This window comes from Polyodon spathula, chromosome 24 (genome assembly GCF_017654505.1).
Source record: "Polyodon spathula isolate WHYD16114869_AA chromosome 24, ASM1765450v1, whole genome shotgun sequence".
Lineage (NCBI taxonomy): Eukaryota > Metazoa > Chordata > Actinopteri > Acipenseriformes > Polyodontidae > Polyodon > Polyodon spathula.
Genome location: NC_054557.1, coordinates 6,323,091 through 6,467,269, shown reverse-complemented (window position 1 = coordinate 6,467,269; position 144,179 = coordinate 6,323,091). Strand labels below are relative to the sequence as shown.

Sequence of the window (144,179 nt, the reverse complement as noted above, 5' to 3'; positions counted from 1 at the left end):
CCCTCCCGCATTTGATCTTATCAGATAAAAAAAAAAAAAAAAAACTGCGCTTCTAGTACTGTAAGTTGTGAGAAAAAACAACAAGAAAAGCAGATACATAGTTTATAACATTACTTACCAGTGATACACATTTATTTTAAATAAATGTGTCACTTACTTATGCTTTTGTAATACATATATTACATTTTTTGAGAGCATTTAATTCAAGGTTCATTTCCTTTCACAGATAACATAAGCAAAGCCTGGAATATCACTTATTTCTAAATATAAAAATAGTTTATTTTAGCACGTGTCTGAAACTTTACAATTTCAAAGGCAATTACTGTACCCATCCTTCCCTTGCAATTTCTAACCATCCCTATAATTATCCACTCTCTCTCCAGCCTGTGAGACAGTCCAGCACCAGGACTAGGACTTGTCTCAGCAGCACCACACCCTGCTAACCACAACGACTGGCCTGCATTGTTCAACCACATCACATACTGTACTCCAGAATTAACCAACACTCTTCTCCGATATCAGGAATCGGTCCACATGAAGCCCACATCCAACTCACCCTCCATCACTAAAACAAGTTGTGTTCCCTGACTTGAGATAACTGATACAAAGCTAGTTTGCAAGTCGACAGTAGATTTGCCTTGCTGGTTTACAAAAAAAAGACAACGAATATGGAGCACAATTCTCCACTCGTTTTTTTAATAATGTTAACCTGCACTGTCAGGGACTGTGAGCAACACAGACATTAATGATGCATACTGCTGTTATTGATCTCTCTTTGGAATGCTTGATACCACAGTTCACATGTACATCAGGTTTGCTCGCCATCACTGTCCTTAAGTGCCTGTAATCAGCGTCTAAAACCCGCCCCTTATGCTTTTTTTTTTTTATTTCCATCTTTGAATGTACAACGAAGTCCATTCTGTTCCTCTCATTCTACAAGTGTAGTCGTGACTTGTCTCCAAGACAGAATATATGGCTACAGAAAGACTCGAAGCAACAAAAGGCTAATGCATTGGTAGTACAAAGTGCTGACTATCTTGCCCTCCACAGACACAGACACACTGGCAGGCATGTTCCTGCAAGTTATTCACAAACAGCATTACCACAACCTTCATGCCACTGATGAAAGCAGACACCATTTAAGTGTCTTATCCTTAGAATATTTAACATTAAAACCATGACAGCCTTACTGCATGCAAAAAAAGGTTAATCACATCTTGATGTCAGGTTTTAATGTTACGTCCCATTACACTTTCCCAGTCAATGTACACAGTATCAGCTTTTCCCTTCATTCTGTTTAACTAACTATCAGGCAGGCAGGCCAGTAGCTTACTCACATTAATTCATTATGTCACATCAGTGTGGAGTGTGGAGTGCTTTCGGTCAGTTAAAATCAGCAGGTTTTAATATTAAAATAAAATTATTGGTAGGGTGTTTTGGTTAACATGGCAAATCATGATAATGTGTGCTCGCAAATGATTAGAGATCTATTAAAAAGGCATTGTTCTGTGTTTTGGGGGGATTGCTTTGTTACGACAATCTGAATCTGTGTGACTTTTGTTTCCCCACCGTTATCTGCACAGATTTTCAAACAAATCCAAAAAGCCACTGAGTTTAAAAAAATAATAATATCCCTATCCAACCTAAAGTAAAAGCAATCCATTCAAAAATATAACAACCCAACCTTTATCTTTTAATTATTTCAGTTGTCAACTCTACTGAGAATACATTTAGTCACTCCTTGTGAGTTGTTGGAACTTGCCTTGTCTGAAATGTCACCTGTTAATGCCACTCTGGTTGCCAAGGAGAGATGTCTGTAACAGATGGGGTGTGAGACTGAATGGTATTATTCCCTCTGTGTGAAAAGAGCAGGATTCTTTGCCAGCATTGAATCCTCATAGTAAAATGAAGGCTTGAATACCTTTGTTAGATGGAGATAAACAACACTATAAAGTTTCTTGTATCAAGTTTCTGTGCCATTCCCTTCCAAGCAGTACTTTTATACCTACTGTACAGTAGTAGGAGCAACATCCTGTTAATACCAGCCAGCACCTCTCACTTTAAAAAAAACTGGACATATGAGCTACTTGCACAGTCTTCCAAACACCTCAATGCCTGTATTAGGTTTGTTAGATTCCGTTTGATTCCATAAACATATAAACCTTAAGAATAAAACATGTTTAAACATTGCAATGCTTAAACTACTGAGAGTGATATTACTTTATGACACACAGCAACATTAAACAATCTCACACAGCACACACTGTATAGCTGACATCTATATTTGACATGCAACTATGACCTATTAAAATCCCTGGTCTGTAGAGCCTACAGCAATACTTTAACATTGGTAATACTGCAGCATACAAGAGGACAAGGCTTTTAATAACATGCTGTTGCAGTCACCACTTTGAAAGCAGGTACAAGGCTAGCTTGTTACAGTTGTCTCGTCCCTTCCAGATCTCAAGGTTAGAGCTGGACTGGAAAGCTAAACAGAAAGGCAGACATGCAGATCTAGGTTCTGTTTTAAAGGCTTCATTAAAACAGCAAAAGCAGGCAAATAACTTTCATCTGTTGGGATCATGGGCAGAGACAGCAGAGGCTTGTTATTAAAATAAAAACCAAACCCGAAATAGCCAGAAGCTAGCATACACTGCAACACAAAAACGGCAAAGGGCAACTCTGATATAACATTCCCTGCCAAGGACTGCAGGTAAAAAGAAATCAAAAGCAAGCCTGTTTGATTGCAATGTACATTTCGCTGTTTCACGACCCCCGACCCCCCCCCCCCCCCCCCCCGAAACATTTCTGCGTCCAAGTGGTGATCCCCACCCACATTTTGAGAACCAGTGGAAGCTCAAATTAATTTTCAAACAAGCACAGAGGGTAGCACTAATGGCCCCAAAGGAGTCAAAGGAAGTTCAAAGCAGATGGTAGGAAGCACTTTCTTAGCAGAAAGTAATAAATGGATGAGTTTGTCAATTACGTAACACTTAAAGAATTTCCAACAATACCCAATTTGAGAAACACCAGTCATCGATAAAAACAGCTAAACTTGTACAGTATGCAAGTAGGCACTGCAACACGAGATTAGATATCTATGGAGAGATAAAGCAGGGTTTTGGCAAACAGCCATCTTAAAAAAAAAAAAAAAAAAAAAAAAAAACACCAGATGGTTAAATTGTCATTATTTCTCAGATGAGAGTCAGAATAACTTCAGCAAGCACAGGGACATGTAAATCATCAAGAGGTCCCTGCAAACTCTTGAGGCGAAAAAAAATAAGAAGAATAAAAGTGTTACTAGCAAACAGTTTGAGTGCGTTTACATATTGTTCAACCACTCTGGCTCAATGACTAAAATAACACAGTAAACTGCATTGCGCTTATGCTTCCAAAACAGGCCAGCAGACCAGCGGAGCCATACGTGTTTATAGAGAGACTAGCACAGTTAACCACACTAACCACAGTGCAAGTTTACTCCTTCACACTCACACGCAAACACACGCATGCTGTCCACACACATATTCAAAGCTTTCTTCTCAGCTGAAAGACATTGGTGTTGCCTAATACTGTAGAACAAAGTCTACCTTTGGTTTAAAAATTAAACAACCTAAACTATTCGACTTATTCATGGATTTCCTATCGATAATGTTCAAAATAACTTTTTTTGGTAAAATGGATTTCACAATTTTAGCCTTTGATTTATTATAAGTCGCCTAGTGGACGATCAAGACCCACTTAATCTTTCATGTATAAAAAGTATACCCACAATATTGTATAGCTATGCAGCAAGTTGATCATAACCCTGAAGAAGGCTTGGCTACTGCGTGAGTATCTTATCATATTAACTCTTAAAATATGACTGGATGAATTAAATATTCATGCAAGACTCATAGGTCACCCTTAGCAGCAACATAGGGCTGTCAAAAAGAATACGGTGTATTAAACAGCCAAAGACTGCTTGTTAGAGGCTACCTCTTATAACCAACCAAGTCAAAACTGACGACGATTTTGTAGGTTGTCAAATGTTGCATAGCTGGGTTGCTGTCAGGCTGTCAAAGTGTTAAGATTCTGGCCCAACAGCTGTCTTTAAGGCACCTTTCATGGTCTTTGCGAGGAACCTAATCAGCTGCGAAAGCGTAGCTAGCTCGGAGTTTGAGATGATAAGGCAGCTCCACTTGTCATATTTTGTTTAGATGACACCCAACACTTTCTGCACAGGTTAAGCGCTCTGGAGTCAATAACCATGAGAATGTACTGCAAGTGCTGAAATTTGATTGAGCTGCCGGGTTCTCTGAAAAGCATCCTCATCTTCTGAATGTTGACTAAACCGCACAAGGGTAACACAGCTGCTTGCAATAGCTGTTTACGTGTATTTATGTAATTCATGAGTGTACTTGTTTTAAACGTTGGAAACATTTGTGTACTTCTAAAGAATACACATCCATATCACCACATCCCATCAGATCTCCGACACTTAGTAAGGTTAGGTCTGGACCTACAAGGAAAAGCACTGCAGTGCCAGTGCTCTGTTTTAAATGAGATGTTAAAGCAAGGTGGGTACCCTGGCAAAGGATGAATGTCAACAGACCATTTGTTACCCTCTAACTGGCTTGTAAAATTCAATTATAGGTCAGCTGATACCTTGCAAAACCACTTCATGCTCGAACACAACAAGTTTATGTTGTGCTTCAGATTTGGCTAGGCATGCCTGGCTTTAGTGTTAAATCTACACAGAAAAATGCTCTTGCAAACGTTCTCCATTAAAAAAAATATCTGCATTAATCATTGAGGGCATCTTCCAATCTCAGCTCAAGTGATGCATTTTTTCTACTAGAATCAATGTCCAAACCCAGGTTGCCTTGCCAAGTTTCAAGTAGACTTAAAATTGTCACCCATCTTTTCCAATACATGTCAGCTACAACCTGGATACATTCCATCATGTACCAAGCTCAGAACTACAGTCACTTCCACAGTAGGACATCCTTGACAATAAGATGCTGGATCTCAGTGTGTCTAATCCTGCTTAAATAGCGTCAGATAATTACACCTTTATTATGACAATTGCAACAAAAAATAAAGTGCTGATCTCAGCTGCAAATGTAAGATACAGCATCAACCTGAAGGGCAGCATGCCGGTACTTGTCTGACCACACAGCCAAAAAAAGAATGCAATGTATACAATGCAATAAAACTATTGCTCAGACAAACACTACTTGAAATGTCTGCCAAATCCAAAGACGAATCTATTAGTCAGAAGAATCTAACGTAATTTGAAACAAGCAGTATGAAAAATACAAGCTTCTTCCATCTACACTTAACCAATGTCTTCCAGACGAGACAGGAGCTCAAGTGACCACTTGTAAGCTGCTCTCTTTGGGGGGCACAGGCTATACACATTCTCTTTAATACCTTTCCCCAAAGCCTGGTCTTGTTACAACAGCAGCAAAGACGACTTATCCAGAAGGGCCGCAATAGCACGGGTCCTGCTCCCCCGCTCCCATTAACTACTGACCACCAACGTGGAATGACCCAGTTAAAATTTCAAGGCATAACATCCATAATAGACGATGCTTGTGTGCTCACCTAACCCGCAGAACAAAAGACAACGTTACTGGTCTGGTATGGGTTTACCCAAACTCGATTCTGCTTTAAGTAAAAAATACATCAATTTTAAGTAAACCGACATACTGCGCTAAGGATTCACAGTTTCGTTTCTTATTAGGATACACTTCTGTACATAGGATAACGGGGTCACTGGCAACAGTTAGATTTTTCCACTACCACACGTCAACTGCAGCCACTTTAACCACGTTTAATAATTCTGCGCATATGTAAGCAATGCTGTATTTATTATTGTTCACCGGAATCTGATATCCCGCTACACGCAGAAGCGTCAACAGCATTCATACGTGAATTTCATTTACACATTATCTGAAAACAGCTCAATTGTGTGGGTCAGCATGGATTTGCGATTCGTGTTTGGTTTCCCGTTTTCCAAATTAAACTTAAAATGAAGAAAAAAAACTTTAAGTCGTTAGTTTATTCATTCATTTTTAATGGCCAACAACTATCTTGTACTTTTTTGTGTTTGTTTAAAAATACAATTGTTCATTGAGTTCCGTTTTTAGGACACCACCACACAGCGGTGTTACTGTAACTTTCACTGGATCTTCTTAACACGTACTGCATGTAGCAGCAGCAGCACCAGCACAGATCCCTTTCCACTGCCATGGGTATACCAGTAAATGCTGTTGCTTTAAAATAGATGACTTAGTAAGATCCAGGCACTATTAAAAGCCAAGAAAATAAGCATACTGGTATAAAAAACAACAACAACAATATGTATACTCAATTAAATTAATGCTGCTTTTCTCAGCAAAAAATAATGAAATCACTCGTGAACCACAGGGACAACAAATGAATGGAACTCCTCGCCAGGACAATTCAGAACAGAACCAAATTTTTTGTAACCAGAGAATGTACTGTTCAAAACCAGCTGCATTCAGACAGCTTGTGAATATAGTTAAAGAAACGTACAAAAGATCAAATTATCTTACCTCCCTTCAGCTGCGTATATCCACTAATGCGCGCTCCCGCGAGAAGCTCTTTTCGGGTGTTGGGGGGGGGCGCGCTTGCCTTCTTAGAAATACAGACAGTACCCAAGAACAAGTCCCATGTAAAACCCCAACAGATTTCGAATTAAAACGGTTAAAAAAATCCCTTTCAGCTGCTTGGCATTTTCACTTAAATCCCATGCTTCTGAGAAAGGCAACGCTGGTCAATCCCGTCTTGTCCTCTTCCCTTAAAAAAATCCTAATGAAATACCCCTCTTCTCTACCGTATCTCGCTCGCTTTAACAAATGCTTGTACGCGTTAGTTAATCAGTGCAGCCTCTCATAGTCGTGCACAGCGCACGTTCGCGGTGCTTACAAGTCAAAAGAGAGAGAGGGGGGCGGCGGCGGGAGGCTGTGCCTGGCAAGTAAGGAAGAGGGGAGTGCCTTCTGTCCGGCTCTGACACAACACAGGCGCAAACTCGGCCCATCAAAAAGAAGAGACTAGTGCGCCCCTCGCGGTAGCACCGTGCCGGTGCTTGCCCAAGGAGTTGCCCCGCAGTCCTGTCGTAACGTAGAATACGGCTTGTCGAGAAACAAGCTTACTTTTACGTTCAAAATAGCTGTTGGACAAGATCCGAATCGAGACAACATCATGCTGTACTGATGAGTGCGTATTGTGAGAAAAACGAAAGCTGTGGAATTGGTAAGTATTGAAGGAGGAGAAAAAAAAAAGAATACTTTGGTTAAAAAGAAATATAGACAAGGCGTGTGGTGTACGCACTGCAGTCTATATGTGTGGGTAGTGGTGCGTATGTTCTCAGTAGCACCCTACGACTAGCAACATTCAAACAATGCCACTGTTGGTAATTGAAATATAGCAATCTCTTTGGTTTACACATATGCAAAACGCATAGGACTGACACATTGGAACTATTTAAGCAATGGGATATTTATCATGTCTGTCCAGGTAAGATGTAGATTAGACTTCCCGTCACTGCAGCTGTTGACTAGGAAGCAGAGAGTAGTGAGTTGTTAAAACTAAGATGGATTTAAGTCACATTCTGTCTCCTTCAGCTGTATTTGGAGCTTTCAGCAATAGGATTGCAGTTATCCCCACTATTTCCCTTGTGTGAGCTGGTGACTAGGTGATATCTAGTTTCCATGGGAAAAAGAACAACTTGTGGCTTGTCATGCTTTTAAGAATTCGCTGATAATTATGCAGTCACAACTGGAAATTATTAGGTTGAGTGGCAGGTACTTAAAAACGAGGTCCATAATACTACCAACCCCTAGTGAAACAAAGCAGCTTTAATCTTTGCCCACAGCTGCTGTGCCAGCTCTTGGTTCAGAATGTGCTGAAATACCTCTAGGAAATGTTTTTCTCCTGACTGCCCATTAATTCCCATGCAAGTAAAATGCCAATGGCTTTTGCTTGAAATGCCAAGGTAACACATAGCTGTAGGCCAGTGTCCAGCTGAAACATAATAATTCACAGACTCTGGATAACATTTTACTTTAATGTTGTTCAAGTGTTTTGTAGCATGGAGTCATTCAGACTGCAGATGACAGTCCTACTAATAATTCTACAAATAAATGTTATAAAATCCATCCTTTTAATTTCTTTGTTGACTCCAATAGAGATCAAAGGCGATAAAACATTTTGTTTGCTCTTTTACAGTGGCTTGTGAAAGTATTGACCCCCCCCCTTGGCATTTTTCCTATTTTGTTGCCTTACAACCTGGAATTAAAATGGATTTTTGGGGGGTTTGTATCATTTGATTTACACAACATGCCTACCACTTTGAAGATGCAAAATATTTTTTATTGTGAAACAAACAAGAAATAAGACAAAAAAACAGAAAACTTGAGCGTGCATAAGTATTCACCCCCCCCAAAGCCAATACTTTGTAGAGCCACCTTTTGCAGCAATTATAGCTGCAAGCCTCTTGGGGTATGCATCTATAAGCTTGGCACTTCTAGCCACTGGGATTTTGCCCATTCTTCAAGGCAAAACTGCTCCAGCTCCTTCAAGTTGGATGGGTTCCGCTGGTGTACAGCAATCTTTAAGTCATACCGCAGATTCTCAATTGGATTGAGGTCTGGGCTTTGACTAGGCCATTCCAAGACATTTAAGTGTTTCCCCTTAAATCACTCAAGTGTTGCTTTAGCAGTATGCTTAGGGTCATTGTCCTGCTGGAAGGTGAACCTCTGTCCCAGTCTCAAATCTCTGGAAGACTGAAACAGGTTTCCCTCAAGAATTTCCCTGTATTTAGCACCATCCATCATTCTTTCAATTCTGACCAGTTTCCCAGTCCCTGCCGATGAAAAACATCCCAACAGCATGATGCTGCCACCACCATGCTTCACTGTGGGGATGGTGTTCTCGGGGTGATGAGAGGTGTTGGGTTTGCGCCAGACATAGCGTTTTCCTTGATGGCCAAAAAGCTCAATTTTAGTCTCATCTGACCAGAGTACCTTCTTCCATATGTTTGGGGAGTCTCCCACATGCCTTTTGGCGAACACCAAATGTGTTTGCTTATTTTTTTCTTTAAGCAATGGCTTTTTTCTGACCACTCTTCCATAAAGCCCAGCTCTGTGGAGTGTACAGCTTAAAGTGGTCCTATGGACAGATACTCCAATCTCCGCTGTGGAGCTTTGCAGCTCCTTCAGGGTTCATGCCCTCCTTGCCTGGTCCGTGAGTTTTGGTGGGCGGCCCTCTCTTGCCAGGTTTGTTGTGGTGCCATATTCTTTCAATTTTTTAATAATGGCTTTAATGGTGCTCCGTGGGATGTTCAAAGTTTTGGATATTTTTTTATAACCCAACCCTGATCTGTACTTCTCCACAACTTTGTCCCTGACCTGTTTGGAGAGCTCCTTGGTCTTCATGGCGCCACTTTCTTGGTGGTGCCCCTTGCTTAGTGGTCTTACAGACTCTGGGGCCTTTCAGACGAGGTGTATATATACTGAGATCATGTGACAGATCATGTGACACTTAGATTGCACACAGGTGGACTTTATTTAACTAATTATGTGACTTCTGAAGGTAATTGGTTGCTCCAGATCTTATTTAGAGGCTTAATAACAAAGGGGGTGAATACATATGCACGCACCACTTTTCCATTATTTATTTTTTAGAATTTTTTGAAACAAGTTATTTTTTTTATTTCACTTCACCAATTTGGACTATTTTGTGTATGTCCATGACATGAAATCCAAATAAAAATCCATTTTAATTCCAGGTTGTAAGGCAACAAAATAGGAAAAATGCCAAGGGGGGTCAATATTTTCGCAAGCCACTGTACATCAGCCTGACAATTCCCTTGGTATAATGTCCAAAATGTATCATAGCGTAGAGCAGGGGAAAGCAACCTTGGCTGTTGTAGTCCATTCCATTGCAAGACTGTTTTTTCACCCCAACCAGATTCTTAAATATTTATTCTTAACTAGGGGCATAACAATACACTTATCACAATGCTATACATATGGCAATATGATTTGTGTCACGATGCATGTGATGGGCTGCTTGTAGGATGCATAATAAGATCAAATGATCATTTAATGACTATTTGGTTCAAAGACAACAATTAAATGAGTTAGGGAGAGTATGTATGCATGATAAAACACACGTATTCTTCGTTCAGGAATCACTTTGTGAACTACAGTGAGCGATGTAGTGCTTTTGGTCTTGTCGCGATGCATACCTCTATTACCATACGATGTATCATGCAAAGAAAGTGTCACGAACACACCCCTATTCTTCAACAGGGTCAATTCAGTAATAACAGGATCTGGTTGGAGTCCTGCAATGGAACAGCCTGGAAGAGGTAAACCCTGGTCTCAAGGTACCAAAATACCTCCCCTCCTTCGAGTGCAAGCTGCGTAAGCTATATCCTTCTGGGACAGCTATTGTGACCTTGGGCAGACCATGTGAGCTGCTGGTGCTTCATTTGTAAAACACAGCAGTTGCAGGTACTTGACCCCTACTGGAGATCAGATGTTGCAGCACAGGTGGGCTATGCTTTACGAATGGAGGCCTGAAATGCTTCACTTTAAAGGACTTGTGCTGCTTTTCAGATGGACACTGCTTACCCTCCTTCAAGGATGGACCCTGTGATCTTGAGCTACCAGGACAGCTTGCTGCGGCGCTCTGACGTGGCCCTTCTGGAGAGCTCCCAATGGCTGAATGACCAGGTGATTGGTTTTGCCTTTGAGTACTTTGCCACTGAACGCTTCAAGGGGCTCTCTGAGTCCATCTGCTTCATCAGCCCGGAGGTTACTCAATTCATAAAGTGCGCAACTAACCAGGATGAGCTGGCCATTTTCCTGGAGCCCCTGGGACTGCCAGAACGCAAGTGGATATTCCTGGCGGTCAATGACAACTCCAACCAGACGGCCGGGGGCAGCCACTGGAGCCTGCTGCTCTACCGCCAGAGAGGGAGCTGCTTCGGCCACTATGACTCCCACAGTGGTAGCAACTCCCTGCATGCAAGGCGTATTGCAGCCAAGTTGGAAACTTTCCTGGCCACCGGGGCGAAGGTTCCCTTTGTGGAGGAGGCAGCCCCGGCCCAGCAAAACAGCTACGATTGTGGCATGTACGTGATCTGCAATGCAGAAGCTCTGTGCGAGACTGCGGGCATCGAGGACAGCCCTTGCTTGCTTACCCAGCTCATCACTCCAGCATACATCACCCAGAAGAGGACGGAGTGGAGAAGACTGATCGAACAGCTGGCCAAGAAATGATGGGCTGGTTAAGGAGACATTCACACTTCCATTTCCTGTGTAGAGGACTAGCATGTGTATTTATAGGGCACTAAAGCGGCCCAGAGGTTTACCAAATGTGTTAGCCTTAAAAACACTTGTTGAATGTTTGATGTTAAAACAGTGTTCTTTGTCTGGATCTGCAGATTCTTTATTTATACAGGGTAGCTCCTTAAGCCTGCTTGAAGGGTAGTGGAGAAATGTACCGACAGGGGATTCCCTACCTAAACCAGCAAACCGACACAGTTGCTCGGCAAGCAAAAGCATTTAAGTTCTTAAATTCTGCCAAACTAATGAAACCGTTCTTAAATGCTTCACTATTGATTATGCTTGTCTCAAATGGCTATGGTAATATTTTGTAGGAACAGGATATTTAAACAGGGGAGTTCTGTAATGAGACACATAATGCTGTGAATGTTTTAATTATCAATTAACATTTTCTGTGTTCACTGTGGAACGAATCATATTGTTTTAGTCTTTTTATTTCCTGTATATGCAATTTTAAAAAAAGTTGTGTGTGTGACAATTCTGTTTTGCCCGAAACAGTTGTGGCCCTAATTTGCTTTAATTATATTGAAAGCATAGAATGCAGTGGAGTGCAAAATTCAAATGTGATGCTTGTGCAAGGCAAAGCGCTTACTATATTTGTATAAAACTTGGAAAACCTCAAGCCTTGTGCATTTACAGTACAACTATGTATAAAACCTCAAAATAAACCTATCCTTCATTGCCAAAAGATGGAGGCCTATATTGTAGATGACAGTGCTGTAATTTCAAAGTACAGATTACATTTATTTTTCATTTTGTGCCCTTTTAAAAGAACAAAACAGATTTAACAGCAAGTCCAGTCTATCTACAGACTCAATTTTTTAAGATTTTCCCATGAGGCTTTTGAGCGAACATGTGTTCTGCATTTACAAGGTTCATAGCTCAGGGTCATGTCCAAGTATTAAACTGACGCAGGGGGAAATGTTTCTTATTGAATTTGAAATAACTCAAAATCAAACAATGTTGGTTACTGTACATGTTATTTTAGTGATTTATATTTTCATGCGCAATTATATTGTCAAATCCTTTCCAAAATACAAAAAATTATCCATCTCCTTTATATTAGCCTCTAAGCGTAAATGCTGCCCCCCCCCCCCCCCCCCCCCAACATTTTGCAAGTTACAGAACGTTCTGATGTCCAGCAACATTAGTGAGAGGGAATGGGTTAAGAAAAGCATATTGCTGTCCAAACATCACATAGAGAAGACTGTGGATTGCAGGCTAGCCTCCTCGATCCCTGTCTGGAAGTATAATATTGCCCTAAGGCGCTCTTTTGATTTGATTTATCCTGCCTTTACATGACTGTAATTACACTTCTGCCTATGCAGTCCCCGGCTCGACTTCTCGTTTCATTACAGCGGGGTTCAATTCTTATTTTGTTGCATCAAGTGAAAAATGTATTTAATGCATGTACTATTTGGGTTTTGATTAAAGCCTGTTTGGGAGGGAAGTGAAGTACTCCTCTTTACAAGCTAAAGTAATCTTCAATTATTTAAATGTATAGGGGCAACTCCCTAACCATGCACAATTAAAACAATGTCCTGTCCTGGGGAATTAAAGGAGGACATGAAAAGGCCCCTTCACCAAATCTTGCATAGAAATGGAAGTGTGATATACAGACACCATACACTCCCAGATTATGATACACATTAGCAAGTTTCAATACATGAAAAACTCGACCAGTGGATTTCAAAGCCTTGGTTGCTTCGTTTACAAAAAGATAACCCAAAAACAGCTCATTAACTTGATTCCTTGTTGTAAACTAGAAATAATAACGGTAAAAAAAGCTGAAGTATTATATTCAAAGACTAATCAATAGCAGCTTTAGAACTACTTATGATAAAAACAAATATTGACAAACTTCTTTTTTGTGTTATCTTTAGCTGTAAGTGTTCTACAGCTGGCTATCTGTAGATATGTACCTATTCTGAGCAGGTGTTGGGACTGTTACCATTATGGGTTAGCAAGCACTGCTGTGGTGATTAACAGAACATCATTAGCTACAAAGTGCTGCCTACCACTGTTCTGCATTTAGACACACTGTCTGTGGCTGGTTACACAGCCAGTAATTGGGCTGTATTTTGGTCCCAATGCATGCATTATTAACAGTGCCAGCCTAATGCGGTCCTAATCACAACCAGGTGCCTGGCAGATATACAGCGCTCTGTTCACTTCAAGGAAGGCTCTCTGAGTTTGTGCGTATTAAACAGAAATCACTGTTGGGGAGACAGAAGATGAAAAAAATTTGTATCACTCTTTATATAAATAATTGAAGGAGCTATGCCTGTGGCACATGATCTGTTATACTTTTCTGGGGTCAGCTCAGTAGATCTAGGTAATTTGAGTAGATCCTTTAATTTCCAACATGTGTTCATACCCTGTATGTACAGAGTGAATTTAAAATCTTTGCAAAGTTAGGCAAAAACGAATCCTAACTGATCGGAAGCCATCGGGAGGCGTAGCGAGTCCCTGCGAAAAATCTGGGAAATCAGTGTGTAGCAGGCATCAGTGCACAGTGCTAATGTGTTTTCCAACCTCATTTCACAGCCTTAAGGAGTCTATTATGACTTGTGCTGGGATAATTAGTAAGCCATCATGATCTCAGCTGAAACAACAATGGGGAAGAACCCGCATAATAGGATATTAAACAGGTATGAAATAATATATCCGGAACATGTAGAAGTGACATGAGAGAACCCCGAACCCAAAACAGATGTAATAAATATAAAAATTCACTTGGTATGGGGTCTGAGAGTCTATTTTAATGATCAAAACAGTGGTGATGTTAATTTTGATTTATATATAGACATGGTTTTTCATGGACCTCGGTATTCGTTAGTGTTAATAAATGGGTAAAGCATCAGCATGATGAGTTATAGAGCAGTACAGATAAGCTCTGCCACTGTTTAAAGAATACAGTTTACAATAATATGGTGCAGAAAATCAACATTGGTTACATTGGATTACTTTCACTGGATTCCAAAGATAAGAGTATCAAAGGAACGTGAAATCAAACTTGTGTGAACATCTGCAAGGACCAGCTTCACCAGTACAGTGCTATAGGCTCATAGACACTGGAGATTGGTCCAGTCAACCCTACAGTACCCAGGGGCCACACAAGTACCTTCTGCATGATCATTTCTGCGGTTTATCCAGTTGGAGATTTACTCAGCTGGCAAACAGTGAAATGCAGCTCCCCGGGGACAGCTTGCTGAGGGATTGTTACCCTTATCAGTTATGATTTTGGAAATGCAGGGGTTTGTAATATATGTTTACTGTCTAGGCATTATTTAGAAAGAAAGTATATATAAACCTGCTCAACGTTTTTCTAAATTATATGGCCACTTTTGCTCAGAACAGAAACAAAATCATGTTAACTTTTATGATATTTGGTATTAGATTCACTTTTGCTCCTAAGTTTTTGACTGATCATGAGTACAATTTTTTTATTTATTTTTTTTACTTAGTAAATGCAGGGTAGCAGTGAACCTGCACCTTGGCGTACTGTTTTTTTTTTACACGGTCTGATTCCTGTATTAGAAACTAATCTTGTGTTCTGAACAGATTATGCTGTCAGCGGTGCTAAAATAGAAAGATGGAGCTGTCAAAAGAATGTTGCTTTACAATTCTGCAGTTGTCACTGTGTAAATCCAAACACTCTGAATTACCAGCCCTCGACTGGGTTAGCAGCCCTTCGGTAGAAGCCTGTACTGGATCTCTACCTCAATACTGTACAGCAGCCAACTACAGTGTGAGAAGTAACTGTCTGTACAGAATATATAATTTCCCGGTTGGATGGTCATTGTGAGCAGTGTCTGCTGTATTCCCTCAAATAACCAGCACAGAAATGTATTCAATAATTGTGTTAGTTCTTCAAGAACACAAGACTCTGTTATGTCAGTAAAATCTGACACATGGATGGACAGATATATAAAACTACAAAAACATCTAACAATGCTTATTTTTAGGTCACCATATGCCTCCTAGTTTCTTACTGTAGGTAAATATGGCCTCAGTATTCCAAGCATTCCAGTTTTAGCTTTCTTTTTTGCACACTTTTGTTAAATGCATGTTTGCTGCATGCTAATATAGCTGCTGCACTAGCATTCTGTTGTGCAATGAATGCAATACATTTTGATAAGGGAAGCTCCGCTAAGTGGAATAAAAATGTAAAATGATGATCACAGTCAACAGAAAAAATAACTAGTTAATGCAGTAGATATTTCTACTTGGTATGCTATTAAAAACCCTGTTTTGCCCAGAAACACCCTATTACCAGCGAAAGCAACACTGGATTTAGAACCAATATTGCACATTGGTGCTGATTTGGTACCATGGTATGCAATGGATTACTAGTGTGTGCTGGTTCCTACCATAGTGATGCCAAAACCCTGTATGCCATTGCAGTTTACTACAAAACACTTCACATTTGAATATACTGCTAGAGACAAATGCTGGAAACCAACCCGGAATCACAACTGTGGGTTTATATAATTTAGCTGACTGATATACACTGAATATCGTATTGGAATGCTGTGCAATTGTTCGCTTGACATTTGGTTCTTGTTCTTTTAAAATTTATGCATTTGGAGCCAAGCCATTTCAATTTTGGTTTAAAGACAATTTTCTGTCGCCGGCCACAGACAAATAATTCATTGGTAAAACTAAACAACCTTGCTATTATTGTTTATTATCCTAATAAAGCATTCTGGGGCTTAAACATTTGACAGCTGAAGTTATTTTAAGAATATATGACCTCCAATTTGCCAGGAGGAACCATTGCTAAACTATAACACTAGTTCTTTTAAAATTTTTTGCTGTATGAATGGCCAAGTGAAAATGGTACCTGCAAGTCATTGACCCCAGGAATGGGCTGCCCAAATCAGGGTCTGAGCACTCTGTCCAGCCCTGCTTCTTTCCTGTCTGCTTTGGTGATGCACACAAGAACAACTTGGAACATTTTTTTTTATAGGGGAAGACATTCTTGAAAGGACCTGATACACGCATATTCAAAATACAGAATCAGATGCATAAAGGGGTGATATGTACATTAAGGACCAAACATTTTTCAAGAGAACTTTACATTTCCCCCCAGAACACTGTAAACACCTTGCCAATACATCAAATCAGTGCCGTCCCAAGGTACCCCTACCCCATATTTTCCATTTTCCTTAAGCCCTTGTATGAATTCACCAGCTCTTTCCGAACTATAAACTGTTGACTTAGAAAGACTATATTTCCAGTGGGGGCCCTGGGTATTCCATTATTACAATATATTATTATTATTACTATATTAGTAGAAACAAAATCATCCTTTTGATTGACCTTCAGGGGTGACAGGTGAAATGTGCGGCAACATAAACCTAAACCGTGGTCTGAAACCCTCCAGGCTACTTAAAGAATGCTGTAAAACATCTCAGCCATTGATCTGCTCCTCCAGCATTAAATCCCACAGACAGCGCTGTAAGTGCTGCTTGCCATGTCTATTAGAGAGAAATGCAAACCACTGTTTAAAGCAATTGTCCCAACAGGAATATTGTGGATAGAAACTAACCATCTCTCTGCGTGTCCCAGCAAAGCCTCAGGCAACAATCCAGACTGGAGCAGGGAGCGGGGAGGGCTTGAAGCACTGGCGCGGTTGCGCTTGTCCATTGATCCCCTGGAACTAAACAGTATGTGAGCTGCCTGCAATGTGTCTGTGTAATAGATTTAAAAGGAGGCCCATCTTAATATCACTCTTGTTTAAATCTGAGTGCATAGAGGCCTCACTCAGTATATTCTATACTGTAATAACTGAATATACCTCTATATTTGCAATGACTTACTATACTTGCCTCTGCTTCACTGTGCTGTATATAACACTATGAGGATACAGTATAATGGATTGTCAGACAAGAGCAGCCAGAGTCTGTTAGCAAAGATTTAAGTGAAGGCGCTGCAGAATCTCTGCTGAGGTAGGAATTAAACTTTTATAGCGTGGTAGAAAACCAATGGAAACAGAGCCCCAAGCTCTTTAAGTATTTCGAAATTACAAGAGTAATTAAAAACGTTATCAGAAACATCATGATTTTTTCCATTTCCATGTTGCCACAAAAACAAAAAAAAATGTATTTGTAGATAGACGGGGCAACCTACTGTCTGCTAGTTTCAAGATTCCTCTTCTTCCGGACATTAGACTTGGATGTAGGGGGCTTTGGGATGCAAAAACGTACAAGCATAAAAACCAAGGCTTTAGACTCAATGTTCCTTCTCACTGCCTTACCAAGCATGCTCCAGGCCTGCATTGAAGACTCAAATCCGTCCCCTCGCACCCCCGACAAACAGTGAACAAGAAGAGGACCTTCCTAGCCCGGCCCTGTTCCACTGGAAACGTTGGAACGGCCCTTCGCACAGCCACATTCCTCCCTGTCAGTAGCAACAGCAGCATTCTCAAAGGCTCATGTTTATGAATGTTAAAAGTTGTTTTATTTTATCTACTTGGGGATTTGCAGATTTTCTAGTACAATAGCACAGGAAGGGGATAAGGTACCAGGAGGCAAACCTTAAGAAAGAATGGATGGTAGATGATGACACCATTAGGGGTGTGCTGAAGCATTACCAAAACAAGAAGGGGCACCAATCGTTGACAATTAACTTCTGCATTGAGTGTTTTAAAAGCCGATTATAAGCTGACATGTTTACTGGCATACTGCTGTACTGAAGCTGTAAACTGCCAATGAAAAGGTGTTGCAAAATTAGGAAATGAAACTGATTTGTCACATAAACGTGACCATTCCTTAAACCCAACATGAGCTACTGCTGTGGCATTAGAGAGCACTTTGCCTAGAACTGCAATTCCACACATCTCTGCAGAGATGATGCATTTCTAAGGAAAATTTTGGAAAGTGGATTTTTTTTTTTTTTACATTTCATCTCAAAAGGGTAAAAGAAAAGTAATACAAATAATATTTTATACAATATAAATGAGTTATAGTTAGTTTTGACCGGGTCTATATCAAATAATATACCAGTCAGTTTGTTTTTGATTTGATACTCAAGTGTGTAAACAAAGGAAACTGGAACCGCATTGTTTTGTGTGGAGTAATTAACACATTTTTATTCCATTTAATTAATACCTAACAACTTACTATATGTTATTGTAAAACTGAATTGCCAGCTAAAATCCTGGAAAACATTCCCTTCATTTTGTTTGAACGGTTGACCAAGTATTATTGTTACCAAGATGACGCAAAGTATCAGTTAGGCGGTGTTGACAAGCAAAAAGGAGGGATTGGCTTTTTACCGCATCGGCAATATCAACTGCACAGTAAATGTAATTTATTAAAATGTTCCAGGGATAACTAAAGCCACTGCTGTGTTCTGGTGATAAAACAGCCTGTTAAATCTCTGAGCTGGTGCTTCCTGCCTGTGAGTTACAGCTTGCATGTGGCTGCAGTGACATGCATCATGAGTGAGGAGCACTGCTCCCGATTCTGCTGATGAGAAGGGGCTTTCATTGCCGTTTTATTATTTCTTGCTAGACTGCTCAGAGACTGTAAGGCTATTGAGACTGAGGTGCAAATCCAAGAGGGACTCCTGTATTGTGAACGTGCTAATGAATCACTCCTGAACTTCGTCACCCAACAACCTCTGGCAATATATGTTCTGTATTTAGGTTGGATTTAAACCACCAGAGATCCCCAGAACTTACACGCATTGACATATAGACGATTAACAGGATAAAGTGCATCAGTGCTCAGTGTAAAATAAACACAGTGCAAAACATAATACAATCCCATCACTTTGTTGTTTAATGGTACGTTCAATCAGTGTGGATACTAGACATTTTTATTAATGTACAATAGAGCTGATGTCAAGGTATTAAGTGTTCAAAATAACCCTAACCACCCAACTGCTTCATTCATGCAACATAATGGATCCCTCAATCTGGGGATCAGGTGTTGGGCCATTTGGGAATAAATATTTATTCTGTGCCGAGAAAAAGTTTGTGAACCCCAATGATAATTATGGAAATTCTATAGTTTTACCATGATAGCCTTCTTGAATCAAAACCAAAGTCTTTTCTTAAATATCCAATAGGGTTTATATTAACCAATTCCATATCTTTTGAACCAAAATGATGTATGAATTAGACAAACAATTAACATTCAAGGTATGTGAAAAAGTAAGTGAACCCCTGGTTTTATCAGCTTAATTAAGGGGATAATTAGAATCAGGTGTTTAAATAATTAGGTAAATCTTCAAGGGTGAGTTTGGGAGGCCTCAACCTATATACAGGTCAGATACTTTGTGAGTTTGGTCTTCACCATACAGGTGTGTGGAAACACTTCATGCCACGATCAAAAGAAATCTCTGGGGACCTCAGAAAAACATCATCAGTTCATCAGCTAAAAGGGGTGACATTTCTAAGGATTTGGGGCTCAACCAATCCACTGTCAGACAGTCTACAAATGTAGAAAGTTCAAGACCACAGTCACTCTACCCAGGAGCGGTCGTTCCATCAAAATCTATCCAAGAAAAAAAAGACTGAACAAGAATGGTGCTCATGGAAAGTTAGCCAGGAGGAAACCACTGCTCTCTAAAAAGAACACTGTTGCCAAGTTCGCCAAAAAGCACATAGATGATCCACAAGACTTCTGGAACAATGTTCTCTGGACAGACAAGTCAAAGGTAGACCTTTTTGGCCTCAATGAGAAACATTATGTTTGGCGAAAACCCAACACTGCGTTCAAACAGAAGAACCTCATCCCAACCGTCAAGCATGGTGGTAGGAGTTGATGGTTTGGGCTGCTTTGCTGCCTCAGGATCTGGACGGCTGCCATCATTGACAAAACCATGAATTCTTCATTGTATCACAAGATTCTAGAGGAGAATGTCAGACCATCCGTCCGTGAGCTGAAGCTGAACCGAAAGTAGGTCCTGCAGCAAAACAATGATCCTAAACATACAAGCAGATCTACAAAAGAATGGCTGCAGGAGAAGAAATTCCACATTTTAGAATGGCCTAGTCAAAGTCTGGCCCCAAACCCCATTGAAATGTTGTGGCAGGACCTGAAGTGAACTGTCCATGCAAGGAAGCCCTCAAATGTCACTGAGTTGAAGCAGTTCTGTAAGGAGGAATGGGCCAAAATTCCTCAAAACAGATGTGAGAGACTGACCAACAGTTACTGGAAACACTTAGTTGAAGTCATTGCTGGTCAAGGGGGTGCCACCAGTTACTGAATCTAAAGGTTCACATACTTTTTCACACATGGATGTTGAATGTTGAATCATTTATGGATAAATACATGTTGAAAAAGTATCATGTTTTTGTGTCATTTTTTTGTGTAAAACACTGGTATTATAATGGTATCCTAATGCTATTTTTTAAACTTTTCTGTAAGGGTTGTGACTAATATATAGGGAATGTGAGGGTTTACCGCAAAAGGCCTTTATAAAGCAATCTGATCAATTAAGGACTCCAGTCTCTGGTTCTGCTAAAGGAGGCGCCTTTGATAAGCACTGAAGTCTTTTGAAAATAAATAGAAATGTTTTCTCTAGAATGTAGCTCCTGCAGCGACCCGAGGGATGTGAATTTTGCCTTTTCTGCTGTTGACTTTTACAGTTCAAGCTGGAGCTCTTGGACCTCTTCCAAATTGTGGCTGTGAGTGGACGTACAGCATGGAAAATGAAAACAGTCCCATATGACCAATCAGGGCTGCAGATAATCTGGATATATTTTCATTTGGAACTTCTGTCTTCCCTGCTTCTGAATTGAGCAGGAAACATAGTTTCAGGGTGAAACTGAATAAGTAAGTCTGTACATAACCATGAACCATTAACCTGTCTTCCTGCATGTAAGAATTACATCAACAAAAAATACCATATAGAACAACTGGGGTACTTCTTAACAGTTACACTGTGGGGTACCAGCTGTACTTGGACAGAGACATTTTGAGACCAAAGTGGTGCTATAAACATCTGCGTCTGATAAAAACAAACAAGCAAATAAACTAAACACAGGATTTTGAGTAAATGACCTGTCTCCCACACTCTGCTTGAACACAGTAACTGCATGGAATTTTCCCAAATATTTATCATGGACTCCAAGCCTCCTAGCAGACTGCATTTGGGGTAGAATGAGATAAGACTGTTTCAATACAAATTGTTTCTCTTCATATCCTAGGGATTGAAGGAAATGCATGCGCATGGATTAGGGGGTGGTTAACATGTAGAAAACAGAAAGTACTGATTAGAGGAGAAACCATTGGAGCGAGGTAACCAGTGGTGTACCACAGGGATCAGTATTAGGTCCTCTGCTATTCCTAATCTCCATTAATGACTTAGATTCTGGTATAGTAAGCAAACTTGTTAAATTTGCAGACGACACAAAAATAGGAGTGGCAAACACTGTTGCAGCAGCAAAGGTCATTCAAAATGATCTAGACAGAATTCAGAACTGGGCAAACACATGGCAAGTGACATTTAATAGAGAAAAGGTACTGCACACAGGCATGTGCCTTATAAATATCATATGGGAGATACTGAAATTGAAGAAGGAATCTATGAAAAATACTTAGCAGTTTATTTATGTTGATTCAGAAATGCTGATCTAGACAATGTTGATCTAGACAATGTGGGGAAGACATACAAGATGCTCAGATATATTGTGAAAAGTGTTGAATTTAAATCAAGGGAAGTAATGTTAAAACTTTACAATGCATTAGTAAGACCTCATCTAGAATATTATGTTCAGTTCTGGTCACCTCGCTACAAAAAGAATATTACTGCTCTAGAAAGGGTGCAAAGAAGAGTGACCAGAATTATTCCGGGTTTAAAAGACATGTTATATGCAGACAGGCTAAAATAATTGAATCTATTCAGTTTTGAACAAAGAAGACTACGTGGCGATCTGATTCAAGCATTCAAAATTCTAAAAAGTATTGACAATGTCGACCCAAGGACCTTTCGACCTGAAAAAAGAAACAAGTTCCAGGGGTCACAAATGGAGATTAGATATAGGGGCATTCAGAACAGAAAATAGGAGGCACTTTTTTTACACAGAGAATTGTGAGGGTCTGGAACCAACTCCCCAGTAATGTTGTTGAAGCTGACACCCTGGGATCCTTCAAGAAGTTGCTTGATGACATTCTGGGATCAATAAGCTACTAACAACCAAATGAGTAAGATGGGCCAAATGGCCTCCTCTCGTTTGTAAACTTTTTTTATGTTCTTACTGTTCATCCTACTGTGCACTTCTTTAGAAATATTCAACCTACAGATGAATGTAGCCCGAGATTATGAGGACCTCTGTGTGCGCACTGGTCTCGCTGGCGTGGCTTTCATGTAAAGCATACTTCGATCCACAGGAGGCTCTATGAAGCAGAGCCAGTACTGGCGAGGTGCAAAGATCTTTTGAAGAGCATTCCAAAGCAAACAGAACTCCCCGGAGGAACAGACCAGGTCTGGCCCTAGTTTCCATCTGATTTATGTGCACGTTCTCTCTCATTTGACCTGACGCTTGGATTATTCTGAAGTTGGTCTGCAATACATCAGAATAAAATGTAAAAAAAAAAACAAACAAACAAACAAACAAACAAACAAACAAAAAACTGCGCTGATGCTTAACAATTTAATGATAGTGTTGTATTCATCGCATTACAGAATCATACGATCTGACAGGTATAGGATCTTCTAGTCTAGTAAATCACTGGCCTTGCCCTTATAAAGGTTTACCACAGTAAATATGCACAGCTATTTTTGTATTTTTCCATTGCTTTTCCCATGGTTATACTATGGATTTATCACAGTGGTTTGCCCTGATTTTATTATGCTTTACCATACCTCTCTGGGTTTTATAATGCTTCATTATATTTTTCTATGTTTTTATTATGTTAAACTTATATAAGGGTGCAATCAACATGTATTCCTCTTATTACTTATTTTAACAGAATTAATTACTTTCAGTTTCCTGTTATATTGTATACATTATAGTGGTTAGTAGCAAAATCATTTATAAAAGTCTTTATCAGCCAATCAACAAATCATCAAGAAAATAATATGTCAGCACCACCTTTGCAATAACAAACTCTTCTTTTGCTTTGTAAACAAAACCATCAAGGAGAAACCAGACAACAAAAGTATATTCATTAATAGCAAGCTGGATAATTCACTACAAAACTTTCATCATTTCCCTTTCAGAGGTCTGGGTTTGAGTCCAGCTACTTTGCCCACACACTGTCAACTGAAATCCAAACTTCTGTTCAGCCAAACACAGGAGAGATACCCTTAAGAAAGGTTTCCCAAAGTAAAATACAGCACAGTGTAATAAAGCACAGTGAAAGCATGGTAAAGCATATTTAAAAACATGGCAAACCAGGGTGAACTATGGTAAATGCATAATATGATCATGGGAAAAAATGCTGTGGTAAACTTTTATAAGGGCACATCCAATCGAAATAGAATCAGGCAGCATCAGTCACACAAGCCCACCTACTGTGAGTTGCAATCTGTGTTTCATATAATACCAAAAAACTCGATGGACAGGTTAACGGGTTCTCTCTGGTGTACCTGATGAACTTGGAGATCAGACACCGTGCTTTAAAAAGACCAGTGATGACAGTTAAGAAAATCATACAATGTGAATCTAGTTAAGACAACTATGATATTTCATAGCCATACCAAGTTGCTGTTAAAGACAGTATAGAGAGCTGATTCTGTTTGCACAGTGGCAGAACCAGAGACTGAAGTCCTTAGTTAAATCTAAACACCTGAGCTAAGTGAGAGTGTTTTTTTAAACACTTTAAAATCATGCATGACCCAAAGGACCTCCTATTTTACAATATGTTTTTATATCCTCACAGTTAAAATGGTGCTACTGTAACTATTACTGTGACTCTTATAAAAAAAACATTTAAAAAGCATTGCTTTCCTGCAGTATTCACGATCCCCTTAGGGAAAGCCTCCTTAAACCATTATCTGGTCCCTTGAGTAGTTGATCCATTCTAAACAGGACGTTTGGCTGTGGTCTGCCTACTCCCTGACCCCAGTCTGCAGCTGGACTCCATCCACTCGTTCAGCTCTCTCCTGCACCACGAACGAGCAGCAAATATAGGCTTTCCCTTCCCTGGAGCCCATCAACTATTTGCCATTTAGCCTGACAGCATAGAAACACACAGTCCATTAAAGCATGTTGCAAACTTTTATATTTATAGCCTTCCTCTTAAAAAGGTTAGCATCTGTTAGCAGGACAAGTTGAATCCCTTTCCCCTAAAGCTCATCACTGCTCCAGAGTAACACATTCCTGGGATTTGTAATTTCAATTTTAAGAAGTTTTAGAAGAGACAAAACTTTGACAGGACCTCGATACCCTTTTCTCATTAAGGTTAGTGACCTGGAAGACCCTACAGAAACATTTAGATCTGCTGTAAATGACCTGGGTAATAATGTGCATGCATTGCATTTTTTTTTTTTTAAAGTGCACCAGAGCAAGAAGGAGTTAACTTGAACTTTAACATCTGTGTAAAGTGATGGCTAATTTACAAAGGGGCTTGCTGCTCAGTAGCTTGTACTATGCTGAGCAGGGATGGAGAAACAGTTCAGTTTTTAATCTATATATGTAATAAGGCTGGCTTTTCCTTAGAAAGATATACTGCGGTAAGATGGTAAAAACATCAATTGTGATAAAGTATAAGAAAGCAAGCAAAGTAAATCAGAGAGACTTTGAATCACCATGGGTATGATTTTCAACAGCATGCATGTATATCAGTTCTGTATGCTACCAAAACGCTACAAGCGAATAATAATCAGTAGTGCAACTAACAACAGCGAGTCTATTCGGAATGAACAAAGTAATACTACTATACTAGAAAATATTTCATCACTTAGGATCTCACCAAATTAACAATTCTACCATATCCTCTCATCTTTTCTTTGGCTGTTTCCTTTTCCTGTACGGCTTTCTGTTCTCCATTCAGTTGGAGGACCACACAGCTCCTGGCTACTTACAGGCAGGCTTGCAGGTGCCCGGCCAGTCTACAGGGGTCGCTGGTGTGCGGTGAGCCGAGGACCCCCCTGGTTGACCTAAAACTGTTTCACACATCTGTATAACTTGGCAAAGCTTGGCAAAACACTTCCAGCCAATTCAGTGGATGCAGACGTGCAGTCTCAATAAATGGGCAAATCCTCACAAGACAGAGAATGTCAGCAGCAACTGTTGGGGGATGTTGCATGCTTGCCTTTAACAACTGACAGCACTCTTTTTCAGCAAGTACCACTATTTTTAGGCTTTTATAGTTCTCTGAAATATTAGATGTTTTAATGTTTAACAGGTCCGCGAACTGTCAGTGAAATCCTAATTATAATCCTATTTGGATGACTTGACCCTGGGCATATAATTTGAATCCATTTTTTTTCCCCACTGCATTCGGTCTTTTTTGTTTTTAGTGATCGGTTCGTCAACAACACCAGCCATCATGACACTTAATAATATCTAGACAATTAATATCTGGACAATTCCGGTTTTATCGGGACATCTAGTCACCCTAACTCTGTAGGACCCCACTAGTCCAAACTGACCTATAATTGGATGCTATCATAATGAAATGTATCGTAGCAATCTCGGTTCCCCAGGCCGGCTCCTCACACAAGGAGAGGCAATCCACACACAGGCAGGGGGCGGGAGCGAACCTGGGATCTCTTGCACTAAAGCATAGCGCCGATACTGCTGTACAAAAGGGCCGGCTCCTTTGCAAGGAGCGTATATCGGGCTTATGTTTTCTGTATGTGATTACGTCACCTACCAGCCCTGCTGCTGCCTTCCCTTGTGCATGCTACATTGGTGTTGGCAGAAGTGGGATGCAGGTACCCCGGCATGCATTTGTCGGACTGTAGCCTGGTGAGCAAGTCCGGGCCGGACTTGAGGCTGGCAGGGGAGAGCCGGTCAATGGTGCGCAGCGCGATGATCATGATGTGCTTCTGGTCCTCCACGTTGATGACCCACGAGTAGCAGTTGGGCTCATAGGATTGGTTGATGAAGCGCGCCGCGTTGCTGTGCATCGTGGCGTCCACCATGTCGAAGTCATCAGAGCTGCCAGTGCTGGGAGGCCAGGAAGTTAAACATGTCGAAAGTGGATTTCCCGAGGTACACCCCGACCCGGGCACAGCTACTGGGGTTGATGGGCAGCTCCTCCTCCAGGTCCTCCTGCTTGTAGAAGCAGAACTTTTTGCCGGGAGCTCCCAGACATCGTGACCTGCGACGAGGAAGAGGACGAGGTTCCTCTCAAGTCCACCAGACGGGCCACCAGTCTGGAGCTCCCGACGGCCATGAGGTTCCGGCACAGGTAGAGGACTTCGAAGGAAACTGTGGGAGTTTACAGGTCTGCTATCCACGGGTGAGCGCTCTTCTGCAAGCACAATATCGACACCGGGGAGATGGTGATAGAGTACTCAGGAATCGTCATCCGCTCCGTGCTGACTGACAAACAAGAGAAATACTACAACAGCAACACAACCGAGATCGCTACAGTATAGTGAAGCAGCCTGAGAAATCAAACTTCAGTATCATAATTCTATTATAGATATAAGTGGTCTCTGTACTTTTAATCAAAGGTTATTATTTATTTGTGATGAAATAAAACTATAAAAAGCATGAAATAAAGAGCAGACTAGACAATCTCTTATTCTAGTAGGGTCTGGTCTCAGTAATGTAACTAAATTACAGTGCAAAGGCTAAAGGTCTATATAATGGGAAAATGGTGGCTAAAAAAGTGATATAACCTTTAATGGGACTACCACAGGGTATTTGTAGAACTGAACTTGGCTATTGCCTCATTGTAATTTTTTCCGTAGTAAATATTGAATTTATGGCCATCGCTTACAGGCAATCTCCATCTTATGGATCCTCACCTTTGTGTTTAATAGTTATTGGAGGTGCCTTCAATTGTTTAAATTTCTGAAGTACCCTAAAAGCCTGTTGGTTGAACATTCATAGTTGTCTGTGTTTCATTTTTGCACATCATTCAGTGATCCAGAGTTTGGTAAATAATTGCAGGCTCCCCAGATTGTTGCTCAGTCAAAATAGTCTATACATTTTACTCCACCTTTAGAAAGGAGAAAAACATCTGTTCAAAACTAGGACAAAAAAAACCTACTGTTCTCCATCACTAAAAAAATATTTAGTCAGCTACTTCAGCATTCTAGTGGTAATAGCCTTTTAGTACAAAAACATTGTATACAAATAATGTACAAAGCATTTAAAAAATGATAAACAGCACTAAGCAATGTACATGTTTTGTCATAACATTGAAATACCAGAACTGGAACATTTAAGGTCAGTTTACATAATTACCACAAATGAAGTGTCATCAGATTGCCTTGTGTAAAATAGAAAGTTGCCAGCAATAATTCCTGGCAACAATTGTGCAATGTAAACAAGGAGCTAAAAAAGAGCTGAATCAAGATCCTCTAATTTCTAGGTTAAACACGGCCAAAATGGTGAACTTAAGTCTACAGCAATATCTAAATGTCACAATACATCGGTTTTAAGTCAGCACTTCACACAGGGTTATTTTCCATATTTGTTACTAAAAAACAAGCTTTGAAGTTTTGAAAGAAAAATAGTTCATTAGCATTTTACTGAGGACCCCTATAGCAGGCACCAGCAGCATATTAACTGTATGTATCTGTATAATTCATAAATAACCTTATTACAGTATAACAGAACATTGAGCTCTGTCACTAGCCTGACACATAGTACTTTGCAAAGAACTTTTCAACCGCACAAGACACTGCTGTCAGGTGACCTGGCTTGGGCGAGTGTGGGTTCTTTAAAGACCGCTGCTGTACTACAGAGCTCTGCACATGGTCAATTCGATCGTCTACTTGATCGTCTCCCTTATATTTTTGTAGCGCTAGCAATCTTAAGGTAGTATGCAGATTACCCCTGTGGGGGGTGGGGGGGCCACACACACACATACACACACACAGTATGTTAAAGGTCAGATGGTTTTAGATCCACTGAAAAGCTCTATTATAGTATGCATGGAATTTGATTGTATACCATGGGGTCTATTCCACTGATCTAAAGGGCAGATCTATTTCGGGTTTTGTATTTCCACTACTATTGTGTGATGTTATAACCATTCCAGTTGTGGTGCTGCAAGGAGTACATGATTGCAATTTTTCACTGGAATGAATGGAATGTGGAAATTTGTTCCATGTCGACACGTCAGATTATCCTGAGATAATCAACGGCAAGTACAGGCTGATTTACAGAAAGCATGGTAAGAACTTAATATTGGAGCAACAGGACCCAGAAGCACTCAGAATGTGTGAATATAATATAACAGTAAGGGAAATAAAATCATTTAAAATGGCTATTTAACACAGATACATAACCTTTGTATTAGATAAAAGTCCTTTATGTCCCATATATTCATGGGAAATACCTGCATTAGTTCAAACTCACAGCACACAAAGTCTGACAGTGCTTACTGTTTATACTGCAGGAATACAGGTACAAACAAGTGCTGTTCCAGGCATCACAAAACCTAAGGCTTTGAGTGGATGAAGGCAGCTATATTGCATGCAATGGCTCATCCTGGAGGAAGAGAGGATTATTGCAGCTCACAGCCCAAGACTGACCATGCAGAGTGCTTGCATATCCTTCACAGCAATCGACAGCAATAGGGATTTCAATCATGACAGTGATCTGGTGGACAGTGAGACCATTCGAGTATGCCTAGGTATTAGTAACTGAATCTATAAACAGCACATTCCACAGCAGATGAGTTATTTTACTACAGTTCAGTGTAGGGCTAGTCTCATGTTGGATGAGTAACTCGAGGCTGCAGGTAAGATCAACATATCTATAGAATGTCGGGTTGCTTTTGGCAAGCCTAACCCGTCAGAACGACTGCCCTCGCGGTTGGGATCCTACTGTTGGTCTCTGTTCCACATGAACCCTAAACTACTTAATTGCTCCAACTGAATCTCTTTCCAGGTCTTAATCTGATAGTTATTCAATGATACACGGAGGACTGTTTCCCATGCAGACAACATCAGCACATGAGAAGTCTTGTAAGAGGTCTTCCAAAATTCCAAAATGGAGACCCTTACCGAAAGATCTTTAGCAGCAATGGAATGGCACCACAGTGTCCATGCAATATAGCAATGTAGTTCTTGGGCAGCTACAACGACACAGACCATATTAGAAAGGCACCACAACGATAATCGGTTGTAATGCACCATATCAGTTTTACCGTATCACTGTAAACAGGAGCAACGGAGTCTGCAAAATGCTGTGGTTCAACTTGGGTTTCGTACGCTGTTATTCGAATGGTATTTTCTAAAAAGTACACTGCAGCCCTCAGTTTCACCGTCTATTGCCAGAAGTCTGCTGAAAAAGAGGGTTTATATTAAAGATTAAATGACAGGACATGCCCGAGCACAGCAATAAGTGGGTGTGAGAGGTTTGCTCTTGTGGTGTTCTCCGCCCAGGCTCCACTACAAAAGCTTGTTTATGTGCTGGCGGGCTGTGTTTGGAGTTTTCCCGGTGAGGCCCTGCTATATTTATATTGCTCTGCTTTTCCTCAGGAAGAAGACCCCATTGTCTTCTCAAAGGTCTGTCCCCTCAGGACCGGCAGCACTGGGAACGTGCCAGTATTCCCTTCGGGTTTCGTCTTATCACATTTTGTGAGTTTAAATGTAAAAGCATGAGGCACCAGGGGTCTCCACAAAAAACAGGCTCACTCTATTACCACCCATATATAATAAATGCTATCACCCAAGTTTCCTGTCATATTTACTGTAGAATATTAACTAAAGTGTTTCAGAACTTAAATCCCTTTAAGACCATCTGCTTTAATTTAATAAAAATGAGAAAAATTACTTTTTAAAGTTACAAAGACAGAAATTAATAAATCAGGTTTTTAACTTGAAGAGCTAACCAATTGTAATAGCCTTTTAATACGTTCCCCTTACTGTTATATGTTTGAAATCCTTCTGAGTGCTTCTGAGTTAAGTTGACCCAATTACTTTAAATCAGCCGTTACATGGCTTTGAGCATCTCTGGATAATCTTAAGTGCTGACGCTGAACAGACAACATGCTACAAACTCACACAGCAGTATATAACTCGTAGAGCTAGCCAGAATCATCTTAGCTTCTTGCCATTTTTACTGATTCTGCTTTTACTGTGTTGAGAATCTTTCACTTGTGTTTTTAGTAGAAGCATGTCAGCTACATACTACTGAGAAACTGCTGAATATGTTTGCTTTAGGTCTGGTTCAAGCTAGACCATTGGCGTGAACTACAATGCATGATATGATATGACACCAGGAAAAACCATTCATCTATAACAAGGCCTTCGACATGTCTGCATGTTTCAAACGGAAAAATAAAATACAAGATCTTCAACAGAAGAAAAGAGGGACCATCTATTACAAATAGCAGACTAAAACAGCCATCTGCTGTACACTAGCAAAGATCCTTGCTAACTCAAAATTACATGCACTTCACTGAATCTAATTGCCACACCCTGACAGTATTCATCGGCAGTGAAAACCAGGAACATTCCTTAAGAAATAAGACCTTTCCTCAACATGTCTCACCCCGCCAGCAACAAGTCAAACTAACACCCTTAACATTGCCTGAAAAGAAAAGGAATGCCAAGGCTAGTACAACTTGCCCTGACAAAGACATTCTCAACAGCAATGCAGGTCAAAGGGAATTAGGGCTAGGGTCTGCTGTTTGGCTTCCCTTCAGGGTGGGATTTGTAATTAAAACATAAAGAAACCTATTAGTTGCAGGAGTGGGCCAGGCACTAATACCCTCTCCACAGACCCGAAATAATGCACAAGCAACACGCATTAAAAACATGCTTTTCATTGTATTCACAATCAAGTTTTCACATGGATAGTGTCAAAAGGGTTTACAAGTGCAGTCACCTCCCTTCAATAGCACTTCACAGGGACTTGGCAACAGAGGGTTAAGCAGAGGGTGACGTTTTAACTATAGAACTGAAGGATAACATTACATAGTGAAGATTTCTTTATGAGCAGATAATGCATGCAACAGTTTTATAGGGGCACCTACAATGGTATCACAGTGATAAACTTTTCCTCTCATGTTTTTTACATACCGATGACATACAACCATATGAACCAATGCACACTGGTAATCCATTGCAGTGCCATGTATATGACTGAATCAGGGCAGTTCTTGTTCCATTGCCGTCTTCTTCAGAATATTACCTTGGTATTGTAATGCTATCCCAGTGGAACTGTTCTGCAACAGGGTGCATGTTTTGTGCGCGCTGTAATATAAATCACAGCTGCCTACCTTCACATTGACGCACATCTGCCACAGAAGGAGACAGCATGCTGCAAGGGGCTACTGTCCCCCTTTTCATAAATACCACAAAACACCAACTCATTAACTGACAGCCAGGCTTGCTTTAATGTCTAATTCAGTCAACAGCCAGGTTTGCAGGGAATTCCCATAAGCAACATACCTTGCTATTAAGATCAAAAAGCTTCTAGATGCTCCATGCACTTAAAGACGCATAATCATCTGCACACATGTTTTTTGTTCTTCACCTGGGGGGTTGGGTTTCAAATCATTTATCAAGATCAGTGCCTCAACCCAGTGTTGGACAGCCATGACCCATGGCTTTCTAGCTTGCATTATTAAAAGGGCTACACCTTTTAGTTAGTAATATGGAAGTTTTCTTGGGGTGCATCAATTGATTGTGCATCAGTGGATTGTGATACCTTCTTTATGATATATCGTGTCATGATAAAGGGGTGTATTGTTTGTATCATGATACAAGACCAAAAGCACAACAGAGCTCATTGTAGTTCACCAAGTGGCTCTTGAAGGAGGAATAAGTATGTTTCACAGTTTGAATGAATACATACTCTCCCTATCTCACTTAAATGTTGTCTTTTAACAAAATAGTCCATCGTTTAATGATAATTTGATCTTATTGTGCATCATACAAGCAGATCATCAGGACCATTACAAGTATCGTGATACGTATCGTAAAGTGACCTGCATATTGCGATATATATCATGACATTAGTGTATCAATACATCCTACTGTTTTCTCTAAAAATTTTATATTAAATTAACTAAACGTGACTTACCTCTTCAATGTGTAATTTGTTTGATACTATGGAGTGCCCTTACCAAGCGTAGAGAATCCGCCAGCTTTGAATCCACTAGCTGTGCTCCTTCTGTGGGCTGCTCACTGTACAAAAAACAGCCCTAGTGCCACATCAGCACCACCCACAACCTGCAGTTGGGCGTGACCCCGAGAGACAGCACAGGAGAAGACCGAATTCTACATTCTTAAAGAAACGAACAGTCAAGGGACCATGTGTACTGGCACAGTAAAACTTCTTTGAAGAGAACTTCTGTATCTGAGGTGAGTCGTATTCATGTTTTGTAATATTCAAAACTGTATACCACTTTTTGCAAGGGACATATACAAAAGATACCTTATATAACAGGGGATGTAACCCAAGGTTGCTCTGTCATGCATGTTGTGATACAGTAAATGCCGCTTATTAGCAACCTCTCGGTTCCCAGCAAAAAGTTGTTATTAACCGAACGTTGTTATTAAGTGAAAAGCCACATTTTCAAGTGTATGTATATGGAAAAACGATGTATACTATAGTTGTAGAAACAGTGCACTGAAATACACGTCTTGGTTCATTACAGTGTTAAAAAAATAAACATGAAAAACACCAAATACAGTAAACAAACTTGGTATACAGTACTTACATTTAATACAGAAGCATCATTTTAAAAGAAGTAGTTGTCCAATGTGTTTTTTTTTTTTTTTTGATTCGCCACCTCCAGCTATAAATCACTCTCAATTTTGCGTGCAGCTTCATAGCCAATTTAAAAATGCAGGATACAACAGATTTTGAGATGCCAAAGTTTTCTGCTACCCGCACTAGTTTAGCATCGGGTTCACATAGTGTTTCCAGAATCCAAACTTTATTGGTTATAGAAAGGTCTACACGTTCTCATAATGGCAGACAACAATCAGTCATATGTCAATCAAATGATCAATCAAAATCATAAATGTACAGCTGCATTATGAAAAATGATACATAAATAGAGGCTGTGATGTGTGAGCGCAGTGTATTCGTGTGCGTGCCGTAGCCATAGAATTGTCCTTAAAATTGTCATTAACAGGCAGACAGTTGCTAATATCTAAATACCATTAACATTAAAGTCTATGGGATTGAATTGGTTCCCGTGAAAATGTTGTCAATAACCGAAAGTTGTCTTTATCAGGATTGCTAATAACCGGCATCTATTGTATACATATAGATGTTATACGTGCATGTTATATTTTTAACATTACGGTACATTGCTCACAGTAAATATGCAAGTTACGAAGTCTTAGGTGCAGAACATTTGTCTGTCCAGTGGGGTTTTGGATACAGTGTGGTCTAAATCCCATCATAGATGAAATCCCTATAATAGGATCCTTCATATTTGTAAAGACAGGAATACACAGACATGCATTGTTAGATGTTTGATGTTCATAATCTCGGTATGCAAAGTGTGATCTAACGATCTAAACGGTTGTGGGGTGTGGTCTGTGGACTGGGTGTTTCTTTGTATATTTGCTAGGTCCCAAAAACAAATCCAAAAACAGGACAGGATGGCTGGGCTGTTTATTAGTCAACAATTCTGCAAGTCACACACTGTAGTCAAATACAAACCTAGAAGCAATCTGTAAGAAGAACAATAACTAAATGAGCCAAGTGCACTTTTCCTTGACGGACACAAAACACTGCCCAGTTTAAATACAAAAAATGTTATACACACATACATTATTATAAAGCAAACAGTACATCTCGTTTCTCTCAATGTCATACATCTTATGCACTACAGTGTTCAGGCTGGAGTCTCACAATACATGTTTTACACTTCCTCCATAATTCATTGTTTTGTGTACGGCAGAAGCTCCAATTAATTTTTGGATGTGCAGATGTTTAAAATACAAAACGTTGCTGGTGCTTTCTGGTAGCACACATCCTTGTGACCTACTGCATCAGGAAAGAAACAACAATATTTGTTGCTTGTACTAGAAAAATCTGAACATCCTGAATTGAAAAATATATATATATATATATATATATATATATATATATATATATATATATATATATATATATATATATAATGTAAAAGTTTACTTAAATCATAAAAAAGTGGAATAGTGATAAAGTTACTCAAGCGCATAAGAAAACGGATTAGAATATTTGAAATGATGGCCATGATTGATTCATGTGTTTATTAAATGTGTACAGTGTTACTGTACCCAGTTAAATATCTTTCTAACTTTGAAATCATGATGCCTTCAAGTTCATAGTCAGTCATTATTTGATTGTAACAGCTATAGTATATTCACAAACTGCAGTCCTGTACAGCAGCTCTACTAAATGTAGAAGTTACTTTCTGGACCATTTGCAAACATAACAGCAGTGCTTTGGCAGTAGTCGTGCTGGGTGTACTCTTACAATAGTGGCATTATATACCTCACCAACAGTGAAATGGTGCATTTAAATCTTATAAGTTGGGCTGTATTTTTGTAACCCTAAAAATGGCTTATTTCACGGCACATTGCGGTCTAAAAATAGATATTACATTGTTAAACATTATATTCATTACAGCAAAATAAAAAAGTGCTGTCACATTGACAATTGATCATTTTTCTCTACAGTTATTATACAATAAATATTTTTAAATACATAATACTTATCAGAACAGTAAATGCTAAATTGACAAATATTTTATTTTTTTATGTCAAACTTTTAAAGGCATTCTACTTTCACCACCAGTAAATTATCAAACAAAATAACAATAAAAAAACATAACTCAATATAGAAAATAACACCAAAATGTCCTCTTTTGTAGTGTACATAGCAATCTTTAGCAGAAATGTTTCCGATCTTTGACAGAGCCGGTAATGTTTTCATTGAAGACATTTTAAAGAAATTGTGCAGGCCCTATGCAATGTGTTCAATCATTTACTGGAAACAAACTAAACCGGCTGCCAGGTTCCTAAATGTGACAGCTAGTGCATCACTTAAACATTTGCTGTATTTTTTATTTTTTTTAAGTGCTCAAAAAAATTATATTATCACAGTGAACTACATATTACATGGAAATCGTTACATCCGTGAAAAAAAAAATACAGCCTTACTTATAAGTAACAGGAGCTTTAAAATGAAACAGACATTAATTTTCAGACATTTAAACGACATTTATTTCAAGTAAGTCTGCAATTCCAAATTTGTCTACCATATTAGTTCTTTAAATAAAATCTTTGCAGTTGCACCACGATGGCAATGCAATGGTTCTGTCCTAAGTGTACAATAGTGCAATGCCAGTGGGCAGCTGGTCTGAGGCATGGTTCATTGGTAGTTCAGAGGTAACACTCACATGTTTTGACAGAGCAGTGGTATCCCAATGGTGCGCTTGCCCAGCAGGAGCACTGTGCAATGTGTGCTCCATTGTGTTGCCATTGCTAGTAATGCTGTTGTTGGTAAAATGGTTCAGCTAGTTTCTTCAGGGTAATGCACTGGTGCTATCATGTTATCCCACTGCTATTATTCCATACGGTTAATCAATCAATGCAAACATGCATATGAATGGATGTATCTTTAAAAAAAGTGCCACTGCAGTCAGCATCCCAGGTAATGTCTGAAAATTGCTCTCTTCAGTCTTCTTAAATGTGCTTTATCAGTCAGATACTGTTTAGAACAGTATAGCGTCAGTCACAATCCCATTCCACGCATCTTTTTCTGCCATGGACAGGATTTCAATTTGCCTTCTGACTTTCAAGTATTGGCGAACCAAGGCTGAAGAATGTGGAGTGTTCAAGTGTATGATGGAGGATAATGTAATCAACCTGGCAGAGATGTTCATGGAGCCCACTGTCAAAGTGCATCAGACAGTGTGTCTTGGACTAAGAAAGCTGAATCATGTGTGTAGAGGAAGGAGAAGCAAGAAGGACACACTGCATGGAAAATGAATGAGGAATACCTCCTTTGCGGTTGCATGAATTAGACTGAATAGCAGTATATTAGACAGGCTATATTGCCACAGAAGAGGATTCAGCAACAGCTTCAAGTGGTCTAAAATCCTGGCCAGCAATTAATTTTCCTGTAGATTGTCCAGTAGAGTAAACTTCAACGTATTCAGTAGGTGAGCTGGATTTCAAGCCCTGTGCCCTCATGAGCTCTGGCCCTTTTCCAACCTAATAAAACAGGCATCCAGTTAGATTTGGCTATGAGATTGCTTTTTGTTGACTGTGATCCACTACAACCTAGCAGAGGCTTTTAACAGCTGTGTTTATTATAGCGTTTCCTTTTCTAGCATTCTGGCTGTAACAGACAGGAATGTCTTGGGAAGGTGTGTACCATCCGATCTTCAGGAGTTGGATAGGTGGATGTGCAGGACCGGTTACCTGTGAGGACAGAAATTCAGTCAATGCTACAGGTGATAAGAACAACACTTCATATGAGGACATATGAACTTAAGAAAAGTTGAACAAACAGCCCCATCTGTGCTCGTCCGGTTCCCAGTAGCTGACTGATCTCAAAATTTTATCAAGCTGGGTATTAAAGAATCCCATGCCATGCCATAGCCTCGCCTCTCTCTCTCTGTAAAGAGTCTATCCCGCTGTATGTCCTCTGCCCTTGGCTTCTGTGTTGCACTTTAAAGTGAACTTTGTCAACTCCTTTCAAAATTTTAAAGACTCCAAATCAAGTCCCCCCTTCTTTGTTCTAGGCTAAAGAGATTCAGTTCTTTCAACCTATCTTCATAGGTTTACATCTCTTTAAGCCCTGGGATTAGTCTGATTTCTGTTCTTCGGACTCTCTAAGGGCCACAATGTCCTGTTGGTACTGTGGTGTCCACAAGTGAACACAGCCCTCCAAGTACAGCCTCACCAGTGCATTATATAACTTTATTATAACCTCCTTTGAGTTGTCCTCTACACTTCTGGCTCTATACACAATGCTCTTTGTCTGGGTGGACCTGTTCTATTTCTATACCATACATTACAGTACAAATTATTCTTTCTGTGCCATCCAAACAAGAGCACTGTTTAATATGTTATAAATTCACTGTGTTGTCATTGCTAATAGTTCTGCTAAGGTTTTTTCAGGGTTGCCTATTTTTTTTTTGTAAAATGAAACACAAACTGTTAATGTTACAGAACCAGCAACACAATTACAGTGAAAGAGAAAACAAAAGTCTGAATCAACATCACTGTACTGTGGTGCGACAGTACGAGACTCAGCTCAGTGTCTGGTGATCTAGGCTGTAGCCAGGTTTTGGCCTGTCCTCTCAATCCCAAATACAAATAGATGTGCTTTTCATTTGAGGCCACCACTGATTTCCTGCATGAATGCCTACCTCTCATTGGCTGGCAGGAGAGGATTTGTATTTAAAAAGGAGAGCTGATGCTCCAGACTGGAAACTCTGAACGCCAGGTAACAGGAAGAGCAGATCAGGAGAACAATTCTGTGAGGAGAGACAGGGTCCCAGGCATTAAAGCATTACCAGCATGAGACTGGCAGCTGTGGCCCATAAACAAGTTCCCTTTATCAAGCAGTAGCAAAGTATGGTTAAAGTTTAACTCCCTCATTACATTACTTATTCCTCATGTAATTTTGCATAGTTTTCATTTGTTTGAATGCATTGTAATCAAAAATTCCAGATCGGTACATTTTTTTCTACTGCTTTTTAAAAACTAAACTTATTTATAAAAAGCACAGCAATTTCCTTCTAGACAAAGTTTGTCTGGAAGGAAAAGAATAATTTTCACTTCACTACTTGCTCGTACATCTGCGCCATAAAGGGGGCCCCAGGGTGTTTTTTTTTTTTTTAATAGGAAAAAGACATTTTTTTTATTATTCATGTAAAATTGAACATGCCCATCCCATGTTAAACACATATACATACAAATGTCCCTGCTAACCTTTTGGACTTATGTCATCCATTTAATTTATGCGGGCTGCTGAATGAAAAAGGTAACAACTGCAGTGAACCACCTTAAACAAAATCTTTGATAACTAGAAGACATCTCTAGAACAATAAAAAAAATCTGTGATGCATAGGCAAAGTGTACGGACAATAACAGAGAAATGTGACGACAGCATACAACATGGTTAGCTTGCAAGTCTATCCAAAGTCAGGACACCAGATGGCGATCTTGGCCTTGAAAGTAATGTTATTTGGGGATTTCAAACACAAACATGCAGCTTTTAAATTAATGTTACATTTCATGCCAAACATCAAAATTGTGACTTAATGACAAGCTCACTATGTTCATTATTAAGATGTATAATGTTACAATCCAACCCCATGCACAAAACTTTGTTAATTTGAAAACTTACATAAAACCATTTTACTTACTGTGTGAAAGTCCCATTTAGGCCTCCAATCAAATCTGTAAATGTACTGCTGAACACATTTTTCATGCCCAATAATATAACTGATCTGATTCTGTTGCCTCTTCAGTGGTGCTGTGCAAGCCCACAGGCATATCCTCTAATATCAGCAAGCCCGAGCTTTGTAAAAACATAAGATTTACGAACAAGAGGAGGCCAGTCAACCCACCTGTGCTTGTCCGTTTCCTAGTAGCTGACTGATCTCAAAACTGTGTCTAAGATTCTCAGTGATAATACATCAATAGCACAACCAGGTAACCCATTCCGTCCCCTCACCACTCTCTAACTAGGTAACCCATTCCATCCCCTCACTACTCTCTAACTAGGTAACCCACTCCATACCCTCACCACGCTCTAACTAGGTAACCCATTCCATACCCTCACCACTCTCTGACTAGGTAACCCACTCCATACCCTCAACACTCTCTAACTAGGTAACCCACTCCATACCCTCACTACTCTCTGACTAGGTAACTAATTCTATATCCTCATCACTCTCTAACTAGGTAACCCACTCCACACCCTCACCACTCTCTAACTAGGTAACCCACTCCATACCATCACCACTCTCTGACTAGGCAACCCACTCCATACCCTCACTGCTCTTTCACTAGGTAACTCATGCTATACCCTCACCACTCTTTCACTAGGTAACCCATTCCATCCCCTCACCACTCTAACTAGGTAACCCACTCCATACCCTCACCATTCTTTCACTAGGTAACTCACGCTATACCCTTACCGCTTTTTCACTAGGTAACTCATGCTATACCCTCACCACTCTTTCACTAGGTAACCCACGCTACACCCTTACCGCTCTTTCACTAGGTAACTCATGCTATACCCTCACCACTCTTTCACTAGGTAACCCACTCCATACCCTCACCACTCTCTCACTAGGTAACCCACTCCATACCCTCACCACTCTCTGATTAGGTAACCCCTTCCACACCCTCACCACTCTCTGACTAGTTAACCCATTCCATACCCTCACCACTCTCTGACTAGTTAACCCACTCCATACCCTCACCACTCTCTGACTAAGTAACCCATTCCATACCCTCACTACTCTCTGACTAGGTAACCCACTCCATACCCTCACCACTCTCTGACTAGGTAACCCATTCCATACCCTCACCACTCTTTCACTAGGTAACCCACGCCATACCCTCACTGCTCTTTCACTAGGTAACCCACTCCATACCCTCACCGTTCTTTCACTAGGTAACTCACGCTATACCCTCACCACTCTTTCACTAGGTAACTCACGCTATACCCTCACCACTCTTTCACTAGGTTAACCCACGCTATACCCTCACCACTCTTTCACTAGGTAACCCACTCCATACCCTCACCTCTCTTTCACTAGGTAACCCACGCTATACCCTCACCACTCTTTCACTAGGTAACCCACGCTATACCCTCACCACTCTTTCACTAGGTAACCCACTCCATACCCTCACCTCTCTTTCACTAGGTAACCCACGCTATACCCTCACCACTCTTTCACTAGGTAACCCACGCTATACCCTCACCACTCTTTGGCCCAATGATGGGTCTATCTTAATACACAGAAGTTTGATGATCAAAAATAATCACAAGGTGATTTCAGGGTATACCAATGAAGCCAGATGTTTCGCACCCACAAAGGAATTCATGAAATTAGGGTTTAACCTGATTTTCCCCTGAAAATGAAGTCAAAATAGTTAACTTGATGGGTCCCTTCACTCATGTTGTGAAAGTGATTTCATTTTTTTAATTAATACATTGAAGGAGATCTATGCAAATGTAAGGCTCCTGAAGCTTGTATTTGTAAAAGACAATGATAAACTAGAGCTACAATTTCTCCATTGCTCCATGTGCAAGAATAATGACTGATTAACTAATTTTTATCTCAAAACTGTTAAAAAAAAAACAAAAAACAAAACAACTCAGTGTACCTTCACTTTCTGGCTCAACATCATGTTTTTAAAGATCAGTATATAGGAATACACAACAGCATTTTATTAGTCTTTCACTTACCAGTATATTTCATTTTGTAAACTAAGAAATTCAACAGGAATAAAAAGGCATACCATTTTTGTAAATGAAAGATGTATATGTAAGTTGAAGTGGAATCTTTGCAAAGGGAAGTTTGTACTTTGGTTCCAGGACTTGTCTAATATAGTCAAAGAACTGGCACCAACTCAAGGGGCTTTTCAAAACTGTGGCTGCCAGATCAATAAGTAGGGGAGCCGACACTCACAGCACAATGAAGAATTTGAGCAGCTGATACTCCATGTGTCCCAGTTCAGGTACAGGCTCCACCATCACAGTCTTCTCTGTCTCCAGGCTTCTTTCTAAAGAAATCAGACAGACAGGAACTGCTTTGAGAACTCAGAGCCACAGATGCACAACCTCCTGCTTGCAGATGAAACGCTTTCCCCTATTCAGAACTGAACAGCATTTTTTAAGGAATCATTGCTACACACTCTCAAGTTCCAGCATGCAATAAAACGCGAGGGGCACCATTGGTTTTAATCTACACAGCCATCTTGGTATGTGCACTTATTATATGTTGTGTGACTATTAAAATATTATGAGCCATTTTAAATAACTATCCTGAAGCATTTTCATAAAAAAGAGCGAAACCAAATAACAGTGATCCACTTACGAGACCCCTCATGAATAAACTATGGAAACTAACCCATCGTGGATGAGAAGATTACACAGCAGGTCACACTGATCCTAGTGTAGTTATTTACCAGTATTGTGTGGCTTTCCACTATCACAAGTCTAAGTTAGTAAATGATTAATAGACTCAGTAACAAGGACTTAGTATTTATTAATAATGCATCAGTGAAGTATGTTCCATTGTCTATGTCTAAGCAGATGTTTTCTGCTTGTTACATTAAATTGATTGATTCCTGCCCCATTAACCCTGCTGTCATTTGCTAGAATGTTTTTTTTAGTCGCTGACTTAACCTTTTTAGTGCCTTTTACCATTACTCTACTGTCTCTCTTAAAATACATATGACGAGAGGTCTTGTCACAAGCATATCATAAAAATCACATACTAGTACAATAACAGTAAACGTATTATGGTGTCTAAAAACCGATGTACTTGTGTTACTGTTCTACAGTTTATTTTTAAGTTTATTTTTTAAAACAATTTAATATATGCAAGATTTACAGTATGTAGTGCTGTGCTAAGTTTGGAACTATATCTACAACCTATTTTAATCAAGAGAAACGTTCAAGCAAAACCAATGTAGTCCATGCATTTCAAGATAACACCTGAAGCGTTTTGAAGTATCCAAATGTTTGAGTATTACATTTTAGGGTATCCCTGTCAAATCCAGGGCAGTACTTCAGTCCCAAGTGACAGGGTTTACTGCAGATCTTAAAAGAACATTCTATTTGACTCGTTAGCAAAAAAAGGTTCAATTTTTGTTTTTTTAGTAATACAGATTCTCATGAAACTTTCAGAGAATGCTGTTAAACAGGCTGTCACGGGGTACAGCCCGTCCCTGTGCAGATTTTGTTTATTTAGTATTTGTGTGGTATTATTATTTAAACGTACTGTTCTCGGTGTGTTTTGTTGTCTAGTTTGTAGAGATGATGTTTGCTTCTCGTCTCTGCCTCTCATGAGAATTCGTGGCTGGCAGCTGATGATTTATTGACAGATTGCTGTCGGCCACGCATGAGAACTTGTGCAAGAATGTGGAAAAAAAAATGAAACTAAGTAACTGATGGCCAGTTAATCCCTCAACTACATTATAAAAACCAGCAGCTTTTGCTGACCGGGGTGGGTTGTTCACAGGAGGAACGAGACAAGTACCCATTGCTACCCATGTTCAAGTTGAACCAGCACAGTACTTCTTGTGGTCAAACCTTTTATTTCATTTATTAAATAGGCACATCAGCAATTCAACCTGCAGTGTCAGTGTCTGTCTCTTCCTGGTCTGACGTCAACACCAAGCTATCCGTGACACAGGCTTAGAACAGTCTAAGGTTTCTTGAGTGAAACTATTTAAGTATTATTTAGATTAGTGTAATTCATATATATAATTGGCAACCAGTTAAACAACTGTCAAACAATGGTTTAAATGCATTTTGGCTGCAGCCCAAGAAGATGCAGCTAAAGGACCTTGCATGGTGCTGTCGCTCTGGAAGGAGGCGTCCACAGCGCTGAGGCTGCTGGTGGAGTTGCCCAGGATGTCGGGCAGAGAGGAGGTGATGGAGGCTGTTGAGGGTTTCCGCCTCCATTTCAGAACAGGAGGGAACTCGTCTGGCGGGGGGAACTCGTTGTGCGGAAGGAGCTGGGAGAGTGAAAATCACATTCTCATAAAATAACTGTGCGAGCACGCTGCAACACTATTAGGCAAAATAAGTCTTATCAATGCAAATTGAATTCAAATGTAATAATGTAACAATATGTGGGCATGCATGGCATGAGTTTGTTTATTAACACAAATGACATGTTATTAAGCAATAAAGCAATAATAAATATACTACATTAAACCAAAGTAACCTTATATAAGTCTCTGTATGTTATTCCAAGGGTTATTACAGATTTTTAATAAAAGGTAAGCCTCAAATACATAAACAGAACTAGGCAAGTCATTTTTAGTACAGTACATATTATGATCTAAACAGGGTCTGTTCACAACTAGTTTGGGTTAGCAAGAGTCTACAGAAACACTTACCAGGGATATGTCGCTTGGCTCCTCTGTGTACTGCTTAATGCTCAAAATCTTTTTCCCATTGACCTGCACAAGCAGAATGACATACTATTAAGGGGTGATGAATTACAGACAGAAAACAGAAAGCAAAAACACAAATGTACCTGCAAGCGCTTTCCACTTTTTGTCATGTCTACAATATATATATATATATATATATATATATATATATATATATATATATATATATATATATATATATATATATATATATAATATATAATTATATATATACCATAGATATTTTTTTAAAATGGTATCTAAGAGAAAACTCCATAGAATAATTTTTGTAAAACAGTGTTTAGACATGCAAATTTACCTTTTAAATCCCCAGTTTAAAACTAGGACAGAAAAGTAATGGCAGTGTTCATTACAATATGCATTCATGACTGTGGGAATCAAAGATGCATGAAAGCCCACCAGTACATACATAGACTTGTAGAGACGTCCAGTCATAGCATATCTCTGTGTGTTAAACCATGTTAAATCCCCTGGCTAAGACATTTGAATGGTTGATGGTTTACAATGTACTGTAAATTACAGAACAGTGCCCTCCAGTGGTTTCAAAAAAAACATCACAGGTATGCTTAATTGCCTGGATACTAAAGTCTAGGATTTCTTGAATACAGGACTCTTTTCCACTGCAAATTTTCTGTATCTGGAGGGGTGTTACCACTAGAGTTACTGTATCGGCTTACTGACAGTGTGTGGGGGGTTTATATTTTCTGATAAAAGATTTTTTTTATTTTTGTAAATCAAATTGAGCGTCTCGGTTGTACGTTACCTGTAAATGTGTGCAGACCCGTCTCAACACATCGTAAACACTATCCCTGGACAGCAGAGACACAAACAAGTACTGCAAGACACAACAAGAACAAGATTAAGGCATGTGGAGAATGAAATGAAGCCTGATCAGCAAAGCTTGACCTTTGCTGGTACACCCTTTGCCTTAGGGCAGAACCCCAGGATACATTGTAATTGTCTAGTCAGAACCCCAGAACACATTCTAATTGTCTTGGTCAGAATCCCAGAACACATTCTAATTGTCTTGGTTCTAGAGTTTACAGGTAAGCTATTCCATGCACTTAGCACTCCCATGTATTTAGTGTAGAATACCCTGACTACCTTGACAGTGAATTCTGACTTACTGACCTCACTACAGTGAGGTGGCAATTATAGCTCATACCCATGCATTAGATTTATGAGAGTAACATCCTAAAATGAAGACCCAATGTAATGATCTAAACAGTCTTTGTAAAGGTACGGTGAAGCAGACACATCAAGTAGATAGAGATCACAGGTCACAGCTGTGCAATGTCAGAATGGGATCTAAATCATTACTGGTCACAAAAGACAATACTAACTCTTATTATGGAAGAGGTAGGACTAACAGCACATCATTTATCATAGCAGTGGGTGTATGTGCAATCTTAATCATCTCTGTTGTATTACATGTATTTCATGGGTGTGTAGATCATCATAATCTGTTGACAGAGACCTATGCAAACACTAATAGACTTCCTGGCATTGTACACACTTTTAAAGGCCAACAGATACATTAAGAGGCTCACATGCACTGTTAGAAAAGCTGGTTTTAATGACTGTGGTACACAATGATCTAAAGCAGTAGCAATCCCTCTACAATGACAACAGTTACATTGCACAGTGTTTAAACAGTGCTATTTACCTTTTGACTGGATTCAGTGGTTATAGCGAGTCCGTTGGGGACCAGGCCTGCTGTTTTGTGCTTTTTTACCAGCAGGACCGACATCACCGGGATGGCAACCTGAAAGATAAAAGAGAAGAGAGTGCCGTCAGGTGTGTGATTCAAATAGCATGCTGCTGTGTTTACAAGAAGCTTTACCTTTGCTGTATCATGTGTTTTAAGTATCGCAGCACCATATTTTTAAATATGCATTTGTTTTAATATTTTTTATTCACACGCTGCAACAATGTTGGAATTCTGAATTAAATGTGTGGTGCATTCTGGGTACATAAAACAAGCTCTGGTGCAGGCTGATCTTATACACCTCAAATCTCATCTAGAAATTCTCCTTCTCCCAAGAAAAAAAAGATGAGAAATGTATTCCCCACGTGAATTATTACCCATTTATATTAAAACAAATAGGGGTTATATTGCGAGATATGGAGCTCCAATACACAGGATACAGCAAGGTAATGCATTTCTTGTAAACACTGTAGGGTGTTCAGTCCATGTGTTACCATTTTCGTGTCACATTTTATATCAATATCTCCCTGTCCACTGACTACATTTAACATATAATATATATATATATATATATAGATATATATATATATATATATATAGATATAAAAACTATGTAAAGGTTCAATATTACTATGCAGATTTGGTCAACTTTTTATTGTACTGATTTTATTGTACCAGCAATCGGCCTTCTGATAAATCTGCTCTGAATTAAACATAGGAGTACTACAACAGAGTACAGTATGGGGGTCATAAAGTGTTTATCAGCTGGAAGAGAGCCAGGCAGACACAGAAAATGCTTTACCCAAACCTGCAGATTTAGCATCGGCCTGATTGAGAGGCCATTCAGTCCATCAATGCCCAAGGCTTGGTAACACTAACCATTCTGTGTAACAAAGTGCCTCCTACCCTCTGTGCTAATTCTTTCTCCACCTGATTTTCAACTGTGTCCTCTGGTCCTGGTCTCTGTGCTTTGCTAAACGTATTGGTTAGGATTCAATCAGGTCTCCCACAGTGTAACTCATAACTCATTCCTTTAAACCCCAAGATCAATGCCGTTGCTCTTAGCAGCTCAGACTGCTGGAATCTGACACCCCAAATAAGGTAATGTTCTGCAAAGACTGTTCACAGGTGTGTTAATTTGCTTTTCTGTACTACTCTCCTTCATCTTAAAACTGACTTTGTTAACTGGGCTGGATCGTTAACATTCTCTAAAGGAAGATTACAAACTAAAGTTTTGCGATGGGAGCGTACATTGCCGTCTCACAAATAAACGAATAAAACCTACTCACTCAGCTGTGTTTCAACCTCGACAGGGTAAACAATAATGAAGGGACGTATTCATACTTAATGTAGAGCGCTTGATAAACAGGGCTTCAGTAACAACAGCTTGGGATTCCTTTCCACACCAGGTTCACAGGTTGTTTACAGAACACATAACCACATGCTGAAACAGCCTGTGGTACAGGTGTGACCCTTACTCATGTATGGCTGCTGTCGTTTAATATCACTGTCTGTTCATTGTCTGCTTCAGTCATCACTTCCTGATAAAGCACCTCTGTGGCTCTCAATCATAAAGTATGAGACCAGAGTGCAACCCTTAAACTACACCCCCTGCAACACCATGCCCTCAGCTAATGGAAGTACTACTACCACACTTGATCTATGTGGTTTGTATTGCGGATGTGTTTCAGGAGGCATGTCAATGGTTGCACTCTGCTGTACCAGCTGTACTTGGAGATGAGACATACCTGAGGGCTTTAGACAGAGAGCAAAGGGTTCCTTTGAGTTTTAATACAGAAAATGAGAGACAACGTGAATCTTAAGAAGCAGCAGCAAGCAAGAGGTGTGCCACTAAACAGCACATTGACAATGTCAGTCTCAACAGAAATGCCGACACAGGGCTTTAGAAGCACAGAAAGCACAATCGTGGCCAGACCGACTGGCAGTCATGTTACCTTGATGTCTTTCCCAAAGAGGTTGGCGTGGAAACAGAGCCAGTTCTTGGAGATGTAGAGCCGACCTTGTAGAAGTATATCCCGAAGCAGAGCGCAAGAATACACTAAATAGAAAACGTGTGTACAGGTTTAGAATGCATAGATCACCCTGAACTCCAAAAGAGTCCTACTAGGCTTTTATACAAGTTTGCAGAGTGAGTTAATATCAGATGAGCAACGCAGGGCGTAAAGGCTGATCAGGCTTTCAATCTTATCAATAAACACACACAATGAGAAAAAACACCTCAGGAAAAAAACAACAACTTTTAGATGTAGCTCCTGAGTTATTTAATGTAGTGGTTGTCAAACTGCCTCGGGTCTGTAAAGGTTGCCTAGGGAGTCTACAGTAAATTCTAGAAACTTCTCTTGTAAACCAACATAGCCGTTTAATGTACTGAATCATTTTTTAAATTACTTTTGCAGTGAGAGATGATACAGTACAATGTTGTATATACAGTACATACTTTCACAGCAGTGTTTCTCCTTGATTGGGATTTCCATTTTGCTCAAATCTCTCTTGGGGGTCCCTATTAAAGAGGATCCCCTGAACATACATGTTTGAGAAGCTCTAGTTTAACGGATGATGGTGCTCTTATGTAATAGATTTTGGTAGGTGGAATGCTTCTCCTGGTGCTGATCAGTCTTCAAACTCCCATCAATATGTAACTCCAAGCTCTGCTACTTCTCATAGTTGTTGTTGATGACACTGCAGTGGTGGCACAAACACTTGGAACAAGGTGGAAGAGGCTTGTTTAGTTAATGCTTTCACTAACCTTTCATCAACACCTCCTCTGTGGGGAGACACTGGAACAGCTTGTGGTACTGAGCGTTGTACTTGTTCACGGTCTGCACAGGAACAGAAGACAACAGATCAGGTGTCTAAAGAGCAAGAAAGGAAGGTGTTGGTCCTAACAGCTTCTCTGTTTCATTCTTTCATTCTAGGACTATATACAATGGGAACGCTGCCTACAAGCGATGGCCAAAAATGAATAAAATATACCCTTGGTGGTTCTGCTGAAGGTAAAACTAGATAGTAAATATTTTATTTTTAGCTGATGCTTGAAGGCAACATCCACAAATTATAGACCTTTGTCCTTTGAAATAATATCACTAAATAATGTCCCTGGAATACAGTTACTGGTTGCCTTTTTTTCCAAGCTCTCAGTGTATACAGATATCCGGTGTATGTATTGCCACTTTCTTTGCATTTCATCATGTGAAACATATCTCCTTTAAAACTATGCAAGCACAGCAAGAAGACAAGCATTTCAAGGATGTGTCATGCACAATACATTTTCATAACCACACAAAATGACTGCAACATTTAACCTATGATCAGGTTAAATACACAGAGCAGTTACGCAAATTCAAAAATGTAATTCAGTGGGAAACAGTACTACATTTGAAGCGTGGTAAATGACTCACTGATCCTCTGTAACATTTCTTCCCATTTTCACACGGAGCAGGACCAGCCAGACGCACCCTGAAACACGCAAGCAAAAACATGCATTAGATATCATTCCATCATTGTGCCTGATTCACCAATACCTCTATACATACATCATGTCATAAGTCTGTTTCTGTGCATAGAAAACAATGAACTGAAAACATTAAGCACATTTATTACGCGAGACAGTTTGCGATGAATCTGCAGCTTAACATTTTTGATTAATACTACTAAAGTGTTACATTTGTTTCATGAGGGCTTTTAATAATGCCTTAGTTACTTTACAAGTACAGTAATATGTTATTTCATCTTATGCGCAAGTTTTGTTTTATCTGCAATTAATTTATCCATTAGTGTGCTCTGTGTGCCACGTGCGCGCTTGTCATTAGCACCTCTCAAGCAGACTCTGGAAATTGTGCCCAACTGTGTGGTGGTTTTCTAACTATTAAACTCTTCCACTTGTTGTGACCAGAGCTGAATTTTAACCCCTGTTTAGAAAAAGGAGTCACCAGTTTTCGCTGGGGATTCTGTAAGGAGCGCTGTATTGGCTCTGGCACTCCTGTAGGTATGGGAGGCAAAACTGTCACTGCTTCTCCTCATCGCGCTACTACTGACCCTGCTGGCCTGGCGCCCAGTGAGCTCAGAGCGGGCAGGGCTGGCCTTTGGCCAGAGGCCGCTGACATTCGCTCTCGAATTCTTAGGTGTAAAAGAGGAAGCTGGCTTGGTCGTGGGATCGGAGGACGTCCACTGAACCTTCGGATCTCCTGAGCTGTGTGGGGAATTGCTGGACCTTCCAAAGTGGGGAGAACATCTGGGGTAAAATAACTGGGCACACTAAATAAAAAAAAAACTCCTTGTGTAGCAAATTAATATACACAGAAGCAACTTGAAAAATAAATAAGTGATTGGAGAGTGTACAGGATGTTACTTCTGGTGGGCCCCAATGTGTAAATTAAATGGGACTGGTGACACACAGGTCGATAGGATTTATAGCATTCTGGTTAAATATGACAGCGTCAAGAACAGACTGTACACAGTCTTTTCAGAAGTATTTCAGAAGTAAGTGTTAATAGAATTTCCTATGTGAGATATTAAACCTGGCTGAATAAACCCATATAATAACATGGAGCCAACTTCGATCATTCACACTACAGTAAAGTTCACAAGTCAAGCGACAAATATAACCTCTTTTTATTTCACATTAACTTCTGTTACTATAAGCTAACCTCTCCAAACACGTACAGGGGAATATATTCCTATTCCCCTGGCAACACTGTAGCACATATATTGTTGAAAATGAAAAGTACTAAAACTGTGGTTTTTGATGTTTGATTGTTTTTTTTTTTTAATGTAGTTATTCATGTTGGGAATATTCGGCTGTGCGGCTTGTATGCCAAGCGAAAGGGCTGGGACAACCAGATTACCTTTACATATTCCTGAAGTTAAGTGAACACAAGCAGTAGAATGAGCACAGGTTAGAAAGCAGTGCATTTACGGCAATGCTAGATGGAGATTTGTTTTTTTAAATAATGCTGGACAAGACCAACGTGCCTTCGTAACGTGCAAGTTAGTATTTAGTTAGTATTCGTTTCACATTAGAAAGCTGTTTCAGTTAATGGCGGCTTTGAAGGTGATGCTTGGTATTGCATCAAATTAATTTATAAACACACCCGTTTACATATCTTACCATTATCACATGGTTAAAGCTGTTTATTAGTTTTAAGCCTTCTATACGCACTGTCAACAAAACACTGTTGTTTTCCAATGTGTTTTTTTTTCCCCACTCAAATCTCCTAGGGCTTACTGATACAGTATTTTCCATCCCGCTGGATTCTCATGGGAGAATGAGGATTGTTGACACATGTTCACGGCGCTGAACTGTTCCCAGCACCACTGCTCATTTCATAAATGTAGTGTTTACTCCAGAACAAAGGCTCCCACAGCGTAGCTCCCACAGGGTAGTGCTGCGTGCGCAACTCATAATTTATAGTGCTTCATTCACTTGCAACATCCCTACCACGTGAACAAAATACCCTATGAAGCTTTGGTTTAGGGTTAGGTTATTGTTATGAAATAAACTTCGTTTTAGTACCTAAATTTATCATCCTTATCATGTGATCGGCCTGTAGCATATAATGATGACGTCGGTTTGAGGCTGTGCAGGCCAGTGGTTAAAGAAACAGGCCTATAACCAGCCGGTCCCCGCTTCAAATCCCAGCTCAGCCACTGACTCATTGTGTGACCCTGAGCAAGTCACTTAACCTCCTTGTGCTCTGTCTTTCGGGTGAGACTTTGTTGTAAGTGACACTGCAGCTGATGCATTATTAACACACCCTAGTCTCTTATCTTATAAAGCGCTTTGCGATGGTGTTCCACTATGAAAGGCGCTACATAAAAATAAAGATTATTATTATTACGTGTTGCGCACACAGCACTGACCTGTGGGAGCTACCCTGTGGGAGCCTTCGTTCTGCAGCAATACCCCTCTCGTTTACTCTGCAGTACCTGGGGCTTGCTCTGCCCCCTAGGAAACAACAACTGGATAGCCTACGGGGATATTTATCAGCTAGGATTTCTGAATATGTGATTACCGGATTATATCATATTATGTGTGCTTTGCATAATTCTCTACTGATGCTTCTGTATGTGTGTGAGCTGCAACGCACATACTGCTACGATATATTTTATTGACGGACGTTTTGATGCTTGTTTCTATGAAAGCTTGCAAGGCTTATAACGTCTGAATGTCTTGCTGGGTTTACCTGAAATTGTGCAGCTTCATAAATGCAGGGAAAACTAAACAGGCACAGTTACTGCTATATACTTGTATATGACGTTCCCACAAAACAGCCCAAAAACCGCTCCAGTAAATAGATCTTTGAGCATAAGCATTCGGAAGCACACAGTGGTGTGATTTATTGTGTTAGGCAAACACCCTTCTAGCTATTTATTACGCTTCCTCACAAAAGAGGTTTTTCAGACACTGGGCCTGTTTCTGAAAAGCTGAATTTCTGAAGGGAAGTGGTTCTAGAATTGACCACTACAGGTTTGCAACTGTTATTCCTGTAACCATGGAAACTGTGACTCAGTAAATTACAGTTGCGCACAGACCTGTAAAAGGTTATTTTGCTGGAATAGTTAGTGAGCCTGGTAAATAATAATCTGAGCAGAGACATCAATAGAGAATATTAGAGAAAGCATAAAACAGGATATCAGACAACTAAGAAACTCATTATTATGAAAACCAACATTACCTTTAGGGCACAGAGAAGTGTCTAAACATTAAAGAGCTGTGTAGACGGTACTGTTTTTAATTTCAACATTTTTTATGTATGATAAATAAGAGAATGTGGTCAATTAATTAATCTCATACGCTCACACATGCCACTGTTGATACTCCATTGCCAAATGTATCCAGCTGCAACGCTGAGAGTACTGTTTGAATTCCCATGACTACTGTACAAGCAGGCAGAGCATGTAGCTCCCCATTGTTTGAGTGTTTAATTTCCTCCTGGGTGACATACAGAACATCTCACATGTTTGTTCCAAATCCAGCCTAAGCCTCTGAGGCTTATGAAGGCTGTCCCCTAATCTCAGAGTGATTTCAATTCACTTCCACACACATTATGCGCACGTTTTAAGCAACCTTTTGTAAGCTTCAGTCAGTCCTGTTATGTAACTTAACTCAGGTACAGGGTTTCAGCCAATCAGAAGACAGTTGTATGTGTTGGTCTATTTAAAATGTATTGGTCATTTAATCAAAATGGTTTTCAGTAAATTAAGGTATATTTCATGGATATTCATTTTTCCTGTTGTCAACAGCTCTAACATTGAATTTACATCGATTGTATACAATATTAATCTACTGTAACAGACTTATGGTATTTCATGTAATTCCAGAAAAGCACTGGAACACATTAAAAGAAAATGACAAGCTGTCATTGAAGTTTTTTTTAAACTCATTATTACAGTTGTACAGTTCAAACAGTACATTCCAAGCCATTGTTATGAAGATTAAAATAGCTTTATATTGTTAAACAAAGACATATCAAATGCCTTGCATGTCAAACCACACCAACATGTGCTCAAAAAGGATTACTGTAATAGCCAGCTTGTAATTACCAGTATAAAAACTGGAGAGGAATATGAAAGGTTTTGGGAGAATCCTTTGTTAGAACACCCTTTTGAAGTCACATACCGTAAACGTTTTCAGATCAAACCAACAAGGCATTCAGAAGTAATAAGCCTGGCAATCTTCCAAACACAAAAACATTTAAAAACAGTACATTCACTTCAGTTCACGCCAAGAATAAATAATAAATCAGAAAGTTACTTGCATTGTTTCAGAACATTTCAATGCATCTTAGGGATGGAAATAAGACTCCCATTGCATAGCAGTTTTATCTATTCCTGTTTTTGCTATATGTTTAATCAGACACATCTGAGTTTGTTACTTCTGCACTGGGGCTAACCAAGCTCGTCGTAAAATCCCCGAATGGATCAAACTGCTATTTCCGTCCCTGCATGTTACTTTGCTGTAAGTGTTATCTCCACACCAGCTCCCTTCGCGGCCCTCTTCCTCACCCAAAATGCTCACAAGCACATACTTAACACAAAGAGACAGGGTGAGATGTAAATATGAACTTATAATGTTATTTGTTATTTTGAGTAGATGCGCCTGAGTTTGTATTTAAACATTTAGGGAATGGCTAAAGTTAAGTCGTAGTAAACTCACAGCACCTGTGATGTGCACTGCAAAGCTGAAAATGAACTACTAGGAATTGTAAACTTGCTTGATCACTGATCAGGAGTAGAGCAGCCAGGAGTTCAATGACAAGAAGCAGAATAGCTCTGTGTAACCAATGCCCTTGTAAAAGTTTCTAATACCCTTTCCTTAAAACAGGAATACTTAAATCGCTACTGCCTAGAAAGGAACCCAGTGCCGGAAGAGCAAGACCAGGCTTCCCTCAATGTCTGTTTATTTGACTCCCAGTCCTTTGTGAAGGAAGTCTTAAGAGGGTGTGCTGGAGACACGGAAACTGTTCTCACTCCAAACATAACAAGCGACTAAAAAACAAATCCGTCATCAGATATTCACAATGCCCTTTATAAAATCATTTCCCTTTGGACCTTTGTAGCTTTTTTTTTTAATTCTGCCCTTTATTGTAAAGCTAGCAACACTCCTTCCTTCCTCAGGACAATTATGTATTGTTATGGCTACTGCTACAGAACTCACAATGGAATCTAATGGAATATCAGATATGTACCAGACACTCAAACATACTGTATCATTATGTGAAAATGCGTGGAGGAGATTCATGATTGCACTGCTAGCAGCCAAAGTGATGAAACATAGAAACACCAGGCAACATGCTGACTGCTCTGCAGGTGCGAGACAGAACCTCGATCCTGACCTGAACACCTCCTCCCATCGAAGCCTGGACCTTTCTCCAGCACAGACTGACAACTGTGGTGAATTGTGTGGCAGGTTTAAAAAAAAAAAAAAAAAAAAAAGATATGCACATATCAAATCTTAAATGTTTGAATGAAATAAAGTGGAGAAAAAAGGCGAGAGGAACCAAAAGAAGCTTTCAATAGAAAAATGAGTTTATTCACGATATCTCTTCACTTCCAACCTCCCATGTGACAATGAGCAGCCTTTAAAAAACTGCTGTTTCATTCTCTGAAACACTGCAGCTTTATTGGGTATGCCTGGAATTCAACACTGTTTTCTTTGTAACAAACTCATTATTTCAAAGTAAGTGCAGTCCAATTTCATCGTTGTAGTGGATTAGACATAAAACTAGAGATATATCAATCCATTTATTGATGGCCATGTATTTTATTTTCTGACCCTCAATTTAAAATTAATTGATTGATTTATCACTCTGGGGCATTATTCATTCCCTTCCAGACATATTTCAGTATTATTACCTTTAATATTTAAATTGTCAAAGTTCTGCAGGGTTTGAAACTCGCACTATCCCTCACCCATTCCGGGTTTCAGAACTACCCTCAGATAAGTATATTATTTAAATGATAAAATTCCAGGATCGTAATTGATGTGATCCTCCCCAATAGCTGCTTGAACAGCTCCTATTAGTAAGTGCATATTTATCAGGGGCCTGATTGTTCAAACTCCTGGCACCCGGTCATTTCATTAATATACCTAAACAGGGTACTTCTGAAACCCAGTGTGAGTTTCAAGTCCTGGTTCAGCAGCAAAGTCAAGCACCAGTTCTGGGAATGTCAAGGAGACTGGCAGAGAGTCTGGAGGATGCAGCAATGCCATCAATACATTCAGATACAGGATAGCTTGCACAGGGATGTGTGCTAGATATGTGACTCTGAAAACTGGCAGGCACCTGAACATTCTAAATATAACAAAAAGTCTGCAAAGAGAAATAAGCGTCTGGCCTTATAATATTCTTCACCAGATGAGACAGAATAAATAGTCAGATAATCACAACTCTGTAATGACAGCACATACTTGTTTTTGTTTGCACGTGTGATTAGTAGTAAACTCAAGCTACACTGTGTCTGAGTCCTATTAATTACATTAATTAATTACATCTGCACAAGAGCATGGCATGCAAAGCAGGTCATTCGTGCTGTTACAGCTTGCAGGTACATGCAATGACACTCTCAATGCAAGTTGTACGAATAAAATGGCACCCTGGCAAAATCTGAAAAAACGATTTTTAGGCTGTTGCGTGTTATTTTGTATTGTTGTTGCATTCTGTTGCAGTCTGCCCTACAACTAGTTGTCTCTTTCTCAGGGATACCACTGAAGATGAGGTCTGTGGCAAAGTGCTTGCCCCTTTTATTATTTATGTATGATTATTATTTGTGTTGTATTATCATCATCATTCTTACTATTATTATTATTATTATTATTATTATTATTGTATTTTTGTGTGGAAGGATGAAAGCTGTCCGACGTGGTTGTTTGAGACTGGTGAAAAAGTGTAGCTGGCGGGGATGGAGTTAAATCCCCATCCCAATAAAGCCAGTGGGAATGTGGCTGGAGCCTTAATCAGGTAATTGTTTAATAGGTAATTAAGTCTCCAGCTACAATATAAAAGACCCACTTCATGCTCAGAGCAGAAGAGCGTTAAGGAGAGAAAGAACGAATGCTACCAACCAGCGAACAAGGTACTCATGGTTTAAAAGAATTATAACTGTTAGTGTTCATTTTGGTTTGGCCAGTGTGCCCTATATTTTGTGTTTTGTTTAAACTGTTTGTTTATTTTTGTTTAATAAAAAGCGGAGCGGTCTTGCGTTCAGTTTAGCCCTGTGCGTTCTTTGTTATTGTTTATTTCCCGGTCTGACATCACCACCCACATGTACCACTCTAGCCATCCATGACAGGCCTCACCAAGCAATATTCTGTGATTCACATAGTAAACAAGCATGTCACAGACTTTATATAAACCCAGTTTCTGATACTGGCAACAGGTTGTGCTGTGGTCATTGTGATTATAATTCAATAAACGCTGGTTTGCTGTATGAAAAAACCTAGTGTGACATACAGACAGAGAGAGACAGAAAAACAGGGGGCCATATACCCCAAGATTATGAAACACTGGGTGACCTGTCTTCAACAAGGTCCTTCTTTCTGTCAGTCAGAAAGACAGTCAGACAGCCTCCATATTCCCCATGACTGTGATGCATCCCTGTCGCGGGGTAATGAACCAAGACATTACCTGCAGTGCAGCGAACTCTGGCTCTCTTCCTCCTTGGGGCTTTCTGCCTGGTGTGCAGTGGACAGGAGGCTGAGGCCCTCACTGGGAAACTGGCTAACAGCCATTACCATCAACCTTTAAACAAAAAAAAACAAAAAAAACCTTCAATAACAGCAGAAAAGTGATGTTGTTTACAGTGCAGGGACAGAAAAATAATCATAGGAACAATAACCACATGAACAAAACACTTAGCGCTGTTCGCCCCTAGAGGATCTACTACACTAGCGCATAATCTAATTCTCTCAGAATCCGTATTATCAATCAAAGTAATTGATTAAACAAAAGATAAGAAGTAGACGCTTGACCCCTCCAAGCAACAAGCGTGTACAGTAAAAGACTTACTACTGGCAGTGACAGCTCCTGGCTCACTCTCAAAGCAAAATCTTCAAGGTGTAAATGAGTGGCATATAGAGCACATACTAGAGAAGCATAGAGCGCACACACACACACACACACACACACACACACACACACACACACACACACACACTGCTCTGTGGTTGTCAATCTCGGTTCTGAAGGTTAACAAACATCCTTCAGACCTTCAGCTGCGCAGGGATTTATCCTCACAACTATTACACAACATCCACGAGTCACAAGACAGCTACAAATCCAATTACCTTAATCCAGTTACTTAGTTCCAAGACTCTTTTAAAGACACAACGCACCATTTGCCTTTCACCGTATTAGTACTATTCCATCACAAGAGATGGTTTTCCAGCTGTTTATTTTATCTACGTCCTATCTGCATTCAAAAATAGCTGTAGAGCAGAGGCACAATACAAACGGCCACACAAGCATATACAGTATCCTTAAAGATGCAGTACACCATACGGTTTAAAAATAGTTTATGTATTTCAGAAATGACATACCTCATAAATAATGGATACAATACCAAACGTGTAGGTATTTCCTGTAAACAGTATGGAAAGAACGAGGCCTCCTTTTTCATTTGTTCACATTTTTGTTGGGCGTCCATCAGCTACAACAGCCCTCGCAGAGGATGCTCTTAACCTTATGCTGCTCAGGCTCAGCTGCCCAAGCAGCAAGACAGCTTATAAACAAACTGGAAAGTCGGCTGTAATTCATGGCTTCAGACCATACTGTGCTTTGTACAATGCTATATGTCATTTTTCCCATCAACAACGTCTCAAATGTGGAACTTCAAATGATAATTAAACATGCATTTAATACGAATTATTGTCTTTAGCTTCGCTAATGCAAACTGTAGCATTAGATATAATATTAATCTGTACTGTAGTACCAAAAGTATACAGTATACAATAAATTGTATTCATAGTCAACTTTGAATAATATCCCCAGAAACAAGGATACAGTGGAAGTGTATGAACTGTCAAATATAAGAAAATGTAAAGCCCTTGTATACAGTAGGGTTATGACCAGTGACCACAAAAAATGGGGAGGCAGAAAAAAGCAGAGGGCTTGGGATCTTATTATTGTATTCTGACAGGCAACACTTAATATCTTCTTAAGAATGTACTCTAATTCAAGGCTGTTAAACACATTTTCTCCACTTGCCAGCAGAGAAAAGAAAACAGTAGCCCACAAAAGTCTATCCCTGCTAAAAATGCACTGTATACAACATTAATACAGCTAGATTTAGGGTTCAAGACCACATCGCTAACATACTTGCATAAAGGCAGACAAAAATTAAGGACATCCTACTGACTTAATTTGCAAAACTTAAATAAATGACAAACAAAATAATGATCTAACACTCTGTACATACTGTATGAAACATATCTATTTAATTAAAAAAAGGAAACGATTTAGTTCCAGAGCAAGGTACATGTCTAAGCACCTGTATTAAATGTATTAAAATGTAAATTAATCAATTCATAGGCATTTGCTACGCTCCTTTCATTCTCGTCAGTATTAGTATCCATGGTCACCAATGTGGGAGGGGACACTCGGCATTCCATGCAGGCTATCTGAAGAAACGGGAGGATATGATTGGCTAATAGCACCTCCAATTTGGATTGGATGGCTGCCACTGCATAAAAGCTATTTATTTACTGCTGCACATTACATAAAAATAAATAAATAAATAAAGCGCGTTTATTTTTAAATTCTCAAGCAGACAGTGCCTCCTCTGTTGACCCACCACTGGTCACGGCTAGTGGAATTAATCAGCATACATGGAAATGAGCCACGTCAAATCTTTGTGTCCATTTGAATGCAAGGAAGTACAGCATTTTTTTAATCAGTAGCAATGTTATGTCAGCTATAGAAATGCAGTTTAATGTGTGTTGTCAAGTCTCTCAAATTGGAACAAGCATGTCACACATACACTAGCAACACCTAGGGAACCTAGGTTTAAAATCATAAACATATGTCGCTTTACATCCCTGACTTGCAACAGCCAAAAACTGCAAACTTCCAATATTTCCAAAGTTACTGCAGCTCAATGTTCACATTTCATGGGTCTATTTGTTGACAGATGAGAATATCTAACTGGGTATGCGAAACATGTCAAGTGCCAACAGACAAACATCTATACAGACAAGCATCTTAGGGTTTAGATATAAAGCACCAGCGACAGATGCAACACACATGCATATGGAATTCCTGGCATTGTGTGATTCATTAAGGCAGTATACCTGTAAATCAGCTTCAGTCAATCACATTTAAAAAGAAATCAAATGCTTACAAATCCATTTTCTTACCTCTTGCTAGGACTTTTTTTTTTTTATTGTGCCTACAATCTTTTGGTTCTTTCCTTGTTTTGCTGTTTTCAATAAAATCACCATATGCAAATATTTGAAAGACAGCACCAGATAAACTGCAGCACCCAGATACCTTTGCTTCAGGTCACACAGAGTGACTACTGCTAGACGACTGAGTGTGGAAGAAGACTTGAAGTGATTAATTACAAGGAAGCAACAGCGTTGTCTTTGAAACAGCTACATATAAAATGAAGTATAAAATACAAGAAAAATAACTTCTAAAGAAGAGGGGTAGTGCCTCAATTCTGGAGAACTTAACAAGCTATCTCTGAACAAGTTAAACAAGGTGGAGAGATCATGTGTATTCACTCAGTTGGGAATTTTTGAGCAGGGAACAATACAGAGCCCTTTGTCAGTGTGAAGTCACAATGGCAGCTGTAAGGCCAACACCACAAATTAAATCATATTGAGCCAACCTAATGTAACGAAGAGAGGACAAAAACACCACATGGAAAGTACAGGAGCTTGTTGTAAACATGTCTGGGTTTGAATGAGTTTCCAGCGTGTAAACGAAGGACTGGCAACTGCAAATGTTAACATGTCTGAGTTTAGGATAAGCGGCTTTGATGTAATACCCTACTTTGTAACAAACAAGGTCCTTTGCATTTTGCTGGTGTGTGGTTTGTCAGAATTAATAGATCCTTTAAAAGGATGTATTTCATTTAAACCCTTACATCATACAAACTACTTTCAAAGTGAATATTGCTCATTTGTTTTGGAAGAATTTGCAATCAGGAACACACCGTTCATATGTTCTTTATAAGGTCGTCTGTTCTGTAGCACTGTATTCAAAGAGAAAGTGCTTGTTTGAACAGCCCCTACATCTTTATTTACAAAGGCTTGACGTGTTGTAAAACACATCACACATGCGTGTGCTTCAGTGTGATTATTTCACACATTATTGTGGTTTGTCTACTTCATCTCGGATTTGTTTGACTGTAAGAACAAGGTATCACTGGTTGGTTCTGATATATAAATGCCGAAATGGTCATTTTCCACAAAATCTTTCCCGATTTACAGCATATTCCTTAAGACGAGAGAACAGCTTTACTTTCACTGTCCCTCAGGGTGAATCAGATGTTGGTTTTGCACCCAGCTTATGGAATGCTTTACCCGATGATCTTAATTCAAGATGAAGCTTTTTATTTTTTTAATGTTAGTTAGCCCTTAAGCCTGCTCAGAACTGACAAGTTATTACAGAAGTTAAACAACCTGTAATAGGTCTCACCTGAAGCTGTAGGTCTTCAGTTGATTTTTAATTAGGTAAAGATTCAGGATCCTATATGGTTGTGTAGAAGACATTTTTAACCTGAACTATATCCCCATAAACATTCTGATTTTACCATAGCCAACAATGCCATAAAGTATTGTCCCTCTCATAAACTTGATATTGAGTTTATCAAAACAGGTACAATTCATTTCAGATTGATTTCCCTGACTACCGCCATGTGTATCCTGTATGCCTGTTACGTAAACACTGATATGATTGGCTATAGACGGGTGCTCCTTGTATTGTGATTGGGTGCACCGTGCAACTTATGGGTCTTAGCCAATCAGAGGGCTGAACGGAACTCCCAGATTCCAATGCATTGGATGTCAGATCATATTGAACAACTGCACAGTTACGTTGAAAGCTTGTCACAGGGATCTTTTAGGGTACCAGCAACCAGAAAAACAAGATTATCATCTCATTGCTGGTAAAGTTCATCAGTATTAATAAAATGGACAGTTTGAGATCATATTCACATGGCAAGGCACTTGTTGTAAATGTCACTGCAATGACTGGCTTCCCAAACAGAATTAGAAAATGCGGCTTGTCAACACACTTGACCTTTGTGACAGGGATTAAAAAAAATAAACTGTACAACTAGATTAATATACAGTACTGCTAAAACCAAATTATTTTCAAGGACACTGAAGTCCTAATGCTGCATTCTCCCATTTATACAACTTCTCCAACTTCCAATATTTCCCTAATAGTAATATTAATTAATGTTCACCCAACAAGTTTTTTTTTGCTGCCGGTTCAGGTTTACCATCAGAGTCCTTCTCATTGGACTGTCCATCTTGATTTCTGACATCCAGCAATCCCAACAGGGGCTGAGAGAGCCCCAATTCAAAACAGTTTTAGCTGGTAGTTTTGTATTTGGTGTTAAAATGGAGTCGGTTGCTGTATGAAGTTGTGTAGATTTACTACTGGAAAGAGGTCCTCGAGACAAACAATTTCCCAAATTAGGACTGACTTCATTGCAATATATCCATGAACTTTAAAACGAAGCAAACAACTTTATCACAAAGCTTTTATCTTAATGAACAATAACTGTTTAAATTCTGAGCTTCTACTGGAGATGTACTCTATCTAGTAAAATCTAGAACTAGGCGGTCGCTGCATTCGTCAGACGTTGACGCATGAATATTTTTAGTGTGGAGAAATGCTTCAAAGCCATCTCCTTGATCTGGTGTTTTGACTTATAATGAAGCTTTAGCTTGTTTGAAATACAACGGGCACAGACACGACTCATCATGAGTTACCCTGTCAGGAGACCGCAGACCTGGCTGCGCCAAGTTCCTGATCTTAACTGAGGAGGATCCTACTGGGAGGGTGGCCAAAATAATGTAAAAACAACTGGGAACCCTAAAATGTAGACAAGCTAAAACACAACCATGATCTCCTCCTGGTGGCAAGTTTTGCTTAGCAAGCCCAGCGAGTACCTGAATTGTGAACCTCCTAGAGAAGACAAATGCTTACATTAAAAGCCCCTATGGAACCCCTGTGTCAATACTAAATCTCAATAAAGACCATCAAACTCTGGCCACGCTATACTCATCTCAACCTCAAACATCCCCCTGGTCTACACTTTAAATGAGAACCTGTTCTTTTTTTGTTGCTAATAATTCCATAAATCTTGCCTCTTCATTCGCTATTCATGTCAGTTTTTTGTTAAGTATATGGGAAAACAAAGCAGCAAGTAATTCAGTATTGTAATGAAACATTATTCAGCAGGTTTCAGTCAACTTTATGAAGCAAAATAAGTTAATTCTATAGGGTGATGCACAACTTTTGGCCAGATCTGTAGGTACATTTTGAAAGAAGCATGTATTATACAGTAAACATGTATTTTCATTTTAATTCTTCTGTGTTTATTTTTAGCTATTTTTCAGTTATATGTACATAGTTTTTTGGGGGGAGGGGGGCTTTCATTTTTTATATACTGTATGAGATTATTGTTTTCTGTTACTTTCGTTTTTTTCTGTCACAATATGTATAATAACTTGACAGTACTTGCACACTTCAATCGTACCTTCTCTCCTTTCCTGTCTTCCACAACAAAATCCTTCTGGTCACGGGAATATTGTTCTTGGGTTTTGTGTGTTTAGGCATTTTTTTTTTACATTTTGCCGCAATTCTGTTTGAAATTCCACAAGCGTGTCAATACTACTACTACTACTGTAATACAGCTTTAAATGTTGCGAGCGTGTTAAAATCCTCCAATCGAAATGTTATCAGTTAAAACCGAAAATCAGAAGCCCTACTGATATGTTGTTAAAGAAATTTCACAGTTTTGCTTGCCTTATTTTCACTTGCAACCTGAGCTCTCTTTAAAATACAATGTCGGACATTGTTTTTGCACAACATGTAAGACTGATGGAATTAAGTTAGCTATAACCACTTTAAGGCTGTAAAAGTCCACATAATGACTGCATTAATTATGCAGTGCAGTTCCTTAGTATAATGTATTCATTCACCATAGCACTTACTACTGTATCTGAGTAACACTGAGCTTGCTGGTGGTCAGTAAACACTGAGAACATATCCAACAGATCATACATTCTCACAGAATGGCCCTTTGACTTCGAGTTCCAAACTGTGGAACAAACGTGGGTTTAAATGGGTGAGGTTCTGCTGAATACAAAAAGGTACTTATTAGGCCTACAGTTACAGACGGGCCCACTGTGCCAGACATTTTCAATTCACAGCCTTATTGACGCCGATAAAACCAGGGAAAAATACATACTACTGATTACAAAAAAAGATCACTTTAAATGCTTATATAAACTAACATCACATCACAGTTGACATAAAGCACTTTATGTTCATAGCTATGTATGTACAAAGAAATTTACCAGCAGTTACAAACTACAGCCTCTTTTTTATCCATAATCCTACTTACTTATCAAACTGTCTTTCCACAATTACCAGGAAATTGTGTTAGATGAGCAGTGGTTTAGAACACAGCAGCCTTTCATTTCTAGAGGCGTAGTTCCAAATCCAGCTGCTTGGGTCAAGTGAGAGGACCACAGTCACTCTTTCTGCTTGGCTCCAGAAGCCTAAATGTATTGCATTGTCCTTGTCAATTCTGCAGCTTGCAAGATGAATCGGCACCCCACTTTTTACCTACCGGATCAACACATGTGCTTTCAGGATGTATTATTGAGGCAATGCACAGCAAACTAATCTTTTCACAAAACCCCTTTTAAAATATTGGCACAATGTCTGCAACCTAACAGTCCTCAGGAACGTCACCTGATTCAATAGAAATTGAATTGCTCTGTCCCTGGTTGTGTTTTAGACACACTGGGTCAGGAAGCAAGCATTTACTGCATCAATCAGTACAGTTTGTACAGTATCACACCCCACTGGATTTTTTTATATTGAGAACATTGAAATCATCCATGATTACAGTATTCCTGTCCCTACATGCACTTCTCATTGCTTCATGTAATAATGTGCTATCATTTCTATTGCGACCTGGGACCCTGTAACATACATCAGTAGAAAACAACTTCAACGTTTTGATTCTAACATCATACTTTTATGCTGACATGTGTGCTTCTAGTTCTAACAATGCATTTTTAATGCTTCTGTCATTTAGACACAGGCATTTCATTTTTCATTCTAGGTGATTTAGCCTTTAGCCCCACCCCCGTTCCTAGTTTAAATCCTTTCCATGTGTTCCATGCCAGAATATCATTGAGGTGTAAGCCATACTTATTGTAAAGCTTGCTTACCCCCCAAAAAGTGCTCTAGTTATCTACAAACCCAAAACCCTCCCTTCTGCGTTCATTCTCTAACCATATACTTAAAGCAATTACTCTGCCAAGCCTCTCCCTCCCTGCTCTCTGAACTGGAAGCACCCCAGAGAAGATTACTTGACTGCTTTTCTCTTTAAGCCTGACAGCGAGTTCAGTGAACCTCTCTTTCAATACCTCTGACCTCGTCTCACGTATGTTATTTGCCCCTACATGGACAATCACTGTTGGTTCTGTACCTGCCCCGTTTGTGACCAGATCTACTCTGTCGATCAAATCTTCAACTCTGGCACCATGGAAACAGATAACACTCCTGTTTACTCTGTCCCTTCTGCAAACCTTCCTGACTACATGCCTTACAATTGAATCTCCCACTATGCTTGTCTGCCTCCGACTGCCCCTACTCTGTTGCTCAGCATGCTTGCTAGTACTGTAGTACCAACCAGAGTTGTAATGAGTCACCAAAATCGGTACTGGAGTCAAGTCATTGGGGAGCAAAGACTCGGGTCAAGTCGAGTCATTGAAATGCCAAGCTCGAGTCGAGTCGAGTCTTTGACATGCCAAGCTCGAGTCGAGTCACTAAACTGCTTGAGTCGAGTCAACACTGTGGCTCTAGTCACTTTGAGTCATTAGTTCTGACCAGTTCTTAATTTGTAAAGAAAGAGGTGTCGGGGTGCAAGCAATGACAATAATACAGTCCTTAAGAACCGCACATTCAAAGTCATAACACGTTTATTTGAAAGAGTGTTGCATGTACTAGTGTTAGATGTTTACATTCACTTACTCTACATCATATACAAAGTAGTAGTACGTGCAGAAAAAATTATTAAATGCAACCTCAGGACAAGTAATAAATATATTTTTAAAAAAGCCTCTATACATGTTTTGTTATGGTTTTGCATTTAAATGGTTTAAAAAACAAAAACTAATTTAAAGGAACTTAGAGGACATTGATTAAAAAAAAAATACGCACCCCAACACGAACATTGGTTTCCACAGTCTGCACTATTATCAGCGATGTGAAAGCAACAGAAGCCACTGGCAGGTTACAAAAATGATTAATTAAACTTAGGCTAGGTAGCTGTTTTCTTAGTATTTTTTTATTCTCTATTAATTATAATATTCATTGAAAAAGGTAAGAGAACCAGATTGTTATTTTTTTTTTATTGTTTTGGTTTAATATAATATAGCAGGCTAATGTTTCTATTGAAGCAGGCTACAATATATTTTTTTCATTAAAAAGCTGTTGTTCTTTGTTGAAATGAATGTTCAGCTTTCATATTTTGTTGTGTCTACTCATTGAATCAAACCAAATAGTGCAATACAGTTGCAGCCTGCAGTGTCATCTTACTTAAAGGCACTCGAGCTGAAATCGTAAAGTAATTAAAGTAGGCTACAAACGTGGCAGTGGACTGTCTCTCTTTAGCGCTCAAGCAAGAACTTGAAGACTTGATACAACTGTATTGAGAATTTAAAAAGAAAGCATTTTATGAGATTTTTAACTAGAGGTACCGGGAATATGACTCTGCATGCCCGGCAAGCCCCAGCACAAATTAAGCACTAATTCTGACTGTTCAATATATCTTGATTTAATCAGATTAGTTTTACACGAGATTAGCAATCTATACATAAAAAAACTGTTAAATACAAAAATTAGGATGCACAATAATGTGGTCATACTTGCCCCACTCATATTCACCATCAAAAGTCCACGGTTTCTGCTTTGTTTTCATCTTTCCATTTTAGTGAATTTGATTCCTTGATCTATTTATAAGCACATTTTGCAATTGTATAAAGACCCCTTTCTCTGTACTCAATTGGGTTGGGTGTTTAGTAATGAATGATACCAGAAAACAAAGAACATATCTAATATTTTCTCACTTCTCAACACTGACACTCCCCTTATAGTCTTGTTTCAGATATATTAACCACATGAAAGGAAATTTGGTGGCATTTAATTTCATGTTGAGATATTACTTACAGGCTTTAACACATAGGAGACAAATAGAAAAACACAGAAACTGAGGCAAAGTGTTATATAATTCACAGGTAACATAGAATCTGCATTACATAACTCTCCTCTTAGTGTAAGCTGAGCTATGGAGTGTCTTTTTCCATTAAATGTCAACTAGACATTTTTAAATAACAGATACTGTTTCACAAAAGCACAAAACATAATAAAAATGTATCAAATGGCATAACAAAACATAATACTGTACTGAAAAGCCTTAGTTAAAGTCTTTAGACATAAACCTCTAGTTTCACAGACCCGGATTAGCACTGACCTTGGACAACCTAATTAGTTTAGGTAAACTTCCAAATGTTTGTAGTGTTTATTAGTTTAACTGTACTGTAGTGTACTGTAAACAATGTTGTATTCAGAATTTGATTTAAAGGGGAATTTAAAAATAGCTACAAAGCACCAACTCCCTTAAGAGATGGTGTCCATAAATAAATAGACAGAATACAAACAATTCTATTTCCTTTGCAATGGTCTTAACAACCATGGCAGGAACCTGTTTATGTGCAAAATGACAATATGACTGTGTGTGTTAGAGAGGGGCTGCATGTACTGAAAATGAAATAAGTTTGTTACTGATTTTATTATAAAGACAATGACTGAGTCAAATAGAGACTTTTTTGCGTGACTTGAGTCCAGTTACGTCTTTTGAGCAGGGAGTCAAGTGGAGTCTTTGCTTGCAGGGACTCGAGTCGAGTCATTACAACTCTGGTACCAACACCATCCTTCACTGTATTACTAACCAGTTCTAAAGCCTGCTACAACTCTTCACTCCCCCCCCTCTAAAATTGTACTTAGTAAACATAATAATAATAATAATAATAATAATAATAATAATAATAATAATAATAATAAATAATAATAATCAGTTTGTAGTGAATATACTACTTACTACTAGAAATAAGTATCTAGACAGATCTAGTTGACTGTTTTAGACGCATTAACTCGAAAAGCTGCAGAATATTCTGCATTTTACGGTATTCTGGTTGCATTAAAAAAAAAAAAAAAAAGTTTACTAGTAATGCTCAAAATACTAAAAAGTGCGGTATGTTTTTGGAAGGGCGATATACTCGCTATTCAAAGGCTCTATTCAACAGCTTTTCCGGCTGCGACAAAATAATTTGCAAAACAGAGTAAACAAAACCGCTTTATATATGAAACCGCGTCTCTACCCATCTAAAAAAAGTAACAGCATAGCGCAGATATGCAACTGGATCGTTAACCTCGAAAAAGAAGCAGCATTAAACGATGTCACTTGTTGTATGTGCCATATAAATCTAAAGTTTCTCGTTGTAATGGTGTTTTACTCTATTTGTGTTATTTATTGTCTGCGTTATGTAATATTAATTTCGTGACACGTATGCAGGGCGCCCCCTTCACTACGGTATTCATTTTTGGTTTGTAGAGGACAGGATAAAAATGCAAAAGATTTTAAGAGCGTCTTAACTTGAAAATAGAATGAGTATGTCTGCACTGTGCAAAGCTGCAAACCCCGTGAATCCATCCATTTGTAACAGAGAGAGAGAGAGAACAGCATCTTCTTAGCTGAAGCGAGTTATGTACTTTTGATACAGTACCTTCTCAATGCACAGAACGAGCGTCTTTGCGTTTTCCCGGCGCTGTCATTTCTTCCCGGGATTGCACAGGGGCAGACGGCAGGAGTGCAGAACCATTCTCGCGGAGATTCAGCCAGTCACAGCTGGAAAGGATTTGGAATTCTAGAGCTGTCAACACATCCAGGCAGGCAATGCGAGGAGGAGTTTAGGGTCACTGCGCAAACGGATTTGACTAGGAGGTGGCGTTACAAACGCGGCATTTTTAAGGTATGTTGTTAGTATTAGACTACTAGAAATTCACGCACGGTTTATGTGTTCACATTTTCCAAAGTACATGTGAACAATATGCTAAATATAAATAGACATACACTGTTTGTAGTAGGCCTATATATTAAAATGATATCACTTATAATAAAATTTATTTGTTTTGCACTGAAATTTTTCTCAATACTTACCTTATGCTAAACAAACTCTTGAGTGTCTGTGTAGTCCCGCATATATACTTTTTTCACCGAGTCGAACATTATACAATATGTCTAAAATATAATCAAGTAAGTACATTTAATATAGTTTTTCTTTATATACTGTGTATCATATGAATACAATTAAACACATGCTGCAAATGATATACGACAGTAAACATATGTATACAATATATGCCATATGCACAGAGTACCCCTGTGGAAAATTCCAGCAGTGACCAGGCCTGGTGTGTGCTGCTCAGAGACGGCGTTTCAGCTCCTGGTGGTGGTTCACCAGAGATGGTGCTGGTCAGGAGCTGGTTAAACGAGTCCTTTTAAGTTCTAAGGTTAGCTGTTTTATGTCTTTCCTCCATATCTATTCCCTTTAAGCCTGTCTAGGATTTTCTATACTGGCTGAGTACCCAGTAAGAGGCCAGCAAATTTACCAACAGAAGTTGGGATTTTCAGCAGAGCATGGTGTATGATACTGCAGGGCTTTTGACATGGACCAAAATTATCATGATATAACCAATGATCTTATTGTGGTAGGATACATTGTTATTTATTAGTTCCAATTGAAACATTGTTGTGCTGGAGACCAGCAATGGAAAATGTTACACAAATGTACTGGCTGGCCACCCAGATTTAGTAATTTCAGTGTAAATTCACTAAATCAATGTTAATACAAATGGCAGTCAACTCTGACTAGCTTCAAACACCTTGAGGTGAGTTTTGCTGCATTTGAGAGGTATGTCTGCCTATTTTACAAGGTGAAATTATTATTGTTATCTTTGTATCAAATCATAATACAGTACAATATCAGCGTGAGTAAAGTCTTTCAGGTATATAACTTTACTCACACTGACTGGAATATGCAGCTTAGTAAATTTTTCCTCACGTTTGCAATCAGATACAAGCCATTACTTTGAATGGAGACTAGAGCTTTCCACAAACTTGTTGATGTGCCGAAGAAACAAAAAATCCATGCATGGGTGCGACTGTCACATTCTGGGCCTACTGTCCCTTATTTACAAGATAACTGTAAGGTTCAATTACTTTGCAAAACTCCTGGTAATGTATTTGGGTGTGTGTGTGTGTGTATATATATATATATATATATATATATATATATATATATATATATATATATATATATATATCACGTGAGATAGCACCTTTGTTATGAGCTACACAAATATCTAAACAGACTGATAGATTGTTTTGTGGTCTTTTACAAAACATTGTTCGATTTATCCAGGAATGTGGTTGAAAAGTCTGAAATACTTCCCTCACAAAACAGGAAGCTAACATTTTGAAAGGCAGGATAATGTTTGGGTATTATGGTTAAGGTGTAGACGTCCAGATTGAAATGGATTTGGAAATTTATTTGCCTATTGCCGCATTATTTGGGTTGCAAAACATTTACTACTCAACTACCGGCAGTTTATTTACTAATCAAAGTCATGCCACAAGGTAACCTTCAATTTGACCATCATTACATTACTAAAAAAAAAAAAAAAGATTGAATACACATGACATTGTATCTACAGTATGTGCTCCCAGTCATGATGGGGTTAAAAGTGTGGAGGAGGAGGCGGCGGGCTGGATGCAGACAGTGCTGCACTCAAGCTGAGCCCCTGATTGAAGGAAAGCAGACAGTGATCAGTGCTGAATTCAGTGTTGTCTAACATTTGAATTTTGCAACGCTGAAATGTTCCTTTCTACAGTTAAAGATGTCAGCTGGACTCATTCAAATGTATGATACAGTACTTCCCCGGATAACAAATTTACACTATATTTTTCCTATTGTGATGATTTTTACATAGCTGAATATTTGTTAAAAATCCAAATGTAGAATCACAGAAATAGAGAAAAGGTCTCAGTGCACCCTATACTGCAAAAGTTTCCCATGGTAAAAGCATAGCAAGGTGTAATAAAGTACAGTGAAAGCATGATATCGCACAGGTAAGCATTGTAAAGCCCAGAGGAATGGTAAAGCATTACTCTTCACTTTTTATGATGTTTATCAAGCTTTGTGATTGCTTCTGGTTTTTAAATGTTTTTTTACACGTTTTAAAGGTGACTTGACTGGAGCTCTTGTTCTCGTTTGTTTTGATCGTGTGTTCTGTGTTGGTCATTTCTAGAGAATTTACATCTTATGCAGCTCCCAATTACACAGCTTGTTTTAGTTTCTGACATCCTGTCAAAAATAACAATATGAGATAGATATTAAAATGTTATGGGTCGGTAGCAGATGCTGTATCTGCTACAGATGTATTTCGCTCACCTTCGGAACGTTACCATGTTCATTGCAAGGTACGGTACAAGAATGGCAGCTGAAGGGGAGGGTTTCAAACAGCTGGTGTAAGGCCAGATTAACAGGGTTTACTTGTCTCCGAACATGCAGTACAATCTGCTTCTAGTCCTGGCCAAAGTGGATACCAATAGACCAGACCATGTTTCTTTTTTATTTTAAATATTTCATCCTATTAGTTAAGTCAAGTGTGGAGATTATCAAAAAACTTAAATAAAACAGAAATATAATCAAATAAATGTACTGTTTTTATTTAAGCCAGGGTTATTTCAGTGTAGGGCTGGTTAAGTGTAAAAGGAAGTAAACCGACTCTCAAGTAGGTAAACTCCAAAGACATAAAGTTAGAGAAATTGTGCAACAAGTGTTTTCAGCGTACCTTTTAAAAGGTCTGTTTTGTTGAGCTAGGATGTGATCGCGTCAGTGCCTGTCAAGAGTAGAATCTCTGACTGAGCTGGAAATAAAATGCAGTGGGGTTTGGGTTTTAGGTTTTTTTTTAATTATTATTTTAGTAATCTTCAAATTTGATAGAGAATGTCCTCAAGTCTTAACTGCTGATGACAGTTCCATAAATTATTACAATATTAACTTTAAGAAATGTTAATTGAAATTGTGCTTTACATCTTTTGATAACTTTACTGATCCCCCCCCCCCCCTCCCCTCCCCCGAGTCAAGCTATTAAGAAATATTATTTTCAAGGCAACAGTTGCTTTTTTTATATAGTGTAAAATCCCTGCATTATAAAAAAAATAACAAACAGGCTCTAAAATTAAGAGAAAACGATGCCATGTACTGAGTGGGTACTGTGAGCTTCACTCGTGTGATTTATTAACTACAGGCCCGCTAGGAAACCAAAAACTCACAACAGGATGTGGTCCATTGTCTGTAAATCTAGGAGTGTTGTTTAACACAGGACAGAGCCAAATTGTGATATTTTTATTCACATGTTGAGATCATAAATTAACTGGGGAATATATCTTTCAACTTTTACTTGGTACTATAGGAGGCTGTGTGGTCCAGTGGTTAAAGAAAAGGGCTTGTAACCAAGAGATAGCCGGTTTAAATCCCAGCTCAGCCACTGATTCACTGTGTGACCCTGAACAAGTCACATAACCTCCATGTGCTCCGTCTTTTGGGTGAGACGTTCTTGTATGTGACTCTGCAACTGATGCATAGTTCACACACCCTAGTCTCATATCTTGTAAAGTGCTTTGTGTTGGTGGTCCACTATGAAAGGCACTATATAAATAATAAATATATATATATATATATATATATATATATATATATATATATATTTTTTTTACTTTGCCAGAAAAAGAGAATTTCCCTAAAAACATTGTGGTGTACCAGATCATGCTGCCTCCTGTAGCAATGCTCTGATTGAAATTGCATATTGTGGGAACAGGTGAGTGTTGTTGCAGGAGGGAGCTTGATCTGGGTACACTATTATGTTTCAAAGAGTAATTCTCCTTTCTCCTGGCGTACGCTCCTGAGTAAAACATGAGAAATGTGTTCCCGGGCGATGAATAAAAATATCAAAACAAAGGATTATGTTGAAAAATACAATGCTGGAGTCAACAAGAGATAAAGCAATGGTAGTGTAGTGATATGTTTCTTGTAAACAAACACTGCAGGGAGTTCTGTACCAGTGGGAATTATTTTAGGTTTTGGTTTTGTTAAAATGGTTCTTGATGTACTATTTGGGAAAACCGCCTTAAAACATGTTTTAGCTGCCACAGCTCTTCCTCTGTGCTGCAATCTGAATTATTCGAACAGGTAACATCGCCCCTTCTCCTGTATCAACACCTTTAGCAGATGTGTTGCCAAGGTAACCTCAGTACAGTACAATACAAACAGTCAAGCTACTTGGAGAGCCTTTTCTCTCCAAAGCAGTCATGTGACTTTACTGAATACGCCTAATTTCCAGGAAACTATTTGTAATAGCGTCTAAGAAATGTTACATGTCTGAACCAGAAATACAGTAGTTGTTTGGATTGTGATGTTAGATTGTTTGGAGCCGGCCAGAAAATGTGAAACAGCATTGAAAAAATGGGGATAGCTATATCAATACCCTAGAACCAGTCATCACAAAAGTATTACAGATAATTCACCGATTCACATTCCTGCTGCTTAATATTCCATAGGACCTAGAAATCAGCAGATGTGTTTCACCCCTTTGAAAAGGAAGAACAGCTGGCCTTGCAGATAAGAGACAGACACATTGAGTCTGCACTCAGCCAGCAGGTCCTTACACAGTCTACACAGCTTTCAGGCCAGCAAAACCCTGGATATTGACTGAGCTCACGAACACTCACTGTTGGCAGATCGGCGTGTTTTGCAAGGCTACAGTCTTGAGTTCTTTCAGTCATAATCCATCCACATAATTTCTAACCATACCAATTCAGTAAAACATAATTGCCTAGAATGCATTTTCTTCTGTGGCCAAATAACAGGCAGATTGCCCTGTTCATAGTAAATGTATTACATGAAAAATTTGTCCATGTGAAAAATCAGGCACAGTAACTATAGCGATTGCGAAGTTTGCCTCCCCCCTAACCCTCCAATATAATTTTCTGAAAAGAATTAAAAACAATTTGAATTTTATAAAACTAGTCTGAAAATACCCAAACCAAAATTACACCTGTAACCATGTTGTTTTTGCTAGTTTAATACAGATGTATTATTATTTATTTATTTATTTATTTATTTTTTAAACAGGAAGAAACTTTTCACAAAACTCAAAATTATTTTCCCCAGTCCCCTAACATTTCATGACCGCTACATTCACAAGAACCGAAATCCCAATATTGGAAAAAATACCTCACACATCAGTATAAATAAAAAGGAGAACGTTTAACAAGCATTGGAAACTATACCCTTTTAATTGTGCAGGTATACTTACGGGTCGAGTTGTACCACTCTGCACAAGGAATTTTAAATCAATTTTTATTTGTCTCGGTCTCTACAGGAAGCATACCTATTATCCCTTTAAAATCGTCCCATAGTAAAAGCAAGCAAAGTGGGATAAAGCACAGTAAAAGCATGCTTAAGCATAGCTAAGCGCTTTAAAGCCCAGAGAGGTATGGTAAAGCATATTCAAACATGGCAAACCATGATAGAGTATGGTAAAGTGATAGTATAACCATGGGAAAAGCATGGGAAAAGCATGGGAAAACTGCAAAATTACAGTGCAAACATGCCATGGCAAACTTATATAAAGTAAATGCATAGTATAACCATGGGAAAACTGCAAAATTACAGTGCAAACATGCCATGGCAAACTTATATAAAGTATGCAGGTTTGTGGTGTAATTTTAATGCAAAGCACTTTGTCCATTATTAGTATTTACAGACTTGATGGCTGGACCTGCTTGGAAACAAGGAGGCATATATACAGCACAGTATCGTTTAGTGCTTATCTATAAAACTGTTTGCTATGGTGCAATCTGTGAAGATTAAAATGGAGCTATTAAATGATCTAGACAATGATGGACTGAAAAACACCATTGATTCAATCATTTAAAGTTAAAAGGCCAGGGTAACATTTTAACAATGGCAGTGTTTAGATATGTATGCATCGTATTTCAATGTAAATGTTGACATTTATTGTTTGTTTTTAAAGTGTGATTGCATTTGTAATGGTTATTATGAAAGATTATTAAAGACTACCCTTTTCTTTTTAGCTTGGTATTACAGGTACTACTTCTATTTTATAGCTCTGAATTAGTATGAACGAAATGTGCATAGTTTGGATATTTGAATGATAATTTTAAAGAATTTTAGATGAGGGGGTTCATATGGTTTAAAACAGTTTTCCAACTCTGAATTAAACCCGGGTTCAAGGGATGGAAAGTGAGTGGTAAAAGCATAATGAAGTGTACTAAATCATAGTCAAGCCATGATCAAACAAAGTGGTTGCAGCTAAACAAGCTAATTCCATACATCTTTAGTTCTGCAGTAACCATGTGTGGACCCAGAAGACAAGGGTAACAGATTACCTGAAAGCACGGCATGCAAACAGAACTTTCTTAAATCTAATGCATCACATTTTAAAATGAAAATGCATGTTTGCTATAAGACGCGTTATTTCAAAACTGCACATTTAAGACCTAAAGAGCAAATAGAAGGGCAAAATAAGTAGGATGGAATTATTGTGCTGGCTGCAATCACTGCTAGCAAGCATGGTCAGGCATTGTATCTGCTAGCTCTTATGAAAGCCCACATGTTGTGAGTACTTTAGAATAATACACTGTAGATTAGTCCCTAGCAAAGTTGTATGTGCAGCAAGCTTTGATGTGTAATTACTGCCTGCTGCTTGTGAACACACACTCAATATGTAAACCAAAGAAAACAGTTTCTAAAACAGAAAACAAAAGAAACTGGTCCAATGTTACTTATGCTAATAGGAGGGTAAATCTTTGCTGCACACACATTACCGAATCAAATCTTACACACATTTTCTGAAAGTTGGTTTCATGTAAAGATGGCAAAAAAAGGACACGAATAATACACGCAAGCAGTTTCACATATCAGACAGGCACTTGTCGACAATAAATCAATACATTGCTAAAACTTTATTATTCAAAAGCTAAACAATGGTGTTGACTCTTCACAAAAGCCTTGAACTACAACTGCAAACATATATTATACATGGCAATATAATACAGGAATTGACAAACATCTATGTGCTGGTAATCAATTATGTCTGTAAGCCTGAGGCTCCAAATAGGGCACAAGGGCAATAAATGTCAATCAGTTAATCAATCAATCAACCGTTGCATCTTTAGAACAAAAGCATTAATGGAAAATGCACAGGAAGTCAGGGAGGCTGTGACAGGTTTTGAAATGTACTCACTTTGGTAATCATACGTTATCGCTTCCACTGCAAGTGTCTACCTCATTGTTAGTATAGAAGCAATCAGTACTACACTACAGTGTATACTTATTTAAAGTGGTGAAAATTCTGAAAAACCGAACAAGGTGAATAAAAAAGCAAAAGTCTTACCCCAGGACAACGAACAACGTTCTTCCACGCCTGCAGCGACTGCACAGCACCCTGAAGAGTGAAGTTTCCTCTCTGTGTAGCGTGATATGAAGAGCCTGTCACTACATGTTAGCAAGGTGTGTGGATTTTGAGCAGAAGGCATTACCTCAGCCAGTCTGTCCCACCCAGCAGAATGCTGATCAGATTTCAAGGCTCTAAAAGACATCCCTGGTAATCTCTCCCTCGGCCATGCAGTGAAAACATATTTCTAATGTGGAAGCGTTGGGATTTTGGATTGGCTTGGGAAAAATAACTTTAAAATGGCAGAAATATTGTACGTTTGCAGTTAAAGTTTGTTATGAACCCCTTATTTTGAAAAATACATACCAGCTCCCTTGTTGTAATGCTTACGTAAGAGAGTTATAAGACATTGGGATATATGGATGTGCTTTATAATGAGAATGCAAATGCAGTCAAACCAATGGACTAGTGATGGAATTATGGAAGAAGTCACGATATACCTCTTTATAAACAGTGCATGAGTTGTGTTTACCTTTTGTGGTATACATAGGAAAGACTGCTACTTAAATTAAAATCAGCAGGCATACAGGGGAACACACTGGATACACATGGAATAGCACACAGTTCCACCCTGTGGCCACATTCTGAAATTGCATGTTTTAAAGTAGGATTTTTGTAAAGCACCCATGGCCATCAAGTATAGCTGGATGTGTAACTATTACAAGAATTTGAATGGATTTACATAGAGACAGATCATATCTCACCACTATATCCATCACTGCAGCCCATTCACTTAAGTTTAATATGCTACCATGTCTGTTGTTGTTACTTTCTGACACATTGAAGTTTGGGTAGATTGAGTTGGGGTAGATATATATTCTGAACTAATTCTCTCCCAGTACCAAGCTCAACATGACATCATACAGTACCTGTTGTTCCCTGTTCTTGGAGGAGGTCCACAGCTGGCATGCTGTGATTCCTGCTTTCCTGAAGGGAGTGTCAGGAAGGGGCGCTTCAGTGACAGGCCAGGTTAGGGTGAGGTCCATGAAGGGAATCAGAGCTGGCAGTCTTGAGCTTGGTGCAGTGTGCATGGAGACCCTGCAGTACCAGTTGCAGTAACTGTAACTACTATGTTTAAAGTATTAAGTTACTATACCTGCTTTAACTGCTTTGTAACGGTAGATATATATTTACTGGTGTAAATGTGAAATGTGCCAGTGATGCGTATGGTACAACAGCGCCATCTAGCAGGCAAAAAGTTTGTCAAAGTGCACTATATATATAAATATATACTATATATATTTAAAAAAAGAGGATACAAAGAAATAATTATAGAGACACATTAACAGACAGTTAAGTGGATAAACTAAAAAGAGATGATCTACTAGATTATAAAAATAGAGATAAAAAGGTCAAGAGAGTCCCATTAGTAATGAAGTACTCTAAACTTTTGCCCAATATTTCTAAGATAGTTTGGAAACACTTGCGTATTCTACATAATTCCGAAAAATTGAAAAGTATTTCTTAAGGCCCCAGTTGTAGCATTCAAAAGAGAAGCTAATTTAGGTGATATTCTAGTTCACAGTAAACATAAAAGAATAATTGACAAAATAGGGTCTACAAATACTTGCACTAGTACATGTAAAGTTTGCAAATGCATGGACAAAAGTAGAAATATAATTAAACATAAGAACACCACATATCCACTAAAAACTAATACCTGCTGTAAAAATAGCAATGTTGTTTATGGAATAGCCTGTGAAAAATGTGATGAAATAAAATATGTTGGAGAGACTGGAACAACTTTATATAAAATAATTCAGAACCACCTTTCATTAATTAGAAATAAAAAAATGAATGAACCAATAGTACAGCACTTCACCAGTCAAGGACATGACATAAATGATGTCAAGTTTGTAGTATTAGAACAGCTAAAATTAGATAATGCGACATATAGAAGAATAAAAGAAAGTAAATGGATAAATAGACTGAACACAATTGTGCCAGTGGGACTCAACAGAAAAGAATGAACTAATTAATTCCAAAAAATATATAAAAGTTAAAAAATAATTAAATAAACAAAGTTAATTCAAAAGTTGTGAGACCATATCAAGGCTGATCCTCAGAGCCAGCATTGCATGATAATATAAATATAAGTTTATATAAAATAATGTTAATTAGAATTAATATAGATTTAAAGATGTAAGTAAAAGTGATGTCACATATAGAACACCATTACATCATGTAAGAATAAATCATGGATTTGAATATAAACAATAACAAGTAGTTTTCATGGCGTCAAACACATATAAATACCTCCAATGTTTTGATTCAAGCACAGGCTCCCTTGAGAAAGATATGTACAACATGTCGAAACGTTTGGCAGCTGGCTCTTTGAGCTAAATATATATATCTATCTAAAAAAATTAAGAGACCACAGCAATTTTTTCTTAAATCAGCATCTCTACATGTATGGCAGCCATTCCATTCCAGTGTCTGTTGAATTCCAACACAGGCACACCTCATTCTACTGAATGAGGTACTGATTAGGGGATCACCTGAACCAAATCTTATTTAACGAGGAAAAGTATAAAAACCACTCCTGTGGTCATCACTATCCTCTTGCAATAGGACCAGCTGGATGGCAAAACAGTGCTAGTAGTACCTCAAAAGTAATTAGAATAAAAAAATAACTATTGACCATGCCCAAAGAGTTTTGAGTGAGGAAAAGAAGGGTTCAATTCTGGCTTTACTGGCAGAGGGATACAGTGAGCGTTGGGTTGCTTCCATCCTTAAAATTTCAAAAGACGGCGGTTCATAAGAATAAGGTCAAGCAGCACACATTGGGGACAACAAAGCTACAGACCGGCAGAGGGCGAAAACGACTCTCCACTGACCGGGATGACCGCCAACTCATTCGAATGTTACTCAGCAACCGTAGGATGACATCAAGTGACCTACAAAAAGAATGGCAAACGGCAGCTGGGGTGAAGTGCACTGCGAGGACAGTTCGAAACAGGCTCCTAGGAGCAGGGCTGAAGTTGTGCAAAGCTAGAAAAAAGCCCTTCATCAATGAGAAGCAAAGAAGAGCCAGGCTGAGGTTTGCAAAAGACCATAAGGATTGGACTATAGAGGACTGGAGTAAGGTCATCTTCTCTGATGAGTCCAATTTTCAGCTTTGCCCAACATCTGGTCGTCTAATGGTTAGACAGAGACCTGGAGAGGCCTACAAGCCACAGTGTCTCGCACCCACTGTGAAATGTGGTGGAGGATCGGTGATGATCTGGGGGTGCTTCAGCAAGGCTGGAATCGGGCAGATTTGTCTTTGTGAAGGACGCATGAATCAAGCCAAGTACAAGGTTGTCCTGGAAGAAAACTTGCTTCCTTCTGCTCTGAATGTTCCCCAACTCTGAGGATTGCTTTTTCCAGCAGGACAATGCTCCATGCCACACAGCCAGGTCAATCAAGGTGTGGATGGTGGACCACCAGATCAAGACCCTGTCATGGCCAGCCCAATCTCCAGACCTGAACCCCATTGAAAACCTCTGGAATGTGATCAAGAGGAAGATGGATGGTCACAAGCCATCAAACAAAGCCGAGCTGCTTGAATTTTTGCGCCAGGAGTGGCATAAAGTCACCCAACATCAATGTGAAAGACTGGTGGAGAGCATGCCAAGACGCATGAAAGCTGTGATTGAAAATCAGGGTTATTCCACCAAATATTGATTTCTGAACTCTTCTTAAGTTAAAACATTAGTATTGTGTTGTTTAAAAATGAATATGAACTTATTTTCTTTGCATTATTCGAGGTCTGACAACACTGCATCTTTTTTGTTATTTTGACCAGTTGTCATTTTCTGCAAATAAATGCTCTAAATGACAATATTTTTATTTGGAATTTGGGAGAAATGTTGTCAGCAGTTTATAGAATAAAACAAAAATGTTCATTTTACCCAAACACATACCTATAAATAGTAAAACCAGAGAAACTGATAATTTTGCAGTGGTCTCTTAATTTTTTCCCAGACCTGTATGTGTATGTGTGTGTGTGTGTGTATATGTGTATGTATATATATATATATATATATATATATATATATATATATATATATATATATATATATATATATATATATATATATATAAGGAGCCATCTTTTGGAATCTTTGAAATGGAGCATTCTACATAATAGACATTCTATCACAATAGGATTGAATTGTACTGTTACCTAATAGAAGATCAATTACATAACATTTAAACATTGCTTGAGAAACTATACAAATTATTAACAAAAGTATTTCCTGACAATTTAGTTTTTTTTGTTTTTTTTTTTTTTTTTTTTTAAGTGCAGGTAGAACGGGACTGTAAATGACATCTACAATCAGGGTAGTATTGTACAAATGCAATTCTACAAAAACATGATACATGTAATAGATCTCCTCCTTACCTCTCGACTAAAGAACTGGTTCTAGTTGAATGGCACGGTGTTCCTTTCTGAATGCCTTTCCATTCAACAGGCTGAGATACATACCTATAGGTGATATTTTACTGTCCATTTTAAGGTGAATTGTAGAAGATGGAACCTACTGTGACTCAGGACTTATCATGGTGCAAATGTAAGCTTAGAAAAGCACTGTACATAACATCAGCACATAACATCAGCTTTATTAGGAAAATTGAAAAAGCAAATGAAATGATAATGCGAACAAAAATACAGTGATCACACAGCATTATTTCTAATATTAAGCCAGACAAACTGTATATTAGTCCATCTCATTGATTATATTTGCAAGTTTACTCAAGTAAATATTGTTGCTCACACTTAATAGAAAAGCAACTATACAATCACTAGTTACATCCCAAACACCACAAAGCAAATGGAGAGAATTAAGCTTCAGAAAAGGAATAAAAGCATTCCTTCATTCACCACAGAAAACATTTTGTGTCAACTACAGTTCATATGACACATACATAATGTAGTATTCAGTTAACTGTTTGGCATTGTATCGAACACAAAATCAAATTAACACATCTGTATCAGCACACAACTTTAGTCATTGATATTATATCGTATATACAATTTATATTTATATATATATACTATATATATATATACATATATATATACATGAATAGCATGATTTCTAAAAGGTTATCTAGCAAGATTACTTATTGTTTTCAGCTACTACATGGATTTCTATAATCTTATAAGTAACAGAAATGCTTCTATGCCTGAGCTGTACACAGGATATAATGTACCAGAATTTTTACAAATCCGTAACTGAATTTCTTACACGTGATTTATAATGATTTCAAGTCACTGTTGTTATTGATTGGGTTGCATGTTTCCACGTTGTCAGGATGTTAACAGTATGTAAACTAATTTGCTGAATTGAACAGCACGTTCTCTTTAAAACCATGGTAACATGGTAGAGACAGTGGACCTGTTGTTTCTACAGCCTACTCAGCTTCCATTTTCAACAAACTTTTCTTCTGAACTTCTAAAAATACTGCAAGAACAGGGATGAGTACATCCTTAACAAACCCCTCAAAGTAGTTTATAAACATCATGAAATAAGGCATGCGATATGAGTGCTTAATCATAGAATCTTGAACCAGCACATCAGTTCTAGCAATGTTTCCGAGCACTCCCATGTTGTACTGCAGTTTGAAGGCATAAGACTTTGTGAACCCCCCTTTTTTTTTTCAACACTGATGCCGTCTCAGTTGTTAGAATGACATTCTTCTCATCGCTCGTATCACAAAACACGTAGCACTTATGAGCTGTAAGGTACCTGTAAATGCTGTGCTGTTTGTTATTAATCATGTGTAAGTTTTCAATGTTGTTGTTTTTTATGTAAATCTGTACAAGCTGCATTCCCTCAATTTCTTTTTTTTTTTATTATTTTCTTTGTTTGATTCTTGGTTTAATTTCCTTTTTTGGGAAATATTTGGACGAGCCGTTTGCCCTATCGGGATAGGATTAAGTGAAATACCAGAAATTGTGTTGTCCTGTTGGCCAGACCCTTTTCCACAAGTGGGGTCAGCTTCTGAAGGGCTTGATGTTCTAAGCACCTGATTATCTTCAAATGTACTTCCATTTTGAATACTTTTGAATCCTCATTCCTACTTCCCATGTCAGGCAAATCCCTGTGGCTTGCTCTACCATCAGAAATATCACCATCTAGTCTACCACCTTTGCTAGAACCCATTTCTGATCCTTTATGACTCAAAGTGCCACCCTTGTTTGACACCACTTTCATCTTAAATAATATCTCATAAGCCTTTTTTGTAGGAAACGTGCAACTTCCACGTGCAGAGGGGTCTTTATTTAGGTAGTCCTCCAACTCCTTGTTGGTAAATATTTTATATGCCTCACTATCGCTACAGTTCCAGTCCTCTTTGAGCTGTCTGTTTTTCAGTTCATCTTCTAATGTTTTTATCCCCTCATCTCCTATTTCTTGGGTCAGTTGTTGAATGATGTCTTCTGAATGTTCTCTAGCATATTCCTCCCAATCTGACAGAGATACTGACAAAAGACAAACAAAACACTATTTGATAAACATATAGTTTAACTTTTTTTTTTTGAGGTTTTGCTCCAATATTTCTCCTGATTAGGTTTCATCTAACTTTACTGCTGTGTTCTTTTAGCAAAGTTTCGCTCTGTAATCATGGGCAGTATTGTTTTGATGATGTCATTTTGATCCCCAGTTATTCTGTGCCAGTATCAGCATTCGGCACTCTACATCAGCTAGAAAAGCCTCGTTTATTAATAAAATACATCCAATAAAAATACTAACGATTCACATACCATAATACAGAATACAAGCTTCACACACAGAAATACATTACCCAGACGATACTGCTGTGGTCCATTTTTGTTCAGTTTTGCTGAAACTTAATGACATTTGAAACGTTGGCATGAACAACTCTACATCGCAATGTTACAACATTGATTTAAATATAACTTAAAAAACAAATATATAATTAACTTAACAGCACGTTACATTTTTCTAATTGAAATTCCTGATGTACCTTTCACTAAGCCAATGCAATCCCTCCCTTAACTTGAATACGTTTATTATCAAAATAACAAATGCACAGCAGAACATAATTCAATGTCTGTTTGTTAACAACTAATAAATCATCTCTCTCAAGGTGTATGATGGAATTGTTTAACTGTAAACACACAATAGTAGCATGTTTAGTAAAACTAAAAGAAACGACCATGAAAAGGAACAGAATGTCTGCCTTGTCAATGAGAAAGACTCAAAACATTTGTGTGGTCTGGTTTCTTGCCAATACTTACTGTAGAACATAAATATCAGAAGTTACAAACCCTAATAAACTGAAATACCTGCTTTCTGCATTTCTTCATACACATAAGTGTGTTCCTTCTTCAGCAAATCTATAAGATATCTGCGGTGCTTTGGAGTCTTGTGTGTCATGAACAAAAGTAATTATCTGTTTTTGTTGTGCAAAAACTTCTCACTGTTAATAGTACTCATTTCCTCCTGGTCTATCATTATATCACTATAAAGGGAATCCAACATTTGTGAGAGAGCAACTTGATTGACAATAGCAATGAATACTGTGTTGGCACTTTGCAAGAAATTTCGATCCAGCTCTGAAATAAAAATGCAGAGAAAATGTATTTACTTTCAGTAATGCACACACACACATTATTTGCTATGAAGTTATATAGGCAGCATGGCTCTATCTAGTCTAGTTTTCCTGGTGTTGAGCAATGTCATTCAGCAGACATGCGCTTTGGCATATTAACCACTACGTAATAATTGTCATGTTTTTACAAATTTTACAAATACAAAGAATTGAAAATTGTTTTTGCATGGGCCTCCCGAGTGGCGCATCCAGTAAAAGCGCTCCACGTGGAGTGCAGGATGTGCCCTATAGCCTGGGGATCACAGGTTCGAGTCCAGGCTATGTCACAGCCGACCGTGACCGGGAGTAGCTAGGGAGTGGCGCGCAATTGGCCAAGCGTTGCCCGGGTAGGGAGGGCTTAGGTAGTCGGGAATCCACGGTTCACCGCACATCAGCGACCCCTGTGGCCGATAGGGCACCTGTGGTTCTGCAGTGAAGCCTCCAGGTCTGTGTTGTGCTCCAGCACTATAGGTCTGGTGGCCTCACTGTAGATCCGCAGTGCAAAAAATGACAGGTTGGCAGGAGCACGTTTCAGAGGATCCCTGCTCCAGCCTCCGTTCCCCGAGTTGCAGGGGTTGGTTGCAAGCGGTGAGCTGAGAATACAGATAATAATTGGGCATATCAAATTGGGGAGAAAGCTGGGATAAAAAATTGGAGACAACTAAATTAAAAAAAAATAATAATAAAATTTGTTTTTACATAACAAATGGCACTTGGTATTAATTTGGTAAAAACATGAAAAGAATCACGCTGATACAGAAATCGTTATGGACAGTTTATCACTGATTTTGTCAATTTGGCATGATGAATAAAGACAATAATACTGTCTTGGGATAACTGTTGGTTTGGACTCCATAACAGAACAAGTACAGGGTTTAAGTGTGGCTTGTTTGTGTGATGCCTGGATTATCAACACTAAGGTGTCTTATGTGTCCACTGCTGTGTTGCAGAACAAAACTGCAGCAAAAGCTCCCTCTGTCTGCTGCAAAAGCGGTAACAGTCCTGTTTTATTAAGGGGTCTGATCCTTTAAGGGATTCTCAACTACCATTAGTTCATCCAGCTGTATGTGTAAGGTGGCTGAAAAATCTTTTGTAACTCCTAGAATATACAAACCAAATGAAACCATCTTCATAAAAACAAGGGGGCCAAGTTTGGCGGCTGAATCTAAAAGGGACTATCTACTCAATAAGAAAATCCAGGAAAATGCATATAAACTTTACAACCTACCTTCAGCACTGTTTTCAGTCATTTTCATTATCTACATGAAAAACAAAGAGCATTAGTACTTTGCCTTAGATGTGAAGTGAACAGACAAGCCAAGGTAGATGTTTCATGCATCACTGATCATTCGTCCAATTTATTTTGTAAATGAGCACTGTAGAAAACTCCAGTGGCTCTGAAGGTTCTACAGGAGTTCCGGAGTGTTCAGTGTAACGGTGCAGGATTACACACAGCGGGATACAGAGTGTTCAGTGTAATGGTGCAGACGTGCAGATTACAGGAATCTTATAACAAGTTGAATTTTCATAAGGGTTTGCTGGGAAATGTACTTCAAAGATTAATGCCCTCCCATAGTCTTATCAAAACCTGACAAATCCCTTAGTGGTTCCAAGATATAGCCTTCAATAGACAGTTGTTTACTCAATTCAAAGGAATACCCCCAGGGTAGTAAGACTACAGTGTTAACTTTAATGACTAAACTGATAAACTTATATGCAACTGTGGAGGTGTGCCTTCAGTATTACTTCAAGAAATCTTTTTTTTTTTTTTTTTTTCATTGAATGCAATAGTTTGGACACAATGAACCTTCAATGCAGAACAAAGTAGTAATAAAGTACAAAATACTAGTGTTACAGTAATACAGGTATACATGTTTAGGATATCATGGCAATGTGTACTGTATGTAATCTGAAATTCTTACTTGAATCTTGGAGTGCTCGTGGAGACTGTATAGATAACAGGAAATGAAACAAAAACTAAAAAAAAATATTACTAGGTTTAAAGATCACAATTTGTAACAGACAAGTAACAAGGTAGTTTTTAGTCATCTGAGATAAGTTTGATTGTATTTAATTCTGCAGTTTACTTTTCATGTAGACTATGAAGGTGTGCCAAGCATTCCATTTGCACGCCACATGGACACACATTGTTTTAAGGCGATATTTTTTAAGTGGTTGTTGGTTTTGATAGTCGACATTGGTTTTCACACTGCACTTTAGTAAATAGTATTTCAGGCTACTTTGTTCCCAGTTAATGCTTAGATTTTTTATTCAACTGGTGTATCCCAAAACTGTAAGAGGCAGTACAGACATCAACTAGTTTTGCAAACTGCCAGCTCTAATATAGCAAGGCCACCGTGACAATGTAAAAATGACACATATGCAAGGTTAGTGTGTCCAAACTGTAGAGATATTATGTAAAATATTCCTACTATCTATCTTACCTGTATCTTGCAGTGCTTGTGTAGAGTGATTGTGAAAATGAAACTGCACAGACTGTTTCACTGTCTTTTCATGTACAGCCCCAGGAGGTGAGCAGGCGTGTCTTAGATTTGAGCGCGATGTATGACGTTGAGGACACAAAAAATAGTTAAGGTGGAATTTCCAGGTTAATATTAATAGTCAGTATTAGGTGTTATTTTTATCTTTTTTTTTTTTTTTTTAATTATTTCATAATATTTATGGATACTACTTTTTAAGGAGTTTATATTTCAATCATCTGAAGTATACTAAAACCGTGACCATGATCTAGCAATGCCACGTTAAGATATGGCAAATAATTTACATACCCCCAATGATGACCCCCATAACCTGGCACTCAGTGGTTTCCCAGATATAGCCTTCAGCCAGCTGAGTATCAGTGCTGGGATAAAGTATGTCACTGTGACCAACATTGAGAGAATGTGGATTAAGTTATTTATTACAAACTGTGGGGTAAAAGTTTTCACATTTCACAAGAACAATTGTCTGCATGAATATGAGATTCAGCCACCTGCTTGATAAAACAATAGTAACATATTTCTCAGAAGATGTCAAGATAAATATATGTATTTAAGTAGAACTTACAAGAACATGACCATGAACAGACCTGAGCTCCTCGTCGTCAAATTGAATCTACTGTAAACAGAGGACGATCTCAGCAATGTTCCTCTAAACCAACTTCCTGTATTAACGTTAATAAGGAGAGTCAAATACAGGATTAATATAGGGTTGTTCAGATGATTCAATAGATAACCCTAATCCAGCTGTAGACTCCACAGCCTCTTGGACAGTCCTGAAACGGAAGACCTTGTTTGCCCAGGATAGAGGTGTGTTATGTCATGAAATTAACCCACAACCACATTTACAAGAAAGGGCTAGAATGCAATTATCCAACATTTGTTACAATCTCAATACACAAACCCCCCCCCCCAAAAAACATAAAAATCACCTGCCTTCATTAACTATATTGTGCTTCAACCACAAACAATAAATCTAGATCTGCCACTGGGAATTCTAGCAGTTTAAACCCAGCTCTCCTGGCTGCTGTTTTAGCTTTTTTCTTATTCTTCCTCATGTTAAATATGTAGACCTTGAATTCAGACTTAGATATTTTAGTATAATGTACAGATTCTACTGTAAAAAGGTGCCCTCCTGTACTGAAATAGTTTGTGCAGTGTTGATTAAGTCTTAAATTTAGCCATAAACATATTAACCGTCAATGCACCCTCAATGCAATTAGGTTTTTGACAGGATTCCCTATAAACACAGTAGCCAGAGGGACCAAACAAGTGTATCACCATTAGTTATTGCTTAGTGTGCTGGTACCTTACAGCCATTTTGAGAAACACTTGAATGTTAGTGCTCACTACAAGGGAATGCTGTGCCACCTTTACAGGACAAGCTTATAAGGCAACGTGACAGAGCATAGGCTGTCCACATGAGCACGTGTGTGTGTGTGTGTGTGTGTTTGATGGCTGGTGGCCATCTTTGTGAAGGGACAACCTGAGACCAAAATAGCCACCGTTTGCACAGCCACATGGTTTGATTGCTATATTGAAGGAATGTTTGCTTGAGAGAGGACGGAAAAGTGTGGATTGTGACCAGGTGGTGATTGGATGATTGCATCAAACATGCCCCCGTGGCCACATGGTATAAAAGGAAGAGAGAACAAAGAGAAAGAGAAAGGAACACGGGGATAGCAGTAGCTTGGGTGTTTTAGGGTTTGTTTATTTTGCAGTGTTTTCTTTAAACCTTTATTTTGTTCAAATTTATTTGTGAATTAGTGCTTTGAACAGAGACCAGGTCTCATGTTTCAGAGAGCGTAGACCTGCCTTGCCCAGGACACTACGTTACAGGGAACCTTTAATGTTCTGATGCCAAGCAAGCAAATTTGTGTTCCTGCCATGCCATGGTAACAATGGCACTTGTACATCATTCTATTAAGTATTACAAACACACAATCAAGTTGTTAATATAATCCAAGATAAAATAATCCACAGCATTAGAAGAGTGTTTTACACATTTAAAAGTGGTTATGGTTGCAGCTGTAGGTTTTTTCTTTAGTAGATGGTATGACAATATATTTCAAACGCTTCTCATTAAACCTGGATGGCTATGACGCCTCACAAGATTCCAATTTCACAGAAAGATCAAAGATGGAAATGACTTGTATTTTTTAGAATTTTTAATTGTTAGTTGCAACCTTTATATTTAACATTACATTTATGACACATTAGAAGACAGTGAATTAAACTTTGTCACAGGCACTGAAAAGGTTGCGTGCACCATGCATAATTCTGTAATTCCCATTCCTTTACAACACCAGATTACTGAAACAGACAGATTAACCAATCAGAGTTCTGGGTTCTTTGGACTGGGTAGAGGGGCTCCCTCTAGAGACGAGAAGTAAATCACCTGCCAATATCCTGCAGGAAATAAAACTTTGCATTTGAGGACAGTTGGGATCATTACATGGATTCCAAATTAGTCACACATTCTGCATTCCAATACACTATTATTCTTTATCTTTTACAATATATTACTCTAAAGGACCTCAAAACATTAAAGTAATGTAAATACATATTTTTGAATGTTTTTCAATTCAGTGTAATAAAGGGAGCCAGCAAAAGGACATATGTGATTGTCTCATAAAAAGATTTATTTTTGTTTGCCTAAATGTACAAAGGCAAATTACAGTATGTATAAAAAAAGAAACATGGTAATGTACACTTTACATACAGAAAACTTGGAGAGGATAAAATCAAACGCAGCAGTCAAAAAAAAAAAAAAAAAAAAAATGTAAACATCTACCTTTCAAGTACTGATGATGGTTATGAATTCCATCACCCCTGTGTTTGACTGGGGGGGCGGTCAGGAGAGAAAAAGGAAGGAACAAACAAAACCGTACGGATTTAAAGAAAGCAAAACAGAATCCGCAGTAAAAGAGCACTTCCCTTCTCTTGCTGGTAAGTGACGTCTGTCAAAGCACCATTTCCAAACAGGGCTGAGCAATGGCTTTGTCATCAGAGAAACATTTTCACACACATTGAAACCATGTGCTTTCTTCCTGGCTGTAGCACTCTTACAACAGCTTTGTGATTCTGGGTGCAAAGGTAAACACATTGTTAAATTACTACCAACAGAACTAGGTTGAACCTCAACATTTTGTATCTTAAAAAAACATGAAAAAACTGAAAAAGATTTCTAGTCAGCACAGACATTAACTTGTTGTAGACATCCCTTACTGTTTATACTGCTCGAAACCCATTCTATTCCATTTGGTGGAAAATTTCATTACATTTTTGTTGAAGGTATTTAAAAAAAAAACTGAAGACAAGACATTTTAAAAAGACAACTGGAAAATTGACCTGAGCAGGTGCAAATTTAGCAGCCAGTGGGGTTGCATGATTTTGTTGACTTTCAGAAACTGGTATAGCTATACACCTACTTTAGTAAAGTGTGCACAAAAGCAGAACATCACAAGCATTGAAGGGTATACCAATTCAGCAGCCAACATTCAAAGTAACACAGGGCTGAATACCACATACTGTATACCAAACCAAGGCTTTGTAGGCTTCTTTCCACTGTAATATTGCATATGCCTATCCACCCTCAATGTCCACCTGATGGTCACTATTCTCTCTGAGGTAAAATGATATCATAGCAGTTTCAGTAACTAAGATTTTGTAGAGTTCACCATTAATATGACAGTTTTCTTGTTTTGTAGTTACAAAACTTGAAATCACAGTAGCATCTGCAGAAATAGTTGACATGGGAGGTTTAGACTGTGAGGGGTTAGGATAGGTGGAGTCCCTTGTTTTGGAATACAGCCTGCAATGCTTCGGACCGGTGGTCAATTTATTTACGATTGCACTCTCGTGGCCCACTGGTGCCGCTTTCATACAGAGGAAAACGCTCCAACACTTCAGATGCACCAAGTTCACCTGGGCTCAGCCACATAAATCTAAAGTGGGCGGCGCATCAGAGTTACAGCCAGGAACAGTCTATATTTGGGGTTGCCAGGCAACATCCAAGCAAAGGAAAGGATAAGTAGAAAAGTGGCATCGCTCAGTTTGGAAACTATGTGATGACAATTGTAGACCACTAATTCCACATGTATAAATGTATCCCAGTACTGTATACCCCACAGCAGTGTAAAAACATCACATCCTGAGGAGAGCAGCAAAAAAAAAAAAAAAAAAAAAAAGTTCAGCTCAAATTGATTTGAGACAACTTATGGGTTGGAAGAGCAATAAAACGATATTTAAAAAAAAAGAAAAACAACGCCTTGTTACAGTCTAAAGAGAAATAAGCTTCTTCTCAAAAAAAGGAAATGCCACTTTGATACTTAGCCCTTCAAGCGTTTCACTTTCAAATATACATGTAATAAACAGGAACCCAACAGTACATTACACACAATGCAATTCTTATGTTTTTTCTCCACTTTAAAGTTAAAACAGGCTGCCTTTATGAATTCTTTAACCAGGGAATATTTAGGTAGTGGAAGAGGAGATTTCATACAGCTGCCTACCACAGGCCCAGATATCTGTAAATATAAACGGAGACCAGGCTATTCAGTAACAAACCCTCTAAACATACTGTTTTGGATTGTAAATCCACTGTGCAGCTGTTGTGGAGAAAAAAAACAAAACAAAACAGGTGGCAGGTTAAGGCAGCAAAGGATGCTACAATATTCTAGCACTATCAACCTACAGTACATAGAGGGCGCTGTAGCTGCCACTGCATTAAAAGCTTACCATAAAGATAATATTAAAAACAGAAGAATGGAGCAGTTTGAGACTTCTCTTGTCAGATACTTCAAAATCAGTTTGTGTTTTTTTTTTTTTCTCACCAGAATGCAAAGTGCCTTTCTGACTCTCTTAACATCCTGCATATCAATAATATTTATGACTGGCTCTATGATCATCTCACAACATAAATGAAAACCAGGGAAAGCATGTAGTGACAGTGACACCGACCATGGCTACTGCAACAAGGGACTTGGGAGCGCTAGCATTCCCGCCTTCCAAATTCTTACCTAAAAAAGGACATCCGTACAGAGGTAGGGTAAAAACAGTGGCTCTCATTTTGAGGTTTCTAGACGGGCACAAAACTGTACAAAAATAAGGTTTAAAAAGAAACGGATGAAAAAAATTAAATTAAATCACAGCACTGCAGAGAGAAAGTTGTTACGTCAGCTACTGTTCTTTTTACAAAAAATGTTCAATAGCATCCAACAGATTTTTAAAATAATTCCTCTGTACAATATATACAAAAACCACATTGTGTGTGGAAGAGAGAGAGAGTGGGGGACAGAGAAAGAGAGATAGATACAAACTCTGGTACATCTTAGTATGCAGAACGCACACACAGCAGGGTAATGCTTTCAGTGTTATAATACGCACAAAGAGAAATAGTGATGAAAAGGCTATTTAGAGGTGATGAATTCTATGTGTACACAAAGGATTTTCCCAGACTTTTCCAAAGCAAGCAATGTAAAAGCAGTAACACATCCACAGCGTAATGGATTTAGCCTCCTGTGTACTGAATACAGATTTCTGGTGGAGACTGCCTCCAATTGAGTACATAATCATTACAGACTATCTGGGGATTCAAAACTGTTGTTGTGTAGTGTTACAAAAGTCCAATTTGAATAAATCAGCAAAGGCTGTGACCGCAATTGAATTAGAAACAGGTATGAATCTCAGTATTTCAGACTTCACTTAAGACTAGTGCAAAAATTTACTGAAACTGAGAAGGGTACCTTTATTTGCTCGTTCCGCAATGATTGGGCAGATTGCAAATGTAATACACTTCCTAAAATACATATTCCCCGGCACAGAACCATTGTTAAAAAAAAAAAAAAAAAAACAGCTATTTATAAAACAGATTTCTGATTTTTTATTCAAATTGAAGGTGATTTTACAAGACGACCAGCCACCATGTTGCAGTTATAAAAAAATAAAATAAAAAAAAACAACCACACACATGCTGTTTTACAATCAGAAGAACCAACGGTGGATATTGGGAGCCACCAAGCTCTGCCATCTTTATTTAGCGCCAATTTAAAACTACAACTCCCATAGTTCTTTGCCACACCCATTTCTTGAATCTGTAGACGTGAAAAAAATGGAAATATTTCCCTGTGATAATCCCTAAACTGTTAATGAAGTGTAAATAATTTCAACTCCAGAGGCATTGGGACGTTGCACTGGTTCTCTGTTGTTTCCTTTCTATTGCATGGTACTGGCAACTGGAGTAACTGTGTGGAAGGTCCCCGACTTGAGATACTCATTTGACCGTGTTTATTTTTACTCAACTGCCCCCCCTGTTGTGCATTCCTTTTATAACACAAGACTGTTAAAACTCTCTGTGATGTGTGTAGCTCAGAAGGTGACAAGCCCAGGCACAATCCAGTGGATCATTCCACTTAAAAGCAGGCAGAAGTAATAGTTGCACAGACTATCCCTTTTAAAACAGCCAGCATTAGCACAGTGGATAACGGATGCACAGACACTGCTGTAAACCGTGACGGGTTCATGTCTGTAAGCCACCTCGGCTAGACAGTTCAAAATAAAAAAATAAAAACAGGATATCTATGAAAAGCAAGTCATACTGAGAAATCACCATTAATTCAAGATAAAACAAACCTAAAGATATCTCATTCTCCTTTGAGAATATATATATTTATATATGGTAACTATTCACAGGCATCTTATTCACACACAAAATATACCTGCTGCAGCTCGTTTAAAGATATTTCAAATTCAAGATTAAACTCCTGAAGTAAGCAGTGTTTTAAAATATCTAAAAAAAAAAAAAAAAAAAAAAGAAGAGGGTTTTTTGATTCGTTGAAATGTTTCAGATATCTCGGAATGCATTTTTGCAAGATCTCGAAATGGCTTCTGCTTGCACAGACAATGCGTGTGTGAGGGGCTTCAAAGACACGACCCTTGGCCAACAAACATGTCTGTATCGGATCGACGGTAGAAAATCGCTGTAGTCTTCAGAAAAGGGGTGCAGCGTCCGTTCAGTGGAAAGCGGGAAACTAAGGCTTGGTTCAGCCAACAATTCCTGTAGGGCCTTGTCGACTGCTGCTGATATAAAAACAATGCTATCAAAAGAATAGTCTTTTCAGGTTTGTTTTTAGTTTTTTGTGTTCACTGGGTCCACAGTGCAAAAACCAGGTTTAGTGGCTAGTTCTGTGTGTAAAATCAACGTAGATGGCTTTGTGGTTTATTGTTTGTACCAGCTCTCAAAGTCCAGAGTTAAGAAGTAGATGCTAGAAGGACAACAGTCTGCCCGACGTTATGGCAGCAACAAAAAAAAAAAATAGAAACACCATTCAACTGATGCTAAATGAACGCCACAAGCTTCCTCATGTGATCCAGTCACATGACACGTTTCAACATGAAGTTGATCGAATCAGGTCTCTCCCTGCAAATGAAGAAAAATATTAATGAGTTACAATTTGATCTTTAAACATTTCTTAACACATGTGCCCACTTGCACGGTTATACAGTACTGTTGATTAGACCCATATGATAAATAGTAAAACAACAATAGCAATGTGGTTCAAGTCAGGACACACAGGGTTTAACTAGTAACAGTATGGCAGTGTAAAATGAACAGGCTTGATGAGCACTAAAAGAGGAGACAGAACATCATCATCCTAGATATTTGACCTCAGAGTAACAAGGTGCATTACCTCTACAATTTTACACTGCCAAGTGTCATCAGTATAGCCTAAACAAATAACATATTACCACTTTACCACATGGGAACTCTTACCACACGGGAACTCTGTTACTTCAGGGCTATATATTCTGCTCGGAATCAGAGCATGCTGGGGCTCCAAGCAGTATTGTATTAATTTTATTTTAACAGTGGTATCTATGTACATCACACCAGCTTAAATGGTCCTGTATTACCATGTGAATATACAGTGGTTTGCAGAAGTACTCACCCCCCTGCAAAGTTTTCATATTTTGTTGGCACCTAAGCATACTCCACGACGCTTTCAAATTAGACTTTACATGTAAAATCTATACAAACTACTGCACATTGATAAAGTTAAACAATACATATAGAATATAAATAAGTACGATTTACAGAGAAAAACAGACTAATCTCAGTTGCATAAGTACAACCCCTTTTACTGCAGGCCTAAATCAGCTCAGGTGCAAATGATTTGTTTAAAAGGTCACAAAATTAGTGAAATGGTTTCAGCCTGTGTGTACTCAAAGTGGTTTAACTTGTAGATAATTTCCCTCAGGTATATAAAGACTTTCAAGCTGCAACTCACATAGTGATCCAACAAATCAACCATGAAGACCAAGGAGCTTTCGAAACAAGTCAGGGATAAAGTGTTAGAGAGGCACAGGGCAGGAGAAGGGTACAAGAAAAATTCAGAAGGCGCTGATTATCCTCTCACCACAGTGAAGTCCATCACTAAGAAGTGGAAGATGCATCCTACCACCCTGAGACTACTGAGATTAGGTTGCCCTCCCAAACTGAGCAGCCAGGCAAGCAGGAAATTGGTTCGGGATGTCACTCTGAAGCCAACAATGACCTCAAGAGATCTGCAAAGTTCTGTGTCTGAGATGGAAGTCAGTGTTCACACATCAACAGTAAGCCGGTCCCTACACAAAGTTGGCCTGTATGGATGGGTGGCAAGTAAGAAGCCATTACTCAAAAAGCCTCATCTTAAAGCACGTATGGAGTTTGCGAAAAAGCATGTAGCTGTTACTGCAGACATATGGAAAAAAGGTTTTGTGGTCAGACGAGACAAATATTTAACTTTTCGGTCTAAATTCCAAGCGTTACGTCTGGCGCAAGCCCAACACTGCACATCACCCAGTCAACATCATCCCAACTGTCAAGCATGGTGGTGGCAGTATCATGTTATGGGAATGCTTCTCTTCAGCAGGGACTGGGAAGCTTGTCAGGATAGAGGGGAGAATGGATGGTACAAAGTACAGGTGAATCCTTGAGGAAAACCTGTTTGAGTCAGCCAACTCTAGAACTGGGGAGGAAATTTACATTTCAGCAGGACAATGACCTGAAGCACAAAGCCAAAGCCACACTGGAGTGGTTGAACAAGAAGAGAATTAATGTTCTTGAGAGGCCCAGTCAAAGTCCTGACTTGAATCCAATCAAATTTATGACGAGACTTGAAGACTGCAGTCCATCAACGATCCCAAACAAACTTCAGAACTGAAGTTTGAATCAGAACTGGAGCAATTTTTCCACGAAGAATGGGAAAAAATTTCACCATCCTACTATGCAAAGCTAGTAGAGACCTATCCAAAAAGACTCATAGCAGTAATTACTGCAAAAGCTGCTTCTACCAAGTACTGACTTGAGGGGCTGAATAGTTATGCAACCAGTAATTTAACAACATTTAACTTCCTCCTCATAACAGTGTTCAGTTTAACCACTACAGGTTAGTTTGAAAAGCTGTGCACACATTATTTGTAATTCAGCAAAATGTGACATTATTGGTAGGGGGTGAATACTTCTGCAAACCAATGTATCTAAAGAATTAAAATAAGGAACCATTTTTTTTCAACAAAGTTCAGTGTCTTCTCTTTACAATGCCTGCCATTTAAACAAGTTCTCCATGTCCAATTTTTAATGCCCTTCCCAAAGTAACCTGGAGCTGTATCTTCCTACGTGTCTAACATATTCAGGAATCAGCACAATAGATGGCTATCCCTGTAACTGTGGTTCTGAGTTCTGCAGTGCCTTACCTGTCTCACCTCCTCGGTGGTGGGTACAACGAAGGGGCTGAGGCCTGCTGACTGGCAATGATGGCTGAAGATGAGAGGCCTGAGAAATGAAGACAAACAGGAGTTCAGTTACTGGAAACTGGCAACAAAGGAGCAGTGAATCCTAAAACTATGTATTTTTTAATGTACTGAAATGATATGGTGCCAAAGCAAAACAGCAATATAATTAGACAACTATAGACTAAAAAAAAACAAAAAAAAACAAATTTTATATATAAATTGACATGCTTTTACTATAATTTTTGCTGACGGAACACACCCTGACTGACATTAAAAACACAAATCGGTTGCCCACAGGAACACAGTCTCACATAATACTGTACTGTCACTCCAAGCACAGCTTGTTCTGTGTAATTCACTTCACCACTACTTTCACACCATCAGTGTGAAAGCATGCGAAGGCCCTACTGTGCCAATGTTCAAACTGTGTTCTTATGAAGCATCCCAGAGCACTGTATACAACTTGGCAGCATTCATTAGCAAACATCAAAATATCAGCATGTTTCAAAAGACATTGTGCATGATGAAAAGCGCACTTTGAAGCGTTGCTGCCTTATCTGTAAAGTCAGGAATTATGTCTCACAGTCCAGCAATTCTCTGGTCTTTCAGACTCCATTTTATTAAACACACCAAAAGCATTCAGATTCGGCCTTCTTCAGTTTTCACTGTAATGGAGCCTGGGTAGCCCAGAGAGTTTCTTGTGATTTCAGATTAGCCCAAATGATCTATAGCTGAAATCTACAACACAGATTTTGACTAGCATCTTCAGTTTCATTGTGGTTAAAGTCAGTAAGTGCCCCTCCTTGCTCTCACCTGCTGCGTAGGGTAGATCGTACTGCAGTGGGTAGCCCAGGTGGTGGTGTGAGGTCATCAGGCGTTGTGATGGAGAGGAGCGTGGCCGCTCATCTCGCTCCCGCTCGTGGGCCTGCTTGTCGCTCACCGTGGGAGACTTGCTCTTGTAATGGCTGGTGTGCTGCTGCAGGATATCCAGGGCCTTGGACTCGGAGCTGGATTTACTGCTCACCGTGGGGCTGGATCGAGACTTCTCTCCCTCTTCGCTGCCCGGCATCTTATTGCCATAGGGGGAGAAGGAGTAGCCTGAGGACAGGTAGGAACCTGAAAGAAAAAAGGCAGGATTGACCTGTGATTAGTGTTGCCTCTAAGCTTATTACATACTGAGAAACTTGCCATTTTGACTGAGAAAGGGTCAATTATCAGTGAGAAACCTTCGGCCACGCATTAACCCTTTTAATATATTTTTGTTGCATTACACAATTTTGAAACAATATTCCAACACAAGTTTAGATCTCAACAATTTTACAATTTACTTTAAATTTAAACAAGACATTTACTGTGGCTCTGCCTCTGATTTTGAATCATCCTCTGATCCTATGCAGCCCTGTCAATTACCATAGATACAGACTGCATGCTTAACTGGTGGCCTGCATAAAATGGCTTTATACTACTGCATAAAACACTGGTGTCTGCACAGCCTTCAACTGTAACCATCTTTAGGGCTACTAACTGTTCCATTCTTGGGAATACCAAATTCTGTTTTACAAAAATGGCCAATTCCATCTGTTCACACTTTTTATCAGCATATTAATTAAATATGCCATTTGAACATAAATATAATGTTACTATATAAAATAAGTACATTTGATAAATATTACCACAATTCATTTTTTTTTTTTTCCAAAATCAGATTCTTGTTGCTGTAATAGTAAGTAAAGCACCTGAAGACACTTCAAACCTGCCATAATGTTTACAGACATCACTTGGCTCATTGCTGGCATTAAAACAAGCTGGAAAACCTAAGAATTGTATTACAACAGTTCAGAAAACCAAATGTTCTGCACAGTTGTGACAGTCATATTTACAGTCGTCCACTAACACAGTAGTTCAGTATACAAATAAAGGTGTTTTGAAAAGACCTGTTTAGCTTATTGCTGGTATTTACAATAATACAAAATATGAAACAGTTTAGTAAAAGTCCAGCAATGTCATGTGAGAGTAATCCTAGGTACAGTACTCCACACATTAGCGTTTCATTGGCATTTTAATAAGAACCAGGATAAAATATGAAATGCTGATAAAGGCGTGTTAACGACTCGCTGCTGTAAAACAGGTTCACTTGTATGTATCACCTGAAATGGCGCCGCTTTTAATGTAAACGCATAATTATTCCTCTCAATTGTTTCCTTCCTAATTCTGCAGTGTTATTTTCAAGATTTAAAAGAGTCGTGTCTCCAGACAGAGTGTCTTTATGAAACCAACGGTGTGTAGTGTAGTGACTACATCCTTTATACAGTAAAACGATCAATTTCCTTTAAGGATTGCATAGCTAGGAAAATAGTTTTTAGCTCATTTCTTCATCGTCAAAAAATATATTTCAATTAAGAAACGGACATGGTTTAAAATTGCTAATTACAACTTCATTAAAGGCAGGTAATGTGGAAAGAAATAAACTAAACAATAATGAAATACGCAATTAATTTAGCTTACTTAGGGAAAGCGCCGCCATGAGCGCAGTACCTTAGTTTTTCAGCATAGAAGAATGCAGTGCTTTGCCATTTTGCCGACATATTTGCTTTCTTATTCTCTACGTGTTTATGACTGGCATTATTATATTTAATGGTATTGACTCGTACATGATCATGCAAATTACAGCAAAACTATAAGAATACTATCACATACAGATAATCAGATTACGTTTAGCTCTATCTTACTGAAACATTGCTTTTTTTCCTTCAGTGATGCAGCCGCCATGTTGAGTTTCAGCAGAGACATGGAGTGAAGTCACATGATGAATTAACTCGCAAAAAACAAAATAATGCTTCACCCACCCTGTACCAGTAGATTCGCTGGTGCCCGGGCGAGCTCTGCACTAATGTGACTGTATTTTTACAGAGGGAAGTCAGAGAATCAGCTGCAAGACAGCCACAAATATGCTTATGTTAATGCTTTGTAAAAATGGTATCAAAATAATAGGTTTACCTTGAGAGATTGGAGTCTCAATTTGCGGTTGATATTTATGATAATAACTTGCGAAAGTTAGTAAACTGAGTGCAAAGCTTGTTGCCATTTACTGAGAAAAATGCACGCATTTTAGCCTTAGAGGGAACGCTGTTTGTGATAGACTGAAAATTGAACACACAAAAACAATGTCATTAATATCCCTCACTAATCCCTTGAACAAGCCAATTTCCTCTTTTAACCCATAAAGTCGAGAAGGGATGTCAGGAAGCTACTGGTCTCTGGAGGACAAAGGCCAGCCCTGCAGTTTCTGCCTGAGCTCACCAGGTGCCTGGCCTCCCAGTTCATCCTGCAGCTTACATCAACAAGCTTTTCTTTCTGTCATTCATAATGAGCCAATATTCTGTAATTAACACACTGATATTTTGTAAACACAGGCAACATGAAAAGCAAACAAACGAGTTTAAATGCAAAAGCTGTCAAAAAACCTCTTTAAATTCAAGCCGAAGCCTTGACAGACACACTAATAGAGTGGCCCCCTGGTCTCACCTGGGTAGTTCTGCATCATGACAGAGGGCATGCCCCTGTAGCCCGGGTGATTAGGGTCATAGCCCTGTGCGTAGGGGTACCCGTGAATGTACGGCATGTAGGACTGGTGCTGCGCCAGGTGGGAGGTGAACTGCATGTGGGTGGTGGACCGGGGGTCCTTGCTGCGATGGTCCTCCGACGGGGGCATGGCTAGTCGGGGGTCCATGCTCTCCTTGTTCTCCTCCTTCGGGGCAGTCTCCTTGGGCCTGGGCCTCTCCTCCTTCCCCTTGCGCTCCCGCTCACGTTCCTCCTTCCACCGCTGCTCCTCTTCCTGCTTCTGAGAATCGGGGTACTTGTTAGGATAGACGTAGGGCCACATTCTGGAGTCGGGCTCCTACAGACACAGAAAGAAATGCAGCTCTTGAATTGGACTAGATCTACCAGTGCAGCTAAAAAACTGATTTTCAAACTGTCCCCAATCACTATGCCAACCAGCCCCCTCAAGTTTACACACTTCCCTCTGTGGGAATGCTTCTCAAATCCAGCTGGACACAAACCCTCTGCCTGAAATACTATCACAGGTCAGAACGACAGTTATTTCAATATTTCAGGATGAAATGGATATGCTCATTCACTGCTAAACATATCAGGCTGACAACATTGTAACAGTAATTGCACAGTTGGTTACAGAACCGGCTGTGCAATGGAAAGCACTCCAACTCCTTATTGCTGAGACCGCCTGTGCATCATGTATTTTTGCAATTGCTTTGCTATCTTTATCCACATGGGTCATTAAGCAACAGGAGCACTCAACACTGCACACTGCAGTATGGCTTGTGGGAAGTGGGAGATCGTTCCAAGATAGTTCAAGTGGTTTGCAGCTGCAGCTGTATAATGATTCTGAACACATGGATACAAATGCATGTTCCATCTGAGTAGTTCTCCCTGATGTAGTGTACAGAAGGCACTGGTGTCCTGTAGCTCTAAAATAAATACATTGCAACTTGGAACTTTCATCTGAACTTTCATCATTTTAGAGCATTCTAACAGGCTTGTTTTTATTGTTTGCTCTAAATATTTGAAAACATAATCATTAGAAACATGCACAATTTATGTGCCCTTAAGAGTTTAACATTATAAGCCCTTGTTGTAAGTATCAGAGGGTTACCTATATCATGTTAGAACAAAATGACCCCACTTGGGGAAAACAGAGCTGAAATACTGACTTTCCCATTTATGTTTTCCCAACAGTTGTGAATTACCTGTCTGTACCACATGGCCTGGTCCACTGCAGGCTGCCTGCTAGACTCCATGCTGGACCTCGCCTCGGACGTCTCCTTGCTATGATGGCTGCCCTCGCTCAGCTTCATCTTCAGCCCCTCTGCCTGCTGGGACTGGATCTTGGAGGAAGAGGAAGATGAGGAGGAGGAAGAGTCCTCTACCTTGGGGATTATGACCGACTTTGCCGGCTCTGAATCAGAGTCTTTAGGCTTGCTCGGTGGCGCCGGCTTGCCAAGGTCCGTGAGGCTGGGGGCCTTCGAGAGAGTGGGAGGGATAGAGGCCTTCTGTTTCCACTCCTCCTTCATGGCTGCCTCCCTCTCTCTCATGGCCATGTCTGACTTCTTCTCGGCCATACGGTGCTGCTCGGTTGCTTGTCTCTGCCTCTGATGCTCCTCGTACTGCTGCCTGTATGCTGGATTGGAAGCCATCAAGTGGGCGTGATATGCCTGGTCGCTGTATCCATAGGGTGGAACATAGGCATACTGGTTGTAGTACAGGGGCTGCATGTACATGTTTGAGCGTTGTTGAATGACAGAGGGCTGCTGCTGTTGGCAAGGCATGCTAACTTCAGGCTTCCGCTCTTCCGGAGGTTCCACTTTCACCTTTGTGTCGATGGGTTCTGCTTCCTCTTCTTTCTTTATTTTTACAGGCTGGCCTTCTGCCAGCGATGTGTTAGAATTGGAAGCCCCCGGGCTGGGGTTGGTGTAGTTAGGAGAATAGTAGGCTTCATAGCCTGAATAGAAAGGAGACTCCTTGCTAGGGGTTTGGGAAGGAAAGAGGGCTTTCTTAGCCCCTTCCCTTATGGCCTGGTCATCTGCCTTGGCCTTTAAACTGTCTGCTTTGCCTTCCCCGTCTTCCCCTGCATCGGAAATGTCAGAGTAAGCTGGGCTATTTGTCTTGACCGAAGAATTGTCCGCACCATTTTGGGTCACTACATGAAGAGGAGCCATTGGCTGGACCATGCCAGTACTGTCAAGCCGGCTAGCCACACCTATCAACGGACTAGGAGCGTTATCTGAGAAGCTGTAGATCTTGTCCGCCTCGGCCTTGATACTGGCCAGGCGGCTTTGGTGGGGATCTGAAGAACCATTCAACATCCCGTCGCTTTTGCTCCCAGGATCAGAAGACTCAGAGTAAGGGCTCTTTCCTTCCTCTGGTTTTCCTCCTTTACCAGAAGGATTGGGACTGTCTGCATCCTTACTCTCTTTTTTCTTCTTGTCCTTCTTCTTCTTGTCCTTGGAGCTGCTCAAAGATGGGTTCACAGTGGAGGGCTCTCCCATCACAGTGGGCTTGGGTTGGATGGCTTTCAGCTGAGGGCTCTTGGGCATGGCCTGGACAACGGTGGTGGTCAAGCCTGGAGAGGAACCCGGGCTGCCTGTGGTGAAGGTAGCTGTCTGAAAAGTGTAGAGCTGCTGGGGAGGTATGGCTGGAGCTATGGGTCTGGCAGACTTCAAACTCTTTTGCTGGACCTTGTCAGGCTTGGCACTCCCACTATTGGGCTTCTTTGACTTGTCCTTGTCAGACCCTTTCTTATCATCCATACCGTCGTTGCTAGCCTCGTCCGTGAGGCAGGGTCCATCTTCAGATCCATCTATGGGGACCCCAACAGATTCCTGGTCTGCGTCACAAGATTTCTTCTTGCTGGATTGCTTAGAGCTAAACTTTCCAGGAGAAGGGGATGGGCTATGGCCATCAAAACCTCTACCTTTTGGCGTAACAGACCGTGCTGGCGAAAGACATCCTTTTTGGGAAACGGAGGCTCCGTTGCAACTCCCAGGCTCAGGATGAAGCGTAGAGTCCTCCCCATACTCGCTGTCCCCATCCATCTCCTGCTTAATGCCCTCTTCGTTGTGGGCGCGAGCCTGGTGGTACTTCAAGCCATTCATGTGCTTGTACTTCTTGTTGCAGTTGGGGTGCGGACAGTCAATGAGGATGGGCGAAGGACAGTTGCGGTCAACGGGAGGTGGAAGGGGCTCAGATTTCACGGCAGGCACGGGCATGGCTGGAGGGGGCACGCTGCTGTTGGAGTTGGTGCGCATGCGCTTGCTCCCCTTGGTGTCCTCCGAGCTGGAGTTGGGCTCCATGTCCGAGGCCGGCTTACTCTTCCGCTTATTGGCCGAGGACGGGCTGGCCTTGACGTCCTCGGTGTTGCTGTTGGGCGGTGTGCGGTGCTCCGACGAGGTCTGGCTCCCGCGGCGGCCCTTGCTGTTGGAGCCCGCCCGTGTCTTGCTGCCGCCGCTGCTGCCCTTGGTGTCAGATGAGTTGCTGTTCTCGTTCACAGGAGTGTTGCTATTGGGCCGCATCCGCTTTCCCCTTCCCCGGCCATTTCTCATCTCCAGGTCACTGGTGGGCGACTCACAGAACCTGTGCAGAAGACAAGGACAGTTAATATTTCCTGTTTGTTTCAACTGTAAATGCTATGTGAAGTTTACAGCATTGTGGTACTCTCTTCTGACTCTCTCAGTTCATTCCTATACAGGTCCTTGTCCATCCAGATCCAGAATTCTTTTTTAACCTGCTATGGTCAATTACGCAAATCAAGAACATGGATCTGGACTATTCAATGTAACAATTAAGACAATAGCTGGTATAAGGTCCTGGACTGGACTGTTTTATAAATTAAAACAAATCGACAAGGGTTTACGGCAGGGCCGATATTTGTTACTAAAATGACCCTGAGCAATCTGTGCAATAAAAACTAATTCACTAACTAGTTTTTCACACTAAGCAGATAAATAAACATAACAGGGTGCAGGGCTATTGGACTTTTCCATCTCTGTATAGGCAAGGAAGTTTCATGCATCACAACGCCTCCACTATTAAGCAACTCTGAGATTTATGCTGCTGATTTTAAAATACAGCCAAGCATAAAAATAGGCAGTACTCTGTGTACCATATAAATGCACACTTGATGAACGACGCTGCAATCATCTAATTAAGCAGGCTGGCAAGGAATGTCAAACCCTTCAAAGCGGTTATATATGACCGCCTGCAGCAAAAGCTCAATGTGTGTTTCTGCCTCCCATGATGTAGCATTCAGTGGAGCAGCAGTCTTCATGTGAAAGGGCCTATATCATATACTGGTGATGCAACAACTTGGCTTTTGGAAGAGTAAACTGGGCTGAGGGTCTGGAATTGGTCATTAAGAGGGTAGCTATGGGACCATGTCTGACATTTCTACTGGCTATGAGACCGTTTTCTCAGAGATTTTCTCTTTATAATTGCACTCAGTTTTGAGGTTCAAGCAGATCAGGGTTCTACATTGGATTGCGCAACTAAAGCAACTTCAACGCATCCCGTACCTGTGTTTGGTTTGCTACTTTAACTCACCAATCACAAGAACTCCCATTTGGACAGTGTGGTTGCTTCATTTATCAAAGCATAAGTGTTTTACATTAAAACTACAGAAAACTGGATAGTCTGCCAGCCAAGATAATAACTTTGTTTGCATGGTACAATAATGGCAGGGTAAACTGAATTACCTTGCTGCCACTTTCCACTATAAAAATCTAACACCTGGACATTATGGTTCATAATATTATGAGTATAATGTCTTATAGTGTTTCAGCTAGACAGTGCAGACAGGCCCCACTGCTGATTTAATAGCCGGTGGCATGGCTGTACTGTCAGCTATGTTCACTGACTGCAAGGGTACACATGCAAGCTGCACCCCAACTTATCCCTCTACTGCACAGACTGTGCTCTCTGCTCACCGTGGCGGTGCCCAGTCGTGCCTCGTACAGTCCAGCAGCGTCCCCACATAGGTCTTGTTCCGCCAGGTCACATTGACCACAAGCATTCCTGGAGGGAGGAAGGAGACGAGAAGCGGGGTGAGAGTCTGTGGATTTTATGAATGAAAACTGTTTTCTAGTTTACAAAAGTGTAGTGGAATGAATCTGACAGCTAGCAATGGGAGACTTGTATTATTAAACTGTAAACTCTGCACCGTAACACCAGCCTAATAAAGTGAAGCTGCACCTGCAAGCTAACTGCACACCTGTGTAGGAAGTTTGGCAGGGCCTCCACAGTTCATTATTCAAACATACAGGCACTTCAAATATAGGCCTTCAAAACAGGAAACATGTTGTTTTCACCACTCAAAATAAAAAATACACATTGACTATTTTCACAGTTCCTCCAGTTAATGGAGATCGACGGTTTTTAAGGTCAATGGTCCTGTCTGTGGGTTTCCGGTTTTTCTAACTGTAACCGAGCTGCCTCGACGAAATTCACAAGCTATTTTGAACTAAATAAATCAACCTTCACAAGTGGGTTTGTGTGCTGGCCCATAGATAAAAACAACAGCACTCTATGTGGAAGGGAATTTGTATTCTGTGACAGTCAGTGTCCAAGTGACTTTACTGCGCTGGTGATGTCTGAGGACACGCAGTGAAGGTAGCAGTATTTATGTCAGGCTCAGAACTACTGGTGCATGCAATACTTCCTAGCCATCAGAAGATGCCAGTCTTGACAGCTATGTCTTTTACAAGTCTGTGAGTCTAATACTTTGACTCCAGGATTGAGACGACTTCTTGCAGTTATTTAACACTAGATGGCAGCAGTTACCAAATGTTCCAGTAACCCTGGGATAAGCAGCTGGAAGTACTGGCTTCTTGGTTATGAAAAGGAAAAGTCAGTCAATGTATTTTATTGTCCTGTTTAAAAACCTGTAATTGCACCATGTTATACTGGGTAACAGTTGCTAAACAAATGATTCTTCTATAACACAAACAGTAATACAAAAATTAATGTCAAGCAACTCCATTCCAAGAAAAACATGAAAAAAAAGTACCCTGGCCAACCCTAAATAATAATGTTTCCCCTCAGTGTTCTGCCATACTTAAAATGAGATATACTATATATTTTGTATTTATTTTAATTACTTAAACTTTCTCTTTTCAGTATTATATATTTTAACTATGCCATGCCCCTGCAGGCCTCAAAGCCCCCCAGTAGCCTGAATGCTCTTCCCCTAGCTGTCCCTCAGAGCAACTAGGCTCTGCAGTGAGGTAATGTGTGTCTAATTGCCCTGGAATGCTCTCTGGCAGAATGCACTGGGACTATTTCACTTTTTATTAGCTCAGGAAACTAAAAGAGGCTTTTTTCCCTCCTCCCCCCTTCTTTCTGAAATGTAAACCCAGCTCGCTATTCAGTTTACTGTGTGGTTTCTGTGGGCAGCACTGGCCCTCTCCCTGCCTAGGAGTGAGCGCTCTGGAAATGGAGTGACAGCAACTCAGGTACACATTTACACACAGTCAGTAAGTCAAGCAGGGCCCGAATAAACACACAGACATGTCAGACCATGTGTTCGACACCTCAGCCTCCCAGCCCTGCAAGAAACAAGGATATCCAGCAAAGTGCTGGTCTAAGGCCTGCTGTGTTGATCTGCACACGGCTTTGGGTCTGGAAAAGACGCTTACTAATTTAAGACTTACACTGTACACACTCAAATTCTGAGAAAACACAGACAAAGTTTACCCCTAATTTGCCCTAAATCCTTTAGCTAACACCACAGAGCCAGAGACAGCACACTGTACAGTACACACTCAAAAGTTATTGGATCAGTATCTAAACAGACAAAGCAGGTCACAGCAGGCACAGCTCCAGCCAGCAAGCCCCCCCCCCCCCCCCCCCCCTCTCCCCATGACAGCCAGGCAGTTGAACCCAATTCTGAAAACTCATTAAAGCTAGCAAAGCCTCATTAGTTCAGCTGGGGCTCTGGGAAGTCTTTGGTTCTGGCTGCCCTGCTGTTCAGAATGCCTTTTACAATCCTCCTCACATGTCCATTCAATTCCCAGTGCACAGCTCTGCCTGGTGTCAGTCTGTGACAGAGCCTCGCTTTTATGCTTTAGTCAAAAGCTGCAAGCCGTGCAAAAGGGCTGACATCACAGCAGAGCAAGGCGAGGGTCAGCAGCTTCATCAACTCATCAATGCTTCATCAACACAGACAGTCCTAATTATCAGGCTACAGGCTGCGGGCCAGCAGCTCTCAGGAATCAGCTTTTCTTGCAGCTGACACATGCAGAGCAATTACCTTCCACTCGACTTGGCCATTATCTGGTTGAGGTTCTCTAGCAGCCGCACAATGTGTTTGCAAATCAGTAAAGCAATAACCCTTATGCAACCCAGGATGCAACATCAGTGGTAGCAGGATTAGGGGTCAGGGTTCAGCTTAGCGAGTCTACTGTACCACCTTGTGTGCAGCCATCATGAGGAGGCTTGCCAGCTGGACTGTGGTTTAACTCATTAATCACCAAGTTCATTTATTTAATCACCAAGTAATCACTATTAATCACCACGTTCATTTATTACTAACCCTAACCCTGACTCATCATTGAAATGCACCTTAATTTAAAAAGCAAAGGTGTTTCTATAGCAAAGGCGTTTCTACATATTCTAACAGAAAGGGGGACAAAATCGTTACAAAATTACAAAACAGCAATGTTTCAGAGTGGTGTAATAGAAAGGAAGGCTGTGTATATACACCGCAGAACCTTGTGAAAACTGTACAGCAACAAGGTCTCGAGCAGGGATAGAAATAAGACTCCTATTGCATAGCAGTTTCATCCATTCCAGGTTTTACTACAAGCTCTATTAGTCACAGTCTCTATGTAACCTGCTCAGGTGTGTCTTTTTAAATTCATAGTAAAACCAGGAATGGATCATACTGCAATGCAACGCAAGTCTTATTTCCATCCCTGGTCTTGTGTCTGACAGAGCAGAGTGAACTACGAAAACATGGAGAAAACAGTACTGGCAACTGGATCTGCGTTTGGGAAAAGTGCCTTACTTGCTGAAAGAAAGAAATCAATTTCCATTCCAGGACTGTTCTGTGCGGCTGGTGCGGAGCAGGCCACTGGCAGAGAGCCACCGTGGAGCACAAAGACTACAAGCGGTAGTAATAATAATATGAAATAATATGCTTAGATCTTGTAGTTATTTTTCAGATTACCACACGTTGACTTAGCCTTAATTTTAAGCAATAGAAAGGCCGCAGCATGGCAAGGGCACTGTGATCTAATAAGCACACTGCAATATAAAGAATACAATGCAGAGCTGGGATAGGGCAACGGTTCTTCATTTTACCCCAAAAAATGGGTTTTCGTCAAGATGACTGCCAACGCTTGAACCAAATTCCCAAGACAAGTCTTGGCAGCCACCATTCCATAGTCAAACTAACAAATGTTTCAGAAATGCCTTTGTCAGTGATAGAACGATGGAAACGTCTGACATGTCTAAAAGCAATCTCGTTTAATCACAGTGCATAACACCACCACTGTCACAGACTCACACACACACACACACTCGAGACAGGGACCAAGACACCACTCTGCCTCCTGTGAGATGAAAGAGCTTTGTAATTACAATTCCCCCTCAGCCTCATGAGGCGAAGCACTCCTTCCCACAAACAGCACCGACCGTGACCAAAACAGAACCCCCCAGTGCCGGTGTCTGCCAGTCAATGACATCATGGAAACTGACTTGAGAAAGCTTGAGTAAATAAACGTGTCTGGCTGTAACTGAAACATGCCTCAAGTGCACCAGTTAGGAATTGCCTTCCCCATTTTGAATTCTCCAGTTTCAAACAAATTGCTCCTTGGACCTCACGGACTTCTACAGTAATCTTGTCTTTCACTTGGCACAGTATCTTCCCTCTCCAACACCTTGTAATACTAGAAGAATATTAGTAAACGCTGGGTGTCTAGAGCAAATACAGTTCTATTCAAACATAAATCTGTACACTCAATCAAAGAGAAGTAAAGTGTTTGCGCTGAAACAAAAGTTAAACAAACAATATATTTAACAGGCTGACAAAATTCCTTGGAATGATATTTGTCAATGTGTAAAAATATCAGTGATACATACATATGGAGGTCAATAGATGGGCTGGGCCAGGATAACATTTCCACAGTATAAACATCAAAAATAATATCATGGTAACCTTAATATCCCAGTATAAATCATGCAAGTTACAAAATGAAGTCTTACTAAAAATGGAGAAATACTGTCAATTACTTTTGAATTGTAGTCACTCCCATGCGTTGCACAAACCTTTTATGGCATGCGTTAAACTTTGGTTATTTTATACTTCACTATGACCAAAACCAGAATTAGGAAATGACTGGTCACACTGCTTAAAACACAAGCATACTAACACAGGCTATTATTCAAAAGCAGAGAAGAGTTATTCATGTTTGGCATGGGGCCCAAAAGTACACATAGCAATCCCATAAAAGAATGTATTGTAACACTAAGCTGTATATTATTATTGGATGTATGTCTATAGTTCACGTGGCGTTGCACAAGGAAGATTCCAATGTTATTACACAGCCACAGTTTGTACAAAAGAGACTTCTTCATTGACCTAAAACGTTTTGAAAACTGTACAAAAAAAATGTTGAAACCAAACTACTTTGATAATAAAGTAGGCTGTCCCTCTGCATTCATTTGTTTGTTATAAACTTTGAAGTTGAAACTTGTATTATGTGTGGCTGATAGTTCTCTCCAAAATGACAATCAAAATACAGTAAAAATCGAGGGCTCCCGAGTGGCGAATCGGGGGGGTGGCGGCGGGGGAGCTTAGGTCGACCAGGGTGTCCTCGGCTCACCGCGCACCAGCGACCCCTGTAGTCTGGCAAGTTGCACGCGGGTTTGCCTGTAAGCTGCCTAGAGCTGCGTTGTCCTCCGACGCTGTGGCTCTAAAGTGGCTGCATGGTGGGCCTGCAGTGTGTAAAGAAGCGGTCGGCTGACGGCCCATGCATCAGAGGACAATATGTGTTAGTCTTCGCCACTCCCAAGTCAGCACGGGGGTGGTAGCGGTGAGCCGAGCCAAATTGGGACAAAAAAATAATAAAAACAATTGGCGACTGTTAAATTTTAAAAAAGTAATAACACAGTAATCGGTTCAAACTATATTAAAATACAGCGATTATTACATTTAGTAGTCTCCCGGGATGTACCATAAACCGACTCCAGCTAGTTTAGAACGCTGCTGCCAGGATCCTTGCCAGATGTAAAAAATGTGATCACACCACCCCACTCCTCCCCCTTGATCATCTGCACTGGTTACCTGTAAAGTCCAGGATTATGTTCAAAACTCTCCTGCTATCCCCACTTGGAGAACGCTCATTTAGCTTCATGGCTCCGACTCTTTGGAACTCTCTCCCAGCTTTATCGCGTGATGCTCCGATTGTAGCTCGCTTTAAATCAACTCTCCAAGCCCACATGTTCTCTGTTGCTTTCCATGCTCCTTAAGCCTGATATCTGTTATTAGCTGCTGCTACTATGTCACATATTACGTTCCTATCATGTATTATGTACTTTCCATTGTATATAATGTATTATGCTTTTTTTCTGTATTTGAAGTATTATAGATTTTCTTGTATTTACTGCATCTTGTAACGCACTTTGTGATGGTGTTCCACTATGAAAGGCGCTATATAAAATAGATTGATTGGATCTACGAATAAGACGAAACATTGCATTACTGTAGCTTTTATTAGGCAGCATTATAATAAATTATAATGATGTGTCACAATGAAGATGCCTTAATACCACATATGCTGCTAAAGATTTATATTTTTATCTATTTTCTCTTTACAGTGCTTTTTCTATTTATTTATTTTGATCTGACTGGTGTATTATGTTTAAGCCATGTTTCAGCTAAGACAATCCACCTGCATACCAAGCTATTTTTATTGGTCCATGCTGTCGATTTGATCCCTTTTACGGGTGGGAAAGACCTTTCACAGACACTTTGCTAAGACTGGAAGTGATATTGCAGTATACTAGTACTTGAAACTGGTTTTGCATAGGGTGTTGAATAAAAAGGTGTTGTTTCCATAGGAACATGAACATAGCATTATCCACTGCAAACCGTAATCCCAATATTTGCAGTGCAGCACAACAGGAACAGTGTCAACACTGTAATGTATGTAAGCCATATAAAGCAGTGTACTGACTCACCCGTAGTCTGTAGTGACTATAAAATACTTAAGAATTCTCGTTCCAGTATTAGCCTATACAAAAACGAATAAAGGCAAATTCTATCCTTCCCCCAGAGTGACTGATATCTTAAAAGCATCTCCAGGTTCCAGAGTAGAACACCACTTACCTTTTCCCTGTGGATCTGTTGCTGTTAGTTAAGACAGAGGCACTAGAAAGAAGCGAGTTACACTCCTTACTGGAGCTCTTCCTACCCAAATTTAAACATTAGCTCAACTGCAGCTTCAGGAAACAAAACCCTTAAATCGCCATGCAGCTTCTATCCAATACCAAGGCGTTTCCATCCAGGAACGTCGCTAGAAGTGTCCTGGAATGTTAGTACAATTCCCACTGAAATGTCTTCAAAGCCTACTCATGCAACTCGCAATGCTGTAGTAAGGAACGAAAAGCCCACGTCAAACCCTGACGTCGGTGATATTGTTCGAAGACAGCTACTGGATTCAATACAAATTGAAGGCTTTGGTGCGAGGACAGACGAAAAATTATAACTGGAATACAGCATACCCTTTACAAATTGTAAGAGATACATGTATTCAAGCAAGGCTGTCACCTTTAAATGTGGTAAATGTCTTCATTTAGTTTACTACTCGTAATTGTATACCTCAACTTTCAGACTACACTGAACCAAACAGCAGACACCACTGGATAATAAAATACCTGAAATAATGCAAAAGTTGCTTCGCGAGCTCTGCATTGTTGTGCATTTTGGAGTACTGATGAAAGTAAACAGCGGCACTTGGTCTGCATGCTTAACATCACAGCATGACGTGTTCAGCTGAATGCTTTAGAAGTACTCTACCTGGTGCAACATTTGCAAACAGAGTTGTCTTTTTTCCCCCCTCATATCTGTTCACTGTATTAACGCAAACAAAAAAACACCCACTGGCTATTAATAAATCTTGGTTCGTTTGGGGGGTATGCATTGTTTTAATTGCCATGCTTGCAAACCCAATTCTAGTTCAATATATATTTTTAGCTTGCTGATGACGCAGTCTATTTCTTAAATACTGACATTCAGTTTATTGCAGGTAAAACCCACACTGTATGGTGTATATTAGGGTGTTATACAAGAAGTATGTGTGTGTGTTTTCATACAAGGAGTGCTACAAAGCTGCTCAATCGTGTGTGTAATTCACAGGGAGCAGGAGACAAACAGGAAATGCTGTATTTTAAAATGATGGTAGAGTTCTAGCATTTAAATTGCTGTTGGTGTTATAGAAACACACACAGTAGTGGCTAATGCTAAGTATGGTGTGTTTAAGCTCAGGTTTTACTCAAGAAGATCATATCAAAAGCTGGAATGGCTCAGCTATTTAAAGAGTATTAAATTGATTCTAAGTCTAGTTCCAAAAAGTACACAGAGCAAGGCATATTAGTTCTGTCTCACATGATAAAATAGCCCTTCGTGATAACTAAACTTAACACAAACACTGAAAAATATTATTTTTTATACTGTCTTTTAAATAACCATTTTCTGAGAAAGACAACCCTGTACCAGTCCTGACAATGAGGGTTAAACAGATCACGCTGGACCAACAAAAAGACAGTGGCTCAACTCAGTGGTATTTTGTTAAAGAAATCTCCTTACCATCTTCCGTCTCCTGCCAAACGATCCCTTCCAGGTTTACACTGGTCCCGGGTTCACAGGGTCCTAAACACTCTGGCTCTGTTGCCAAGGCAACATCGGAAGTGTTGACGGCGACAGAGCGCGTGCGCACCATGATCTGCTCGCAGGGGGAGGCGATGTCATTGTTTCCCACAGGAGCCAGGAGGTGCAGCGGGGGAGGGGCAGGCGTGGAGACTGGAGACTCCATCTAGAGGGAACAGAGGAAAGCAGTGTGATTAATACACTTGCATGCTGATGTCAAATTCAGAATCTTACTATTCTAGAATGTATTGCACAGCTTTCCTCCTCCACATGAAACACTACAGTAATATATTAAGACTACTCATTTTCTAATTACAGTGACCCCTTGTTCCATCATTTGACAGTTCAGTTCATTTAGCCAATTCAGTTAGGCCAGGTCAACAGTACCAAATTTCACCAAATTTCTTATCAATTTCACGACTAGCAGCCTTTCATCCCCCCAGCCCCCCCCCCTCGTTTAATTTGTATAATGATGACAACATTTTCATTGACAAAATACCCAATGAGGGCTAATCTTTGACCTCATTTTTTTCATCATGAAGAAAACAAAGTTAACAAAACAAAATTAAGGCACATGTTCCCATTTGCCCCCGGTTAGTTCCCTCGCACAGTGGAGCTGTCAGTCCACACCCAGAATGATGCAGCAGTACAGGGAACGTGCTGTCTGTATAGGATGCGGCTTTCTTTTGTTTGCAATGGAGCAAAAGCACCCACAAAACCGGTCTCCTAATGATTTAAGGACTGACAACACAGAGTAACGTTATATGAAAAAGAACAGAAAAAACAGTGCTCAGCCGGTAACGAGGTCAAAACTGCCTGAGCTCACGCAAGGCTTCTTCTCACCAGTCACAATAACACTGGTACACATTCAGGAGAACGCTGGTCTAATTCCTCTCTTCCGAGGTAAACAATACTCAACAGCTCTGTGCATGGGAACCCCAGAGATGAAAGGGTTAACAACGCCTACATTCCTTTGTACAAGTTCACTATACAAACTGGCCGAGCACAGGTAATGGCAGCAGGGCCAGCCCCTTGCAATTAGCAGACTGTGAGAACGACCCCAGGCATTCAGCTCGGGTCAGCGGAAGACAAAGCAACACTCCAGTGGAATTATGATATCAAGAAGGCTCCCACACAACTTCCAGCCACAGATGTAGGGAGCCAGTGTGATTGGCAGGAACAGGACCCAACAGTTTGCCCATTTCACAGAAGACAGAGCTGCAAACATTAAATGTACTTTTATTAGTCTATGACTAAACCTTTTGTTTAATGCTATGGTTTGATTGACTGTATGGGTTATATCAAACAACATGTTAAAAAAACGGGATTGAGTATTTAACTTTAGTATTCATTACAAATCGTACATCTTCCAGATTGCAGTACATCCCCCTGGCTCCCATTATATGGATGGTCAAATACTGTATCCCAGCCATTTACTTTGTGATAGACCCATATAAATGTTGCTTTTAATTAATTTCTCATATAAATTGCGAATAAGAGACACACTACGGTCTTGGAAACGTCCTTCTCTAAAACACTAGTTGAATTAGTGCAGCATACTGCATTTCAAGAGGAGAAACATTTTATCATCTGGCCCAAAAAGCACAACATTTGCCAGAAAACCAGAAGATTTTGGTTTGACCCACAACACAAAGCTTTACCATTTAACAAATCCTAAAAGAGAAAAACAGTCTATCCCTCATTATGAAATCCATTAAGAAACCGGTTCACTCTAAAAGGCTCGAGTCCTCCCATTCTTCACAAGGCAAGAACAATTTGTTTGCATTGCTGCTTTTCTGCTCATTTTCAAAGGAAAGGCTGTCGAACGCTCCGAGGCCCTTTTGTCAGGGCTTGATAGCATAGGGAGCTGGAGATGGAATTCACCCATTCATTGGCCAGGCTTTGCCTACACACTATTCTCCTGCATCTCTCTGCAATTCAGACATCAAAGATACGGCGCTAGTCCCTTTTATTAAGGAAAACAACATGAGGTTACACAAAGGCCAACAGGAAACACCTTTACGGTCCCATCAGCCTATTTCAAATGAAAGGAGGTTCATTTACAGAACGTCAAGCTTTAACTGCCTAGTCTTTGCAGTACACAGAAAAGGATATAGGCTACTAACAGTTTTTGATGAGACTTAGGCCTAAATCGTTACAGTTCTCGAAAGTCAAATACATAATGGGGTAAACACACCAATTTATTAGAAAATAAACAGGTGCAGTTGTACTATACAAAAACAGGGTAGCATTCTGTAACCTTTCACCATAAATGGAGGGGAAAAAAAATGACGTGCCTTAAGTACATATTTTGTTTGTTGACATACACTTATTTGATAAATTATAGAGGACACTAATACAGTAGTAAGAATGAAATAACACATTAAAAACAGGAGGTTGCAAACAAAACAAAATCCCACTGGATACCACTCAAAAATCAGAAGTCAACAACTACACCCACATTCACACCACCAAAAGGGCAGTACAGTTAGTACAACCTTCTACAATAATAAGGAAACAGATGCATTCAATTACTCCGGCTCAATTCACAGCCCACAGCTTTCCCTACTCTGACAGCTGGAAACATCGCACAGATTGTTTTTGGGTACAGCAGTTTTTAGCTTTGTTTTTCAGGTAAAGTCTGGAAAGTTCTCCCTAGGCAATGTTGACTCATACCTAGCTTAATTTTAATAACGCGAACAAAAACACAAACTACCCTGCAACAATTCATACTCAACAAAGCGTATTATTATGGCTCCAAGTGTGCAATTAGTGTCACTGTCTTCTGTGGTCTTTTTGTAATCACTGTGGGTAAATGGTTCTACTAGTTGTCATGAGAACTTCTGCTGACAAGACTGATGCAAGCGCACCTGTCCTGAACAGCCCCTAGACTGCCTCAGAGTAGCTTCCAGAAGGAACGACAGGCTGTTCCAGTATTGTACTTCCTCTCAAGAGCTGCCACACCCACACCAGTCTGCTTGGACCAAGGCAGAGTCACTGCTCTTACTGAAGAGACACATGCCCAGCAGTGTGGAGTGGATGGGAGATGAACGTTTTTGGTCCGAGGTCTTGATTCATCTGCGCTCTAGAAATGCATGGTGGTCATTTTCTTTGTGTTTTATTTTCCTGCGCAGAATTCTGTGTAAATGCAAACCCTGTTGATTTGTTTTTAACTTTCTAGCCAGGCATTCCATCAATTCAACCTAATAAATACTGTACATAAAAATCTGGACTTTCTATTGTTGCTTTTGATATTGAGAAAAAAAAAAAAAAGTAAGTCATTCGAAGCTGAATGCCTGAGGAGATGTGGTTTACTGGCATCCAGGCAACACCACTGATGCACAGCCTTGATTTCATGAACACAAAGATATCTGATAATATTGCACTTCTCAGCTCTCTCAGTGACGCTTTGTATGGATTTTATAAACCAGCATACTGAAGGAACTGTAGTCAATTGCTCAATTCGAAATCGCATAGACAACCACTTACTGCAAGCACTGGAGTATTGAAAACACTCGCATAACACCTTCAACACAAGCCCTGTGAAAATTGGTTTAGAAACCTCAGCTGCAGACATTTTAGGACCACAGATGCACAGCAACTGACAGCTCTGAACCGTATACTACCCACGCAGTGTAATGCGAAACATTACATCCTAATCACATTGCAGTGTGATCTCTGGAGCAAATGGCATACCATGACATTAATTCCTTACCATCTTTGCCTTTGTGTCATGTTAAATTCAAGCACTCCATTGAAAGAGGAAAGCTAAATATCCAATTACATGAAGACGGAAAGCAACAGTATTTCAGGACAAGAAACTGTGTCAGGGAACAAAAGATATCATTGAAACCTCCAAAACACACAAACAAAATAAAGTTCTTGCCTTTTTTTGGCGTGGTGCGCCTGTGTCTGTGTACTTGTAGGATAACATCAAGAATTAGCACTGCTTGGAGGCAGAGCAGCGTTGAAACCCAGTCTACTGATCTGTCATACAGTAGTGCTAGCGTTGAAACCCAGTCTACTGATCTGTCATACAGTAGTGCTAGCGTTGAAACCCAGTCTACTGATCTGTCATACAGTAGTGCTAGCGTTGAAACCCAGTCTACTGATCTGTTATACAGTAGTGCTAGCGTTGAAACCCAGTCTACTGATCTGTCATACAGTAGTGCTATAGCCCCAGCTCATACCACACAGTGTCCGATCCTGTAATAAATACACTTCCAGGGACACCCTTCAAAGAGGAAAGAGGACTCAATTCTTCCTACCTGAATTCTGCTCCCCTGGTTAACTCTGTACTTTTTCCCCCCACATTTCAGTTTGTATTAAATATACAGTGTCGCCCCTAATGAGTCTTTCTCCTTCCCAGAATCCTACTGGAAAATGACAGTACAGTAGAGAGTTCACCTGTACTGTACCCCAATCTAACATCAACTGAAATCATAAGAAAAAAACTAAACTGTTCAATCAACGAGAAACAAAATACCTTCGACACACCTTTGAATCCTCAAATTAAACTTCAGTAACAATAATGAATTCTTAACTAAGGAAAAAGAAAATTCTATCTATTTTGATATTCCAGGTCCATCCATATTTTAAACATGACACCATTCTCTTAAGACGATATCAATATTTTGTATCTACTGTACCTCACCTTTCATCAAAATTGTCCGGAACCTTTAGCGAGGCCCCAAGGATCACCAAGATGAAATTGTGTCCCGTTACCTTAAGGATTTTATCAAATTACAAAGCGCTCTGTATGCTGGTGTTAACAGTGCCACTTCAGATCAGGACCTGCCAAACAGTGAGCACTAGAAATGACTTCACAGAGAGGGGACTGAACAAATCAACAGCTCATACAAATCCAGCATTGCAGCCTGCCCTTAACATTTTTGTTATCAAGATCTGAATTTTGTATATAGTGAACTGAAAACATCTGCTTACTACATCATCATCTTGCATATTTAAATATAACGCTGCATCAAATCAAGATTAGACATTTTCTGGCATTATATATGGACAAAATTTAATAAAAGAAACAAATCAATGGATAGTAAAATAAGACTCCCACTGCATAGCAGTTTGATCTATTCCTGGTTTTACTGATAAGACACACCTGAGCTTGCTCCTATACACTGTGGCTCATCAAGCTCTTATTAAAAACTGGAATGGGTGAAACTGCTATGCAATAGGAGTTTTATTTCCACCCCTGTAATCTGTTGTCACATACCATTATAAAAATAAAAATAAAATATTACAGTACTACGATGAGAACACTATTTTAAATGGTACAGTAAACAAGGGAACACAAACAGATATAAAAACAAATGCTGCATCTCCCTTTTGTAAACCTGTGTTCAGCAGGAGGGAAAGATAGCAGATCTGACACTGACAGAAGGGGCTCATTTACAGCAGCAGCTGCTTTCATAAGTATGACTGCACAAATTAAAAGTGATGACTGGGGTCTAATCAGGACTGTAGATTCCCAACTTTTCAGAAAGAATTAAGAGGCAGTCATTTTAACACTGGGGAATGGTCAAAGCTGCTTCAACCCCAACTCGCCCAACAGTGCCTTGGTGTGAAATAAGGCAAAAGATAACAGGGAGACAGGCCACAGCTTTAAATACAAAAGGGAAAAGAAAGCATGGCAGACATGAAGCTAACATTTAACTTTAATCAAAAGCTGTGAACAAAAGCATCACTGCTGACAGCAATAATAAACTGTTGTGCCAGGCCTTTCAGTGCCACAATCAGTAACTAGCTGGTTAGTCTTTCCACACAATCCTTCACCATGTTCATAGATACCCTGCCAATGTTACATTTAAAATAAGCAATTGCCCTCCAATTGAACAGCAGACAATAACCCAGGAGTAACCACACACACCCCTGTATCCTAGCAACTTCAGAAAATGGCTGCCACATAATACAAACATTCGTGCTCATTCTTTAGGTATTTAAGATGAATCTTTTGGTTCTGCTGCGGGTGACTGCAAAACTCAGTTATGCCACCAGTGCTTTCTCCACTATAAACGAGCTGACCCAATAGCAGCTTTATTCTGTGTAACTGAATGCTACTCCTCAGTTCTAGCACAACCTAATTCTCAGCTGCTAACCTTGTGCAGGCTGCAGGCTATCAATGAAAAATCACCAAGTATAGCTTCCTGCAGCAACTAAACAAGCCTGGTTAATTAGGGCACGAACAATTAGCTCGTCACCCAAGGTAAAATTACACAGGAGGATAACACAATGCTGAACAACCTTTCCCTGCCCACAGAAAATGTTCAAATTGTAGGATACAGCTTTTTAACGAGCAACACTTGCATACTAAGGGTTCTTTTGGTTATTTTTTAAACGGCTCTGCACACTGTGGTCTCCGCAACACAGACGCTAGCTCGGCAGGGGCTGCTGAAATTAAATCGTTCACTTCAGGGTAGATTTCAATCTCAGAGTCTACTGTGCCAATGAGAGGCGTTTCAACTGGTGCGATTTCTATATTCTGTTTAAGCAAACATGTTGATTCAATTCTGAGTATTTTGACATCCATGTGACAGTACTGCCTAAGGTCTAATAGGTGCCTATTCAAATCAGAATTCAGAAAAAAAAGCTACCTGTATATTGGCTTGTTGTTAAAAGGAATTAGTCACGACTGTGATGAAGTCAGCGAGGAACAGAGACGCACACTGAAAGAGCAAAACCTATAACAAGCCTAATGTTAGCAAACTGGGAGCAAAACTCAAAACATACAGTAGCCAACCAAAACAACCACTACTAATTGCACCAACATTACTGAATTTCCAAAACCACCATGTTTTCGTATAATAAAAAGTAGGCCTCCAATTCTTTACTTTTTATTACAGTCCATAACTATACAGACACCCACTGATGCTAAATTATTTATTTATTTATTTATTTACTTCAGTGTTGAATGCATTTCAGTTAAAGACGCTGAAAAGGACTTCTCGTCTAAACATTTGTCATTGAATGCACTTTTTTCTTTGAGTATTTCTTTATTTGTACCATTGGGGCCGAAATGTCACATCTTGTTTACAAGGCATATTTAACCATACAACACCATAAGGAATACAACACAGACGTCAAATCAAACTGAAGTACTTGGCCTTAAGCAAAACTGGAAAACCATGAAGACAAGAATGGTTCTGAAGACAGGAAGCAAATGCATTTAATTGCGTCCGTCTAGTTCAGTGGTTCTCAAACTTTGTCAAAGCGAGCCTCCCTGAGTGATAAAAAAAAATAACTGCACCTCCCCAGTTTACTAAAACATTATAACAAACTGAAAATCCTTTATGTGGCAAAAAATAATAAAAACGTAGAAGGGATTTGATCAGTATAAAGCAGCATGAGAAATATTAATTGAAAAACAGTACAAATGTCAGCTGCTAAAATCTTTTTTTTTTTTTTGTCTTGTTAACTTTCTATCTTAGTGGCTTTTAATGTAATTTTAAAATGGCTGCTTTTGTATTATTATTGTGTATACTATTATTTAAATCTGTTATTGAAATGGTCTGATTGTCGCAGTTGTAAGTGCGACATGCTATACAATGGTTTGTTCTTTTTTTCTGCTATGTACTGCACAGCGCTTTACGATTCTTTTGTACGAAACGTACGTGTGGCGTATCAGTTGCTAAGGAACATTAGCACGTTAAACAAAAGCTTTTTATGTTATTTTGAGTTATTTTTAAATATAATACATTTAAAATATATAATAATTTGTAATCTTTTTCAAATCATCCAACATCTCCCAAAAATAAAAAAAATAAAACCACACACAGGTCGAGAACCGCTGGTCTAGATTATGCAAGCCACTGTTACTAAAACTGAGAAAGAATTGGATCTTTCAGACTGTCTTTGTGTACATCCCAGAGCAGCATACCCTTTCATTAGAATAGCATTTGTTGGATTAGTAAACATGGCCGTCACCCAAGACGTTTAGACTGAGATTTGGACTGAAGTAAACGTGTAGAAAAGATTGAAAAGGTTCAGTGAGCTTGTAAACAGAAACAACAAGAGCCACGCTCATCACGGAGAACAGGCAGGTGTCAAACCCAAGGCTCAAGGGAACAATCAACTAGGCCCTCAGGACCAACCTCTCTACATGACAGAAATTCAAACACTATCAATCCAAGCAGCAGGAGGCCCCTGGAGTCACATGCTGCTGGGAAGCTGACAGAACCCACGCTTGGATCTGAACAGGAGTTTAACCTTTTCATTCCCCTTGGATACCACTGCAGTGATGCGAAAGGAGACTCAGCTCTCGGGTTTGACCGTTTTGTGTGTGCGATTCCAGATTTCACCAGCTGCCAAATTGCACTCAGCTGGTCTGAGCCTTTCACAGACCACAGTCAGCACAAATATTGGACTCTCTTACCCAATGTTACATACAGAAGTTCAAGATTAGTGCTAAATTGTGGTCTGGGAAAGCAGTCTTGAGCACTGCTAAGGTATGTTCTACTGAGATGTCCTTGTAGAGAGCAGGCTGTTGGCCTGGGTGCAAAATTGCAGAGATTCAATTCTGTTCTTGTATTTGCTCGAAAGCGTGTTGCATTTTAAGGCATTATGATGTTTAGAGTGTCACGCGATTACTTCCAGCTTTGCAAGGTACAGCAAAAAGACTCACTAAAACGAGAAAGCCGTTAGTAACTGTCCATTTTCCTTCAGATCTCATACATGTATAATTGAAAGGGTTTACAATAGTCATTTTATTTAATAACTGATTACAGGTTTCAGTGAGTCTACTGTTTGCACTCAAAGTGTACCTCTTCTTTTCACCCCCCCATATTTAATTTTCATTTCAATTTGAACATGTATGTAGATCTACATTACTGATATCTATTTAATCTGATATCATTGTTACCTAACTGACCATAGATACTTTCTTTAGTATGGTCTAAGCTGCTATCTTTAGTATGGTCTAGTTGCCCGCCAAAGATTTAAGGTTACTTAGCTAACTCCTTTACTGACTATTTTAAATAAAAATAATTAATTAATTAAGAATAAAAACAAAGTCACCATGACATTGTTGTCAAAACATGGGGGAAAAAAAAACAGAAGTTGCATCACTCAACCTGCATTCTAGTACCTTCAAACATAACTTTTTAACCTTTTCAGTTCCCATGACTGAAAAATATTAGGGCCTATAGTCTTACAGTACACTGCTAAAAGGCATTTAAAACATGAAACAACCCCTTATTAGGCACAGATGTAACTACTGTGAGATATTGGAAGTAATTCTCTTAGGAAGAAGGTTTCAAATGGGAGACAAGAGGATATCTTTTCTGCTTCAGAAAACATTTCAATTCAAGATTCGTAGAGTTTAGTAAGGGGGGGTTGTTTTTAAGTTACTGCAGAGCATTCATTGTTGGTCAAGAATCAGCAAGAACAAACCAGTGCAGACCACCAAATCCTGCTGAAATAAAGCTAGAATTAAGGAATAAAATGCAACCGCTTCAGACAGCTTTATTGTTTGAGGCCCTTAGCAACCAATTAAGATGACTATTTTACTTGTTGCTAGGAGAGCAACCGTTTACTGCCCATCCTCCACAGCAACAAAAATAATGTATGATTTTAATATAAAAACACACATCAGTTTGTACTGACAGCACAAAGAAAATGTAAAAATAAATAAATATGCAAACAAAAAAAGCCCATTAAAAAAACAATAGACATTTAACCACTGCACAAACTGATTCAACACTAGCCAAACACAATTAACAAGACTGATTCAGCTTGTAACATGAAATACTAAATATAGCTTTGTTTGTTCTTCAATCGTTTCAATGTTTATTTAATTAGTTTTACCTGAAGCAGAGTCCTCCCTTTCTCCCTTCCTTCCACGGTCTGTGTTTACTTGCTTTCAAAGCTGTTTGTTCCACTGGCATCCCATTGTTAATGAAAGGATGAGAGGAGGAGGTTTGTGCCTCCTTGGAGGTTAACCCTGACTATTCACACCTCTTCAACACCTGCAGTAAGTCAGCAACCAACAAATTTGTGCGGCTTTGAATGGGAATCTAGAAAGTGCTACACCTCCCAGTGCTAATTGAGCATGTAGGAATATAACAAAGCTTAAAGGTGCAGTAAGCCATTAACAGGGAGCATACAATACAAGGCAAATTGTAGCAAGCTACTTATTCGAATGAAAAAAACTACAAATAGCGTTCAACATTAAAACAAAATATTTGTGTTTTTAATTGTGGAATGGATAAATACCACACAAAATATAGCTGTCCTGGAAACAATTTGAAATAAAAAAGGTACATGCAGTACTGTAGGTTAGAGGTCTTCACGGATCTACCCGGACCCAAAGACCCAAGACCCGACCCGTACCGAACAGGTTTCTGGGTGCAAAATTGTCATGCAACAGTAGGGTCGGGTCCGATTTTGTTTACTCAATAATACACAAACTGTCGATTACTATTAAAAAGGCTCTCTTTGGTACTAAAAATCATTGCTTATAATTCCTGTTGAGTGGATTGGCTTCCCCCGGTAGCACATAACATGGCTTGCAGAGTGCAGTAGCAGACACGTGACCCACATTGAAGGGGTTTCTTTAGATCATTCTTAAAAGACTGAGTAATGGATTTGTTTATGAAGGACGTGAAAGAAAAACTTAAGAAAAACAAATTCCATGAACAAAAGCCCACAGAAAAATGCAAGCCTGCGGTGTGGGAATCATTTGCTGTTATTGTGGACAACGAAGACAAACAAGTTTTGCAAAACAAAAATGTTACATCTCAATTCCATTTGCTCCTGTGTTAAGTTTGTAATAAAATCATGCATTTACGAGATCATACTTCAGTTCATTTGATTTTCAGATAATGTATTTATCTTTTACACAGACATATTATAGATTTTATTTTACAGTCCTGTGTGTAGATTCCTGATGGAATAAACACTGTCTGTAGTTCAGCCAGATTTTCTGGTTGACTGGAAACAAAACACTGCTTTAATCCTGTATCTGGCCAGTGCATATACTAAGCTGGGGAAAGGAACAATGTTCCAGTTTTTTTGAGCCGGGTCGGATCCAGGTCTAATAAGGATTTTACATCGGGTTGGGTTGGGTTGATTAATTTTGACCAGTGAAGACCTCTAATATAGGTTCACATTGTATGTGGTTAGAAATAGACTATACAAACCAGTTGATCTTCAGATGTCAAAAAAAGAATACAATTCTACCACCTTTGAAACTGCAAAGGACCTCTAGATTTCTAACCCTTTATTATTCTGAAGAGAACTGTGAATAAACTCTGGTTACAAGTATCTGCCACTGGCAGATGCCCACTTTAACAGAAACTGTTTAAATTCTTTGAAATAGCATTGTGGTCCTTGGCTGTATCTGATTTTCCAAGAAATTTCAGATCGTTTTGTGAAAGGGAAGAGAAAAAAAAAATGTATTGTGGTAACAAATCGTCCATGGCAACGACTGACAGGATGATAACTACATGGTATTAAAAAAAGTGTACAGAATAAATTAACCCCAATTATAGCTGTGGATAACCACTCCGAGAATAGTTTCTCATATAGCCTATACAGTACAGCTCCTATGCTAAAGCATCAGCCACTTGCAATAAAATGCTAACAGACCAATTAATGCTAAAAATGTTATGCTAAAAAGGGGGGCGGTATATAAAATGTTTGCGCTCCACTGGTCTAAACCATTACACTGAACAGGCCTAAATGTTTCTCTGCTTGACTTATTTTGATCTACTTGTCCTGTAGATATGGTTCAAATGTTAAAAGCCAATAATAAATAAAAATATGTTGTCCTGTCTAGTAAAATAGAAAAAGATGATAAAACTATTAAAATAGTGAAACGAACATTGTAGACTTGAGTACTGTAGAGCAGGCGATGAGGTACTAGAAGGAAATCGAAGTATTTAAAACCAAAGTTATCCAGACACAAAATGTCGAACCACAAAATGCATAACTGGAACTAGAGTAACCAGGAAAAGGGCAATACCCAATTCTAGTTCAGCTACAAAGCAGCCCAGAAAAGGAGTGACGTACTGTATTACACATCTCTGCCATTTCCAATAAAAAAAACAGCAGCGAGTTCTCCTTGAAGAGCTGGAATATTCCACTGATAACCAGGACAATAGCTCTGTGCGGCTAGAATCATTTTCATTTACTTCCTTCCTCCAGCTGTTTCAAGTACTTCAGTCTCATTTCCTGCTTAAAAAGATTTTAAATAAACACAAAATACATACATTCTCTTTTGAACCTCGATAAATGATTTCCTTTCAATTTTCCCTCTATTGGAGTGCAGTCTGTGCACGTTGTCATCTCATTGTCTGGTCTTGCTTCCTGAAACCCCTGTATCTGATGAGACTCGCTGTCTCGGTTTCAAGTGATCACTTCCCAGGCAGAGGAGTTCAATGAACTGTAGTTTTCGTTCCCATTTTTATCTCTTGTTTAATGATCAATCGCCTACGTTTTATTATATGGATAAACCGATGCTTGAATCTGACTCAAAACTTATGAATGACTTGGACTGATTTGAAAATCTGCATCCACATTTACAATACTGCGGAAAAAACAAAGCACTTACTAAAATATACCCCCACAGACTATTAAAAAGATCCATGCATTTACATGCATTGGTTTGATTTAAAACGTAAGACAACATCCTTCTAGTTTGCTTCCCTTTTAAAACACAGAGTACAAAACAAACAAAGTCATTTACACTAACCTCCACTGAAATAAGCCAAACAATATCTAATCGTTCAATAAACGAGGCAATATTCCTATAACACTGCCGATTACAGTAGTGTCCCCTTCAATCTGCTCCAGCACTATAAGCTAAAAACATGCGCAGCTGTACGATGCTTCTAAGAGCTGGCAGGATGGCTGGCTCACTGCTCCTCCCAGCAGGTGTTTAAAGCACAATCTTCAAACTGCAAGAGGCTGCCTTCCCTCGGCTGCCTTGGCCCTGTGCCTTCCATTGTACACTTCCCAGCAGGAGAGACACAGACACCCTCATTGAAAGGGCTGGGGCTCCCAGCCGCCCCCCCGCAGGGAAAATGCTGCTGCTTTAACAGGTTTGTCCGAATTAATCTGTCCCCTCTGGAGAAAAAAAAAAAACAAAAAAACTAAAGCTGTTTCAGTGCTGTATTGAATATGGACTCCGTCCAAACACACACTCAACCACAAGGAGCACATTGCACACAACAGAACTTACTGTAATAATGTATTTTTAGATCCTATACTCTGTATTGTACAGTAAAGCATATTGGAGCAGCTCTCACCCTCACCACGCAAAGAATCAGACAGATTTCAACCCAAGCTGGACACACTGTTCACAGACCAGCATCTCAGCAAGACAATCTGCTGTCACGGTGACATATTAAAACCAACACCCTATCGGTGCTAATCAAACACCAGACCTGCTTGTCAAAGACACAGTCAGGAAGGGTGTGCTTTTAGCTAAACAGCAGTAATTTTAGCAGTAAACTTTGCAAACCTTTAAAACATGACTTTTTTGGACCGTCATCAAAAAATCTGCGAAAGTAAAATGATTACTCCCCAAGTCAAAAGATGGAACAATCAAAAGATTTTATTTCATTTATTTTTTTTTTTAAGTTACTTTACAGCTTTCACTATAATTAACTGTATTTATTTTCAAATGGTTAACACGTAGGGAAAGGTATCTTTCAACATATCAATGCTACCCCTCCGTTTCCCCACATTCTACCTCAAGGAGGTAAAAGAAAGCAGTCGACATAGAGAAAAGATTTGTAATCCATTGGAAAGTTACCTGTAACCCAAGTGCTGTAGAAATGCAGAACGCTTACACCCAAATGGACACCCCCCCAACTCCCCCAACCACACGGTAAAGGCAACACACAGACCAGCAAAACAAGTTGTTATTCTACTGAGCTATTTCCCAGGGGAACCCCCCCCTCCCCCCTCCCCGCTCTGCTATTTATAGCAGAACAGGCACCACTCTCTTCAGTTTGTGGTTCATACCCAGTCTTCTGTTGAGCTTCCTGTGTTACAGCAAACTCTCTTGTGGGTGGGACTTCCTCTAGTCTGCGGTTGGAACAGACAGCAAAGGTAATAGAAACTTTCTCAGAGAAACTACGAGCACCAGCTTCTAGTGGAAGACTTCCCTTACCAGAGCGAAAGACAACAGTAAAAAGCGGTCTTGTATTTGGAGACTGCACAACCAACACTGTTTTGGCAACTCCGGTTCTGTAGTTTGGGTTACAGATAAGCCATCTTCCACAGCACAGAGAGCAGGGGTGTGTGATATCTTTAACGGCTGGAGAGCTTGTTATCAGACTGTTTGTGAATGAGTACCAGGACTTCAGTTTCAAAAGCAGAGTGATTTCTGAAGCTATTTCAACAATGCTTTCTGCTTTCACGTTAACAATTAAATAATGGATTTAAAATATATTATATATATGTGTAGGACAATTCTCATTCAAAGCTTTATATAGTTGAAGAGGGTAGACTATTATCTATTTGGGTCACCTCTTTCCCTTATGTCTTCACATTACAGTTGTGATAGACTCCAAGATTACATTTAACAATAAAATGTAGACATTCTTATAAAACTCCCAACTGCCTTCTTCACAAGCAGGTGCTGTCAATATATAGTCTCCAAGGGCCAAAAAACCTTCAGCCAAATAAGGGGCATTACTTTATAACTTGCAAATGTGTAACCTTGACACCCCAGCCCACACATTCAGGTTTTCATAACTGTTTCCCAGCAAGATATAGAAAGACCACATCACCAGTTCTCATTCTTTACAAACCTAACAGACAGTGAAAAACACACACAAAGCAAAAACTAAAATACACACAAAACTACAAACTGACATTTACTTAAATGGAATGTGCTGCTATGTCACACAACAGGCCAATGACACATGTTTAAATACAATTCTTATCAGTTTACTCTGGCAGAGTAATAGAATAGTGTGAGGGTTATTGTTAGTGCTTTTAATTCCTACCTTGAGTCTTCCTCAGGTTTCACTACGCCCTCCCAGGATACTACCCAAGAGAACACACAGAAACAGCCCATTAACCCTGCATTATACTGTTCTTCTCTAGTAGATGTTCTCTTTTTACTGTTCTATGCAAGACATTAAGCCGGCCTCTTATTCTGGTCTAAAGAGAACTTCGTTTTATGGGTCACCCTGCATTCTTTCACAAGACAGCACATTACAATTATTTTACACAAATCACACTGGATGTAGGCCTCTGCTGTATCAAACCCAAACAGTGTGCCTGGATTTACATTTAACATTGTATTTATGAGCACATTAAAAACTCTTACATTACTGGTGAGATACTCAACTTACTACAGATGGTGACAGAGAACCCTTCTGAACCAGTGTAACAGATCCATAAACTTCATCCCATGATTGTAAATCCTTTAGAGACACTTACACCCAAACAGAGCTGCCTCTAAACACTGAAGCATTGCTTTAAACATGAACCTGTTTCCTTTGTCGGCCTGAGCCTCTGCATACATAACTCTCAGCATTTAATGACCTTGTTAGTTCAGGCTCTTAGTCTGCTAATGCTCTGATAAAAATACACTGTACCAGAGGAAGGCCAGCATGCCCTTACCACAGCTGCTCAGACATGAAGCGAGGTGGAGCTCAAAAACACGACTCGCATTGTCATTCACACCAGGGCGTTAAAGCAGGGGAACGCTTCTGAATCTGCATCAACGTTTAGCAGATACAAACCTCAGGTCTATTCTGGAGAGCAATATGATTTCTTTTTTTTTCCTGCCTAGGACGGGTCAAGATGCCTTCAAATTATTCCAGTCAGCATTTGGTTTGAGTTGCATCTACTGTGTGTCCAAAAAGTTGGTCTGTGACAGGCAGGCCTGTCTTTGGGAGGCCTCTGCAGTGGGTTGGTTTTGTGTTGTTCCATGTCTGTGCCGGGGAGAGGTGGGGACGCAGCAGCGAAAGACCGGAATTGGGCTGTTTATTTTATTTAAATCTTTTCTGGTCTGATTTGTGCCTGTTTGTTAAATAAAACACCCCCTGGAGTTGTTTAAATCTCACGTAGTAGTGCGGAGGATTTAATTTCAACTACCAAACACCACGTCACCTAGAAAATCAAGCTCCTGTGCAGATTGAGGACATAATTATTTTCCCTTTAGGGTGGCGGAGAATCTCTAGGCACATCCAAGCAGCGTGTGTCATTTCTTATTTAGCTTTTGTGTTTGAGTACAACCAAGTGGGGAACCCAGTACTGGCAGCTACAGAAGTCCAAGATACCCATAAGAAGGACCCACACACTATATCCCAATTCACACCAGGGAGCAACTGCTAGACAATCAGGGGTCTAGTGCTGTGCCGACTCGCATGGCTAACTCACCAGTAGCTGGAGTAGATTACATGCAGGTTTGTAAACATGACTTGCTCTCTTGCTCGCTGTTGCCTGTAATCTTCAAGCTTGTTCTCGAGTCTGAGGAAAAAGCACATTAGCCTCCTGCTGTTGGTGGACCTTTCTGCTAATTAACTTCTGTATGTCTGGAAAACCTCAATTATACCTTTTAATTAATTATTAAAAACAATTTCTCAGCATTAACCTACAGTGACAGAGGTCTTGTCACCACAGTCATCCCCAGGAGGCTAGGCTGCCTTTACATCCATCAATCAGAAAAGCCCAGCTATGCAAATTAGTACAGTTAGGACAGTAGGGAACAGCAAAGCAAGCAGAGTCGGGGTCGCTTTACTGGGTCGCCTCAGGAGAAGGGGGGTTAACGGGGGGTCAGCAGTTCAGACACTAATTGTAAGTTAAAGTATCTTTTATGGTTCCGTGGAACCTGATTGGCCACCAGTGTAACAGAGCCAGCCAAAGGGTTAGGGAAGCATGGATTGGAACCAGCTGCTTTCTGTTTCCTGGAAGCAAAGGAACAGCCCAGTAATGGTATGGATATCTACAGTATAAAGTCAACAGGATACCTTTTTTTGGGAGGTGAACAGACTGGAAAGATGCCATTCATCATTCAGGAAGGAGATTTTGCAGCATTTGTTGTTTTATTGTGGTCTTTTTACCCTGTTAGCAAATAGATTATTCATTTTCTATCAGATTTACTGTGGTGATGGTGTTGACAGCACACACACTGCAAACGCATAGGGCCTAATTGTTGTATAGTAATAAAATGTGAAAACGCTGTAGAGCGCGGTATGTTGGCTGCAGTTTAGCTAATAAAACGTTCACTTAAAAACAACATCTGAAGCATCAGCTGTAAGCACTTTGGCAAGGGTTTATCTACTATAGCCATAATACAACTGTAGAGGAAAAGTCCAAAAGACTGCAGGGGGTGTTGTGCTGTAGCAGACAGCCCAATACTACACATATCCTTTTTGTAATGCATAGGAGATGCTGACTTGCTTAGCACTGAAGACCTCTATTTATTAACAGAGCAGGGATAGTGCAAGCAGTGACAATGCAACCTTTCTCACACTGCCAAGAAATGAGGCCTCAAGCAGTCACTCGGTTTCCATGCCTACAGAAATCCTGGGCCTCCCTCCTGGAGGCTGCATGCAAAGCTATCATTTTTTTACCAAACGGTGTCTTTTGTAGTGAGGATTGTGAGGTCTGACCTGACAAGCTTCTTTCACCTGAGTTGTATTTATTGCCGATTTACCTTGCAATCAAGCCAGGGTTGTCTGATATACTGTCTTCCAAGTTAAAAATCACTGGCACTGTGCTCCATAATTGTAACTACAGTACAAGCCACAAAAACACAATAAAAAACGAACAAAGGTAAATCAAGTGCAATCATAACCAAAGCCCTGAAAAACACCTGCGGCTCAAAACAGGGAATTCAAAAAGATTAATTGGTGCGTCTCTAAAATCAAGAGCAGCCAATAAAGTAATTAAAAATCACCATCTCTGTTTGTCTATTTATAAATACTAGCTGTCTATTAAAAGACCAGTTCACATTTAGTGTAAAAGTAACACTGAAGTACATTCTTAATTTTTTTTTTTAGGGTTTAGTTTACTTTCTTAACAGCGTTGAGGGTTTAGTTTACTTCCTCGACTGAGTTGTGTGCTAGAACTGCCAATGCCTCATATGACATTTAAAAATCAGCTGCTTTTACTAAATTGGATTTCATTCCATTCGCTTCCAGCCTTAGGGCTTCTGATGCAAATAACTACAATACTTGTAATGCTGCTTCTACAATCCCGCATTGTGCAAAGCACTGCTTCCACAGATCATTATGAATGTTAGACATCACTCCCCCTGGGGGGAACTATGTTCCTTCTTAGATTTCGAGCTTCATAATTCCCATTTGAAACACCTTTTAAAGGATAAATTATAAAGAGAGGAAAAATACTCCTAATAAATCACAAGGGTCTGGCTGGCTGGAGATATTCATCCTTTCATCTCAACTTGGAACTGTAGATCCACTCAGGCAATTCCTGCTCTAGTGGACTGGGGGAGGGGTCCAGTGCTCAACCCCAACAATAATGACTTCACTTCTGTTGCAAAGCCTTGGATTTAAAACTAAGCCAATATTGTCTCTCTAGGTAAGCCATCAACCATACGGATGGCACTACCCAGAATACAATTATTTGTTATACAGGGGTACATTCGGCGACATTCATCTGTTGCAGGTCACATGCATGTTGTGAAATTTAGTCAATTTGTCCTACATGCCTTACTCAACCAGCCGTCCCTTTTTCTTAGTCAGCTGAAGCCAAGAAAAAAAATCCAGGATTGCAGTTATTTTAATCAGTGCAAAGCGGGTGAAGATTAAAAAGCATCCATCTTTTACGGGGTAGATGTGAGTAGCAATGTAATACCAATCACCCAAGGGGCATTCATTGGGCTCTTAGCACCTTATTAGGCACTACTATATAAAACAAGGGGTCTGAACGTGTCCCCCCGGCAATGACAGCATCACAGATTGTACACTCAACCCAGAGTAGGTCCCCACAACCTACTGTACAGTACAAATGGTCTCACCAAATTGGACAAATGGTTTGACTGAAACTGAAGCAAGAAGCAAGTTTGTTTGGTGCTGCTGAAAGTTCAGCTTATCATGCAGCTCTGGTGTGGATGCCCTTTTGGTTGAGATATGAAATCAAAGTTTGATCTGCTTCAGTGCCAATTGTTGCTTTGTGTTCTCTTTAGCAATACAGGCAGTCTTACATGCTACAATGTGCAGCAAAGATACACAAAGATACGTGAGCATTTTGATAAAGGTAAGGAGATGAATCTTAGTCTAGTTGGTTTCATAGTTAGTGTCTGTGTGCAGTTACAATAGGATAGGACACATGAACTTTCGTATTCAAAGTTGTTTAATGTTCAAATGTGGACTATTTATTAAACAAACAAATCACCTTGTTCTTGCAAAAAAGCAGCAACTAAACTAACCTCACCTTTATCCCATCAATCAAAAGGCCAAAATTCAACCGAATTCACTTGATGTTCTCCTTTGCCAGTGACATTACAGAGGACTTTCCAGCACATGGGAATTGAAAATGAAACGCATGTGAATAGATTGAAACAGAAATGTTAAGAGAAGACTCAACTTTCCTTCTTGGCGCAATGTAGAATGTGTGACAAATACCAGGACTGGCTTAAATCACCGGCAAAAGCAAGAAATGAAATAGGAAAATATGCTTTAAACAAATGACAAGTTCAATGTGGGAACAGAACAAACTCACAAAGTGCTCCAGATGAAACACACAAGAGCTTAATGAAGTCAAGGTTTTGTACAGTAACCCTTTACTGTTTATTTTGTGTGTTTCATTTTTCATATACAAGGTACTGAGTGACCAGACTTCTGTAAAAATGGTACATTTTTGTTGTATAAACTTAGAAATGAACTGCTGTCTGGAGCACCATATCCTCAATCTACTTGCAAACAAAACCCTTAGCATTGCATTGACAAACAAAACATGGACTGAGAGCAAGGCTGATAAAAACAGGCTGTGAAAGACCATACAAGCACACAGGGCCACTGCTTTCAACTCTACTGGGATTACAATCAGCGGGTGCATCACACTTACTGTTAAAAAAGAATAAGAATAATAATTCTGAGCAAATACTCTGGACAAGCACTGTTTCTACACGACACTTAATCCCATTAAACAGAAACTTTCCCATAACACTAACCTCATTGTATTTTTTGGAGCAGCTGTCTGTGCAGAGGCCAACCCACTAGTGAGTTTAGGTAATTTCCCAGCTGGCTAATTGACTCCCCCACACTAGCATCACATCACACCACACCTTACTGTGAGAAGAGACACGGATTATTTATTTTAAATTGAGAATAAATTGCGTAACTTTACAATCTACTTTGTCACGTCTGGTCATTAACCACCAGAATGATTCAGAATCAACAATCTGGTAATCCACTCCACACACACATCACTGTGGTGCCACCTACCCTAGGACCTAAGCCTTTCCCCACCTTATTTGCATCCATGTCCTCTGGTTATGGTTTCTGTGCTTAGTTTAAAGTATTTATTCAGCGCATCAACATGTTAAGTTTCACTTCACGACACAGTCTCTCAAAAACGTAAATAATTTAGATAAGCCGTTCTCTAGATGTGTCTGTCAAGAACGATCATAATTTAATAAACGGTTCTCTAGATGCAACACGTGTATGTACGACCACTTCCTCAGTCTGAAAGAACAGGGTAACAGTGGTGTATCAGTTTATTTGCGTATGTTTCTCAAAACCATTGTTTTTACACCCTTAAATAAGGAACTATTAAATCCCTTGTTACAGTTATCTCTTTATTTCACCATCCGACTGACACACAAAGAATTTAAAAAGGCTTTTAGACGGGACTTTCAAAGTTTACTGTCAACAATGGCCATAACAGTGAATTACCAAACGGCAACATGGAGGAAGCACTGCATTTATAACAAACCTCTGGGAGCTGACGGAGCTGTTTACACAATCCCCACTGTGCTGGAATCCCACACCTTCTGCTTTACATACACTCTGTCAGAGCTGTTTCTAAAAACCACATCAAAACACTGGCTGCACAGACGCCGAACAACTGCAAAGCAGGAACCTGTGCGCTCACCTACAGAGCGTCAAAATGTGCATAAAACACACACCATTAATTATGCTTTCCTGAATCTCTCCCAGCACAATCAATAAAGACTTTACAACGATTCTCGGTAGAACTACTTAAATGAACAAGAGAGACTACTCAATGGAGACAAGATCGATCAGGACTCTACTGTAATTACAGGACTGTTGGTACCTAAAGTTTACTAACCAGCATATCTCATTACTATTAATATTTTAAAATCCCCACACTAGTGGGTGCAGGGGATAAGGGATTTTCCACAACCTTGTGTATGTCAATTATGCTACCATTTAATTGTCAACAACAGCGGTTTCATTTGCTTATCTTCGTGTGGAAAATAGCCTTCCTTCCAGGACAAACCACACAGGATATCTGCAGAGGAATTTTTCAGCAGGGTGTCCTTTTTGCACGACATGCCCAACTTTTCCACACCACATGGCTGGGGCTGTTGACAAAACAACTTAAACAGATACGACACCAAAAATCAGGTCGAGTCAGGATAATGCAATCTGCAATGGGTTATGCTAGAGTCAGCAGCAGCAAAAAAAATTTAAAAACAATCAGGTCTGTTATAACCCTGTGAGATCTTGCTATGCTGCCACGCAGGAATGCCGCCAGCAGATTAGCCCTGCCCCCATTTGACATTTTAGCATCAAGGTTCTCTGCTGCTGGATCCACTATGCTCTCTTCCAATGGTACAAACTGCTCTAATAAGACAGTGGATAAACGGCGAGGGCTCTGTGCTTGTGCTGCGGCAGATTAAACAGCGAGATGCGGTTAAACCGCCCCATTACAGAAAACCCATGGACTGCACCCCCCCCAGTACATTTCCATCAATATCTCAGTCTCCATGGAATGCTAAGCATAAACAGCTTAATGATATATTATTAGCATCCCCAATCTGACCTCCTTTACCCCGCCCCCGCCCCACCCCCCCCCCTACAACTTGAGGGCCACAGCAGTAATTAAAAACACATTACCATTCCCTTGCGCTCCCTCATTTTCTCCCCCTCCAGCCCCTATCTTTTTTTTCCTGCTACTCACGCATTGGGAGGCGAAAGAGGCGCGTTGGAAGTCGCTCGCTGACAATGGAAGACAGCTGCTTTCCCTGCACGAGCCTTTCATGAGCTGAATTAGCAGTGCGAGCGAGACTCCCCTCCCCTCCCCCCCACGCTCCACTACACACTGATCCACACAAGACTCAGAGACAGAGAAGGAGGGAGGTAAGCATGAAAGGCCTTTGTTTCCTGAGCTGTAATGGCTTTTACAGGCCTAGGCTGACATGAGGCCAACCTCTCATTCGCAATGGGGAAACAAACCACAAGATGAATAAAACTTCGCCATATTTTTAACACAAACACCAGTCTGGCTTTAGAATTTGTTTTAATACCGGTAGTCTATTTTTACAAAAGTCACACTGGCTGGCACTTTTTGTTTTGTTTTGTTTTTTTGTAAAAAAAAGGAAAAAAAAATGGCATCTAGTAATCATTTACTGCCTTACATCACCCACAAAATCTCTTGGCAGAAGGTCAAAGCTGCTGCCAGACTCGGAACAGCATTGCACTCCTAGAATTCCAAGAGCACTTTATGACTGCGAAGGAAAGGATTCCAACAATAAATATTTCCATACAAATCACTCCCTGAGCTCTAGATCTGGATTTCCTAGACAACCTCTCTGTAAAACAGGAGACTGCGTCACTGACACCCTGGGCAGGACAGCGACCGCAGCAACTGGATGTCTGTCAGCAAACACGGCAGCACTTCAGTCTTTCCAGCTTAATTTCCAGGACAGGGAAAGACTGCCTAGACTGCTGAAATGTTCCTCAAGTCTTCCTTGGGAAGGATTACCCTCCCCCGCCTGGTTTACATGCACCCTTTGCAGATCTGGACACCTCAAAGCCATTTTCAGCGCTGCAGAGACAGATGCTAATGGCAGACATGTGGAAAACAATTAGTGTCAAGTGTTTTTAGTGGAGAAGAAACAGCTCCCAGACGGCGCATGCTTGAAGCAGCAGGAGTTCAGCAGGAATCGTAGCAGCAGACCCAGTGGGGGTTGGGTGGGCAGCAAATGCTTCCCCACTAGCAGTTGGCCTTTCTTTCCAGGCAGTTTTAAGGGACGTTACCTGCCTTACCCTGGCTTTAAGAAAAAGCATTCTAGCAATTATTGTGGGCAAATAAGGGGTTTTGTTCTGAATTTCAAAACATTGTTTCAGTTGGTTACAAGAATAATAATAAACCTTCCAACTTGATGTCTAGAAACATGTGTCTTTACTGTATTGATGAAACATAGGCAGCCAGATTTATTTGACCTTTGAACCCAGGTTGCATGGATACAGCACCTGGACATTGTTTCACTTGTTAAAATCATAGGGTTAATGTTAAGCAGAGGTATGGTCAGCCACAGATTATTGTGAAAGGCCTAAAAGTAATACTGACTACCTAATTCAGTTGTGTTTCATTATGTCATGCACCGAAATGTTTTGCATCAACAAGAAATTGCATTTAATCATCATTAAAGCAACAAGTCTCCAATTACACAGCAGTTTAAGTCACTCATTTATTGCAAGTGGATGTGCAAGTGTCATTTAAATTCAGATTAAGCTCACACAAAGTTGAAATGCTCAAATTGCTATGCAGTGAATGACAGTTTTCTGGCCCAGTGATCTAAAGCTTTCCCCACAATGTCTCTATTCCAAAGGGGAGTCAGACTGGGGCTTTTTAAGCTGTGTTTTGATTTTCTCTTGTTCTGCTGTGCTGCAGGTACCCAGCATTTTGTCTCTTTGAGCTCTCACGATACACACAACTTAACGCTGCAGTGCACCAGAAACAAAAAAGGCTGCAGTTAAGCCAATTATTTTTTTTCCCGCCCTTAAACCTCTGTGCATGCTTGAACCGTGAACAAACCAACAAGTTTAGTAATTCAGTTACCCTCTCGTGAATTCAGTGTCAAGCTCCACGTGGACTTATTTTCGCTGCAACTATCCTGTGATGTAACACTTTTCAATGACCCATACCAAGATTGAGGTATAGTTAACCAGCGGTGAAAGATTCGGGTACTCATGTAATCTTAACAAGACTTGCCTTTTAATTGTCTGAACTGTGGCAGGTCTTAATACTGATGCCTTATTTCTACTAAAAAAATAGAGACAACATATTATCTTGGTTCCCAGCTGTAAATTGTTAATTAAAACCACAGAACAAAAACAGGCCTTACCCATTGTACACAGTGTTCCAGAACTATGAAACCACGACACAGCAAAACATTTCCACTGCATCAGATAAGGGGAACTCACTTACGGGACCAACTGAAGATGCTGATTATCTCGTGAAATCTGCCTGCACTTAATCTGTGTTTACATACTTCTGAAACACACTGTATATCCTCCTCCTTTATATAGTCTTTGCAAAGAATCTATTTCCTTGCATGCCAAGGTGCCTGGGGCTCTGTGGTCAGACCAATAGCCATATCCCAGCCCTCAAAGTCAGTTAGGAATTCAAACTACTGTACAAACAGCCTGCACAGAATCAATCTACCAGCCATATGGTGAGTATTTCCTTATTTGAACTTGTTAAAACAAGGTCTCAAACTTGCCTTGTAATCTTTAAAACTAATTAGACAGATGTTGAATAAGAGCAAGGGTATGCTACTGGTCACCTGGGAGAAACACCCTCTGAGGTGTTTCATTGCTTTACCTTGCATCATGCAGGAGTAATGCCTAGCTTGTATACCGACAAATGAGCGAACTGACCACACTTCATGCATCTGGCATGGTATCCAGGCAGACACAGTCTCACAACACCAAGGCGGGCGTGTGTGACCCAACAAGCACTGCTTGACCCAACTTGAATTGTACTTTCCGTTTATGCTGTAGGCGACACCCCGCTCGCTATCTTGTCACTGATTGAGAAATTCACACCCCATGCTGGCAGCCTTTTATGAATGTTTTAAAAAAGAACGAAATCAGCTTTACAATTCAGTATAAAATGAGTTTAGGTTACAGCAGTTGGTGAGGAGGTGTAACCCTTACAGTATTTTTGTTAGTTAGGTGACTATCCCCATCTCTCATATTAAAATATTTGAGATCCTTTCCAACCTGCAATGTAATTTAAAATGGCAAATAAACCATCTTTCAATGTTAGTGATATACAGGATCACCTATATGCTTTTTCTGCAAAATTCTCCTCACAACTGAAATAGTACCTCTTATAACGCATAGATGCTATGGTAAAAAGAGAATGAACAGTGTTGGCTCAATACAAGCACTGCTCTCCATCCTCAAGTCTTAGTTTAAGACTTTCTTTTGCCACGGACTACCAAAGGCCTTCCGTAATCGAGGGAATACAGTAAGCAGGACAGAAAGAACAATGAAACTAGACAACTTTGGTTCTAGCATCCTGAAGCAAGGCAAAGTCTGTACTGCAAACCTGTTTTTCTGTAACAGTCAGTCAAAGTGTGTCACGACATTAAGTGGTGGTTTCAATTCACCCCGTACAAGTTATCATTCCAATGGTGCGCAACTGGTAGAGAGCACAGTGGAGTTTTATAACATGGCGCTCCCTAGCCATCTTAGATGGTAAAAAAAAAAAACAAAACAAAAAAAAAAAAAAAAAAAAAAAAAAAAAAAAAAAACAACTTTGTAGAGAAGGCCGTTCCTAGCGAGACTGGTATTTCAGTGTCACGCTGACAATGCACTGTAGCGGCTATTTACTATACAACTTCAGCTTATGAAAACATAGTTGTTTAAAAAGTAAGTTCTAAAAATCACTTCTTACATCCTGTTTAAGGAATGTACAGTAATACAATAGTACCAGTTAGAGTTATTGGTCGTCAAGGAAGGTTTAACATTCATTAATCTGCAGCAATTCAGCTTAGTCAAGGGCATTCTTTCTTCCACTCTTGAAAAGGTCTTTGATAAATCTCGGGCACCCCCTGTGATAAACACTCATTAGAACAAGCACCTTGTTGGCAGCTGACGAAAGCCTGGATAATAAAGGACTTTAATGGAGGTGGAGGGAGTAAGTGTACCCCAATTGAATTATTCATGCAGCAGCTGAGCACTCAAACTCTTGGTTAAAAAAAAAAAAAAAAGACTCTGGAGGATGAAGTCTCCATGGTGACTCAAATGTCATGAATGTGCATTATCTGCAGGTACAGTTATCCACAGGGGTGAAACCGCTGACAAGAATACCAAAAAGAAAGCTCTCTTCACTTTGCATTTGTATTTTTAAAACAGGAACTGTGTGCCACGGTTTTGTATACATTTCTTTAAAATGCTTAGGTGTTGGCACATTCTAAATTCTCTAGCCTTTTATAGCACGCCTGCAACTCTAATGTTACGACAGGCCAGGCAAGTAGAACAATGAATGAAGAAAAATGCACAGGCTTGTCTGTATCACTAACACAGTGCTGACTTTGAAAAAACCAAGCCTGGATACAAAAAAAGCAGGACAGCGTTACCTCACTGAATATCGCCCAGGAAACAGCTGCCGAGGAAGGAATTCACTCGAGTGTAGTCCCCTCCTTTCCTCGGAGCTGTGACCCAGTGGTCCAGCATCTCATGTGACGTGTACCTTGCTGCAGTAGAGCACAAAGGAGAAACCGTGGCTCTGCAAAGAGACTGCTTGAACACATGAATCCACAGTTTACCAACAGGATTGGGGCCACTGTAAAGTAGCCTGCTAAACAAGTTGTCAAACATAGCAAATTTTGTATATCGGTTTATGAGAAAATAAAAATGAAAGAAGAGGAATTAAAAAAAAATAAAAATAAAAAAATCTCTGCTTCGCCAGTTTATAAAGTGTAATGTTACTTGTGGAAATGACTTGGGTTTACAAGAAACGCTTTTTTCTCTGTATCCAGTGTTGGCTGTAAGACATTAATATATACTTTAAAACATAATCCAGGTTGTTTTGATACATTTCCTGTAAATCAGTAAACAGGGTGGTTCACACACACAGGGCCATTTCTCTTCAGTCACAGTGCATCCAGTTCATGCTCCCTCCTGCAACAAGGATACACTACAATATTTACAGAGAAATTCTCACAAGGAAAAGTTGAGAAAGTATTCCCCAGATGTCAGAATAAAAATACAAACAAAAAAAAAAAAAACAGGATTACGTTAAATATACTGCTGTGAAACAAAGGTGAAGTAATACATTGCTTGATAATTCTGCAGTGTGTTCTGTAATATTTCAATTAAATCTCTCCATGTTTGACATGATACTTGTCTAAAATATCAGATATCCACCAACAGTGTTATGCAATAGACAGGGGCTGGGCTGTAGAAACTGATGCACAGCATGCCACATGTTTAAACAGATCAGTGCCCGGGGTGCTTGTGCAGGGCCTGCAACGTAAAGGTCAGCTGGATGAATGTGCCAAGGACGTCATTCAATCTGCTTTATACTCAGCTGACTGTCGCTAGGCTACTGTGCGCCGTGGAGGGGAGCTGACCACAATTATTCAGAGTCAGCTATTTGCATTTTGAACCACAGAAGCCAATACAGAGAGCGCATGAGTCACAAGCAGATAAGACACTATTGCAAAGCTGTTTGAAGTTCAGAGTTTTCCCCAATGAAAAACACCCCAGATAAATCTTAGAGTTTACGATTGTAACTAATGATGACATCATAATTAAATCAATAGGCTTTATTTTATTATTGTGGCACCCAGCAGTATTTGGATCAATTAAATCATTTAAGAAAAATACAAAAATGTGTTTTCCAGCTATTCTTCAAAACATTTGTCTATTTACTTGACCTAGTTCTTCCTCAGAAAAAAATGACCACAAATTTTTGTAGTTGCTTTGAGAACCATTTGGGCACAGGAAATAAATTATTTGACAATTCACTTTCAGGACATAGTAACCTGCATCTAAAAAGGTGGTCTGAAAATGGTAACAGTGCTAAGTGACCAGGGCAGCTTGAAATGGATTAGCCTGGGTACACAAATTCTTTATATACTAGCTGTTTGGGTAGACTAGCTTTGTGTTCCTTTAAAAGTGAATACTATAAATGTAGAATTTAAATAAATGTGAACCACACTGTGTTACTGCACGTATTACAAGTGGATCTGCAGTTTTGAAAGCCTTATGCCACCGTGCCATTATAAATTACACTCTGCAAATGCAAAAAGCAAGAGCAAATGGACATGGAGCCACACATTCCACCCTTTTGACTTCAGTTCACAGAGAGTGTCTGTGCAGTGAACTCACCTGCATCTCTCTATGAATAACAGTGAGCTTATTTTGCCCATGACTAGATCTTGACAATGCAATCTTTGTTTCCAACTTTCCATGGACACAGTTTCCTCGTTGCTCAGAATGTGCCTCAGTCACCAACAGCTATTGAAACAGTCACTTTCCATCTTGCAACGTGTCTGACCTGAACCTTGCAAAATAAATCTGTGTGTCGGATGTACAGAGGCCAGCTGAAATTACCAGTTAAAAGAAAGAGGTACTTTAGACTGGTCTTGGAAGATTTCTCTTCAGTTCAGATTCTCCATCAATACACAGCACCTTAGTAACCAGTAAGTACATACACACACAAACACTAAAACTTCCTGGACTTCCTCTTGATCGACTGTATTTGACATTTGTCCTACATCCGCAAGACATGAAACGCAACCTTACCTTTTCTGTTTTAACTTTCTTCAGTGTCCGGGATTCATTGTTCAGCTCCTCAGGTTCAGTTTTAATCCCCAACGGAGCTGCAATCCCACTGGATTCAACGGCCATATTCCCAAGCTGTTCGGCTGCTGCCAAGTCTGCACTCTGAGGGGCCTCAAACTGCACACCTCTGGCAGCTAAAGCTAGGCCTTGTATGCTGGCCTCCTTTTCACTGGAGCTTGCAGCTCCTTCAGTTTTATCCTTCTTGTTTTTCCCAGAACTGCTCTCCTTCTTGCCACTAGGGGCGCTGCGGGAGGCTTTGGCACTTTTGTCCGTGCTTTTGCTGGTTGGGGGGTTGCTGGAACCAGCCGTGCCCGTGGATGTTGTGCTATCCCCAGGGGGGCGCGCTTGGGAGTCCCTCTTGCCCCCTTCGCCTGAAGAGGCCTTGCCGCTGTCTTTGGAGTTCTTGCTCCTCTTTGATTTAGACTTGCTCTCCTTGCCCTGGGGGGTTGGCACGGGGCTAACGAACTTGATGTTATCGGGCAGGGTTGCCACAGCACTGGTTGGCGCTGCCATGCCTCCTCCTTCTTTAGCTCCAGACATTTCCAGTTTTTGCTGGTCCTTCTCTAGATCGGCGTCGAGGTCAATGATCAAATTGCCGACGCCTATGTCCCACTCATCGCCGCTATCGTAAGTGTCCACCGCATTCGAGTCCACACCTTTCCCGCCTGCAGTGCCACTGCTTAGGGACATCTTAGTGCCCGCGGCCCAGGCTTGCCACAGTGAGGTCCCACACCTTCTGAGAAAACTGGGGGGGTAAAGCTGCCTTAGGGTCTCGGTATCCCCACCCTAGTTACCCACATTTTTCCCCTGAAAAGAAGAGAAAGGAGAAGCATTAGGCATTGACAACACTGTAGACACGAACTCTCGACACTGTAGATCAAAACATCTGAATCCAGCTGAAGGCCGAGCAGAGCCAGGGGAGGGGTCAAGGATTATCGTCATTACGTTGTGTCAGTCAGTACACAAAGACAAACAAACATGGTGGGCAGCAAGTGTGATGAGAGAAAAGTACTGCCTTGGGACGTTGAGGAAGTGCAGGCTCTAGTTTATCTGTGGGCAGATAGAAGTGTTCAGGAAGATTTGGATTCGTGCATCAGAAGAGAACGTTTATGCCTGAATTTCTGACAGTTTGAAGCCATAGACATAAACCGTGGCTACAGTACACAACCACAAACTCAAAAACACAACATTCTACCAGATTTTTCATCCTTGACCTTTATTACATTAACATAAAGAAAGAAAAAAAAAGTGGAAAATGAAACGACTCTAAAGTTATTTACAAAAATATAGTGGCACAGACATACAACTACGGCTCTCTTTTTTTTTGTTTGTTATTTTTTTTAAGCACCCAAACGAAAACTCTGAAAAGAAGGTATCCATATTTTTAAAAGCTTTTTTTCCCCCCTTCAACAGAAATAATTAAACTTTATTAAGTTGATATAAAATCAGTAAAATGTGTGGATTATGAAAGAAATTCCTACAATAAAATATAGCGATACAAGACACAGCTGTACCGTTGGTCTATTCATTTTTGAACACTGTTTGTTTGCACCTCTTTTGGTAAACCAAGTTAATTAATAACAATAATTAATAACAACTGTCTTTCATTGCATGTGATGACAGTATCAAGGTTCAGCTCTGCCGTGGAGAAACAACCCAGGCAAAAATTGTATTGTGGAAATTATTTGGGTACAAAATAGTTTTTATTACAACACTAACCAGGGAAAAATACATTTTCTTTCAGCATGAACAGTTTTTTAAAGGGACATGTACATTGCCACAGATCCCCATTACAAAGCTCCTACAAAAAGAAAAGGCTGTTATTGTGGCTTTCCGGCAAATAACTGCTTTTAAGTTTTGCTGTCAGTATTTCCATCAGTGCAAATCCATTTAATTAAGTCAGTACTGCATTGGGGAGTGGTGGAGCATCTGTTATGCTTAATGTGGAAAGTAGGGCAGATCACATGGATCATGCATCTTAGATGTATAGCCCAGATGCACATACAATTCTAATGGGTTTTGGAAAAGTGTTTTTCTGTAGATGCAGAATTTTTAAAAAAATTAAAAAGAAGAACCACTACTTTGACTGCAATTTCAGCAGCATAATCCTAGCATTAAACCACTCACTTACAGGCAGGTCCAGTTCATTTATTGCTCAGAGAAGTTTTTGCTAGTTTTAAAAGCAGTGCTGGGAGTTATGTTAATATATTCAAACAGACACTGGTTAATGTATTTAGTGACAAAATGTGTGTATTTGTTTATAAAACTATTTATAACTGACTATCAAAAGCAAAAAGCAACCTATGCATAAATCATGTCTGAAATAAATTCTACAGTATGTAAGACTTTCTCTAAATCTATTTTAAAACATATTGTTATATGTTTTACCCAGCACTAGTTTAAGTGTTCGAGTGTTCTTTTTTGCCTTAAGGCCTTATCACAAAGTTACACTGAACAAAAATATAAACGCAACATGCAACAACAAAGATTTTACTGAGTTACAGTTCATATAAGGAAATCAGTCAATTGAAATAAATTCATTAGGCCCTAATCTATGGATTTCACATGACTGGGAATACAGATATGCATCTGTTGGTCACAAATAGCTTTAAAAAAAAAAAAAAAAAGGTAGGGGAGTGGATCAGAAAACCAGTCAGTATCTGATGCAGCAGTGACACATCTCCTTCGCATAGAGTTGATCAGGCTGTTGATTGAGGCCTCTGGAATGTTGTCCCACTCCTCTTCAATGGCTGTGCGACGTTGCTGGATATCGGTGGGAACTGGAACACGCTGTCGTGCACGTCAATCCAGAGCATCCCAAACATGCTCAGTGGGTGACATGTCTGGTGAGTATGCAGGCCATGGAAGAACTGGGACATTTTCAGCTTCCAGGAATTGTGTACAGATCCTTGCGACATGGGGCCGTGCATTATCATGCTGAAACATGAGGTGATGGCGGCGGATGAATGGCACGACAATGGGCCTCAGGATCTCGTCACGATATCTCTGTGCATTCAAATTTAGATAAAATGCAATTGTGTTCGTTGTCCGTAGCTTATGCCTGCCCATACCATAACCCCACCGCCGCCATGGGGCACTCTGTTCACAATGTTGACATCAGCAAACCGCTCGTCCACACGACGCCATACATGCTGTCTGCCATCTGCCCGGTACAGTTGAAACCAGGATTCATCTGTGATGAGCACACTTCTCAAGCGTGCCAGTGGCCATCGAAGGTGAGCGTTTGCCCACTGAAGTCGGTTACGACGTTGAATTGCAGTCAGGTCAAGACCCTGGTGAGGACGACGAGCACGCAGATGAGCTTCCCCGAGATGGTTTCTGACAGTTTGTGCAGAAATTCTTCGGTTGTGCACACCCAGTTTCATCAGCTGTCCGAGTGGCTGGTCTCAGATGATCACGCAGGTGAAGAAGCCGGATGTGGAGGTTAATGATCTAAGAGTCTGAACAACTAATGAAACAAAACTGAATGAAC

The 144,179-nt window shown here is 39.8% G+C and overlaps 4 protein-coding genes and 1 long non-coding RNA gene across 13 annotated transcripts in view; 1 reads left to right on the top strand and 4 right to left on the bottom strand.

Annotated features, from left to right (window-relative positions):
• LOC121299185 (unconventional myosin-IXAa-like) overlaps positions 1 to 6,923 on the bottom strand; it is a 168,587-nt gene extending 161,664 nt beyond the window's left edge. For 6 of the 7 annotated variants that reach the window (XM_041226798.1, XM_041226805.1, XM_041226803.1 and 3 more), the window contains exon 1: positions 6,561 to 6,921. The gene's annotated coding sequence lies outside the window, so the exon portion shown is untranslated. Of the gene's footprint in view, positions 1 to 6,560 lie in introns of all 7 variants that reach the window. The other variant, XM_041226806.1, reaches the window with a different exon arrangement.
• Positions 6,924 to 7,148: 225 nt separating this feature from the next.
• Positions 7,149 to 11,776, top strand: LOC121298796 (sentrin-specific protease 8-like). Of its 2 annotated transcripts, none has more exons than XM_041226015.1 (2): positions 7,149 to 7,260; positions 10,632 to 11,776. In XM_041226015.1, exon 2 carries the CDS (start codon positions 10,632 to 10,634, stop codon positions 11,295 to 11,297), a length of 666 nt encoding a protein of 221 aa, XP_041081949.1. In that variant the 5' UTR covers positions 7,149 to 7,260; the 3' UTR covers positions 11,298 to 11,776. The 2 variants fall into 2 exon arrangements, with proteins under 2 accessions (XP_041081949.1, XP_041081947.1); XM_041226013.1 differs by having other exon boundaries at positions 10,323 to 11,776.
• A 23,753-nt stretch (positions 11,777 to 35,529) lies between these two features.
• LOC121299102 (GRAM domain-containing protein 2A-like) lies at positions 35,530 to 75,697 on the bottom strand. Its single transcript, XM_041226642.1, has 12 exons — positions 75,600 to 75,697; positions 56,427 to 56,540; positions 48,699 to 48,756; positions 48,047 to 48,119; positions 47,235 to 47,338; positions 45,238 to 45,336; positions 44,335 to 44,406; positions 43,515 to 43,577; positions 42,956 to 43,127; positions 41,072 to 41,165; positions 37,790 to 37,897; positions 35,530 to 36,836 (listed from the first exon to the last, which is right to left on the bottom strand). Exons 2-12 carry the CDS (start codon positions 56,534 to 56,536, stop codon positions 36,833 to 36,835), a joined length of 957 nt encoding a protein of 318 aa, XP_041082576.1. The 5' UTR covers positions 56,537 to 56,540; positions 75,600 to 75,697; the 3' UTR covers positions 35,530 to 36,832.
• A 5,067-nt stretch (positions 75,698 to 80,764) lies between these two features.
• LOC121298883 lies at positions 80,765 to 85,952 on the bottom strand. Of its 2 annotated transcripts, XR_005947341.1 has the most exons (5): positions 85,706 to 85,952; positions 85,184 to 85,238; positions 84,490 to 84,520; positions 82,957 to 83,226; positions 80,765 to 82,496 (listed from the first exon to the last, which is right to left on the bottom strand). It is a non-coding gene; the product is annotated as an uncharacterized LOC121298883 (long non-coding RNA). The 2 variants fall into 2 exon arrangements; XR_005947340.1 differs by having other exon boundaries at positions 85,184 to 85,947.
• Positions 85,953 to 87,964: 2,012 nt separating this feature from the next.
• LOC121299072 (zinc finger protein 609-like) lies at positions 87,965 to 141,489 on the bottom strand. Its single transcript, XM_041226579.1, has 8 exons — positions 140,648 to 141,489; positions 111,912 to 112,137; positions 104,032 to 104,119; positions 100,300 to 102,682; positions 99,059 to 99,431; positions 96,347 to 96,649; positions 95,495 to 95,573; positions 87,965 to 93,179 (listed from the first exon to the last, which is right to left on the bottom strand). Exons 1-7 carry the CDS (start codon positions 141,374 to 141,376, stop codon positions 95,500 to 95,502), a joined length of 4,176 nt encoding a protein of 1,391 aa, XP_041082513.1. The 5' UTR covers positions 141,377 to 141,489; the 3' UTR covers positions 87,965 to 93,179; positions 95,495 to 95,499.
• Positions 141,490 to 144,179: the final 2,690 nt, after the last annotated feature.

Coding starts and splice junctions, on each gene's coding strand:
- LOC121298796 (XM_041226015.1), top strand. CDS start 10,632: ATGGACACTGCTTACCCTCCTTCAAGGATGGACCCTGTGATCTTGAGC.
- LOC121299102 (XM_041226642.1), bottom strand. CDS start 56,536: ATGGTAATGGCTGTTAGCCAGTTTCCCAGTGAGGGCCTCAGCCTCCTG. Junction 48,120..48,698: donor AGAAATGTTACAGAGGATCA/GTGAGTCATTTA, acceptor GTTCCTGTGCAG/ACCGTGAACAAGTACAACGC. Junction 47,339..48,046: donor AGAGGAGGTGTTGATGAAAG/GTTAGTGAAAGC, acceptor TTTTCTATTTAG/TGTATTCTTGCGCTCTGCTT.
- LOC121299072 (XM_041226579.1), bottom strand. CDS start 141,376: ATGTCCCTAAGCAGTGGCACTGCAGGCGGGAAAGGTGTGGACTCGAAT. Junction 112,138..140,647: donor AGAAAGTTAAAACAGAAAAG/GTAAGGTTGCGT, acceptor TGTTCCCTCTAG/ATGGAGTCTCCAGTCTCCAC. Junction 96,650..99,058: donor CATGATGCAGAACTACCCAG/GTGAGACCAGGG, acceptor TTTTTCTTTCAG/GTTCCTACCTGTCCTCAGGC.